This window comes from Polyodon spathula, chromosome 12 (genome assembly GCF_017654505.1).
Source record: "Polyodon spathula isolate WHYD16114869_AA chromosome 12, ASM1765450v1, whole genome shotgun sequence".
NCBI classification, from domain to species: domain Eukaryota; kingdom Metazoa; phylum Chordata; class Actinopteri; order Acipenseriformes; family Polyodontidae; genus Polyodon; species Polyodon spathula.
The window spans coordinates 36064289-36208467 of NC_054545.1; the positions used below are offsets into that span (position 1 = coordinate 36064289).

Here is a 144179-nt window from a genome sequence, read left to right on the forward strand (position 1 = left end):
GGAGTGTTAGAGGATATTTCATGTTAGTATGCATGAACGTATTGGATAAATCAGCACAGTGTTTAACAATATATAATTTATTTACATCCATTTCAGTATAATTACTATACATACCTTTCAGAAATTGAATAAATATATACATAAGGCCAAGTAAATACTTGAATGCACTTAGAAACGAATTTTCAAAATTCTACCCACAAATCCATAGTATTGTCCAAAAAGTACAGTAAAACTCCTTTGCAGGAAATTTTCAACTTCCACAAAACTTTTGACAACATGTAATTTAAGAAAAAAAAAAAACTGAATAGTACAATTGCATAAGCGCTGTGGCATTTCATAAATACAGCATTTCTGAATCACATGAAGGCAAGAGAAAAACATTAGAAATGACATTCACAAATACCAGAATTATTTCTTAATTTCTTTTAAAAAAAGAAAAAAGTATAATACTACTAAAACACGGTGAAGCTTTTTCACACACTCAATACACTGAGCAGATGAGAGGGTTTGAGAATAAAGTCACTGATACAACTGAAAAACTAATAGAAGATCAATGTTTTTTATTCTGTATATTCTTAGTTTTGCTTGCCTGTCTCCACAGTGTGGCAGATCAAAACAATGACAGACAGGGCTGGATTCTAAAGCAAGTGCAAAGTCTGCCCGCTTCCATTTCAGTCAGTGAGTTGCTCCTATCTGCAAGCAAAATGCTTGTAGTGATTGTGGTTTTCACATTTCAAACTCAGGCCAGTTTACTGTAACGCAAGGTAGGGTAGAAGCCCCCAAAATAGCTTCAAATTACATTGTTATTTTAAATGGTTTTTAATTACATTTTCACAATCATTCTGAATGGGTCTTATGTTTGTGTTGTGTGTGTGTGTGTGTATATATATATATATATATATATATATATATATATATATATATATATATATATATATATATATATATACACACACACACACACACACTCATCTGAATTTAAAGGAGCTGCTCTTTTTGCTTACCATAGACATATTTTACATACAGTAGGCTAGATTAGCCAAAATGTCTTTATAGGAGTAATCTAGCAAAGATCTAACTTGAATACAAGTAACTGGTCATTTTTAATTAATATTTGGAAATTTGATCTATGATTTATTATTATTATTATTATTATTATTATTATTATTATTATTCTGCTTCTGTATTTTGTGGGATGTTTGGGAAAGTGATCCCAGAGGCAGCACCCAGTAATGATGATAATTATATTCGAACAGTCTGTGATACTGGATACATGGTCTTGACTGTACATGTAACAGCTTCATTGTGTAAATACACGGCTGTGTGTTGGAGATTACAGGCACTTACTAATATGTGCTGGTCTAGCAACCGAAACTGAAGAGCAGCCCCTGTACGGTTGAAAGCACCACAACATCACAAAACAAAACTAAAAAAAACATCAACTGTAATATCTGCAGTAAGAATCGCACAGAATGACTGCAACTATAATAAAAACAATAAATACATAAGATTGTATTTGAAGCTGCTTTCTTTGCAAGCGCCATGCCAGACTGAAGAATGGAATGAATCACAGAACACAGAGGCTGGATGACACACTTCGCACTCTCTCTTTCTTCAGGTCCGTGTTTGTATGCAGGGAGAGTAATGGCATCAGGCGCCTGGTCTGTAAACATTCATTAGTGATGGCTTGCCGTCTCATTGCTCAACTCAAACACGAATGCTTTCTGTGAAAAAACAAATCATTTGTTTTATGGGGGCAATCTGTTTTCCTAACTGTCTGAATGCACTATTACAAATGAAGTCAGAAAGGTACAGCAATGTCAGAGTAGAAATAAATGAAGTGGGTACAGACCCCCCACCCTGTGGTTGCAATGGGCTTTATATCCAGGATAGAACTGTTTAGTTCTGACAGCTGCAGTGTCAGTAAAAATGGAGCTAGAGATGATTTTGAGTTAAAAAACCAAAGGATTAAAAGGTGTAGATATTTCATATATTTCAGCAGGACATCTGTAGGTTTTGTGAGACTAAAAACCCCAAATAAATAAATAAATAAATACATTAAACACTCTTTGCAACTACCTACCCAGAAGCAGCAGATTACATCTGGGACTGTTAGCACAGGGGTCATCTAAAAACTTTGGCTTCTCGTTTTGTATTGTAAATACAGCCTTCCTCTGTACGCACACTTGGATGGTAATATAAAGCCAAACTGAATTAATGTTTGAAACATGTATCTTTGGACCAGAGGCCTTCAAAACCTGCCATGAAGAAAGTCATCTGTCAGTCTGTCCTACCAACCTCTGCCCTTCTCCTCCTGCAGTAACACATCGTCAAGGCATCCGAGCTGCATGATTACTGGTCTGCCTTACTGTGCGACCTCGAGTGGGGATATGGCCTCTTTATAATATCCTCCTTGAATTCAGATATGGGTTGTTTTATACCAGTGTCGTTCTGGTGGCAAAACTGCGGTTTCTTTGTAAGAGTTAAGGCATGCCACTCCTACTGGATTTGTTTTGCTGTTTATTAAAGGGAAAGCCACTTTCTCCTCACACCGGCAATCACTGGAACTGCCTGTGCCTCATATCACCACAGCTGTCCTTGACAAGCATCTCGTCTGCGCTATGCTGTGTAACATTGTACAACCCCACCCCACCCCCCCTAAAAAAAAACGCTTCTAGCTCTACTGAAGAGAAACAGTTCAAAAAAATGGACATACTTCAATATCGTCTGTATTGGGACAGACTAAGAGAGACAAAACCATTTTTTTGTTGTTGTTTACTGGTTCCACACAAATGTTCCACGAGGGGTAGATTCAAAGAAGAACATATAGCACTGCTTTGCGACCCAGTTCTATGGTGAAATTCAACCACATAAACAGTACATATCACAATAAAATAATAAAACAGAACTTAAAAGCAGTGTGTTTGGGACGTGTGCTCCTACATGTGGATGTCTGTTTGAATAGCGCTAAGGAACAGGGTTAGGGTTAATCCTAGCCTTAACCCTAAACCTGACCCAATCAAGCTAAGCACAACCAAATCACGAACAGATATGTGTTGTATCCACTTGATAACAATCTGGTTAAGACTACCGAGTGGGATGCCCTTTTAAAACCACCTCCTGAACGCACAGGAGAAATTTAAAAGGTTTGCTCCTTAGTGGATGTATAAAGATGACGGTGCCTGCTGTCCAGGACTCACAGCCACATCAAAACACATATTGCTTCAGCTTCATAACTGAACCCCTCCCAGTCAAATGGAGACAAAACACATTGTTAGAATGGTTTGGCCGACCCATTTCCTGTTTCTGTTTTCCCAATGTCTGCCATGCAGCTGCATAGACCCCACTGGAAAATGTGATGGGCGATAACAGTCTACTGGGATATCCTATGTTAGATATAGTTGAAATCATAAATACATAACTAAATACAATGTCCTCTTGATTAAAATAAGCACACCGCTTGGGGATATCTGGAGCTGAACACCCACGACAGACCCTGAAAACAGCACTGGTTTACAATTCTCCAGGATTGATCCATGGAGGCAACATAACAAAACGTCACCAACACTAACACTGTTCCACTGACTTGACAAAGGTGGTGCAGTTCAGGATCTTGTGAGTGTAGGCTCACCCCACTATGCTCTCCTGGCTGCTAGAGACCCCCTTGATTGATTAAATTTTTTGCAGCTACAGGTCTACGGGCTGAACAATCCAAAATGAGCTGCTTATATTAAAGCTTTTTGAAAAAGTAACTAAAAAAAAGTACCAAATAAAATAAATAAAAAAAAAAAAAAAATTAGACACAGTATAAAATACATATGCCGTAGTTGATCAGCAGTCCACAAGTAGAGTTACACAGTCACAGATTGAAATATTCATTTTGTAAATGTGGCAACGCGACAGAGTTCTCTCGATTCAATGTTTTTGTTGCACGCATCATGGCAAGTGATACCAGTACTGACCAACAGCCGTCCCTCTGTCCTACCCAGACACAGGAGGAAACCTGTTCTAGGATTGTCCAGGCAACACCCAACACACACACACGCACTGTCACTGTCCTCTCCCTCACTTCATAGGCACTAGCACTCACATACACTCGCTGCCCTCTCCCTCACTAGCACTCACTCGCTGCCCTCTCCTTCACTAGAAGTCACATACGCACTCACTCACTCGCTGCCCTCTCCCTCACTCCACAGGCATTAGCACTCCCCATCCGTCACCAGGAAGATCATGGCCTCCTGCTTGCCGATCTCTGCCATCACGCCTGCCAGCTGGTTTAGGTTGCCTCTGTGGAAATGCTGGGACTCCCACAGGTCCAGGATCGCTGACGTGGGGCTGGCTTTCGACGCAAAGAAGTTTAGGTGCCTGCCAGGAAGGAAGAGGAACCACAAAGAGAGAGATGTTAGGATAGGGTTACCATGTGACTCCATGTACACTAGGACAGTTTGGGACAGTTCAGGCTTTATAACTCACATCGCAATGCATCCTGGTACATTTTACCTGTCACGGGTACCTTTCACAGTAGGACTACACTTACCAGAATGCATTTTGGGGGGGGGGGTTTGGAGAGCTGAAAAGCCTGAACTGGCCTAGGTATACATAGAGTCATATGGTAACCCTTTGTTAGGACACCGTCACTGGAACACAAGTGATGTTAGCCTACATCCTATAGCCTCCACCAGATCAACAGGACCACGTTCTTAATTTTCTGTATTTCTTGTCAGTGTGCGATCACTAGATCAAAATTCAGGGCAGCTTTACAGTCTGCTTTGACATATGGAAGATGAACGGTCCCAGACCTGCATTAACCACAGCTGGGACGGCTTGTTGGGTCTAATGGTTTTTCCTGTTCATAAAATATACCTGAACCACAGAGAAAGCCACTGTTCCATTCTATCTCCCCCAGTCATTTCATTAGATTCTCAGCAGTGCTGAAGAGGCATCTCTGCAAGCTGAATTCCTACACCAGGCACTCTTAACAAGCAATCCCAGCCCTGCCCCTAGGCAAATTTGGAGGCTCCCCTGGAGTTCAATGCACTGAGTTTGAGATTGTCAGCGCTGGCTGGATGATGCAATGGCATCTATAAAATTGAAGTCAAACTACAAGCCCTTTTTAAATCATGACAAGAGAACGCTAGACAGATGGAAACGCACTGACAGACGAGATCAAAGTCCCTGTATCTAGAGACGTCTCTCTATAGAACATATCAATCCTCGATTACTCTTCTCTAGTCTGTATAGGTGAATAAGTGAACAGGGCAGGTGAGAGGGGCTGGGTGCGGCTCTACCTGTCAAGCTGCAGTCGCTGTGCCAGCAGCCTCCAATCAACTCCGCGCGTGCAGGGGGCGTCCAGGCTGCTGCAGATCTTCTGTCGGATCAGGTAGGGGATCTGGAAGGCGCTGGGGCCGGCAAGCGCTGGGGCACTGCTGTCTGAGCATAGAAACTCTGAGTCCAGGGGCCTGCTGTCCTGCAGAAGGAGAGGAGGGTTGAGATACAGGAGGTAGAGGAGAGATGAGAGTGGGAGAGGAGGGAGAGAAGAGAGGAGGGAGAAGAGAGAGAGGATGGAGAGGAGAGAGGAGGGAGAGGAGATTGGAGGAGGGGGGAGAGAGAGGAGGAAGAGGGGAGAGGAGAGGAGAGTTGATAGTCCTGTTCTCAGTGAACCAGCAGGAGGGGGGGCATTCAGGTCTCTTTGCTGTCCTACTCAACTTCGTCACTACCTGCAAAGAGTTATAGAGCTACATGTGTCAAGTTTTGAAGCAGTAGCCCCATAAGCTCCCTGTGTACTATACTGTGCCCTTCAGACCATAGCTTTTCAAACAGGCAAATCAATGGATGGCAGGAAAAAGGAGAAATGGGATACTGCAGACCGAGACATCCGATTGAAAAACAAATAAACTTCACAAACTTTTTATTCATTTTTTAAATTCTCCAGCCTGAAGGAAATTAAGTTTCCAGCCGCAGTTGTAAAATAAATAAATGAACGAATGAATTAAAAAGGCATTGATTTGAAACTCGGTAAGGTTGAAGAGCTCGTCCTAATGAACCCGGGGAAGTGAATGCGATGGGACTGTAGCCCTGCCAGGCATAATATTATTGATTGGAGCAGGTAGACAGGCAGCTTCAATCTGAGGCGGCTTGCATCCCGGAATGTTTTTTTTTTTGTTTTGTAATGAGTTGATGTAAATCAATGGGTCCTGGCCTTGATAAACATGTCACATCAAAACGCAAACAGCTGCTGGCAGTATTGGTGCAGCAGGGCTGATGGCTCCTGAAGGGTGTAGCTTCCCCAGGTTAAGCATCGTCTAGACGGGAGCTTTGCACACACTGCGAGCTTCAGGAGGCTTCACTGGTTACTTCTGCATCACTGTTCTGCTGTCCTATAATACAACAATAGGGTGTGCTTCCTGACAGTCAACCCTTGCCATGACTTTCTAGCAAAGGAAATGTACATACATATATATATAGATAGATATAGACAGACACAAGGGGGCTGGCTTTCTCAGGTACAGTACAAGGCTACACTCATAAACACAATCTCTGCTCTTAAACAGCTTGTGAATGCTTTGCAGGCTAGAGCTCCACTCAGGCAAACAGGAGATTGGATCCACAGCTTTGGCTGGATTGAATTGTGCTCCTTCAATATAATGGCAGTTTGATAGAATGTATCCATTTTAACAATTGACTGGATCATGGAACTGGCTGGGATTGCCCGGCTGTAAAGTGGTCAGTAAAGAAGTCTGTCTCTCCTCCCAACATGTCTTTATTACTGGGAGTCAAGGACTGTTTTTTTTTTTTTACCCACTCCTCCTTTTTTGTAAAATGACAGATCTTGATTAGGTGCCATTTTCCCACCAGTAGCTTTCTTTTCTGATTTTGTTCCTGGGCAAAAAATAAATAAGATAAATCGTAGCTGTGAATGTCGAGACTGATTGTCACGGAGTCTCCGTGGAGGCGAGTCCCCCTCGGCACACACCGCGTTCGGGGCTCAGCCTTTGTTGACGCTGCAAGGGCTGCACTTTATCAGTAAATATATTACTTTCATTAAATGATTCTTTGCTGCATATTCCTGAATTGATGTTCTAAAAAAGGGCAGAGACTTCTTTTGTGCCACGTTTTTGTATTCCTTTCAGGTCATTTTCATTTGCCCTTGGGCCCTTTGCTAAATAGGGTTTTATCACTACCCAGATTCATTAGAACTCTTACATTCTAATGACGTCGTTTCTCACAAGAACACAGGAAGGCATGGCGGGTGGGAGTTACTCTTCCCGGCCGATTGGGGGCGCCCTCACCCACCTTGACGATGTTGAAGTGGATGCTGAAGCTCTGCCCCTCCCCCTCCACCTGCCACACGCAGAGCCTGCAGGCCAGCTCGCAGGTGTTGAGGCTCTTCCGCTCCAGCGTGAAGGTGCAGTGCAGACTCCGCTGAGAGCCGCTCCAGATGTGATAAAATGGGATCTCCTGAAGAGAGACAACCAATCACAGGACAGGCATACTAATTAGGGCTCATACCGTTCAGCAGCACATTGCTTTTCTACACTGTTACTGTTGGATAGCTGTTGGAATGGCAGTGCTAATATAATGCAACTTGTTGGCTCCAAGCTTGCCAACAATATTTGACTTGATAACTGCCATGTGTTTGAATAATTCCATCTACGTAATTTCAATCTGATTTGTGCTGGAAAGAGGCTTGCACGGGTTCCCTAACGTTAAGAATTTACCTTCACAAGTTACAGTATAGCACTTGCACAGTAATCTGGCCCAGATCTTAGCTTAGCATTAAAAAAAAAAAAATGCGCAGAAATCAAATTAAGAGACCACTGCAATTCCCAAACCAGCATTAGATAGTTCACCTTTTATTTCATTATTCCCTCAACTCAAATTCACTTTGTTTTCTATTATAGGCAAGTCATTTAAATGAAAAGTTAATTACTTTGCTTATATAAATGAGAATTAAGAGTCCCTGTAAAAAGGTCATTAAGAAGGAAAACAAACAAAAAACTTCTCTACTTTATTTGCCATTCATTACCCCTTATTCTCCTCATTAAATTTGAAAGGAAAAACATTAAGGGAAATGTTAGGAACAGCTTTGTGCTGACAGGGTATAGTCAACAGGGGGAGCTGTTGTGACTGTCTTGGCTAAATCCGGCTGTTTAAATAAGTGCCAAGAGAAAAACAACACTTTCAGGTCAATTAATTGTGCGTTTACCCTGCCGTTTTTAGGCTCTCGGGTCTTTTTTCTGCCGTGTTAATGAAAATGTCCGACTCTCTGCTGTCCTAAAAACGGCCAACTAAAGACGTGGCTCAGCGCCAGCTTAGATCCGTCCGAAAGGCAGTATAAACGCACCCGACTTTAGAACGGCTCACGCACAACGTGAGTGCTGCTCAGTTCCTCCCCCATGGAATCCAAACAGGAAGAAGCTGCGGTGCCGTAGCAGCGTCACAAAAAGAGAAGAACGACTTGAGATACAAGCGTCCTGAATATTTGAATTTATTAACTGATTATATTGGGGAGTATTTGTAAATATATACATTTTATTATTAAGTCGTCGTCAAAAGTGTACATACCCAAAATATTCATACATTGGGCTATGTAAACTTTTGATGATAACGTTTTTGAGAGCAAAAAAAGCAGAGCTGTCATAGCGTTGTGGGGCGAAACTCAAATCCAGAGCACACACTAAGCGGAAACACAAAATAAATACATATACCGAGAAATAGCGGCAGGTTTGGTGAAAGACCTGTGCAACCCCCTCTCTGCACTTTTTGATTATAGTTGATCTTGTTACACAGTTGCATTTTACATGTTATGTTCTAAGTTTTAAATAAAGATTGTTTTAATAATTTGCAGTCCCTGCTATTTGTTTTTTTTTTAAAAAAGGAACAAAATGTTTTCAATAATTACAAACAATTTAGATAGTGCACTTATATAACAAATTATTATTATTATTATTATTATTATTATTATTATTATTATTATTATTATATATTAATAATAATAAATAATAATAATAATAATAATAATAATAATAATAATAATAATAATTCATTTGCAGTAGTAGTATTTGTAACAAAGCTAATTTAAAAAATAAAATTTGTTAACTGCAATTGTAGTAAATGTCTTTTCTCTGGTATTCCTGTGGCTGCTTAGCCTATGTTAACTAAAAATAAAAGACTTATGCATCATATAATTATGTGGTTTGGGGAGGGGGAAACTCGACATCCCTTCAGTGGTCGTTATGATGTCATCGAGCACGTATTGTAATTTAGATGGTATGTGCGTGCATTCAGACCTAAGCCGGCTCGGGGCACAACCGCAGTGCAAACGCTACGTGAAAAATGATAAGAATCTCTGTGATCAGTTGGACCTGAGTTGGCTCAGGTCCGAGGATGGCAGTCTAAACGCAGTCCTTCAGTGGAACATGCGGATTGCATGGCAGTGGTTCGTATGAGCAATCATTTTATATTGTGCTTTTATTATGTACACTGTACTAAATGCACCATTGAAAGAGCATGGGTTTACAGTAAATTAATAGCAGATAGAATGATAGTATTAAACTGCTTGCTGAACCTTGGAATAGACAGAACTGAAAGGTGTACTTCCTAGCCTTTAGAGCTGTGTTTGCATTGAGTGAACTGAATGTGCAGCCTGTGAAATCTGAGAAGAGTTGTCAAGCTGTCTAACTCTGGCCAATGGAAACTGTCCTGTTGAAATAATCTGCTTGTCTAATTTGGGTTTCACACTTTTCTGCCCAAATCTAAAGCCAATGTTTTCACTCCTTCCAGCGGGAACGGCGATAGCGTACCTGGTAACCTGCGAGGAGCTTGCTTTTCCAGTGTGCGAGGGGCATGTCGTGAATGGAGAGCCGCAGGTTGTGGTAGCTGTCTTTAAAGAGAAGGACCTGAGGTTCGTCAATGAGGCGTCCGCCCAACTGCCTCTCCACTTGCATCACTTCCTGCACACAGAACAGGAACAAGAGAGTTAACAAAACAAAACAACAAACAACAAAAAAACAAGCAATCACTTTATTTTGAAGTGTTGGGTTGGTTTGATGTTATAAATACAAAACGCAAATTCCAAAGTTACAGCTTAACAAAGCTGAGCACTTGAAAATATACAAAATAACATCCCCTGTCTTTAATCTTCTTGCACTTGTACACCAATCAAAGTCCTAAATCAGGCATTTTTCATTAAGATGAAAGAACGCATGTCTGCCTGGAATTAAATATGCTTTTAATGTATTAGCAGCTGTCTGATTGCTTTTTCTCTGAGGGCGTTTTACCAAATGACCACTGGATAAGACTCTTCTCCATTTGGCACTGCTTAAAAGGACTAAACGCATTCATGTAGTAAATCTTACCTTGAGCAAAGTGCTATTTAGTACTTGTGTCCAATTACTGGTTATATAGCAGAGACACATGATCACATGACTGCCCCATGATAAAAGCAATGCGGTCAGGCTTTTGCTAGTAAACAGTGAAGCGTTACTAAAGAATGATTTGTGGTTGGATGTGTGACACTTAGGGATTGCTTTCAAGTAGAACAGAGGGACTCAAATAAAAACCAGCTGAGCAGGCCAAGACCACCCTGCATGCTGCCCTGGAGGGACCAAGGGGTTAACGTTCTGGTGTCGAAGTCACATGGGGGCTAGGTTTAGGGTCGGATAACAGGATTAGCAGCACAGAGGATGGGATTGGCTGCTTAGAAATGACCCTCATTTGGTAAACCGGATTGCTGGAGAATGGGAAGAGCAAACCTTACTTGGTGCATTGCATTTCAAGGTGAAGAACAGTATTTAAAGGATGAACCTGGACAAAGCTCCCTCGCCAGTGCCAGCCATGCAAGCTCAATCATGGGGCTGCTAGTTTTGTTGGTGAGGCCATCTGCTCGACAACAGGTAAACAACTCCTCTGCAACTAATGCAAACAATACTCAATTCTGCAGGACCCAAAACTATTACAAGAATAACACAGGAAGTGCAGTGAATTGAATCCTGGTTCTTACTTTATTAACAGTTACTCAAAGTTATTGCATTCGTGGAAAGTTCCAAATAGGATGACTAATGACTACTTTAACTTATTTATTTGACAAACTACTCTGAGTTAGAAAATAGATTTCACTACTGAAAAAAAACAGAACCAGGTTTAAATGAATATCTATTTATATGTATACACTTGCACAGAGTCATCCTGAAAAAGATCAAATTTTGTTCCTGTTCAATTTGATACTCTTTCTAATCCCTCATGCAAAAAAGCGATTTGCAAAAACCTTACAGAACAGACCTCAAATGAAGACAGAGACTCGATCAAATTCCACTGAGGAGCGACTGCGATGCCCGAGGTCAGCAGAGCAAAAAGAAAATGAAAAACAAACAAAACAAAAAGTGTGACATTTCCGATCCACACGACAGCCTCTTGTAAAACAAGCTCAGAGCTGTTCCTACTTGAAATATTCATAAGATCAGCCCTGAAAGAGCTTTGTATATTGAGAATGCAAAGACTGAATGCTCTCGATTCTCAAACGCTGCTTATCAGAGACAATATCATTATTATTCGCCCATCTCAATTAGGAGATGAAAGACTGCCCTGATGGGTTACAGTGACTGACAAGGGGGGGGACGGACGGACGGGGGGGACTACTCAGGAACTGGTGCTTGTAGAACCTGTACTGTTGCCACAGCGCAGCCTGCAGGCCAGTTAGAGTCACAGCTCTTCTTAACTGCAGACAGATAAAAAGAAAATGTGAAATGGTATACTGATTCTATGCTATAAATGTGTGGTTTTGTTGATGTGAAGCTCAACAACTGGTGCCCATAAAAAGCAGGGGTGTCCAATCACGATCCTGGAAGGCCATTCCGCTCCAGGTTTAACAGGTCAAATGAGATCATGAACTACTTCAGAGTCTGGGTGACTTTTCATTGGTTCAATTAAACAATTTAGAACAGGTTGGGAACAAAGACCAGGAGTAGAAGGGCTTACTGTGGCAACCCCTACACAACTCTCGTTGCCTCTACAGTTTCAGCTTAGCTTGAGTGTGGTCCAGCCACCAAGAGATTCACCTGAGAATCTGTGAATGGTGTCTGTCCAACACCTGGTAGTATAAGCTTCTGTCCATCACTTCTATATTGACTTGTGAACAGCAGGCAGTAATGGCAGCTTCATTCATTGACCTCTTCATGGGCCATTCCTGAACAGCTCAGTAACTCAAACTCTCTCTACCTTTCGAAGAAAACCTGCATCCTTCATTCAGTAACATTAGTAAATGACACTTACAATCAACCCTGTGTGTTAATGATAATACTACTCCTGCACCTGGTGAATGTTTGGGGTTTAATATTAGTAACTCTTGTTTCCATAACTTGGTCACACAACTGCATGCTAAGCACAAGTAATGAATATTAGAAAAAGGGAACTGCATGATAGTTAATGTACCAGTGTCCAAGTGGAAGCCCCTTCCTTTATTCTCAAGAAAAGCAAAACAAATCAAATTTATAAGTTCCAGTTCTCAATTTTTTAAGTCAAACTATGCTTGTAAATACTTTAATAATTTGGCTTTTGCAAATACTCAAACAATAACAATACCAAATGTTCCTCTCAGTGTTTTCTCATTTCTAATTAAACTTTTAAAGGTCTCCGTTCGTTCCTAATGACAATGCAATAAATTAGAAGTCCAGCATTCGGAAATTGGCTCTGAGCACTCTGCTAACCCCCAATTTAATTCACCTACTCTTCGATGAAAAGCCATTACCTATCTTTTTAGACGAGTTATTAACAGGTAAAAGCTGTTTTGTTTTGTTGAAAACGGAGATGACTGACCTCAGGGGAAGGAGTGCGTTGGGAACAATGATTTGTGGAAAGTACATTTATTTTTAGATGGAGGAGGAGGCATCTCTGCGTTGCCAGCAATCTATACTACTGGGAGAGAGATCTGGGCTATTGCACTGCTGTTTCAATTGCTCTGCACAACACCTAACTGAAGTTAACTTTCTGTGCTCTTGTGTTCAACTCATCATTTACCCATCAGCCCAAGTTAGATACGGCCCCACCTGGTTTCCACAGCTCCCTGCTAGAGGCAAGTTTGCATGCTTTTCGATACGGGTTGCTTTTTTAGATGAATGCAGTGGTGTGTTTGGATAACATGTCCTCTTATGTCTGGCAGTGTGATTGAATTGAGCTGTAAAATAGGGAAATGATGTGCTAGGTTTTGAAAGCAGCTCTACCTTGCAGAGATGTAAAAAATGTACCGATCACCTAAACATTTAGAGCCCCACTCCTCATCTAACTACCCAGTAACATGGGCCTTCATTGAGCATTGCTGGACGTACTCTCCCTTTGAATTTGTTTTGCAATAATAAATGTCAGAATCTGAAGAAAAACTTTTCTTGCTTTTAGTAACAAAGTTTTCTTTATGCACAGTATAATGCGTGTTTTATTGTATCTGAGGGCTTTTGTGAAGAATCTACACCTTTTCTTTTTAAATAAAAGTTTTCATTGCCTGGATTGTTATAGATTATTATCTGTCCTATATTAGAATAAGAAATACATTGTTGTTTGCACCTCTAAGTAGACCCTTGATTGCTCATTGGAAGAGTAAAAGGAGGACATCATATATATATATATATATATATATATATATATATATATATATATATATATATATATATATATATATATATATATATATATTCAAAAACTACAACTTCAGTACCCTCTTTTCTATGTGGCTTTTATGCCACAATTTTAGAAGTTGGTCAATTCACTTGTCAATAATCCTGATTTCCACACATACTCATCATAGTCACAGAGCGGTATTCAATTTTCTTCGTCACCTTTTTACATTGATAAGTAAAGTGCCAAATTCATTTGATATGGAGGTTTTAATTTGCTGGAATGAATGGCTCTCTGCATACCAAGTGCTTCACAACCCCATTGCGCTTGGCTCTTGAGTGAAAAGGTTGCTGCAACCATTGAATCTTCAAAAGGAGAGCTTTTCAGAGAACTCTCCAGAAAGGCACCTCCGGCTCAGCGTGTGTGCCAACATCAAGTGGGCGCAGTGGCAAGCCAGGACCGAGAATGCATGCTCACATTATTTTTCTATTATCAGTTGAAATATTACCAAGCATTCCAAGAAAAAATACAAGTCGTCCTACGTGAACACATGAAACAGGCATTATTTACCTTCTATAGGTCCATGCTTTTGGACACCTAATCACAACCCCCAAATCCACCCACTCAACCAGACTGAAAATAATTACAAAACACAGATAGCTAAAAGGCTGTCAGAGAAGTTTTATGAATGCCAGGCCATTGACATTTTGTTGAAACCCTTTTGGCCCTTCATGCTTCCACAGGCGTAACTTTTAGACACATTTACATTTAAAAACACCCCAGATCTCAATCCCCATCTGGACATATGTTTGAACCTGTACACAGCACTCCAGGTACAGTAGAAAGCCGACTTCCACAGACAACCGATGAAGACCGAGCACAGGTTTTTAGCCTTAGCGTTTTTATAACTGAGATTGCAAAACAAGTCATCCCTCCAAACTAACAAATGATGGTCACACTTTATTTTGTGTGGCTTAAACAGGTCATTATTTGAGATCAAATTTCCCATTTATTGAAGTTTAGTTCAATAAATGGGAGTATACACCATTAGACTGCCATTGAAATGTTGTCTTCATATTACATATGTAAAGAATGTTTGATGGAGCAGTAAACCATAACATTTCCCGATTGCGTATCGATTAACTGTTAATTCATGACCAATGTCCAAGAACTTCAAATGAACAAATAATCAAAGTTAAATAATCAAGCCTTAACCAAACACCCTGTAAGGGGGACCACCTTGAGCATGTCCTGTGTGTCGTCCATGCAGTAGACCCTGATGCTGTACTCCAGAGTGGAGCAGCACATGGGGGCGAACAGGACCAGCTTCAGCCTCTTGGCAGCCTCCATGCTGAGCGATTCCCCCACCAGCGTGAAGCGTCCCAGCTGCTCTGTGAAGATGCGGCACGACTTCGCCTCCAGCTGGCAGTAGTAGAGGTCAGAGGGAAGCTCCTCCCCCACATGCAGAACATCCTGCAAAAAAAAAAAAGAGGGTGGGGTCTCATCGGTGGCTCCTCCCCTGGTGTAAATATACAGCTGTAGTCACACTAATAACACAAGGACAGCTAACAATTAAAAAAAAAAATGGCTGTTTTTGATTTTGCTTACAAAACAGCAGGAGAAAATCCTACATAGAAACAGAAATCCACGCTTTGCAGCTTGTGAGGTTACGCAGCCAATCCAGAGTGGATTATTCTTCATAATCCACGCCATAGGATAGCATGTGTGTTTTGTGTGGGTGTAGAATGAGTTTACTTTCTATATACCCAAAGATTATTTTATTCTCATTTAAGCTGTGTAATGCAGCACAGTACTGCCAAGTGATTGTGCAGTCTGAGGCTGAAGATGAACTGTATTGTAATCACAATGCAGCTGCAGTAAACTACACTGTAGTCACATTTAAAATCACAGCAGGCAGCCTGACCACATTGCTCTTTTGTACCATTGCACAGCACTTGTTTCTTTGAACACGAGCGTGCCATCTCAGGGTAACCCTGCAGAAATATTGCAGGATCAGGACACATGTTCTCTAATGACCAAACTAATTAGTAAACAAGCAGATGCTCATTAGAATGAGTCCCCTGACATTCTCTAGAAATCTTCTGGAGTCAGAACTCTAGCATTCTGATTGATGCAGGAGGGAACACAAAACAAACAAGTTGATTTTGAGATATCTGTGCTCTTGGCTATGCCATATCTGTTAAGACACATGTGTATGTGTATGTAATTGGTAACTTGTCGCCAGAGTTGAAAATTCAGCACCATGGAGTTTATAACATGTGTTGCACATTAATACTACTCACAAAGTGCAGTATATTATCTTAGAGTAAGGTCTGGCTGTGATTGTAAGTAGTGTTACAGTAGGGGGCAGCAGAGGAAGACACATGGACGACAAGGAGAAGATCCAGCACAATGCAAAGTATACATTTCTAAAGAACGCACACATCGGGCAATTGAATTGGAGTTTAAAGCTCCGTTTTTGAAAGACAATTGTATTTAGGGTGGGTACAGATCCCAACGTTTCTTCTTAGTCTCTCTTTCTCACCGTGTAAAGCTATAAAGATCAGGTGCATCTTGTATTTAAAGAAATCCCTGGATATTCTCCAGTATATGCAATGATGGGGCATCTGTATTGACACAGCTCACAGCTTGAAAGCGTATTGCATAACACCTGATTTCTACCCATTCCATCCAGCTGGATTGGAGTTGCTTTGCTGTCTCTCGTCAGTAACTGATGGCCAGCATCCCTGCAGCCAATCAGATTGGGGCTCGGCTCAGAGCTTGCTGTTGCTCATATCTTGTTTTCTCACATTGCAATCCAATCAGGTCAGCTCATAGCCGCTGTGTCAGGGACTTGTGGCACCTGCTGCTTTTCACTAGATTAAATCATTAGAGGTAAGAGACTGCTCAGCTACCCATTCTCTGCTTTCTCATATATATATATATATATATAGAGAGAGAGAGAGAGAGAGAGAGAGAGAGAGAGAGAGAGAGATTCTGTCCCTTATATTAAGGAGTGAATGCTATGAGTAACCACAGCAAGGCATAATGCATATTAACATCAGATGTGTCTAAATGTAGTGCACAGTATATTGATTTCGGGGAGAGGCGTAGAGAACAAAAGGCGTTCATGACTTTGCTTGACCCCGTGAAAGATCCTAGAGCATCCTTAAAGCAATTCATCCCTCGTGATTGCAGTTAAATTTTGTGTGTGTGTGTGTGTGTGTGTGTGTGTTACAGCACAATAAGTGTGGTTCTGTTTGAAAGGCTTTGCTGTTTCATTCAGGTGAGCCGTGCTACAGCTCTTTATACTGGTGAATTAAAATGATTCACTGACAGCCTAATGGACTGGAGCTTGCAGCGCGAAAGGGTCCGCGGGCCTGCAGCTGAGGCCTCCCCCTTCAATGTGACAGCGTGCTCTTTAGCTAATTAAATCCAGACGGCTCTTTTTGTATTTCGCTGACCTGTGAGCAGCTGCCCCATTTCACTGCTTTTATATCCAATTAATCAGGTGTTTTTTGTTTAAGTAAGCCAAAGCAACAAGCATTTTCTTGTAATAGTTGGATTATGAGGGCAGTGTTGTTTATTTTGTTCCTGTGGTTATTTCAAGGGATATTTATATCAGTGGTTATATATAACTATGTACTTTCTTGCATATCTAACATGCTAGATATATTACTGTTAAAAGGCAGAAGTTTGCTAAGACCAAGATTACCCAGCCCACATTTAGGTAATGCTAAAACGATGCTGCTAAAATTTGATGATCTAAAACTGGAATTAATAGGATCACCCTAGAATTAACCTTAAACATAGATAGATAAATAGATGACAAAGTAGTATTTGTCTGTCTATCTGTCAATGTCTCTGTCTATCTAACAAACATCAAACAATCAACCCGGCTCTCTGTACACTTTATGTATCAATGTATTCATACAATCCAGCTGCTTACCTCCCAGGTGCCCTCGTAAGACTGCTTCTTCAGCTTTATGGCCCAGCTGTCAGGGTTGGCCTCTGCGCAATGGTCCATACTGAGTATAACAGGCTTAGTCAGCACTACCCCAGGAGGCCCACAGCTCACGATGGGGGACAGGAGGGTCTGGCAGCCAGCTAGAGATAACCTCAAGTGGGAAACGACACAGAGCACATGCCAATGACCAGGAAAGCAACAGACTTCCATAATCCACAACAGCATTGCTCCATTCCTGGACATTATCACACGATAACCAACAGCTGCAGATGATTGAATGGAGCCAGGCTCATTTTTGCAAGTTTTGTATCTTATTCTAAACTGGCCTTGAGGTCTATATCTCTTGTTATACCAGGGGCTGCAAGGTAATCTGTGATCTATGTTACATGTGAAGTACAGTACTAAGTTAGATATAGGCAAGACCTGTACAGTATTTGAAATCTGACTACAACTAAGGGGTTACATCCTTTTAATTCTTGATGGACTATGGAGCTTCTCAAAAAGACACCACATATAATTCTAACTGAGAAGCTCACACATCTTCTTCACTCTTCTCCATGAATTGAATCGTCTGGGAGATTCATGTGGTTAAAAGGCTTTCTATAAATCTGCTGGAATTTATTGTTCTGCCTGTACTGTACAGACTTCTTGTTCTCAGAACACTCTCCACACTGTGGGGAGGGTTTGCAGACAAGTACGCTATTCTGTGGAGGAGCCTGCTTTGATGTTCTGCTCAGTCCCATTAGTAAGCAGAGCTACATGAACGATTATTCCATTACTCGTATTGAGCTCTCCACAGGTGAGGGTCATTAGTGTCGATCAGGCTTTTTTACCATACCGAGTGAAACAACCGAAGAAACAGCTGCTTGGGTTTGTGTGGGTTGCTATTCTCCACAGAGGGTAAGAAAAGCAGCAGGCATCACAAATCTGAGCAGCTGTTTCTTCACTTCTTTCACTTTCATATGACACTCGCCTGACTGTCAGCACCGGGTTTCTGTGGAGACATAGATCCGAACATTCGAATAATCGGTTCGTGCAGCTCTATTGGGAAGGTAGATCCACACGCAGCATGTGAAAGTGGAGCACAGAAAAGAAACATACCTGATATCTTCCTTCTTGTGGACGGTGAGGTAGACCTCGTAGATCTTCCCTCTGGGAATGGCCTCTGGAGGAACAAGGAGGCTGATTCCTGCAGAAGAAGACAACAAACAGCAGCAGTGAATACAGGTCAGCAGAATAATTAAATCAGAGGTGCTGAGAAACTGACTTTATTCTCAGGAAGCATGTGCTGTACCCATACCTGTACCTTCCCTTCTTTCTTTCATGGGACTGATTAGAGTTACAGGCAATGCACCGAAGGTTATTGCATAAAACTGCACAACAAGTTGATGTGCAAGACTGAAAACCTGGCTTAAAGGTGATTTTACTGCCCAATGATGACGGACATTAAGTGTTATCAAGACAAGGAAAATCTTTGAGATTACAAAACACAGTGCCGTGGGAATTAATCAGCCTCTAAGGAAGGACGGAAAAAAAACCCTGAAGAATTCTTCCTGACAGATGAACTTTTGTCTGATCCGAGGCAGATAAAGAGCATTCCAGCCACTTCAGAGATGCAATCTCAGCCTCCTCTCCTCTTAGAGATGATCTGTTTTTATCAGCTTCAACCCTGACATCAAATCCTTATAGATCACAGGACTGTACTGGACAGTGCCATGCAGCACATCCCTGCCACACACACCGGAGCAGCTTACTGAATATTAACTCAAGGCAACTCAACTCTCATTTTCAAAATCTTAAAGAAAGTCTGTCCTCAAGTTGCTTCTTCTCCTTATGAATAAAGGTCTACGGTCACCACAAAATGGCTAATGTGAATTGATATATCTTTTGACTGCCGCATACTATTTTGTAATAAGGCAATTACAATCAGCTAATTTAAAAGGCTGACCTATAAACGCGGTGAATCTTTGAAGCACACCCTCGTTGCAGGGGTTCTGAAGGCTCTCACCTGTGCTGGGAATGGTCAGCCTGCCTCCCAGGAAGTTGAAGGTGCCGTATGAGGTGTTGGCCATGTCCCTGGGCATGGTTTTGAAGTAGCTCTGCGTGGAGAGCCTAGTCATGAAGTCGGCGTGGTCGGGTGTCAGTTTGCCGTTGTGCAGGGTGTGCCGCCCGTCCGGCAGCGGGTCTAGCAGAGGCCCGTTGGTCGCCGGGAGCTTGCTGGTGGCATTGTGCCGAGGTCGCAGGCTGCCTTGGTAGCTGGTGGTGGTGGTAGTGAGGTCAGGCTGGATGGTAAGCAAATGGGAGTTCTCTATTAGAACAAAAACAGATAGGACTCCGTGAAAATCTCCAAATGCTTTGTAGGTAAACAAATGCTTTGCAGGTTCCTACAAAAGGAACCCCACACCCCTCCTACCTTCAAAAGGGATCTCTGTGCAGCTGGATAAGAAAGGGTTAAAAATGGTACACTGTGGCACAAAATGTTCTTATAGATGACTGTCATATCTTTATACAGCTCTCATTTTGTAGATATTTTCACAGTTTCTATTAAAGTACGTTAGACCACACACAAACAGAAACACAGACACATGGAGTACGGACACACACACACACACACACACAACCACAGACAAACATACAAAAACACATGTTGTATACACACACAAAACCAGACAGGGAGACAAGCAGGCAGGCGCACAGAGTGACATTTACTATGGCAGGGTTTGCTTGTTTTGCTGAGGGTGCTGTGTTTTGCAGCGCAGGGAGAGGTAGAGATGCCCGAGCACGCACCTGGTTTGGCGGGCTCGACACCCACGGGCTGGAAGCCGGTGGTGAGGATGGAGGAGTCCGCCACGTCAGCGTCCAGGCCCTCCTTCTTGCGGCGGTACACCAGGATGACCACGATGAGCAGCAGGGTGAGGCACAGCGCCACAGAGATGATCCCCACATACAGGGCCACTTCATCTTGGCCAGAGGCAGCTGGGTGTTAGGAAGGACACACACACACACACAGACATTGTGAAACTCCAACTCTCTACCGCTGTGGAACAGACAGGCAGGCTGTTATTACTGATTTCTTTAATTAAGTATTTATTTTTTGAAAGTGGCAGAAAAAGCAGAGATTGGTTATTGCGAAAATAAATGAATATCGACAGTCATTGCTGAAAGGAGCTACTCTTAGAAATCACATCAATCACATTCTAATGATTTTACAGTAAATGTTGTGTTCTAAAGGCAGCTGCACCCAACCTGAAAAAGGTTTGATAAAATGTAAAAGTCTAACTTGGTGTTAGGAGTAAAGTGTAACCCCCTTTAATTTTTCTTTATTTAACATGTATTTTGATGCTGCAATTATTTAAAAAGTAAATGTGAAGTGTTTTGGAGGTACAAATTATTACAGGCACAATGGGTAGCCCTGCTCCCTTCTGGGGACCTTTTTGATTATTAACCTTGCCAGGGTCCTTTTGTGCTACACTCTGATATGGCTGCACAATGTCTCAAATGCTCAGTTATGAAACGTGTCAATCAACACACAAGCAAGCCTGGAGTCTTAATGTAAGGGTAGACTTGGCCACCAACGACATGGGAAATTCTCTCTTACATTGGCGACCCAACCATGAAACTGAACCCTCTTTTCAAGACTTTCCCACTTCCTGAAGACACCCAGGTAGGGTGAAACTATTCGATGAGTTTTGAGGCTACGTGTCTCTGCTTTTGTACCTTTTTTCTTTCTATCTGTTTGTCTGTGCTTTTGTACCTATCTTTCCATCTGCGTGTCTGCTTTTGTACCTATCTTTCTATGTGTGTATCTCTGCTTTTGTACCTATTTTTCTATGTGTATGCCTGTGCTTTTGTACCTATCTTTTTATCTCTGTGTCTGTGCTTTTGAGGGGGGGGGGGGGGGGGGGGGTAAGCCAGATAAATCATAAAGACCAGGGACCCACAGCATCTGTCTATCCAGATGTAATTACAGAGATTTCTTTAACAGGCACGACACCCCGACAGGGAGGCTGAACAATGACCTGATGAATTAGCCACAGAACACACATCCAGACTAATGAATCCTGTCATTTGTCAATTGAATTTGTGTGCTTGTCAGGGAGGGGGGGTTCAGTCAGGCATGGCTTCAGAAGGTAGGTGTTGTACTGGCTGTCTCTTTGCACAATGCTGCTTACAGAGCCCCATTCTTTTTTTGTGTCCATTTCAATTTACTCGTCGGGTTCAATTCCTTGTTCAAACTGCAAGGGCAGCGGTGACAGCCCAGGGGTCAGTATCAAGTATAGAGCAGTCAGCAATGCTGCCACCCTCTGCTTCTTCCTCCTGATGTGTCACTTCTGTGTAAATCAACCCGAGAGATTCAGCATCATACCATTAGAGTTACTTCAATATAATCCATTCCCACAGGGAACATGCTTGCTGCAGCTTAGCTGTACTTTATAGAGGTGCAATTGTGCAGTAGTTCATTTAGTTTATTAAGTGGCTAACACAGCTCTGCGGGAACTGCTTCTTTCTGTGCATGTACTGTGTAGGCGTCAATTTATTTCAGATAAATGACAGACCTGGGTGGGCATGTTATTAACCTCAGAAGAATACTTGTATTCCCTGCAGATCACAGAGGGTTTGCACTTCCAATGTAAAAAATGATACACGGGCAGGGGGGAGGGGCAGCCAGAGGCCCTTTCCCCATTGACATATCAAGGCAATAGCAGAAACCTAGCCTAACTACATTACGTTACCGGCAGCCAGAGTGTTAACTTTGAGCTGAGAAGGTGACCTTTGAGGGCCATATCCCAAATCCCAAACTGATTCCACCAGAACATCTCCCAGCAGAACGGGACCTTCTGCTTATCCTCCACCCCTCCACTTAAATCCTCTATACCAATCTCTGCCAGTTTATCAACCTCTGCAGGTGCCACATACCAATGATCCTTTTAATAACTATAGCCCAGTCGAGGCTGCCCTAGTGGGGTTATTGATTTCGATACGACATTTGAATAATTAAAAGGATGTCCATCCCACTTTAATTGACACAGGTAATTAGGTTTTGCAATTGAAAGGTCTGGTCGACTTGAAATGTGTGTGTGTGTGTGTGTGATATTTATTTGTATGTTGTCTGGCCTATACCTTGTTCCTTTAAAAAGTGTGATGGCACAATTGGTTTAATTCAATTTGCAAGGGGTCATATGCTTGGGTAACTCTTTTCTTTTTTGTTTCCTCATTGAGTGAACACTTTGTTCTCCACATTGGATTTTAAGAACACACATTTCTTTTCCACACTTGTATGTTTTTTTCAATAGATCGTCGAAGTCGTGCAGCCCAGTGGTAACCTTGGTAACCAGAACAGTCCTTTTAGTTCAAGTGGTAAGGTACTCGTCTTCCATTCTATGGTTTATTACAAGAGGACAGCAAATGTAATAACGCATAGTTCAAGCATGGTAAAGTACAGCCAAGCATGTTAAAGCTATTATGTTGAAAACATAATATCCCATAACCCATGGTACTGTAAAGCATGGTGAATGCACAGTGTTAGTATACTAAGCATAACATGGTATACTTTTATAAGGGACTACTGTACTGTATGGCTTTTTATGTTGTTTTTAACAAAAGGATCAATGCCAACTCCCTATTGGTTAGAACAGGTGCAGTGAGTTTGACTTGGCCTCCGTTATAATGTATAGATGAGCGATGAGTGTGAAGTGGATGAAGTCAACAATCGGATAATTGTGAATTGTTTAATAGAACAGTAAGCTGGCTAGTTTTGATCAGGTCGGAGAGCAGTCTGGAGCTCAGCCTCCTCTTCATTGAATTATCAGAACTACTTTATTTAGGGTATGTCATAGTATTCGCTAGGAAGTCAATATATTCGAACGTAGAGGTCTTGTGAATACTGCGCTGACTAGGGTTCCTAGGCATTTAGAAAGAAGTTTAGCCATTTAGTAGTTTGAAAAGACCAAGTTTGTTTTTATGTTTCTATAAATATATCTGCTGAACTAGATGTAACCATTGGGATAGGCGCCTTCTCCCTTCTCATTCCCGATCCCCTTGTGTTATCAGCCAGATCTGAACTGCAGCTTCACCCTGGAATTTTCAGAACTTGTATTTAGGAATCTCTTGTCCATTCTCAGTCTGTTTAGTGAATAAAGAACCTCACACTTCTTTTCAGGTGGCTTTGTAAACGTATGCAAAAGAAACCCAACTATGCACCATATGCTTCGAATATCTAATAAATTTAGCTGAACCAACTCTGATTCTTTAAGATTCTCTTATAGCTCATTATACAAATTAGGATTACAATTAATTTGATGTTGTTCTAATTTGAGCTGGTTCAATTTTCACATGGCCTGATGTTTGCAGCCAGCTGGCGCAATTAGATTGATGAATTGATAATCTTCAATCACACCTCAGTGCTTATTTGGCACCTCAGACGGTAGTGAACAGTTGAGAAGTTTAAAATTTCTTAAAGTTCATTCAGATCCCTCTCTTTTGTGTCAAGGACATTATAATGCAGTTAAATGAAGTTCAGTCCAACACTAAACCTTTCATGGACTAATACTGCAGCAGAATGCTGTAACATAGCTGAACAAACATGTGACCTGTTCTACAACCAGTATAACCAAAACAGCAAATTAAAACAGTAAATGAATGAGCTTAGATTAACTTAATTGTCAATCATATAGACTTTACCTGCACTTAACTGCATTGATACCAGTAATCGTTATTGGAGTTTAACATCACATGGCATCCATTGTAATGCACTCATCTGCAGTTCCAAGAGCAGTCAATTTGTAATCCGAGCACTCTTTGCTAATTTGTCTTACTTTAAGTGAACACAGTAACATTTTTATGACCCATAAATCATCTGCACTTTAAACAGATGCGCTGTCACTGTGTAACTGTAAACCTGCATCTAAAGATCTGGTTTGGGAAAGAAAATCTGAAATCAAATGGCAAGCTTTCTACCCCTGGTAGGGGGATATCGGGACTGGCAGGAGGTACCTTGGTCTCCATTCTAAATAAATAAATACAATGATGCATAGTGGTTGCTGCCACCACCTGGTGGCTCTGTATCTATTACAGTGTTTCTGCTTCAGGAGAATCTCAATGAAAGCTGCACAGGTCGGAGGGGGTGGGTGGTGTTAGTGATACTCACTCTGGGGGCACAGCTCGTTGGTGCAGTTCATGGACTGGAGACCAAGTCCCTGGCATTCTCTGCCCCCGTTCCCCGGCACAGGCTGAGTGCACTCTCTGCTGCGCCACGCGTTACAGTCCACTCCGCATGCCGACCACACGCTCCAGGCGCTCCAGCCTCCATCTACTGGGTGTGAAAAACAAGACAACAGTGAACCAATGCAGCTGTGCTGAACAGACACTGACTGTCCTGAGCAGCGACACAGCCCCTGCCAGCCCTTGCCCTGTCTCTTCCAGCCAAAGAATGACGAGGACAGAAAGCAGAGATGTAGTGTTGTGCATTTTGAAGGTGCATATGCTTCTTTCCATAGAGGCCCTGTCCCCCTGCTGGGGTAGTTAAGATACTGTATTTACACACATTTTCTACTGCACATGTTAAAAGATACACAGTTCCTTTCGTACAATGGATTGCTACTTTAATACAAGTGTGTGTGTTATTCTACCAGAACCGGATAATAAAAGGTACTGATGATTATTAACAAAGGATACCTGTTTGTTATCATATTCATTTCAATGACAGCAGCATGACAGTTTAGGGTAATTATAGCAATGTTTTTTTTTTTAACTATTGTTACAATAGTTTGTACTAATTTTTTCTGCCCCCACCTGTTCTAATACAAAATAAAGCATTTTTAAAAAGCTATAGCACTGTGATTTTAGCTGTCTTATACAGCAGGTAATGTGCAGCTCAGCTACACTGCAGTTTCACTGCGGTGCACATAGACTGCCTTGATCGGTCATCTAAAAAAAATGCTGGTACTTTAACTCAGAAGTTTTTTTTTTTTGGGGGGGGGGCATAAATGATGATGCCTCATTCTTGTGACACATTGGGATGAGCCTGTCTGTCCTGTCAGCAAACACCTACAGGAACAGTGTTCTACCTATCCCCTGTATATCCATCACCCCTCCATAGATACAAGGAGCCTGTGGATGTTTATCAATATTTTTTCTCACAGTTTTCCTTCGGGAATTATAACAGCATTTGAAAGGTGCAGTACACAAGTCATTTTGCTGTAGACAAAGACAGAAGTAAATTTTCTTGACCGGGCGCTTCAAAATAGATACATTAATTCAGCATTGTGGAGCTCTACAAACAAATGGGCTCTCTGAGTCCCTTTACCCTCCACGACATCACTATTCTATACCTGATCTCCTGTCAATTCACAAAGCTCCTCTTTTTCTTGCTGTGACAGTTATAGTGATTGTCTAGTGATGGAGATCAGACAATGTTACAACCAGGTCCTTTAAAGAACAACAAGAGAGTTAACCCCAAGGTTCTGGCTAAATTCCAATACTGGTCCAATTCAATCTTGCCTTGATCAGCTCCCTTATCCCAAATCGCCAGGAACCAAAGCTTTTTCTTACAGTCGACCTTAGTGGATTAATTCCTAATATATAGGCAAATGAGAGAGAGAGAGAGAGAGAGAGAGAGAGAGAGAGAGAGAGAGAGAGAGCTAAAGATGCCATGGTCTTGGGTTGGTTACATTAATTCTCCTCACTTAACACAATTTCTTTTATACCACATTGTATTGCCGATTTAATAAGACAATCTAAGCATCTCCATAAGGGTCACATGTAATTAAGGTTTACAGTACAGACACACAAACTACCATGCAGCACAAATCTCAAAACTAATGCCTGCTTCATCCCTCTAATGAATGCTGCTGTGAGCTACTTCATATGGGCACGGCTTCATCTTCCTGCTTATATCACCACCCCTTTGTATACTGTGAAAATGCTGCTGCTTGTACATTTCCCATATCACTGGCTATGTTCACACACCCACTATCCTCTCCTCTGCTATTTCATTGTGTTCTGTTCTACCATGCTATGATATCAGTCACAGAGGACTAATAAAGCCATCCATTTCAAAGTCTGGAGGCATTTCCATCTGTACTCAATGGCGACAGGCTGCCATCAAACACATATTATTCTTCATATTCCACTCGGTAGAAATAATTATTCAATTTATCACACAAAGAGCTGGTATTCCTATAAGGAGTTCCATATGTCCAAAATTCTCCACTAAACATGTGAATAAAATTAATTCCGTAGCCTCCAACTCATGATATCATGCTGCCATTTGGAGTTCAAAGTAGTTGATAGCAAAGTGTATTACAAGTGCAGGCTTGCTGCTACATGTGTACAGAATGGTGTATTTATAACACCCAGCATGGAATTACCTGGTATATCATGGAACATGGGACAGTGGGTGTCCTGAGCTGAAGTAGCTGAGACACAAGGTCAGTTATGTGAAGGTAACTTCCACAACAGAGAGTGTTTGTGTTGTTACTAACCAAGGCGTAAACAGTTATCTTTAATAGATCGTTTTTCTTTTTTTTTTTTTTTCACAGGACATTCACTATAGAACAAATGACATTTATACTTGAAATATGACTGATTGAGATGATTTATAATTATAAGGATTATAATTATAAACATTCTCGTGATAACAAAAAAAAAATACTACTATTACAAAGAACAATTCAAAAATCCTACTGTACTAACATTTTGTAGTTAAAGGAACCAATAAACATGAACCTTCTCTGAAGATTAGGGCAGTGCTGCCCTCAAAAAGAGAGCTTTACATTTTTTTTTTTTTTTAAAGTAAGATCTCTGGTCGGCTCCCTAGCCCCGGTGTGTAAATGAGGATTTATGCCGGTGTGGTGCAAAAACAGTGTTTTGATAAATAGGAAGTGTCAGAAGTAGTTTTTGACACTGCCTTTGACAGCCCCTGTCTCGGTGCTGTGACAGATGGGGAAGGATCAGTTTGCCTGAGGTAGCAGTTTCTCTGCTGAGCAACAGGAGGAGAACAGGGGTCAACAGAGTTTATGGTCCGAGCTGCGGCAGAGGTAGAGGTTAAAACAGAGCAGGGAGTCTATTCATCTTTGGGGTCAAAGTGACATAGCTTTAAATGTATGGATTATTCAGGTCTGAATCATTGCACCTGACTACTACTACTAGTACTACTACTACTAGTACTACTACTACACACCCAACTGTGCATAATAAGGCAGTAATTCTATCAGGAGTTTCTGGAGATAATACATCATGAGAACGCTGGTTGGGAATCCAACTAACATTACACATTCTTGGGAATCAATACCCCTGAGACCATGGACTATAATCTACATAGATACAGGATCTCATCACCACACTCTATGGCTATGGTAGGGTTTTTAGTTCTGTACAACCCCCCTGTAGGGGACAGCGTCTCAATGGAAATAAGCAGGATTCCTCCAAGGGAACCCCAGTACAGTATAAATATATCTCCATCCTCCTGCCAAGGGCCTCGTTGGAATTGAAAAAGAGAACAACGTACACACACACACACACACACACTGCCGTATTCCTTCAAATTTGAGACACCCCTTTTTCTTCTCAAAAATAGCCAGCGTCTTAAATTTGAGTACAGTATTGTGATGCAAGTATTAAAAACCACCAACAAAAGACGTGACTACCAGAGTACACAAACAGTAACGTGACTGACTGCTGAGAAAAGAGGAACAAAGATGTCACTGTCCAAATACATGAGCAGCAACGTGACTTACCGCTGAGAAAAGACGAACCAAAACATTACTGCCCAATCTCAAATCATCCATGACATACAGGCAGCCATTTTCAAAGAAGCACCATTAGGTTCCTTGGGAATTCAAAGAGAAGCTTACAATTTCAGCACTTCTAACAAACAGTACCAGCTTGGACAGATCGGAAATGCTGATCAGACATGACAACCACTACCACAAAAACAGGTGTGAATAATCCAGACTGGAAATGAGAAGCAGCACATAACTGTAATGTTCTGTGTGACAGCAGACGGCCGCAAACTGTCTCCATATGGGTAACTGAGGTTGTATATTTACGTGCATATTTATTTGATGGTTTTTCCTCAAATTGAGGGTGGGAAATTTGGGCTGCATCGTAAATTCGAGGGCATCTTAAATTGGAAGGAATACGGTACTTCTTTAACTCCTGACGTTCTGTCTAACCATCTTGTGTGCTAAGTGTTACCTGGGCAGGTGGAGGTGCAGGCACTTTTCTGGATGTTCTGCCCCTCGCAGAAGGCCCCTCCGTTCAATGGGGTGGGGTTGGTGCAGATCCGGCTCCTCTTCTGCCAACCCCGGCCACAGGTGGCGCTGCAGGCTGACCACCCCGTCCAAGTGGACCAGCCGCCATTGACTGACCAGGAGGGAAACGAACAGAGCAGCCACGTTTACCCGACATGCACACTGGAACAGGCAGCACTGCAGTCTCTCTTGATGACGAGATTAGCTGTCAAGCTCACTCCACAATAATAACAACAGTGCTCACCCTACAAGAGCTATTATCAGCCCTCAGCAGCACAACAAACTCCAATGGGCACCGTCATAAACCTTCCACACAGAAGAAAGAGTGGGTTATATAATGCACCATCCCAAGTGGATTATTCGTTATAATTTGCTCAGTAGAATGAATGATCCCATTTATCCCCTGAGGGGGCTACTTCCCACAGGTCTGCAAAGGAGCTCCAAGTGTAAAAGAATCCATTCGGAGCAATCCAGTCGTCAATTCTTAGGTGGCACACGGAGTGATTAGCCCTTGCTTTCCTCATAGAGGACTGAATGTGGGATACAGCCTTCTGGATTTGAGGCAACCAAGACTTGTCCTGCACACTAATTCCACTAGAAACAAGCTCCAGGGTAGGTCATGTCTGAGACCCAACACCTTTTTATCAACATGACTTGGAGGCCACAGAGGGTAGTTACAGTGTCCCAGACTCTCAGTGCCACAAGAGCACTACAGCAATACTGACACCACAAGAACAACTCAAACGCACTCTGCAAACTATTACATCAACACCTCTTTAATAGCTGTATAATAATTATGTATTAACAACAAATCATCCTGAACCACCGCACTGGATGCTGGCATTTTTGCATATTTCAATGTCTTTTCTGACAACAAGATAAAGGTTCAGCAATTTGGATTCACATATGTAAAAAGGTTCTGAGTGGAATATGAAGAGGAGGGGAATAGGTGAGACTGCGTCATCACAGAAAGTCTACAACCTTTTTAAGTTATGTGTGCTTTATGCATGTAAAATTAAATTGCTTAATAATTTACGTTAGTGTTTAAATGATTTTTTCCCTGTGAACCCAGCTAGACAAACCTCCAATAACAGAGTTAGCTCTGACAGCTTTTGGATTGGTGTAACATCTTTCACAGCACTTTTCTCTATGGCACTTTCTTAAAAAGAATCGACCTTCTAAAAAACAGTCTTTCAGCAATTTTATGAAATTTGTTCAAAGACAAATAGTGTAACTACTGCACAGCATTATTTGAATGTAACTACTGAAGCATTTGCGTTAAAAATGCAGCTGAAAAGCTCTTTGGGGAATTTGTATTATCAGAGCCTGAAGAAAATTGCTTTTGCTAAAAATTGAGGAGGAGACTAAGACAAATGACAGTGAATACTATTTTAATATACATGTCTTAAATGGCTTGTGGCCAAAACGAGCTTTGACAAACAATATTTAGTACCTGATAACAGTCATTGTCTGAAAAAACATGTGCGTTTAAGGACTGCACTGAGTGTGATCTTTTGAGCGTTAAGGTTTGTCTCGCTGCCTATACATCTTCTATAGTTGCAGAGGGTCAGAACGACTTTAGTCAGAGTCTTTCAGAAACTAAAAAGAGGCCCATTGAGTACGAAAGTTATTAAAACAGCACCAATTAGCAGCAAGTTTCTTTAAAAGATAAGGAAATCCAAGGAAGATTTGTAATTATCTGAACTATATCAGACTTCACAGTACATTTACACCCCCATTGAGAGAATATATATCTATATCTATATCTATATCTATATCTATATATATATATCTATATATATATTATATATATATATATATATATATATATATATATATATATATATATATATATATAAACAAATAATTATAGGAAAAATCTTTTGTAGTAAAAGTTTTGCTTTTGTGGATGAGGAAAAAAGTTACAAGAAATAGATGTCTATAATTATTTATTTCATTTTTTTTAAATTTTTTTTTGCAAAACTCCAGAAATGCTAATTCAAAAGCATTCATACCCTTTGATGCTATGAGAGTATTGTCTACAAGGTGCAAATTTCAATACGATAATGCAGAACCTATTTCTAGAAAAGGTTAGAAAATACTGGATTGTAGGTGAACATTCTTACAGAGTATAAAGGGTTAGGCATAGAATGATTGCTGTCATTACCAATAAGTCAATATGGGAAAAAGTAAAGAGGTATCTGAAGAGCTTAGGCAGAAAATGATTTATTGTCATAAAGCTGGAAAAGGATACAAAAAGATTTCCAAGCATTTGAGTATCCCAATTTCAACTATTGTTTCTATTATCAAGAAGCATAAGACTCATGGTACTGTCACAACGCTCCCTTGGTCTGAAAGAAAGAAGGTTCTTTCACCAAGAACAAGTAAAACAACTGTGAGGAAGGTCAATAACAATCACAGAATGACTGCCAAAGACATGCAAAGTGAATTGGCTGCAGGTGGGACTGGGGTTTCCATTTCAATCACAGGTCCAGTATTGCATGGTGAAGATCTCAATGGTCACAGGCAAAGGAAAAAGCTGCTCTTACAAAAATGTCACAAGGACAATCTCTTAAAAGTTTGCAAAACAGCATTTGAATGATGGATATGAGTTCTGGTCAAAGATTTTGTGGAGTGATGAAACAAAAATCAAGCTTTTTGGTCACGCTGATAGTCGTTACGTTTGGAGAAAGTCTGGTGAAGTGTACAAAGAAAAGAACACCATACCTACTGTCAAGCATGGAGGTGGTAATATCCTTCTATGGGGCTGTTTTTCCTCTAATGGCACAGAAAATTTAGTTCCAAAACATGGTAAAATGGATTTCATAGCATACCAAAAGATATTGGCCAATCATTTGAAACCCTTCGCTACAAAACCTGGACGCTCCAACACAACAACGACCCAAATCACACATCAAAAACTACTTAAGAATGGTTAAAAAAGAGAATACATTTCCATTGGGGTATGTAAACTTTTGACTAACTGTATATATATATATTATATATATATATATATATATATATATATATATATATATATATATATATATATATATATATATATATATATATATATATAAATCCAGGTGGGTTCGTAGAAGGTGGTTCCCCAAGTCCAACTAATCCTGACAGGAGTCCGTCAAACCAGTTTGAATGTTAGGTCCTCTTACTGTTTATTATTATTATTATTATTATTATTATTATTATTATTATTTATTTTTGTATTTATTTGGCAGATTACCCTGACCTCTCACCACTGTCTGAATAGTATTCTTGATTGCTTTCCAGATTTAATTGCTCGTGGTGGAGCGAAATGTTTTGAAAAACTAGTTCCCGGAACCAATTAGCACCACACACAAGCACTTTGAAAACTAATTGCTGCTGGCATTAAACAAATAACAGGGGCCGCTGCTGTCATGTGCATACATTTCATATTATATACCGGTACTAATACTAATACTAATATTTTGCTAAACCAGCAGAGCACTTACTGTAATACATCACAGATTTTTATTAATAAAATTTAAATAAGCATTAGGTGATGTTTTCACTAAAATAAAACATTTCTTATTGAGCAAAAACAATAAGGGGTTACACTGTTTTTCCCCTCTGCATACAATGCATTCCTCTTACAGGTGGCTGTCTCATTCTCTTGTGTTGAAGGCATTCAGTTCTGGGGTTCCCCGGCTGGAGAGAGCAGGTGGCTGATAATACAGGTTTACCCTCACTGAAACTAGTCTTTGCAATTGCATAACACTTTAAACGGTTATAAAATGAATGAACCTGGGCAATATTTTTAATACCTAACTCAAGCTTTACCTCCTGGCCAGGTAGCAGTCAGTTTACCCCAGTTAAAAGCAAGTCGGAAGGATTGTGTGTGGATGGAGAGATGAGAAAAGAAGGGAGGAGAACTTACCATAGACAATGACTGTGGCTGAGGAACTCTTGCGTCGGGCCACAATGTTACTGGCCACGCAGGTGTAGTTGCCTGTATCCGCTAGCCGCGCCTGCTTGATGATGAGGTTGTGCTCAATGGTGATGTAATAATTGGGGTCACCAACTGGATCGATCAAGTCATTGTTCCTCAACCATTCCACCTAGGACAGAGAGGTCATCAACTGTACATTCTAGTAGTACTTATACTGATATGTCCATCCAGATCTTGAAGTACTTCAATATAGCATTTTAACTGTTAAACCTGAAATGAAATGGCCCTCCAAGACTGTGAATGGACACCCCTGGGTTAGGTTAAAGAACTTGTGCCCAACACCAATTACTGGATGCTATTTGGTGCTTATCTTACCGAAACTACCAGAAAAAGTTAAAGACGATAAGGTTGGTCAAGATAACAAGCAAATAATCACATTTGAGTTTTACACTGCATCTGGTTGGTTGCTGGTCTCTTCAGGCATCTTTACACTGAGGGATAGTTTTTACCCCCGCGGATAATGAAAGGGCTGGAGTCTCATTCTCACCTCGGCAGGGGGCACTCCCTCTGGAGGGTGGCAGTGCAGCAGGATCTCCTGGTCCAGAGACACTTCCCTACCAAGTGGCTCCTGCTCAAAATTCTTCCTCAGGTCTGCGCAGAAGAGAAAAAGGTAAAATAAACCTGAACGTGTATGTGTGGGAGCTTGTTTGCAGACATGCAGAGACCCTCAAAGGGGAAGTCCAGTTGAGCATTGTGTTTAAGCACCACTATTTTATATCCTGTACAATTATACAATTGAGTTAGACTGTTCAGTGTACACCTGGCAATTCTCTCAGTGAGTATACATGGATATAACTTTAATTTGCAATGCTGTCATCTTGAAAGCCAGTGACTGTGTGTGACATGGAAACAAGTTCTTTAGAAAACATATTACCAAGATAAACCACAGCAATGAGGGAAGCATTAAGAGAAGATGTAGACGTCTCTTGCATTCCTGTTATCAATGTGAATCTGGCTTTTCTCTATACACAGAGCTGCCCTTGGGAGCTCAGCATGTTGCGTTCCAAAGCCAGACTGTCAATGAGGGTCATTTTCGGTGGAAATAGAATAGAACTCCAGATAGACACCCCTTTTTTGTATCAGAGACCTGTCCTTGGTTTGCCCTAGAGTTTTAATAATGATAATTTTAAGAAGATCAAAGAATGAACAGGAGGGTGGAGTGGATTGCAGCTTTATATCAAAAGCAGCATTTGAAAGAGCAAGACTCAGAATGGCCATACATTCTGAATTTACTGTAGCGATATATAATTAGCGATTAATATGACAGTTAGAGACGTAGATCACTAGTGGAAATTAGCATAAATAAATAAAAACAATAACTAAACCTAAAGAACAAAAATGACATGTTATACAGCAACAGTTCAAGAAAGAACTCAATGAGTTGCTGGAGAAAGAAGGAAGACAGAGGGATTAAAACAGTACAGCTGAGCTAGACAAAATACACAACATGAGGTACTGGAAAAGGTCATTTTCAGTATGGAGTACAATTCCACACATCTCAAAAGCATCTCACTCCTCTGTTCTCCTAGGGAGCTAGGAGACTCACATGCTATGCGGACATAGGCCTTCTGGCTCTTCTGGGTCCCCGAGGTGCTCCAGGCCACACATTGACACCAGAAGTCGTCAAGCCCGAAGACCTTCTCCACCTGCTGTCTGGAGATGTCGATCTTCACCTGCATGACTGGCAGACCTGGAAGCGGGAGCAAGAGAGCAGGTTAGTACCAGGGGAAGAACACCAGTGTGACAGGCACCCATGTGCTTTCTATAGTCTCCAGAGAGCCTCCTCACACCTCAGACACTGAAAACACAGATCTTACGAGATACCCCAACTGGTGTCTTCGTAGTGGAAGCTGGGCTTGCACCCATATAATAATTCTTGTAGGCTGCTCCTCCAAATAAATAGGAAAAGCAGCCAAGTGAATCCCATACGTCTTCAATAAGACTATCTACTGGTATGGTCGAGGGAGGAGTGTGAGGTCCATGCTGTGTTCTTCAAACCTGGTCCTGGTTCCTGTTGGTCAATTTGGCAGGGGCAAGCTGTCTTGTCCATGCCCCATCAACAGAAAAGAGTTAACTGTTAATCAGACGCCTAACCTTGGCTTAGCTAGTGACCGGACCTCTGTCTTTCCCTATGGCTAGTAAGAGAGATCTCCTTCTGCTAGCAAAAAAGGCCAACATGTCAATCATAAAACTGGAACAAGATAATGGAAGTGAGCTTGTGGAGTTTGGTGATTTAGAAAGATGATTTAAAAAAAAAAAAATTATAGTACATATATTTGATGCATCTCAGTTCTGACTTTGAGAAAAGGTCATCCCTACATTGTGGAATAGGTCAGGCCTCTAGAGGATAAGTACACAGAGCACAGTCTGGTAGCAGCAGTCACCTCTTGCTTCAAAGCTAATCCAAAACGCCCCCATCACAAATGCCAATTCAGCTACTCAGAATGGCTGCTTGAGTGTGTCAGGTAACTGACGCGTGATTGGATTTCAATTTGTGAAGCAGCACACTAACATGCTCAGGAAAGGTAGTATTTGTGCTTGTGTGTTGCATTTGGGCATAGGAGCACTATGATTTATTTCCATTAGTGATTAGAATTGGACAGCATGAGACAATGTGCGCAGCTCCTGTGTTTATTTGTGTGTTATATGTTGCATGTTAATGTTGGTGTATAGTGATTGGTACACGGGACATAAATGGGTCTGTGTAACACGAGTGATTTAAAATGTATATTTGTATTTAGGCACGAGGATTGCATAGCACTTCACGTGCAAGTAAAATGTAATAATATGTGAGCACGGGAAATTGCACTAAATTAATTCACGTGCAGTTGTTCCGAGACGCCAATTGATTAGCAATTGAGTTTCAGTACAGCGGCATAAAAGTAGCATGTTTTCACTCACTCTGTGTTGTGTGTTTGTGAGTGGAGAACGGAAAGTAAAGGAAAGTAAATATAACGAGTGCTGGAAGCATCAGCACCATACCTGTTTTGTGTTCAGTGTTCGTCCACCTTGTTTGTTAGTGTCTATTTGTTTAATTTTTCTGTTTAATTTGGCCTCAAGTGCTATGTGATGTTATTTTGTTACAACCTTTTATTTTCTGTTTTCATAATAAATGTGCACCAGCGCCCGCATCATCAGCACTGTCTGTTTTGGTTTCATTTCCTGGTTCTGATGTCACCACTCTGCCAGCCTTGTGACACATCGTTATAGGAAAAAGAAAAGAAAGCTTTCTCTTTTTTTTTCCCAGCTTTCTCTGGCTTATTTTATACAGTTCATTAAACAGTATTTTAGTTGAATTAGTAATTGAAAGAACATTTGTATTTTGGCAAAGTAATACATGTTGTTGTTTTAATCAAGCTGCTGTTGTTTTAAGTGGCACTGCTTGAAGATTAAGCACTATCATATGGGTGCCATCCCAATTGGAAATGAACCATGGAAAATGACAGAAAGGGTTCAGTGGTGTATTCATACTTAAACAACACATGTTGAGTATTGACTTCTTCTGTAAACAAGTATTGAAATTTCTGCTTTTGTTTATTCCACCTCATAGAACACAAAAAACTTACAACCACATTGCTTATATTCCTGACTTCATCCGAGACCTGAGAGGCTCTTTGAAAATTCATGAGAGTAGGCTCCTTTCTAAAAAAAGTCCTATTGACTGATTCATATTTAAAAGAAGACTCCTAATAAAATGTGCACCAAAAAAAAAAACAACATAGTAAAACGGAATCACAACTGCTCTTGAGCTGCCTATGAATCCTGGAGGTGTTTTGCAGCCATTAACCACTTATTAACATCACTAGATAGAACAAAAAAGGTCCACAAAAATCAGGACGGAGGCGAATCAAGATCCAGCACGGTTTAAAATAGACCAAGCCAGCATGGTGTTGATGGAGTGAGGGAACCATCTGAACAAGTCTGGCAGGTCTGAACTGGTGCACCCTGGGAAATCACGCTTCACGGAGCGTGTGCCTTATTATTGCATTTTAAACACTCTGAGCTTCAATTACCGGTTGAGGTCTCCAGACAATGCATTTTTTCTGATGTCCAGCTGTTAAATCATCAATTCCATTCAATGTACCCCCAGAAAGTGGAATGTATATCTGCGTGATCAGTAACGAGAGGATTTTCCCATCTGATACTTTACATTGCTTACAATTTTTCTTGTTCAATTTTTGTTTTATTTTGGGGGGAAAAAGATAACTGAAATTTAACTTTGGAAAAGCATGTGCCCATTAATCCTACTGGCTGGTTATATATTGAGTCCATTGGGCAAGACAAGAAAACCAATTGTCCAAACCAATTGTACAAAAAACTACATCATATAAAAGGTCATTTAAACACCCTTGAGTTGTTTCTTATTTTGTAACATTAACACTGAATTGAATCTGTTTACAAGAAAAAAAAGCAGGATTTAATTAAAGATTGTTGTGATGTAAATGGTGTGAAACAGTAAGGCCTGGCTGTTCTGCGGATAATCCAGGCAGTGTGGGATTCCTTTCACAGCTCAATGTAAGAAAACCTCACTGACAACATATTTAAGCCTGGAAGTGGCTGCTCCTGATCCAAAAATAAACCCTGCACAAACAGAAGCAGTGAACATGTCCCTGTTCAGACTGTTCAGATTTATTCTCATGGGACGCACGTTTGCTCTGCTCTGAAGGTGTTCAATAATTCACACGACGACCTCCTTCTGTTTATCTTGTTAAACTAGTGATTAAGGTGCTTATTGAAATATGCCTCTCATTTTTCCATCTCTGCGACTGAATTCAAGCTAACAGGTGCAGAGTTTGTTGAGTTGAGCCTCATTTCACGTTTCATTACAGTCACTGCAGTTTCGACTCCTTGCGCAGTTTCCAAAAACAGGAGGCAATTTTAAAATCACTGAATTCACTGAAATATTTTTTTTAATATTGCCTCCTGTTTTTGGAAACTGCGGAAACTGCGAGTCGAAACTGCAGTGACTGTAATGAAAATAGTGAAAGAGATATCCTCTAGCTGCTAACCTCCCTTGAGAACAAATAAACACCACCGCAACCTGCAGCTTTCTGCTTGTTTAACATTGGAAGGGGGGATTTTGGCTCAATAAAAACCAACCTGCAAGTGTTCATCCCATAATCACTCTGCATTGGGTCCGAGAGTCAAATATTCTGAGAGCAGCAAAGTGGTTAAAAACAGAAACAATGAAAAACACGAACTGCGAGTAAATTAATTACTCTGAACCTTCTGCCTGCACACAGGAAGACAATCTGTGCAAGCTGTCGCACGGAAGAGACACCATAAAATAAAAAAAGAGGAGGAGAAGGAAGGAGAAGTAACCCAAATTGAAAACATTTTAATTTGTTTTTCTGTGATTTGGAGATGATAATCAGCTCTACATCAGAAAACATTCCTGTTTTTTGTTCCTTTTTTGATGAGCGAGTTGGCAGGGTTGCTTATTAAAAAGAGGTTTGGAGCGCACTGCACTTTTGAAGTGCTACAGACAGACATGCCTGGATAATAAATGAGTTACATACGGTACTGTTACTTGTTTGTGATTTTTGTTTTAAAACAATGTCAGCACTTTTCTATCAGCTTCAACAAGACAACATCAAGATGTTCTGCTCCAGGGCATCTCGGAGGTCAGCAGGTCTTGTGGTTACGCATACAGAACCATCACATACCGTGCTGCGTACCGTGAATACAGCATGCATCCTTTTACGTAGCTACAGTTGTTGTGTTCTACAGGGTGTCCCATAAGTCAGCCATAATAGGCATAACTGTCGATGTTGGTTGTCTTTCTATTTCTTTCAGGTGTGAAAGTTCTGAAGCAAATAGAAACAAATGAAGATCACTTTGATGTGTGGTGCAAAGCCAAAGGAGCGTGGCTGTCCAATTTAACAGAACATTTTAAATGGTCATGATGGATCATATTGCTCACAATACCAGACATACCCAGTATACTACGATACTGCTGTATAAATTCATTGTCCTTTTACATACACATTATAGACACACAATGTAACTTCTCATTTTTATTCTGTAGAACAAAGTTATTTTGCTTGCACAGATGCATACATACAGAGAGCTATTTATTTAATTGATTTCTGAACTCGTTGAGCCCAATTAGCATGTAATTATAATGTGTCAAATAACAACACCAGACTGGAAACACTTTCTGCTCTATTAAAAGCATGCCAAATCTGTTTTATTTCTTTATTTCTTTATTTCTTTATTACTTTATTTAATTGTATTTATTTATATTTATAATGCGAGAGTAAACCCAAGGCTTTGTTAATTCTCCAAAAGTAAATGTCTTAAGGAAGAATTCAGAAGTGAAAACTGTGATAAATAATAATAATAATAATAATAATAATAATAATAATAATAATAATAATAATAATAATAATAATAATAATTTTTATATAGCGCCTTTCATAGTGGACCACCATCACAAAGGACTTTACAATATAGGAGACTATGGTGTGTGAACTATGCATCAGCTGCAGAGTCACTTACAGCAACGCCTCACCCGAAAGACAGCAGCTCCCCCTCCCCCAGAATATTTAGATCAGTGCACAGTTTCTTTTATGCAACAGAATTCATAATTGAGCCCTTTAATGCTGCAGTTCACAAACAACACAAAAAAAACCCTCTGACCACCGCGTGTTCATTCACAAGGATTGTAAACCAGCCGTTGTTTGATGCCTGTTCAAGTCCTGTTTTGGGTAAAGAGATTTTCATTTTTTACAGCTGTTGTTTGATTTACTGTAAGAAACCTTGGTTGCTCAGTATGTTTTTTTTTTTATTTTTTATTCCATTTGATTCTACTTTAAGTTGTTTAGAGAAATGCCACGCCTAGTTCCTCTACAGCTCTGGTATTTATTATAGGCATTTACTATTTCCACATTGAGTAACTTTGAATTAACTTACAATAACAAACCAGCACAGCAAGGTGCATTAAAGGCAACTAAAAATCAACAGTGTTTGTGAACCTGGAGCCTCAGCATGTCTCTGAACACACAAGTAATATGAACTTCATTAGGGTGTCATACCCCATTAGGTTGGGGTTTACGAAGAGGAGGACAGGACAGAACTGTTTTCCAATTTTCCAATATCCACAGCCTGTTTTTAGAGGTTCCCAAGAAACATTTTAACAATGTTAATACAGTTAATAATGTGGACTAATTTTGAAGCGAGCGCAAAACCCCACCCATCAAAACAATAAAACAAATAAAAACATAATTAATCGCACTTAGGCACAATTAAGATATTAGTAGTTGTTTCTTGCTGCTATTATAACCATATTATACTATATTATATTATACCACTGTGTGATTCCTTTTAAGAGAAAATGAAGGTCAACTTTACCCTTGATTTAAAACAGGAAACCCTTTGTGTAGCAAGAGCCCTGAATGTTTTCATTCTCTCCTCGTTTTCTCTGTGCAGGACGGTAAAACAAGAAAGTGGCCCCTCTTCTCAGCTACAAGGTGTTCACCCGCAAAAAAGGCCAGTTAATGGTGTTGAGAGGCAGCTGTGATTCAGAAACGATTGACCTTGCCATCTGTTTCAGCCCATCATCACCACCAGATAGCTCTCGTTCAGCCGCTCCATCCGAATGAAACACAATTCCCATTACAGGAATCCAGCAGATAATGCTTTATCAATTAGGCCCTTCGTTATTGATCTTTCTGCAACAGGTGGTCCAGGCCCATTATCTTCATTTAAGACCACATTGTCCTCTCCTGCCTCTCGTATTTCCACACGCTCATTAAATTCAAGCTGATGGATGTATCGGCTTTTCCTTAAATTGTGGCTTGATTGTTCTCCGATACTCCACTGCAGATCACATTTAATCACATTTGTCTGTTTTTTGCCGCTCTTCTCCAAACCGAACTTAAATCAGAAAACAAAATGAGCAGTATTAGACGGTCAACTTAATACAACGTAGAATTTCCTTGTTCTATTTCGGTTTCAGATCACTCTCTATGGGATCCACCTGTATAAAACAGAGCCATAAAGAATGCTCAGGTGTCGACTGTCGCAGATTTGAGGACTGCGAGAGGAATTGCGGGACAAGGCTAAAGGCTCAACGAGTCCCTTCATTGATTCTGCAATCCTCGAACCGCAGACTGAATAACAATTGAGAACAGTCTGTAGGCACCATTAAAAACTCAACGTACATGGATCTGTGTAGCAGAGAAATATACCTTTCTTCTCTACTGTTAACTGAAAACACTTTAAAGACTAAGAAATAAAATTCAAGCGTAGCTGTCAAAGATTTTTAAAAAGTGGCAGAAGTTTTAGGACTTCATATATTATTATTATTATTATTATTATTATTATTATTATTATTATTATTATTATTATTATTATTATTATTATTCCTAAAAGTGTCAGTTCCCTTCCGTTTAACAGTATGCCCTGTTTGAGCTGCATCAACTAAAACACAGTGTTCTAATTCTCAAAGATAGCCTGCCATCTCGCATTGATTTCTGGAGGAAAATATCCTCATCTTCATAGGGATGAAAATGCTGTAGCCTGTCAGGGAGACAGACAAGCAGGAAAATATGAGCTTGACAAATTCTGAGTCCTCAGTCAGAGAAATACAGCAGAGCGAACATAATGAGAATTGATAGTTATAGACTGATAGCTGAACAAGAGTACAGCTAACCACTACATAGCACTATACAAATACACATGTGTCACCTCTGTGTGCAACTCACACCATTTTATTTATGGTAAATCATTTTATTACTGTAACACTGTTGTATTGGGAGTGTATTGATTGAGTTTTAATACAAATAAAATCAAAGTTTTTAACATTGGAGAGGGTTCCAATATAACCGTCACCATCTAAAAAACAGTATTATTATTATTATTATTATTATTATTATTATTATTATATTATTATTATTATACTATTTTTTAATAAATTTGGGGAAGTTTTTCACTATAACCTCTTGAAATACTAATGTGTAGAACAACGGATGTCTAGCTAAGCTGGGAGTGATGCATTGGTGAGAAAATTGCTTCTTTCTTAACAGAGACAAAATCAAACAAACTAAACTGAACTAACCCTCAACTACTGAGGCAAGCAACCCCAGCACAGAAGTGTAAAACACTGTCGGTTGCATAGCTGATGTGCTGTGATGCATTGGTATGACAGGTTCTCCGTTGTGGTTGCTACTGTGATCTGCGTCATTTTACTCCAGTGGATAACGGTTAAACAGGAATTCATCATGCAGAGTCCTATATGAGTGTATCTGACTACTGCCTTTCTTCAACTATCACCCTGTTGCATCGTTCCATTTCATATTGCTTCTGATACCTTCAAGACTTAAGAGCTGAAAATTTAACCTATAGAAAAGCTGCGCACACGCACACACACACAAAACACATATGGCACTTTTCACACCTTGAAGTGTTAGACTGAAACAATTTGCACGTGCATCCTGCTATGGTCTCACGCACTCTGTTCCTATCGCCTCATCCCTTAAAGCTAAACCAGCAGAAATCAAATTCCAGCAGCCACTTTGCCACTGCTTTTCTAGACGCATTTATAAATAAACTGGGGACGTTAGATACTTCCTAAACGTTTAAACTGTTTAAAATGTTAACACATCTGAAATGTTTGAAGAAAAACAAAAAAAAACAGAAGCCGTCCTTCTGTACTGTTTGTTTGTTTTTTTATATTAAAACTGCAGAACACCATGGAAAAGACTGACAGCAAATACTGAATGACATTAATTAAACTGTACACTTGTTACAAACACTAAGCCAACATCAACATTTTACATGCATATTTATTGCACAAGAGTCAAGGCATGTTATCAACACAGAGCTTGGTTAAACTCTAAACTATTAACACCCCTAGTACTAACACCTTAAATACTCCATCTAAAATATAAATTTGAGAATAGTTCTGTCTTCTGACAACTCGCACCTTTCCTCTGCAAGGGAGTAAAGAGGCAATTAAAAGTGCGGATGTTTGCAATTACCCTTGGCAGTAATTGTTGGCTATTAAAAAAAAAAAAAAAAAAAAAAGAAAGCAATGTTTATCAACTAAACAACTTGCCGACCATTTCTTACTGCTTCTATATTTGTAAGTCACTGCTAAAATACTTCCTTTCATTGCCTCAGGGCTTCTCCCTGCCCATTATCAGTTGCTTGGCACACTTAAAGCAGCAGCGGTCTCAAAGGCCAGTCCTCTAGGGCTAGTTCAGTGAAGGTTCCAACATTGCACAGCAAACACTGTACTTGAAGACAGACATTGCAGAGAGTTTAGATGCAGCGTGTTGTGCTGGGATGTTGAGGGGCTAACACACACATTCATTCTGTATCACAGCTCAGCAGCAACTGACACGTCTATTTTGAGGACAGCTTTTCTGCGGAGCATACAGAACAAACAAACAGGGTATGTGCAGTAGAAACGGCTCAGGGCTCAAGAAAATGTGCTCTGACCTACTGGAAATTATTATTTTGTTACCCTGACATTAATACGATATAGCTATTCCAATAGTAAGTTAGTATTACTAACATTGATGGAGGGCAGAAACAATGTAAGGTTTCTTCTGCCAAAAGAAGTCCACTTGAAATAGTTATCAAAGTGTAAATGTAAAGCTCAGGGACTCAAGTGCACTAAGCGGGATTTGCTTGCAAAATAACCTTGTTATATTGTCTGCACAGTGGAAACGGACACAAGTCGGTACAGTTGGGCCATACCAAGTGGGACAGAGCTGATCTTTGTGAGTGAAGAAGCTTTAAAACGGCATTGTCTCTGGCAACAGGAATGTAAAATAACATTTTGAGGTAGGATACAGGGAGTCCAGTGACGGCCAAAAGGAAGGACGTTTTTTCTCCAGCAGTTGTGTTTCAGTTGTCATATTTGATGATGAAGAACATGAGTAGTATTACCAGACTTTTTCAGCATTCATTTTTTTTTTGTCAGTCAGAAACAGAAAAATTGTTACATCATCCAGATTTTTCTATTTTGTATTTACATCTGTAGCAGAACAAAACTGTAGCCGTGTACCCAGCAAGTTGACAGCACAGTAATTTACTACACAAAAATAAAATAATTAAACTTATAGATTGCTTGTTTAATAATTCCGATTATGTGTTTAATAATTAACATTTTGTTTAAAATTGCTAGTTTTTTTGTAACCAGCCAAGTTAGCATTTTAAGTTAGCCCCTATTGTGCTTTGATTAACACGGCTGTTTTTATAACTGATTAAAACATTATATATATATATTTATTTATTTATTTTGGCAGACGTCTTTAAATCTACACACCCAATCTTAAATTTCCTAATTATGACTGTGTTATTATATATTTATTTTAACTATTGCTGAGCAGCTTAAAAATAAATAAATAAATAAATAAATAAAAAGGCTGGGTTTTTCACTGTGGAAATCTGGTAAACCTAGTCAGCTTCTCAGAGCATCGCCAACCCACACCCATACACACACACACACACCCCCACCCACAGCCCTGTACCCGTAGGGGGATCCAAGGAGCGCTCGATCATGTGGTTGTCCTGGTGAACCCACTCCCCATTACACTTGAAGTAGATCTGTGTAGCGGGAGCGGAGCGGCAGGTCAGGGTCACTGGCATGTTCTTGATGATGTAAACATCCTCTGGCTCCACCAGGAAGTGAGGCAGGAGGTCAGAGAAGGCAGCAGGGAGAGGGTTGGTTACTGCGGCAACATGCTGGGCATCTGGGAAGGGAAAACAGAACACCATGAGGCCACAGCAGCTTTCAGAGAATAATTCTCGAGCACTCAAGGAAGAGAAACCACAGCACATTCAGCCATACCCACTTCCTCCAATAGTCGTTTGTTTGTTGGACACTGCAACCCAGCCATGCTGTACCGGTGGAGATTCTAACACTTGGACAGACATACATGTAAAAAATCAATGGAACACCCTCCAAAATCCATTGCTAACTCAGTTGTGTTGGGTTATTTTACTTCTACCAATGATTGTGTTGTGTAAAATTAAGCTCCAATTACACAATAGTAACTTGAAGAAACAGTACTTCAAAACTGTGTAGATATTTTTAGTTTTTCTTTTTTTTTACCTACATTAATCATGTATTTATTTGCTCATGCTTTGTTGACAGGATGCTGTTGTCAGCCTACCTTCCAAGCCTCTGCCCTGTCATTTAACTTTGGAAGTGGCTGGTCTCTGTGGAAATCGCTTAGTGTATCCTCAGAAAGAGGTATTAAAATGGGCGGGGTTAAAGGAATTTTTATTAAAGGAATTTTTAAATCAGAATCTCAAAGAATCAGAGAGATTTTATATATATATATATATATATATATATATATATATATATATATATATATATATATATATATATATATATATATATATATATATATATATATATATACACACACACACACACACACACACACACACACACACACACACACACACAGTGGCTTGCAAAAGTATTCAGACCCCTGACCAATTCTCTCATATTACTGAATTACAAATGGTACATTGAAATTTCGTTCTGTTTGATATTTTATTTTTAAACACTGAAACTCAGAATCAATTATTGTAAGGTGACATTGGTTTTATGTTGGGAAATATTTTTAAAAAAAATAAAAAAAAGTGACTAATATCGAACAGAACGAAATTTCAATGTACCATTTGTAATTCAGTAATATGAGAGAATTGGTCAGGGGTCTGAATACTTTTGCAAGCCACTGTATATATATATATATATATATATATATATATATATATATATATATATATATATATATATATATCAAAAATATAAAAACTCAAAACAGAAATTGATTCAGAAACAGGTTGTAAACATGAATACAAACCTGGTTTAGAATCAAGTCTTACTAACTGTCCCTTGTGACAGCTCTGTGTCTTTCATCCATACCAAGGACATTTCACATGTAAGTCTTAACAAGTCTTTAATTCATCTTTTTTGGTGAGATTTGTCCACGTGAACAGTATGTTTTCAAGACCGGTAAAGGTACTGTATGTCTGGCCAAGTTGTCAGCGAAGATTAGCACATCTTAAATGTTTATCCCATTTTGAGAAACAATGTTCTTCAGTTGTTTTGTTACATGTATAACTCACAAAGGGATTGATACATTTCCATAAGCCCCCATTGCCTGTATAGCTACAAACAATGAAAATGACACACTCCAAGCACATTCTGTTTATCAAAACACCACATTCTCAGTTTTGCCATAGAACAGCTGATCCTGCTGGATTAAGTGGGACAGCGCCCGTCGATCAGATTTCTCTGCAGAAAGAAATGCATTAACTGTGGATGAAACTGTCATCCATCTATCTACCCAACCAGGTGTCAATCAGATGCATAACCAGGGCCAGCAGCCAACAATAGATCATTGGTCAATCTGTCTCCACAGTGGTACAGAACGCATGCGTGTACGGCTTTGCAGTAGGGTTTAGCCAATGATGAAATATTGTAAGTCTTGCGAATGTCATATCTCTGAGACAAACATATAGCTCTATTGCCTGATGCCATCACTGTCTCTGTAGGAGACTGCAGCACAATATGCATCATCACAAAGGGATGCTATTAATCAAAGGACAAACAAACACACACACACAAACATCCGAGATGTGCAAGATCACCGGCGTGCAACACAACTGATGATCCAGGTGACCCTCCTCCAGTTTTCCTTCTTTTTTTCACAGTGGTTTATGGAGAAGTCTGTATGTGTCAGACACAGAGCATTCTGGGTACTTTTGTTGTCATAACAACAAAAAAAAAATTAAAAGTGTTTTTTCCATTCCCTGTGTGTTCGAAATCTTAGAAATAATTTCTATACAACAGACAATCCCGAGAGTCTGTAGGATATTAAAGCTTGTGTATTCTTTAAAAACTTCACTTTTGTTTGCACAATTCAGGCCCCCAACCAATACGATTTGGTAAGTACTGTGGCAATAAAAAATAAAACAATGTACACTACATGCCTCTGTCGGGAATTCCAGGAGTGTATTTATATTTTTTGCTTCACTAAAAGTGACTGAGCAAATGTGGCAGGCTAAGCCTGGTGGTCTGTCAACATGTCATTTTTGTTGTACAGTTTTTTTTTTCTTTCTTTAAGAACATTAGCAATCTGTGACACTGGCTCTCCAAGGACTTGCATTTACTATGCCCTTTAAATCTAGGACAAGCAAGATCAAATCCTGGCTAAGACAATGGCTCCAATCTCAGCCCATTCCCATGCTCACCGTGAACTGAACTGGAGTAGTGAAGGATAACTCACAGCATGCAAAGAAGAGCCAAAGCGGTTGTAGCTGCAGCCAACTAAAAAACCAAGGCTTAACAGAACCGTGAAAGAGGACAATGAATGAAGACTAAACGATCATCTTGTTTAATGCATACAATTAGCTAGTCAAGGCAACTTTAACCAGTAGTGTTGAGAAAAGTCAAATACAGGGATGGAAAGAAGATTCCCATTGCATGGCAGTTTGATCTGCTTCTGGTTTTAAAATTAGTTTAATAAGACACACCTCTAACCAAGCTGAGAATGGGTGAAACTGCTATGCAATAGTCTGATTTCCATCCCTGAAATATGGTTCCTCCCAAACCAGAAAGGTCCTCTGTGGTGGGGGGTGGGGAGTAAAATACATACACACACATACTGAATATCTTAATGTAAACATAACTCCCTGTAATCCAGTATTGAGGAGTTCTGGTGTTGGTCCTGGCGTAGCCTCATGATTGAAGCGTCCTATTTAATAATGGAAGCGTGCCGCTCTGCCTGACCTTCACTTCTGCAGCTGTTCACTTTGGGAGATCAGTCTGGGTGGAGGGAAATATTAGCAAGCGCTAGAACGGCATCCTACACAAAGACATTAGCTGGCTGGCAATGCGTGTGTCATCTTTCCAACTTCCTTTGTCATCTCCTTGCCCGCGCTAGGTTCGCTAATTCATCAGAGTGAAATACAGGGAGCTGGCGGTGGCAGGCACTGAACCTCTGCTAATGTATCATGTACACGTTTAACTCTTAATGAAAACTAAATGTTCTGTGTCGGATGAGGGACATCTATCACTTCTCACAAGCCTGATGCAGTTCTCCCTATTATATTTTGTGGAGCAGTGAAATGGAAAGAGACAAATTTAATCTTTTTATTAATATTATTTAGAATAATGTTTTTTGCAGGCACCCTGACAGCTGAACGATGAGCATCTGCACGATTTCAAAATGTAATTGAAAATCCGGAAGCATGATAATGGCTCGCTAATGCCCATTAAGTTTTAAGATGCAGAGTTGTACTTAGTCACCTTGAGTTTTTGTCGTGAAGGTGAATTGGATCAAAAGGGCTCAGCCTCTCTAAACAGTTTAAAACTGTGATGCTGTCCACTGCCTTGGCTTGGACAACCTAACAGTTTGATTGACCTGTATTTTAAAAGATTTGTAAGTAGGGCAGATGCACAGAGATGCAACCTGTAGGTTTTTAGGGATGTGTACAATTAAAGTGGGATGGGGATTTGAACTGAGAACATTCCCAGCCAGGTGACTTGTGTGTCCTTTTGTCAGTACAGGTAGCTAGCTTTCAAGTTTTAGCAAACAAAACTGTTTAAAGGTGGCATTCATGTTTTACATTTTATTTAAGTTGTGTTTGTGATTTTCAGGCTCTTTAAGATATGATTATATTTAGATTTTCCTGTATCCAAACCACTATAGGATACAACCCTCAACCCTTTTCATCAAAAACTGTTTTGTTTTGCCTCTTCTTGGTTCCATTTCATGCAAAAAAAGATTCATCTGCCATTACAGGATAACCTTATTTATTTATTTTAAAACAGTTAAAATGGAAAGCGAGAAAAATAAATGTAAGTGGAGAAGATGTTCGTCTTTCTAGCCCTTTCTGAGCCAATTAAAATGTTTGATCTGCAGCGCGTCCCTGCAGGGAAGCATCAGTGAGCAATCGCCAGGAATAATTTACATCACAATGATGAATGACAGCTATAACATGGGTTTTATTACACCATCATCACTTTACAATGTCTTTAGCAATTCATTTAATTAAAATTGCTGTCCAGAATATTAAACCATTTCATATTCCAGTGATTTAACAACAAAACCACAATGGCATTTGTATTACAAATACTTGCTTTGTAAATGGATTCTTAATGGATTTCTGCTACTTCTGGCTTGAAACTGTCTTTCTTCACTTTCTTCTGTTTTATGTCAAAGTGTTTTTGTTGAGGTTTTCAATAGATTATCAACGTATTTAAAGCTTGAGTCTAAGTAGAATAGTTAATAAACAGTATCAACTCTTCATATTAATAATCACATATATCTGAAGCACCACAATATATAAAAATACATAAAATAAACCATACAAATCCATACATTACAAAATGCATGTACTGTCATCGCTACGTTTCAGGTGCAGCTATCTACAGTGAAATTGTTTCAGTGTTGACGAGGACCCCACTACATACTAACACTTCAGGTCACTGAAAATCAAATGCAATTCCATATGAGGGAAAATGTTACAGTATAGCCTAATGAATTCCAGTGAGGTATTGTCAAGTCATCTAGAGAAGAAATTGGCCAGTGATAAAGTCAACTCTCATTTCCTTTAACAACTCCCTCTTCACAGGGGCCGCTGCTGGTTGTAAAGTGTTGCGAGTCTCATTGCTTCAGGCCTTGCTGGATTTGACACATGGCTGAATCAAGAACTCCTTTGAATGCTGCTCTGCTCCTCGTTAATGGGTGTAAAAGTTCAAAGGTGAAAATAACTAATGAGGAGTGTCTGGCATCTCTGCAAATCTATGGATTTTTTTGTTTTTTATTTCAGTCAATTTGTAGTTTTACTTTTTGCACTGCCTGCACTGCCATGAGTTTCAAAAGAGATGCTATAATAATAACAGTACAAATAATAATAATAATAATAATAATAATAATAATAATAATAATAATAATAATAATAATAAATATGCAAGCTCCTTTGTAAAAAACTAAACAAAAACAAACATAAAAAAACACACACACACATTATACAGACACACACATCATAAACAAGTTGGTGTTAATTTAATGGCCTGCCTCAGTCTTGCAATGATTAAGAGTCAATGAATCTGCCTACTTTGGAAATTTGCAATTTAGTTTTTCAACTTCAGAATTCAGCACTACATGGCAATGACTAGAAGTTGGAATAATGGCAGGATGTACCATTTCTCCACTGGCTTTTAGAATGGCAATGGAAGTAATTATTAGGGCATCAAAATGGGTAGTGGGAGGAGAGTGCTTGGCTTCTGGAATGCGACTCCCACCAATTTGAGCATACATGGATGACATGACAACAATGACTACAACTGTAGCCTGTCACTAATCGGTTATTGGGCAAATTAACCAATAACACTGAATGGGCACGAATGAAATTCAAGCCCACTAAATCAAGGAGCATCTCTATAATTAAAGGCAAAGTAGTAGATAAAAGGTTCTACATTAATGGTGAAGCAACACCAACAGTGTGCGAGAAGCTAGTGAAAAGTCTAGGGAGATGGTACGACGGGGATCTAAAGGACACAGTTCATGTGGGAGAAGTCAGACAGCAAGCAGTAGAAGGGTTGAACAACATAGACAGCAGCGCTTTACCAGGCAAACTGAAACTCTGGTGCTTTCAGTTTGGTCTACTGCCAAGACTGCTGTGGCCACTGACTGTGTACGAGGTTTCCTTGACAACAGTTGAGAAGCTGGAAACTGCCTCAGCAGAGTGGGACTTTATGGTAAAGGAATACTGCAGCTACCAATCTCTGCTCTAACCGAGGAGTTTAAGTGCGCCAAAGTCTGACTGGAAATGACATAAGTAGATTCACGAGACAAATGTGTAAGGGAGGCAACACCTGTGTTAAAAATTGGAAGAAAATGGACGGCAAAGAAAGCTGTGGAAGATGCTAAGGCTGCCCTTCGAATCAGAGATATTATGGGGCAAGTTCAGCATGGAAAAGGAGGTTTTGGTCTCAGTTCATCTCCTCCTACATTGCAAAAGGCAACCCAAGCTTAACGGAGGAAGCTGGTAGTCAATGAGGTGCAAAAGCAGGAGGAAAGGATCAGGTGTGTAAAGGTCATTTCCCAGGCCAAGCAGGGAGAATGGATGAGATGGGAGAGTGTGGAACAATGCAAGATCGGCTGGCAAGACCTGTGGCCAATGGAACAGAGCAGGATCAGTTTCCTCATCAGATCAGCATATGATGTTCTCCCATCACCACAGAACCTAAAACAGAAAGATTCTGGATGGGGATCTCAAGCACAATAGAAAGAAAGCAATGCTGATGTGCAGGTAAGTAAGCTGGGCTGAGCTGAGTGGGGGGGGGGGGGGGGAGGGGGGTGATGCTGGGACACCAGAATCACTGTTGAGCCCTCTTGAGGTGTCGTGGGCTAGTCAACGAAACACAGAGAATGGAAGGTGCCCACTTGAAGACCCCAGAGATGTACCCTACTTAGCTCAATCCAGACGTTTCTCATGCTGATGCGCTGGGGAGACTGCACTGTGGTTGATCCCCGGAGCCAGCATCGCAGCCATTGTGTGTGTTGATGCGCTGGGGAGGCACAATGAGCTGATCCCTACATCATCAGATGGAAAACAACGCAAATGGATGGAGATGCAGATGGATCACATTAGTTTACTGCAAAGCTACGTCTTATTTAGTGCTTATCTTGGCAAGAGCCGAGTTCAAATCAGCATGAAGTTCAACACCTACTCTCATGTAATGGAAATCTTACCTCTCTCCCTCATCTACTAGCCACAATGTCTATAACCAGCATCTTCAATGTAAATCACACCATACAATTCATCTGAATGAAAATAGAGCCAAGTCTTATCTCTGGATACAGTCCAGGGAAACGGTTCCTTACCCGTCTTATACTTCACTGTGCTCTTGTGTGGAAATCTACTGCAACCACACCTCAGGATTAAGGTAATGTTATACATTTATACAGATGTCAAGACACTATGATCCTGGGAAGAACATTATGGGCTGTGGCATAGTAGTCCGCATACTAAAAGCATGCTGGAGGCTTTAATAATTGTTCCACAAAATGTCATCCTTTTAGTCGCGTGTCCTGAGGCGATGGTAAGAGCCATGGCACACCTCTACCCTGCAAGACTGCATTATAGCTCCCAGCAAGCTGGCATTCAATGAATAGCATTACCATCAAACACAGCCCCAGTGGGTGGAAACAGGATGACTAGGTAAGCGATGGAAATCTACAAGTAATCTGAGCTGGCTTGTGGAAATGCTGTTTTCACACCTGCACTTTTTCCATTGTTTCTTTAATATCCAGTTACTTATTGCTTACAGCAAGTGTTCTGCTGTGGTTTTGAAATAACAGAAAGTTTGGATGTTGGTCATAGGGAGCAATGAGGCACAGACACTGGCTCATTAGGGACTTCGAGGGAGTTAACACTTCCCATACAGACACATGCAAGCAGCCGACGTTGTACACAGGTTTCTATAGGCACTTGACTGTACCAACATGTTCAAGACTGCCAGGGGCATCCCACACTCAGAGAAACCAGTTCTTTTACAGGGTCTTCTTTAAAACATTACTCACGGATCTATTCAGATGGATATGGACTGTAATGATAGCCATGTGTAACTCGTATTTCACAGTACTATAATATACTGTAATCCATGTCTTGAATGCTCGTGGAAAGCTGATTCACAAGAACAGGATGGACTTGGTGAATCCTCGGTATGGAGACCACGATGGACAGGCAATACATTCTTAAAAGGACACAGAGGATATAAAAAACATCTTTAGCTCAACGGGATTTGGCAGCCTGATGAGAACACAATGTCAGTGAGGTACCTGATTAACTGGGCTTCTTTTATCAAATCAGCAATATACAGGCTGTACGCTGTTCAGTAATTCACAGCCTTGTAAAAAAAAAGAGTTGTGAGTCGTTTGTAAAGCGGGGCAGTTCACTCCAGTCCATGCAGGAGCAGTCACTCAGTGTCCATTAGCACCTCAAATCAGTGCACTGAGCCGTTCAGTGGAAAAGGGCTTTCAATTTCCAACTCCATCAGTCTGTCACTTTTCCTGAGCACTAAATAAGACTGCCCTTCCCAACAGCCAGCATGCAATCCCTGTGGACAGGGGGCCGCACTCATCCACACAAAACAGCCCCTTGCCTTTGACAAGCAACATGCTTTTGACAATGACACAGGGCTTTACTTTTCCAGAGCAGCTACAGTAACACCAAGCCTCATAAAGCAAGTGGTATACTATTAAATTGAAGTGCTTTAAAAACTGTGAGTGTCTGTGAGTGTATTAATAGATTTATGTCTTTTGTTTACCAGGTACTGTAGAAATAAATAAACAAAATAATACTATAATAATAATAATAATAATAATAATAATAATAATAATAATAATAATAATAATAATAATAATAAATGAATGGGTGCCAGTACTGAAAAGTATACCTTCATTGTGATGCAAAACAAAAAATAAACTTTAAATCACAGGAATGAGTCTCTCCATTTTATAACCATCTGTGGATGCATACACATACACACACACACACACACACACACACACACACACACACACACACACACACACACACACACACACACAAGATAATGCAATTAAAAACTCAAGAAAATATCTGTTGTACTGAGCAAAAAACAAAAACAAACCAACAAAACAGTATCTGCACATCCCATCACTGACTTCTCAATCCCTGGCACCTCCCTTTGGGTCCTCACCAATAGCCTATCACCTTCATAAGGAAGGACTGCCTTCCTGGCTGAAATATCACACAAGAGACTAAAAAGATGCAATGCTTCATCACAGCCTCTCTCTGCAAATCCACCTTTCCCGTCACCTGCCTCTGTGAAAGCTCACTCAGATAACTTGAAGCATTGTCCCAATTGTCCCAGGCATCCCACTGTCTCTTGTGCTGGCATGACAAACATGTTGGCACACCGTCGCTATCTGGCAGCAACAGCACAACTACACACTCAGATTAATCTGTTCCAATTAGGTCTTTTGCCTTTTTATCATAATTTGTATTTTATTTTATTTTACAGATTTATTTAGAATTCTGCTAGCAGGAGATCACAAGAAGGATTAATCTGGGATAGCCCAAGTGTAAAAATGGTCTGCAATAAATAAGATGATGATGTTTAGACAGGATCATTAAAATGACACCCAATCGATGTTGGCAGAGTAATCAAGAATACTTAGAGACCTTCATGATATTTATCTCAGTTGTTTACAGATTTATCTATCTATGACTGCAGCGTGTTGATCACAAGAAGGAGAATGTGGAGGGCCAATAAATAAGTGGGATGGATGATGCCCAGGGTAGACACATTGCCGGCTGGCATGCCGTCTGGATGCAGGACCGCAAACATGGTCCTCCTTATATATATATCAGCTACTGCCTTTCCTGCCTATATATATATATATATATATATACTTGCATATCTATGTATATATATATATATGGCGAGTGGATAGAGGCCAGTGACAGACTGGTTCAAAAAAAATAGGACAGTATATACAAGCAAAAAATAAAGTTCACTCAATGCTTTTCACTGGAATCAAGTTTTCTACACAACCAAAAAAACCAACCCTTCCTCCCCCTCTACCAAATGAGGCAGCTACAAACAATGTGTTGGTATTGATTTCGGACCATGCCTTCACTGGATTTTGGGGTCCCCGGACTCTCAAAGGTACAAACGACGTCAGCTCCCCTCTCCCTCTAATGAGAGAACTAAAGACTGCTAACAATGTGTTGGTTTGTTTACCAGTGGCAAACTTGTACAACAAAATCAAATTTTTCAATGTATCTTGCAACTTAAATAAAGACATAAATAAACAATTGATTGAATAAACACATTTATATATTTAAATGTAGATATTCTATCTAGATCAGGATCAGCCCATGTATACTACAGGGTGAAGGACATTTTGTTTTTAACAAGCAGGTATAATAAAATGTGATCCAGCTCCAGCTCCCCAGCTTCAATCACTGAGACACACTGCCTCCAAGCTCTCACAAACACACCCTGAATAGAAAACAACCTGGTGCTGCAGCAGCTTTAGTGAAAATAAACTAAAATACTGCCTCTCAGAGGGGTCCTGAACTTGCGTTTTAAATGCTACCTCCTGCCTGTATGTTATCCAGTGATATTCAGCACTCTGCGGAGTCTGGCATTCACAAGACAGCCCACGGGGGCAGTGATATTGGCATGTAGCTAGCTGGCACAGTGAAGCATCGTGCAGGGTTTCGGGGGCAACTCGCCAGGCTGCAACATACTGACTGACATGCCCCCCCCCCCCCCCCCCCCACCACCACCACCCACCCCACCCCAAAAAAAACCACCCACCCTCATAACAGCAATCAATCCCTGTTCTATTTTTAATGGTTACAGTTTCCATTAGCAGCAAACAGAATGGGGGCATTTACATGTCCACAAGGTAAGCGAGCACTCAGCAGGTACTGTATACTGCCAACGCTGCAGATCTGATTTTTTTTTTGTTTGCTTTTGCTTTTTTTTTTTTTTTTTTTTACTTTCATTTAACTGATGGATTTCAAATATAATGGTTCACAAAGGCATCATGGCTTGGAGGTTAAAAAGCTAAGCTTGAGGAGATTATACAGTACTGTCCATGGTTCATTAATCTAGCTGATGAAAACATGTCCTGCTTAGTGACTGCAAAGAGCCTGTCTCCTCACCTCTATTGCCAACACCTGATAAAGCTGTACCACAAGCTGAGGAGCTAGGCTGAAAGAAGCCATCATATCTTGGTTCGCAAAAAATAAAATAAAAGAGCCGCCTCTGTCCAAAACTGCTCAATTCTTTTTCGTATGAACCATTACTATTAACAGCGTCATTAACTGAGAATGTTTGTTTCTCCAAGGATGGAACAAACCTGATTTGAAATACAGGTGCACTCCACTTATAACGGATCATTTAAGAACAGAGTTCCTGTTTTTAATCCTTCTTGTGATCTCCTGGAACAGGAAGGTGTTGTGCATTTAATACGTAGAGTTTAATACACATAGTACAGTTTAATACACACAGTACAGTTTAATATGTATAGTTTTCCTGTTCCACAGATAGATATTTTGCACTAATAAGGTACATCCGGGACAGTAAATGACAGTCACGGTGGTATTTGTGACGCCAATCAGGAAAAACAGTTGCGTTTACTTTTATTCGTCTATACTTTCCTTGGCACAGCCACTGTACAGACAACATGCATTTTGTGTTTCAACCGGTGCATACCATGTGGGCCTGCGGGGAAAACCTATTTTCTTTGCGGTACCTGCATGACTCCACTTCCTGAGATAGGGGAGACATTGCTAAAGATGGTCTCTAGTCTCCTAGCTGGAATAACACTAGAGTTTTGTGATGTGCTACCAAAGCTTCCTACTTGATGCATGCTAACCCCTTGCTGTGTCAAGGCAGGGGCTCTATACCCAGAGATGCAGACAGCAGCTGTGCTAGCCTTCATCATACTGACAGAAAAAAGAAAGGGCAGCTTATTTAGTTTTATTTGAGCTGATCTCATCCCAGTGATAAGATGACAAGGGAATCAGAAGCGTAGAGTTATGCTGTTAATACCTCTGATGAATTAGCCAAGAAGACAAGTTACTGCTGATAAAATCCTATTCCGTAGAGAATGACAGGGAGTTTTTTCTTCTTCTTCCAGTGCTCACTGGGTTGGGACACGTTTATCTCCCCCGATCTTTAAGGGTCGAGATGTTTTTGCCGGTGAAACTCAACTTATTTATTTTGCTTAACTGTCATGCCACTGACAGGTAATTTATAGCAACTATGCACATAGCAAATCTAAAGGATGACATTTAAAAGGAAAAATGCATGTTGGAAACCTGGCGGACAGAGAAGCACAAAAATAAAATCCGAATAGCGGTGCCCCCAGCACCTGCTCCTATTTCTATCTTCACAGCGCAGTCCTTTGCTAATAAAGAGATAGCATGCTGTTCCTAGCTGGGAGACAGAGCAGGGAGTCTGTACACGACGGAGCCAGCTCGGAGCGATGTTTATTTGTCAAATAAAACAGTTTCCTGGCCCTTTAAGCCTGTGGTCTGAATGGGTAAGGCTCATAGACACTGGTCTAATCCATGAGGCCATTGGAGAAGAATCCAACACTGGAGTTGAGTTCATGTCAAGGATGTATGCATACAATTGCAAGTGGGTTTAGATACAGTGGTGTGCAAATTTATTAGTTTTGATTTTCATATGAGTGCCTATTGTTTCTATATCACCAATTACGGACTGGATAAATTCCCACACCATGCTGGCAGGTAGATCAAGGATATAAATGACAAATCTTGAAGATTTCTCTCTCTCTCTCTCTCTCTCTCTCTCTCTCTCTCTCTCTCTCTCTCTCTCTCTCTCTCAAAATTGAATTGTAACCACAAAAAACAAAGGTTCATTTTCAAACTACATATAAGACTTTTACCCTTTCTTCTTCTTCAAAAGAATGTGTAGTCACATTAATATCTGTGTTTAGTTATGTAATCACCCAATTGTGTGTACGTTTGCAGATATTAATATGTTACTCTTTTTTTTTTTTTTTCAAAAGTACAATGTCTTGGTATTTTAAACCTTGAGTCCCAGCAGGTTTTCGTCAAGCGAATCATTAAAACAAGCTAACAAATGTATGTATGAATAAATAAATAAACAAACAAACAAACAATGACAAATGATTTATTCGGGTTTTTCACTCGATTTATGGTTATAGTCAAGTTGCATTGACGTAACACGAAATTTTGATGTTGATATGTCATAAGATATTAGACCCTTTTACTACGTTCTAATGGACTAGATTGATGTTTTGTGTACGTACAAACTACAGAACACATGCAAAAACTAAAAGCCTCTGCAAGCCCACAGCCCCACTCAGGGCAGGGTATTCTTAGCACTTTATCTGTTAGACTACCACATACTGTACGGTTAGGAATGCACACTGCTTTTAAAAACATCACAGCACAACAACCAATTAATCCTCAAGAGCATGTTTAATTAGCTGAATTGTTTTAATGTCAATGCAATGGCCGCCTGTAAATTCCACGTCCGGATAAAACAGTGCATATAGGAGAGTGTTCTGTAAACCTTTCTGCCCCTCCTACTCAGCCCCAGGATTTTGGGATAACTGAAAATAAGAGATCTGCATTCTTAGGATATTTCCTTAGTTTTTTTGTGCAAAGAGTAATTTGTTTCATAAAGGAAAAAAAAAATCCTAATGCTAATGTTGCTAATCTTTTTACAGGAAAAAAAAGAAACCGCCGCAAATTGTTTACTGTAGTAAATATGCATTAAATAAATAAATACATAAATAAATACATTAAATAATAATTTTTGCCTCAGCAACCTTTGAATATTAATGTGTTTTTTTATTTATTTATTTGTTTGTTAAAAATAAAAAAGAATCTTGATTTTGTAAACAAAGTGTTTGATCTCGAGACTCAACTAACCTTTATTTTTATTTTTTTTTTGCACTTCAGAGATCTCACCAGGCAGCCTTCATTATTTGTTCTCCATCCCCAGCACCATCTTCCCTTCTTACATCTCGGTCGGCGCTGTGCTTAGGGAAGTTTTATCAGGGCCCTGGTCAGCTACCCAGAAAGAGCAGGAAAGAGGAATCCTGTACCGTTTCCCCTGTGATTGTATCATTTACAACAGCCTGGAGGTGAGAATGGCACAGTACCACAGCTTTCTCTCCTGCTTCCTTTTATTTATTCAGTCATTTAAAACATGTATCCCAGACAGACAGTCTCACAAGACAAAGAGGGTATAACAATAACATAATTTACTGGTGCACCAATCATACTATGGCAACGCAGAGATCACAAACATAACATGTTTCTGTTAAAATAAAGTTTATGTTTTATTTTGTTTCAAATGTCCAAGAAAAGTGTTTCCCCGCCCACCCATCTTGTTTTGCTGTAGCATGTGTTCTAAAAATGCTTTACATATCCTGATCAGGAGCTCTCTTTGTTAAGTGCAGGAAGAGGTGGAATAAAGAGCACCTCACAAACTAGACTATCGTCAAGCTTGACTTTCCACAGAGCACATCGCAGCTGTGAACGTGAGCGAGGAGCAGCCGGGAGAGACAAGCCAAGCAGTATAATTCCTCTTTGTTGGTGCAATGAAGATAAAAAAAAAAAGTTCTCAAGACTTTACTCCCAAATGTATTGGTTATCTATCCAATGCAGGGAGTAAACAGCATCAATATAATATAAATGCCTGTCGGAATGTATATTGCATGACTTAAAAATGAAAAAAAAAAAAACCCTGAGAATTTGGCTTTTATCTTAAAAAGCTGGACTTGTGTGATCACTCAGTTTGGGTCATCAAAATCTGGTACTGTTCCATGAATAGAAGCTGAGAAGAATACTGGCCATTATGAGTTAATATCATTCAATAGGCCACGCGGTCTAGTGTCTTCTGAACAACGGAGGAAGTCAGGTAACTTTGTTGCCAGCTGAGAAACTAAACAAAACAACAAGAACAAAAATCAAAAGAGAAATTGGTCTTTTTACAGACAACGCTGGCAAACATCTGTTTCGCTTTTTTGATCAGCTCAGATCAACACCTTTGCTGGCTTCCCGAAAGCCTTTTATTAACCTGGCTGGCAGAACTCCATACTCCCTTGGTTCACAATCAGCGAGTGCAGTGATGTGGACCTGAAGATAGGAGTCTGCAGCTTCATCGTGTAGATCTGTATGTCAATGGTGGAGCCACTGCTATTAAATGTAATCAGTTTCTGATTCGCAGCAGCAATTAGGAGGTGTCTGCTTTATCTGGGGAGAGGCCTTTGTGCAATAAATTTGAAAAAGCTATGCTACAATTATTAAGGGTGTCCACTTTATTCCAGCAGAGGAAACAGCCATGGAAAAGACGCCTGTGGCACAGTTATTAAGCGTGGCTCTTCTACTCCCCCCTATGAGGCAGTGTTCAATAAATCAGAGCTGTAGTAGTTATTAAGGCTGCCTGTTTTATCTTCCTACAGCATTTTTCTTTTCCTTTTTCTTGCAAGAAGTGAGAGATTGTGAAGGTAGTCTTATTAAATGGCTGTTTTATTCCGATAAGCCACAGTAGAGCAACTGACAGCTGTGGCACAGTTATTAAATGCAGCTGGCTGTGTTCTGGTAAGACACTGCCAGCTAAGCGAGAGATACTGCACACTCACAATTGGTTTCTCGGATTCCTGCATTATGCTTTCACTTCTGCTTATGCAGGAACTGTACAGATATCGAAGAAATGACAGCAGTGACCAGCAGCAGTAACACATGGTTGTTCGGAACTGGTGTACACAGTACAACAGCTACAGCACGCTCTTGCTAATCCATCTCATCCATTTCAACAGTTTGAGATCCAAGAAACTACATGAAATCAAACATGCATTCATACATAAACTCCTCTTTTTTTTGTTTGCATTATTTGATTAAAAAAGGTTAGTTGCTAATTAATTTGAAATTTCTAGGAAAAAAATTCAGAATCCATTTAAAATGTATTCAAATCTGCACCACCCAGAGGACAGAGCATAGCCACAACGTCCTCGGTTTGAGCAGAAAGCCATCCTTCCTGCAGTTGTCTTTCAGGGGTCTACAGGTCAGTTCTACTAGATCATTAGAAGACTAAACACGAAGCTGATCACTTGAGCAGCAGGAGCTGTGCAACAGAGGTTCATCAACATTTAACAAAACACACACACTCAGGTTGATGCTTGAAACTGGAAACAAAGAGATCTACAATTATCCTCCTGGAGAGATCAGCATACACTATTCCCAAAAGGACCAACGAACCAGAAGCAAACACTGCAGTCCTCGTGCATTCTGAGCAATGGCTGTTTTTTCTTTTTACACTTTGATTCGGGTTGAATTTGGTCTTTCATGTTCAAGAAAATCAAACGGGACTCACGAGCAACCAAAAAGAATTACCAGACAACCCAGTGAACCACACTACCCACATCTAAACAAGACCATAACTCAGCTAGGAAAGGAAACCACCACCCCCTCATCCTAAAAGAGCAGTATTAGCCTCAGATACTGAGCTTGTTTCTATCAAAATACAACACAGATTAGCCCCCACAGTTCTCCAGGCGGCTGTAAATCATCTCATTCTCTCCCTGTAAAAAGATGATTTATTCTGGTTACTAATGTTTATTCCTGACTATTGTTTACTTTATATTAAAGACCATCTACTTTCCACCAGCGTTTTAAACCAGAAAGTCTCTGGGTGGGAAGGAGTGCAATAATACAAGGGCTTAAAAAAACAAAAAGAAACACACATCTTGTTAGAACACAGTCGTGACATTGAACTGAAACAAAGCTCAAAACCCACAGAGTAGCTGACAAGCATGAGCTTTGCCAGACAATAAAAAAAACAATGCAGAATTTGTTATTTGCAGAGAAATGTGGAGTGAGACTACAATAAAATACCATGAACCAAAATTTTAATATACTAAAGCAAATTTTTGCATTTATGAAATAAAATAAAATTAAATAAAAATTTAAAAAAAACACCAGTTCCAAACATTTAACAACTGATACAAGTAACTACAGCAGTGATTGGCTGGCAAACCGCAGTATCCTTGGAAACGACAGACTTAGTATTTTAGAACACTGCTGGAGTTGAAAAACAAATGCCAGCTGATTGGCATTCAGAGCCATGGTCAGGCTGGAGCCTGCGAGACAAACAGACAGTGGGCAGTGTCGGAAACCCCTGGGTTTGAGAATAAGCCCATTCATTTGTGTGTTTGTGCTGGAGGGTAAAAGAAGCTGTGTGGATCAGTTGTGCCATTGCACAGACCGAGAGCTAGAAAGATCTGCCATCACTCACCCGCAGCACTCAAAACAATCCCCTGCAGACTCTGTTAACAATGAAAGCAGATCGGTCAAACACAAAATCGACAAATCTCACCCGGACTAATTAAGTGCCCTGGGATGTTCCTCCTTTCCCTGCTAGTTTAGCAGTCCCCTGTCATCATCCCCCCCGCCCCCCACCACTACCGCCTCCTCCCCTGCCACTCACCCGTTTCTTTATTAATGCATCTTGTGAGAAACAACCAGAAATGAGCATAGAAAGAGAGGAAAAAAAATATACCTTCTCGCTTTTAAACCTGAAGCACTTTGCAAATTGACATATCATAGATTTCCAGAGCACAGAAGGAGAAAAGGGCAAAATGAGGGACGTGGACAGACAGTAAACGATGGTCAAAAGCTGCACGGTTGTTTAAATGAAAAGGGAACACATTCATTTCTGTTCATCAACCTTTTCTTAAAAATCCAGGTCCACAAGACCCAGAACTGAACAGTTTTCCTCTTTTCCTTTTAGCCCTCCTCCCCCTCCACGTTCAGTAAATAAATATTCATACCTAAATTAGATGAAAACTAAAACGTTGCATAGTCATATTCAAAAGGGGTTTCCATACACATTTATCAGTTACTATTCTTTTTGTCGCCTATCCTTTTGCTCTCACACACACATACTACTGCATAAAGAGAGAAACCGCAGCATGAAATATTATAGGATAAGACATTCACTCCATGATGGAGCCTCGGGGGAGATCTAAAAGGTCATTCCTCCTCACCATCAAATACAGTAAACGACTGTACAAGTGAAAAATCAGGAAACATTTTTTACAGTTTCAAACATGAAAAACCAAGCAAAAGCGAGGCCCCATCAAACCGAACATCTCTGCATAATGACCACCACCGAAGCCACAGAGCATGCCTACACATCAAGAAAGGCCAGAAGGACTCACTGTAATAAAAACACTTTCGCTAGGAAGCTGCAATTGGATATGTTGCTCGTACTGCGCAGCTGTATAGAAGGGTGATGGTTAGAATGTGGTAGCTTCACTGAGAAGCCAGCCAAGGAACCAAGACATGTCTTCTTCCTCTGGATGTCTTCACCTAAAAGAAATCCACCCTCACAAAGGGCAGCAGCACACTGAGATGTTTCAAGAGCACACTTCCCTCCAGCTCGCCTCATCTGCTGTTCTGGGCTCTATGCTGATGTCTGAGAAACTGTGGAAGATAAATGTGGCACCAGATACCAGAGAGAGTCTCAGAACACCTTCCAGATGCCATGCCCAGGCATGTCTAAACCATCACAGCCCATCATGTGACGACCCAAAGCACTGTCTTTCTTTCCCCACTCTCTCCAATTCACAGACACTACCTTCCAGGCTCCAGCTGTTCAAAGTCAGGGCCCCTTCATCGCCAACACCCCACTGTGGAACAGAACGCTTGGTGAAATTCTAGGCATTGATTTTATGCAGGGGTTTAAAAAACAAATCACATAATTTACTGTTTAACTGCCTCACACCTGAAACAGCTTTAGCAAAGCTATTATCGGTGGCTACTTACAGAGGAAGGCAACTGTTCTTAGCATTCTGAGTATGCCCGACACTAAATTTTAAAAGATTCGTCCTGTAAAAACAATATTTCACTCGAATAGTTGCGTCTGTGGGCTATTCTGTTCTATGGCACAACCCAGTGTAAAAAGAAATGCATACAATACAAATTAAAAACACACAAACGTCCTTTATATTACAGTTAACACACTGAATAATTATAAACGGCTATGGACGTCTCATAAGGAGGTGAATTATTTTTAGTTGGGGGTGAGGTGGGGGGCAACAAAGGGTGATCCATTATCTGTGTTGATAGGTTTTTATGGTAACCATGTAGATCACACACAGATGCAGTTAGTGGTTAGTTATCCTAATTATTTTAAATAATTCCTTGAGCAAACTCGAATCCCCCCCCGCCAAAGAAAAAACTAAACAAAACAAAAAAGCAGGAACGTTTCCAAATGCCTGTCGCCTTGAATGCGAAATAACAGCAAGTACCTTGGTGCTGATTTATACTGCATAATAAAAACATTATCTACACACTGGTGAGCTGGATCTGCAGACACCAGCAAACATAACAGCTCCGACTTCGATATTTATATTTCACATTAAAAACTCTGATATTTATATTTCACATTAAAAACTGTATATACAATCCATATATTTACTGGGTTTGTTTCCCAGGACAGAACCGCAGAGATGTAACAGTAACATCTCTTTTACAGAGTTGTACCCAGAGGGCATTTTATATAAAACGTGTGGAGTATCCTGATGCGAGGATCCTGCCTGTCTGTCTTCTCCATACTCCTAGCCTCCTATAAATATTGCAGGTGGCTAGAGCATGACATTACTGGATATCAGCAGTCAACGCACTCTGTAAGTGTGTGCACTGGTTATCATTATCAGGGGCTCATTAGTGCCAGATCACACTGGATCTCAGTACCTTTTCTGACCAGCGACAATCAGTTTTCAAAACGATGGACCGTATATGCATAACATGTACAATAAAAAATGCTTTCCTCTCCTCCGAATTGAATGACAAGAGTACTGTAAATATATATTTTTAATGAGATGTCTAATAAAATTACCAGTTTAAAAAAAAAAAAAAAAGAGCACCTAGATGGCAAGCCAAAAAAAATATAATAATAATGCACTTAATAGCAGCAGTGTCGACACTCCTGTTCATCAGGTGCTGGTACTGTTCAAACAGACACAAAACCACGATCCCCAAGCACAGCAGATGAGAACATGAAGCATATATGGGAGCTGCTGTAATTCAAGGTTGGTACATTAGGTCTAGACACAACAATTCTATCCCCTTCCATAATTCTAACAAATGGTACCTTTTTGCATACAAATAAACCCTTGATCATGATCATCATCATCATCATCATGGGGAACTGATATACAGTATAAGGAGAGCTATTCATGTGGTTAGCTACACTATACACACTGTAAACAGAAACAGAGACTTCAAACCCTTTTCTTGTCCTTGACCTTTGCTCTGTAATCCATTCCAGTTCTCTTGTTATTCCCGTCTTAATATCCCCATGACCAGGGGGGTAGGGAGTGGAGAGGTGGAGTCTACTCCTATATCTTTCATTAGGTTCATTCACCGGGCATCAGGGAATACATTATTCTATTAAACTGTCAGGACCGACAGGAAAGGGATGGAAAAGTGTATCTAAAGGGTTGGGTAAACTCTCAATGCGATTTATTACATTTTCGAAGGTAGCAGGAGCAGCAGCCTCCTGTAATTACAGCCATAGATCTCCCAGGAGAACAGCCAATCAAGATGGATCCCTCTCCCACCAGCCAGGCCATAGGGTCTGCCCAGCAGTGCACTGTGTTACAGGGAGTTTATTTAGGGCTGCAGAGTGACATTAAATAGCACTTATTTCTCTGGTTATTGTCGCACCCCAGAGCCATTCATCCATGTACTTTTATCTTAAATCGATGACTGCATCCTAATGGCCACATGGCAGCTCAGAAAACTTGTCTAACACTGGGCTGGACAATGCTTCAGACCACTATTGGGAATAGCCACTGAAATGATCATAAATGAAAATATGTTTTGCAGAACACTTTTGCAAATCTTGGTCGCTTATGTTGAGTAACATGTTTTTTGTTTTGGTTTTGTTTTTCTAGGGTGCTATTTCTACCTGCTGTACTCACAAAACAATTGTATTAAATAAGAACGCCTTACATCTGCATGCAGTATTAGTTCTACTTGCCTAAATGAAGTTAAATATTACAGCAGCACACTGTGAAGTAAGAATGAAAGATGTAGAATTCTGGCAAGAGTTAACTGCTCAGAAGCATGGATTTACTGGTTGGTTATCAGCTCGCAATCATTCAAGCCATTCATACACATTTCAAACTCTTGTGTGAATTACTAATGTCCACATATGGTGTGTGTGTGTATATATATATATATATATATATATATATATATATATATATATATATATATATATCCTTTAAATATATACTGTGTTTCAAAATGTATTATGTATTAGTGCTCAACATTATCCACAACAACAAATGTATACACTATAAATAATGTACTGAATGGTTAAGTTTTTCATATGCACTAGTTTGCATTATGCATAGAATAGTAGGCTAATGACTGGCCCGAGGCAAGGAACACGTGCACACGACAACAGATACATGCAATAACCCTTCCCTAGACCAGTTTTATCATGTAAAACCTAACTCATGTAGTGTCCAGAGGCAGGTTCCAATATGTGAAAACGTGTCTAGTCTCTCGACTTGTTCCATTTTTCCTTTCCCTATTGTGCGTCACAAATATAGAGAATACAGCAATACTGAAGAACTAAAGTCATTAAAATGTGCTTTTGTGTTTTAAAAACACATTTAAAAAAAATGTAATATAGATATATATATATATATATATATATATATATATATATATCTCTATATAATATATATATATATATAAAATCATCCTTAGGATGCGGGGCTGCTGATTAATGTTGGGGTCAACAAAAACAATACGGGAGGCAGGGCTTTTTCTTGTAGAGCTCCTAAGTTATGGAACTTTAAAATTTCTGCTTTTGTATTATTATGTGTATGTTGTTATTTAAATGGTCTGACTGTGGCAATTGTATGTGTGACATGCTATACAAATGTATTGTAGTTTGTTCTTTTTTCCTGCTATGTGCTGTACAGTGCTTTGCATTACTTTTGTATAAAAAGTGCTACATAAATGCAATATATATATATACTTCATATATATATAGTATGTGATATATATCAAAGAGGAACAAGAAACGGAGTCCACTGGGTGTTGAAAGAAGTCACCAGCTGCTGCCCTATAAATCCATTAGTACATTAAAATCTGCAAGGTTTACCAGTTGTTTTATAGCCTGCGTGTCATTTACTTCATGGCAGCCTAATTATAGAGATCATTGTTTTTCTGATGCCTCTTGCAAACTATAAAACTTTTATTTGCCCTGAGCCCATTCTGAACGGCTGAGCCTGCATCATATTTTTTCCTGTTAACACAGCAAAATGGAAAGTTCAATAAAATTAATCTGCGGCGTCAAAATGTCAGTGCAGAAGACAGCTAGATACAAGGCTGGCTGTTTGAAGTGCTCAAATCAGCCCAGGACTGCAGACACAGAATTCCTGTCAGGGGTTGCAAAGGAATTCAGGTGAGACTGCTGTAGCAGGAACAATACAGGCATCGACAGTCCTACCGCGCGGTGCTGCTAACAGATGAAGTGTGTTCCTCTGGTAGCTGGGACTCAGTTTGAATACTTACGGCTGGTTTCACAAATTATGTCTTGAACTACCTCACCTAAAGCAACATTTGGTGTCCAAGATAAATGCTATCAGGTGTCTGCGAAACACTGCTTGGGATCAGGTTTGACTGGTAAACCAAGTGAAAGTGCAATGTTTAAAATAACAATAACTAAGACACTTTAAATGTGTTTAGATATAAAGTAATGGTAACCCCCTTTCCCCCCACACAAAAACATAACACAACTTTGACACACTACTTTCCCTCACTTGGGTGCTGCAAAAAGACACTGTGCATGATATACTGTCACTCCGATCTCAACGTGCTTGGAAATCCAGGAGTGATGTGTACCTGCAGGCTTACTTGAAGAAACAGTAAGGGACTGCAGGCAGGTTGGCAAATAAGATGGAGAGAATAAGCTTTTCTCCCGTTGCAGTTCCACAAAAGACTTAACATCTTGGAATTCATTAATATTCTGTCCCACTGCTCCCATTTGCGGATGAAATCTATACCGGTCCAGGTCAGGATGAATGTGCTTTCATTGTCTTTTATGCAGCACTTCTCCCAAACCAGCAATGCAACTTTCATATCACACCTTCAACCTTCCCCCTCTCTTCACCCACCTCCACAGTGAATCTCTCTGGCATTTGCCAAGCCAGAGAATGATTTATTAACATGATTGTAAAGACAACACTCCCCTTGATTAGTACATATCAGGACAAAGAATTAATCAAGCTTTGAAGACTGAGGAGAGAACATTCAGAAGATCCCGAGCGTCTTGCTTGGCCATTTCATTTATATCTATATATAGAAACATACGCCAATTTTTTCTGCATTTGTAAACACATGGTTCTCCTGTGAAAAATCAGTAATCTCACTCCTCCTGGGGGTCCATGTGAGCAGTTAACATCTGCAGAGTGTGGATGTCATTTCCAACTCTCCCTTCCTTGCTGTTAGCTTGCACGCTAATGCATACTAACATGCATATTAACTGCTGGCTCACAGGCAAAAGCCATACTCAGTCACAAAGTAATATGTCTTTTTATATAGAGTTTGTATAGAAAGATATGGGGCTGTCCTGTTTGACCTCCATGGTCAATATTGAGCACTCTTGCTGTTGAATATGTCAGGTTATTTCTTTCAAGAAATAATTCAGCAGCAACTTATATAACCAATATGATGTAAGCGAAATTTAACACTACTTTTTTTGTTGTTGTTGTTGGTGGTCCATGTGCCTAGAAAAGCAATGTAGGACACGATAGTACCACACCCTGGGGACTGAATGAGAAATACTCAAATTTAAAATGCATACACAAAACAAACACTGCCTCCGCATCTTTAACAAGGATGTGAATAAAAAGAAAGAGTAACGCAGCAATGATAAAAGAAAGTGTGTTTCTGGAGCCAGCGTGAGGTGCGTTTGAGGAGCCTGCGTCTCATACAAATTGACAAGGCAGCACCGCGGCTCCATGTGCCACTCTCCCCACAGCTACACACACCTCCCAGGAGAACTGCAACCCGACAAAACCCATCACACCTCCCTGCTTCAATTAGCAATCTGGAAAATCAATAAATACATCTTTATTTCTCTGCTAGTTCCTCTTGCTTCCCAGGAACCCAATCAGAAGCATTTTCCACTTTGTTTAGACAAATCTATCTGGGTGTCAGTGGACTGATTCAACAGAGTCACGCGAAAGTTCAATATTCAGGAGTCACTGAAGCTCCTGACGGGCATTCAAGCACACACCCAAACTGAACTCTTCTCAGGAACATGGGGCTCACTTGCACCCCCTACTGATCAAACTCCCCCATCACAGTCATGGAGACCTATAGGACCTGCCGCTACACCAGTGGAAACAGTGACACGGTTAGTAATCACCCAAGCCCAGAGATTGGGCTTGGGTGATTGTTTCTATCAATACAGTGTTGTGCATTAACCGATTGCACCCCATGGCACTCTTGCTAGAATGCCTGAAAGAGTTTTGGACATTATGTACAATAATTCAATAAAAACTAGAGGAGTTCTTGAGACAGGGATCATATTCGGGGTATTGGGCCAGCTGTACTAATAGAGATATATGTTGCTTCACATATTTGTTGCAAGCCTAGTGGGTCCTTTGACATCAACAACAGTGCCCTACAAGGTAGCAGGAAGATATAATTAGAACACTGCCAATTATCAAAAACGGGAGAAGAAAAACAATGAAAGAAGTGCTTCTGCCATAATTCATTCAAATACTCATGTACACTAGCTTTCTCCATTGCCTTCATGATTAATGAGTCCCATCAATCAGACAGCACACAGCAGAAAGCATTTCACATACTGAGACCCCTGCATAGCTCTCTTTTTCTTTCTTGAAATCCGGCAAGGAGAGGATCCAGTAATCTCAAATCATGCAGAAAGTATTCTTCTGGGCTAAAGGGGTGGAGAAGGTCAAGGGGCAACGCATTCCAAGGAAGCTGTTGCATTTACTTAATCAATATCAGAGAATAGCAGCTAGCCTGGCTTGTGGATATTGCATTTGAATGTATGTTTTTTGGAATGCATTGTCTGTCTGCATAAAATGGCAATACTTGTACAGGCTTGATGCACTATTTCATGTAATACACATTCTGCAATAGCTGAACCATCTTAGAAGAAATTTCCATACAGATTTTGTGCCCGCCCTGTGATAAGAGCTTGGAAATGATCAGAAATGACAATTCAAGACTTCAAACTTTATGCACCTACCAAAACATTATCCTTATCCACTACACTGGGGTCACTGTAAACCTGGTTATTGTCTTCAACATTCAAACCTTTATGGCTGGTTTCACATAATGTTGACAGTGGGAACACTTTGAGAATGTACTCAAGCAACAAAATAAACAAAGGCACCAGTTTGATTCATTACTAACAGCATGTTTATCATGGTGCTAAATTATAAAAGAGCTTGTCTGGTCAGACACAGAAGTAATGACCACCTCAGGCAATCAACATTACGCAGTGTAATCCACACAAGGCAACCTTAAACATTTGATAACCAAGACAAACGTTTCTGATAATACCTCAGTATTAGTAATTGAGTTTTCATTAATGCCTTGGAACATTCAAACATCAGCAGCAGTAGCGTGTGAGTTCAGTTCAACTGAAGGCAGGTCGGTAATCCTGTAACCATGAAAAGCACTGTCTGCTGCAGCACAGCATGTGCTTCAATAAATACCATCGAACTGTGCTGCTGAAAGCTAGTTAGACTAAGATTTGTATTTTCTCGGCATTCTGTCAGCCAATGCAAGTTCACCCACTGATAGAGACAATGAACTGTAATTAATCAAGTTTTGAGATAACAACAACAGCAAAATGATATACTAAGCATGCATTTCTAATTTGTTAACAACAACAACAACAGCAGTAGTGTTAAGAATGCATACTGAATACTTCTAGAGGAAAAATGCAGCAGTTTGAGTGATTTCAGACTATATCTTTCCATTATTCCATTAAGAACTTTGCAAAGGCAGAGAGCAGGAGTGAGAGAGAGAGAGAGAAAAAAAATAAAATAAATAAATATAAAGAAATACTGTCAGACCTTCAGTATGAACTGGAATATAAAAAGGGCTAGCAGCTGGTAAGTAAGGGAGGGGGGTGATGGAGGTAAAAGGTAAAAAGTGTGATGGACACTGTGTTCAATGTCTACCAATGGATACGTCCAGGAAGAACAACATTATATGTATTTTTTTTTTTTTTTACAAAGCACATAGAAGCACATAGAAGCACTGTATCACACGCCACGTATATATATATATATATATATATATATTATTATATATATATATATGATATATATATATATATATATATATATATACAAGTTCTGCCTGGATGTATCCATTGAGATTCATTTGACAATTTTCACCCATCCATGGCCTGGGCCAGGAAGCTGAGATTTGCAAGAACCAGCTCAACCAACACTTCTCATAATGCAAGTTGTGATGAAAATGTTTTGTGGCAATTTTACACTGTGGCGTGACAGAAAGCCTGCCTGGCTTTTAGTTTAATAGATATTTTAAAATAAAGTTGCTTTTTCAGGGAGGACAAATGCAGCCTTCAGCTCTGCTGACAACTTTGGAGGGGGAAGGAGTGGCATTCAGAGTGGTGCATGACTGGGCCGTCCAAGCCATTGCAGCTAGTTACTGTGTAATCCCCTGACATATTGAAAATGCCACGCATCTCCAGCTTCCCTCCTCATGTCTGAATGTCAGGTAGAACCATCGCCCTATCAATCAGGGAGCTGGGGAGACATTGCTTGAGCCTGGTCTTAGAAGGTACCAGACTAAATCATAGCCTCCCAAACAGAACAGACTCTTTCAGTTTAACTAAATAAAATGCAGTTACTTTTGGATTCCCCAGTGGAATCCAAGCAGTTAGCTTTCTGGTTCTGTGCTGTCAACCAGCAACTGACAGGCCACTTGAACCAGCAATGACAGAACAGTTGTGCTGTTATTTGCACATTATGTGTCATTTGTGCAAAGCTCAATGTGTGAGATATTTCCAATGTTGTACTGATTGCAGCAAAACAATTCCCCAAGTTGATTTTACACACACACACACACACACACATATATACATATATACATATACACACACACACACACACACACACACAGACTGTAGTAAACATGGCATCAATAGCCTAGAAGTGCCTTCAAAGTCTGTTTTCAAACACACTTTCCCTTCTTAAAAGGTATGTTAAATATTACGCAAACATTGGGAAGTTGACTTATATATGTGTGTGTGTGTGTGTGTGTGTTTCTAAAATCCGGATAAAGCTCTTGAAATAAAAAAAAAAAAAAAAAACAGTTAAAAACATTTCCAAAAAGGTCCGGCAGATAGTTATTGATTAAAAGCAGACAAAATTACATTTTACAATTGATGTAAAAAACGACACAAATGAGCATGAAAAAGGACACATGCATATCATGGCACTAATCAATGCTTGCAAACTGCAAGGCTCAGAGGTCTGGCTACAATTGATCTCAAATATTGTAAATGAGATATTTAAAAGGCAGGCAACCTGAGGGCTGTTCGAAAAGTATTCAGATCATTCACTTGCATCGTAAACTGTTCACTGGACGAGAACAGCTCTATATTAATGCAAGTGCACTGCTGTTGTAATTGTTGATTAAACAGGTCCAATGAAACAAAGGCATGCTTCACACACTTTAATTTTAAACAGAGATCACATGCTTCAGCCCTCTAATATTCTGCTTTAGAAAATAAATGTATCTGTTGCTTTACACATAATAATGGGGAGTAGTATTTCAAAGTCATCATCACAAATTCTCACTGAAGAGCTTGTTCAATTACTTGTAGTGTTCTGCTCGGCCAGCACTTTTTCCCCTTGTTGTAACTCTCTCTCTCTCTCTATGCCGATTTATTTTACTGTTACAATACAAGCAAATGCAGAAAAAAGAATAGATAAATAATCATCAAGGGATATTAAAGCGCCGTATGCAGAATAATGGATAAAGTGTTACAAAAAGTGATATGAAGGAAACATTTTTAAAAATGTGCAAACACGCTCATTTTAAATGAGAGAAAAAAATGTTCTGTGGAACATAAATGTAGCGATTTTAAAAAATATGTCATACATGTGTTTTGATGTTTGCTGAATTTTGGGTAGTTTTCTAGGTTGATAGAATAATATGTTTTTAATTAAATAATGTCATATTGTCACAGAGACAGCCTAAGTGGGCGGCGTCAGAACCAGGAAGGAATGAAATACACAGACAGGACAGATGAATTGAAATGATGGGGATGCCTGCTGGCGTCGGTTTATTGAAAAATAAAAGGGTTTAACAAACAAACAGAAAACAGGACACTATGCCAAAATAAAAAGACAAACAAAAACGGACTAATACCAAACAAAACGGTGCACGGACAGACACACTGACAAACACGGTGAGTTTTGAACACACAAGTATTGTGCTGGTCCCACCAGCACGCAATAACAATTGTAAATAAATCTCTCTCTCTCTCTCTCTCTCTCTCTCTCTCTCTCTCTCTCTCTCTCTCTCTACTCTCTACTCTCTACTCTCTACTCTCTACTCTCTACTCTCTACTCTCTACTCTCTACTCTCTACTCTCCACTCTCCACTCTCCACTCTCCACTCACCAAACACCCAACCGCGAGTATGTGAAAACGTGCATCTATATATACTGTTGTGCTGGGATTCAATTACTAATTAATTATTCACTTGAATCCCAGCACGTGAATTAATTATGTGCAACCTCGTGCTCACATTTTAACTATTTTAAATGTATGTGAAGTGATGTACAATCCCGTGCCTAAATACAAATATACATTTTAAACACTCGTGTTACAGACCCGTTTATATCCCGTGTACCAATGGTTATACACCGATATTTAACAAACCACACGCAACATAACAGATAATATACACAGGGGCAGGCACTTTGGTGAAACGGGTTAGACAGATACTGTAGAGAGACAGAGAGATAGATAACGAGATGTTTGTACCAAAAGAGTCTGGCCAGACCAGTTAGTATTAATCTTGCAGTTTTATTTGCTCATTGTGTTCAGCCAGAGACTTCAAAGCACCTCTCAATTCAAAACACAAAAATCAAACCAGCAAGCTGACATTTAAATCATGGCATTAACCAGGCGTTTCAAGCCAAATCTGGGAACAGGCAGTGTAAAGTCTACCTGTACTGTACCCAACAGAACACCACAAAATATCAAAACCTTTAAGCTTCATATTACGTGAAACAAAACAGACAGGTGGATTATGAGCTGCTGGAATCCTTAATAACTTCATAAATGCCACTCTTGTCAAATGTGAAATGAAACAGGTATTTAAGATGACAAAACAGAACTATGACACGATGTGAGTGAATTACTTTGAATGTCTCCCTACTTCAAAGGCAGAAGTTAATTTGTGCCTGATTATACCGGATTCCAGAGGTCCGCAGGCAGTTACCAACATAAACAACAATATGGCACAAAACCCCAACCCACAAGCAAATCAGACCTTGAAGCATATATATATATATATATATATATATATATATATATATATATATATATAATATATATATATATATATAGATAATATAATAATATATATATATCATGCATATATAATATATATATATATATATATATAAGATATTATATATATATATATTATATATATTATGATATATATATATATATATATATATATATATATATATTATACCTCTTAATGAATTTAAAAATGCAAAATGTTATTGTGATAGTAGTTAATACTGTTTGGGCATATACGGAAAACAACACAGTTCATATTTTTTAAAAACACAATTAGAAAAGCTAAAGAAAGTTAAATGAGTCAAGAGTCTGTGGACTCTTATTCCAGCAATGCTGGTTAACATCTGTAGATTGCAGGGAAGGTTAGGCTGTGCTAATAACAGATGCAGGCAAAATGATAGTTTGTCAAATTGAGATGCGCAACTTGGGATTTGAAACATCTGGGCTGCAGGAGCCGGAATCTTATGGAGTCAGCGATTCCGCAAGATTAGCTGCAGAGAAGTATTTAAACGAGCAGAGCCGGTCTCTGCTGTTTTAAATCAAGATTCTATAACCCATTCAAATCAAACCAGAGAAAAAGGCAAGATAATGCAGAGCAGCACGCCTCCCGCTGAATCAAAAACAATTCAACTTTTTTTTTTTTTTTTTTACATTTTTCATCATTTTAAAATAGACAATGGTTCAGTCTCATTTCATATTTAAAATAGATCAATTGCAATGAGAATCGATTTGAATGAATTTTATTGCACCATGGAAAACAAAACAAACAAAAAAAAAAACTCTAGAAACGTTAATAATGGTAAGATCACAATGATGAACAGCCCAACTAATTTTATTTATTTTTTTAAAAGAAAGCTCTCAATCCTCATGGGTCATCCATTCTCAGAGGTCACCATTTCCGTGAAGGTGGAACAGTCCTTTGGTTTGGTCTTTTGATGGGATTTAAGCAAGAACAAAGCTCTGGTGCATTAGAAAGTGAGACAAGGCGTAAACTAATGTCCTCGAAGGCACTGCTCCTCTGGGAGAAGAAAAGCAGCTTTGACAGCCTCAACAGCAGGTCACCTTCCCAGAGAATGTTACCAGGGAGTCAGGTCACAAAAAGCTTGACCCGTCATTTCTCGTCAGCTGAAAGAGGAGATCATGGGACAAATGTGGCTCAGAACTATCTCAATCCACTATTAAACAACCAAATGGCTAACATGCAAAAAGCATGCACATTGCTGCAATGTACTGATTCTACAACTGGCCTGTCTTGTTATTCGATTTCTAAAAGGTGGTCCATTGTGAAATCTAAATGAAGAACTCTGCCCTGCGGAGTGGATTTTAAAAACTTGGTAAATGAATCCACGACGCCTTGAGAATAAGTCTGAGTAAATTTAAATCGAGACTCGGAATTGAAGTCTTTTTCAGACTTTTAAAATGCATGTTTCCCCTTCTGTACTGCACTAGAGAGTTACTCATTACTGAAGGACAATGCTTTAAAAATTACAAAGTGTTGCTGTCTCTCCATTATTAGTTTTATACACAACTAAAAAAATTGACTTTGTCCTGCACTAAATAATAGGGTCCATAGAGCCACCAAGAATCAAAATACCTGAAAGCAGTTTAAAATAAAGAAACCTTTCATGAAAGACATGCATTTCACCCTGTTAATCATCAATCACGCAGAGTGTTTATAACACTGCCTATGTGAATGAATGCAAACTATAACGAAAACCAGCAACTCCATAGTAGCTAGAATGGATATAAACTAGAAATGGCTACTGGGTAATCAAAGGCATTTCATTTTCTCAGCTCAGATCATGTCAGATATTGAGCACAATGACCATGTCAAGCATTCATAACTATTGATTTTTTTTTGTTGTTAAAATATGCATGTAAACGTCAGCTTCATTTCATTTGCACATTCTGCTTTGTGACATTGTCATCTTGTACCTTTGAAAAGATTATATCGATTGCACTAAAAGCTCTAATCTGATTTGAAAAAAGCTGATCTGACACAGCAGCTATCAGTCAGATTAATGTCTGGATCAGTTGTTCAGATAGGGGGAAAAAATGAACAAGGATATCCAAAAAAGCATGCAGTATTTCATCTCCAATCAGCAAAGTTTAATATAGGATGGGACCAAGGCACCTGCAAGTCAAGAATTTTACCCCAGTGCTAGTGTCTGAATGGAGATACTAAGGAAAGGCCTGTGTTAAACTTTGGGGGTTTTCATGTGCATTACTTACACAAATGCTTGACTGTTTCAAATGTTTTTCATATTTAATGCTTTACTAAATCAGGGGGATTTCAAATTGAGACATTAATAAGAATTCATTTTAAGTTAATATAGCCCTTACTGCTACACACAATTACTGTGTGATCCCCAACGGATTGTTTAAAGATTCCCTTAGTATGTTTCTCCCCTACAATGCAGTGCTAACCAGTGAAACTATGTGTGGCTGGGCAGTGAGAGCCAATTAAGTACACTGTACTTTGACAAATGATGTGGGGCTGGAGCTTTAATTAGGATCCGAGAATGGGGTTTCATTGCAAACAACTGCAGGTTCATTCAGCAGAGTCTCAGAGCATGCAATTTGCATTGATTTAAATTGTGCTCATTGTAGAAGGCCTACTGTATGTGTATGTGAGCAAACGATCTGCTTAAAATTGTAAAACACAGAGTGTTTGTGCCCCAAACCATGCAAATGTGCACAAACACACACACACACACACGTTTGCACTCCTATACTTGTGGGGACTTCTCATTGACTCACACTATATTTTTATTTACTATTTCTAACTTCAATCAGACAAAACTCCACACAGGATGAAAGTCGACAACAAACTTTTTTTTTTTTTTTTTTAAGGCATATTTGGTCTTAAAAATATGTTTTACAAAGTGGGGACGCCCCCACAATGTTGTTTTTTCAGGAGTTACAATCTTTGTGGGGACATTTTCTCAAATTTTGTCCGCCCATTGATAGTAATACCTGCCAACACACACCCAAACATACACCAAGCCACTCATTCATTTAATTGAAATTATTGCAGGCTTTGACATTCAATAATGCATATTTATTTACAATTGCGGGCCAACTGTAAATACTTGCTTCAGAATAATTACAATTTCAAGAAAGTGATGGAACCCTTAGCGAAGATAGGACCTTAGCCTTTTAATTCACTAGAATCTCAAATAATGAAATGCTTTTGTTTAATGCCATGTTGGTTTTATGTTGCTGTTTGCTAGAAATACACAAAATGGTTTACGTCATATCAATTGTTATTAACTCAACTGTACACATTAGTACTGCAAGGATAACTTTACAGGTCTTAACCCAAGGAAATTATTAGCTATACAGACCAACAGTGCCTCAAAATACAACAGAGAACTTAAATCAGTTATTGCAGCTTTATTTTTATTTGTGATGGTGATCATCATCCTCATCAATAAGTCAATGTCTAGGGGGGCTCTCAGAAACATATCAGGTTATTATTTAATAACACTGTGATAAGAAAACACAAACACAAGAGCACAGGAGCACAGGAGCACAGGAGCACTATGCTGCAGTGTTGAGAGATGGACAGTGTTCACAGCAAAAACAATGCCCAGGATTCAACATTCAGAACCTTACACAACAACACTAGCAAAGACAATACAGTGGTAATGATAATGGAGCAGGCCATGTTAATAAACACTTACATGACTGAGCCATCATGTGCCAGATCAGCTGAAGGTAATTCAACCCCAGTCACACACTGTACCATGTTGGAGGGCTAACAGAGAAAGCAGGTCATGAAGTGCAGTCCTTCAGGGATCGTTCCACCGAGCAGAAGCCTAAAATAAACTTCGATTTGACAGATACAAAACAAACCCCACTTAATAGTTGGCTGTTCTTCCTCACTCTCCATGCGTTTCGTCACTGCGCTGCAATATCCAAAGGCAGGTGGCTGTTAATGTAAAACATATGGTGGCTGTTACAGAAATAAAGTTGAGGAATTAGGAGTACCTGGGATTGAACAGCTTGAAGATGGAGACCTATGATGGCTCCAAGAGCCACTCCAAGATGCATTCTTTCTGTTTATTTACTCAGTAAGTGCCTGGAAACTGCATTCCCCAAAGTAGCAGCAATTTGTTTGATCACGCTGCAATAGAAGTATCATGCAGCAACTGTTTTTTCTTCTTTTTGAGTCTGCAGTGTTTTTTACTTTTACTTTACGCAGCGATAGAAGAGGTGCAACGCAACATTACAATAAAACCTTTAGGAGCCAGTCTTTGATTACACAAACACAAGGTATCTGCCACGTTGTGCAAAAGGTACTTCTGTATGTCTCATTACTAGTAATATATATATATATATATATATATATATATAGAGAGAGAGAGAGAGAGAGAGAGATAGAGAGATAGATAGATAGAGTGCCTATAGGAAGTCTATACCCCCTTTCAAAATGTTCACCTTTTGTTGCCTTATAGCCTGGAATTAAAATGCATAAATATTTTTTTTTTTCACTTATCTACACATCCTACCCCACAACTTCCAAGTGAAAAAAATATTCTAGAAATTTGTAGAAAATTAATTAAAAATAAAAACTGAAATAGCTTGGTTGGATAAGTGTCCACCCCCCTTGTACTAGCAATCCTAAATTAGCTGAGAAGTAACCAATGCCCTTTAAAATCAGACACCAAGTTAAGTGGCCTCCACCTGTATTAAATTGTAGTGAGTCACATGATTTCAGGATAAATTCAGCAGTTCCTGTAGGTTCCCTGAGCTGAGTAGTGCATTTCAAAGCAAAGACTCAACCGTGAGCACTAAGGCACTTTCAAAAGAACTCCGGGACAAATCTGTTGAAAGGCACAGATCAGGGGATGGGTATAAAAAAATATCAAAGGGATTGAATATCCCTTGGAGCACGGTCAAGACGATTATTAAGAAGTGGACGGTATATGCACCACCAAGACCTCCAAACTGGATGACCGAATAAGAAGGAGAGAGTCTACCAAGAGGCCAATGGCATACTGGCTTTTATGGCCAAGACTGGTCAAAGTGTGCATGTGACAACAATATACTCCAATAGTCCCAAGCACTCCACAAATCTGGCCTGTATGGTAGGGTGGCAAGAAAGAAGTCCTTACTCAAGAAAGCCCACCTTGAATCCCATTTGAAGTATGCAAAAAAAAAAACACTCAGGAGATTCTGTAGCCATGTAGCAAAAAGCGTTATCTTTGGCACAAACCCAACACTGCGCATCACCCAAAGAACACCATCCCTACTGTGAAGCATGGTTTCGGCAGCATCATGTTATGGGGATATTTCTCATTGCCAGGGACTGGGGCACTTGTCAGGATAGAAGGGATAATGAATGGAGCAAAGTACAGGAGAAGTCGAGGAAAACCTGCTGCCCTCTACAAGAAAGCTGAAACTGGGACGGAAGTTAACTTTCAGCATGACAACTCAGTGGGTGGAGACTTACCCAATTATGATCGTTTTGTATTTTAAATATATATTTTTTTCTCAATAAAAACTTTTTTCCACCTTAACAGCGTGGAGTATGGTGTGTAGATAAGTGGAAAAAAATCTTCATTTAAATGCATGAAACTCTTGAAGCACTGACACAACAAAATGCATCTGAAGAAAAAGATAATGCAGCGGGGTATAAAATAAACCTTGCATCTGAAACAAAACATCATGCAGTGAGGTTTAAAATAACCCTTGTATCAGAAACATCTCCATTACTTTGGAAAGTTAACAACTGCCAACATTCAACCACTACTGTGTACTGTATTCTTCACATTGCTGTGGTTGTACTGTAGTGTGTATTGAGAGAGAGAAAGAGAGCTCTACTCAGTGTAGCTTCAATTGTCTTTATTGATTCTTTACATTTCAATTTTTTTTTTATGATGAATACATCATTGTGGTTCTGATCTCTGCTGCTCCAATATTGTGGTTTCATTTTTCTCTATACCTGCCATTTCTTGGCTCTGAGCTTCCTTTGTGCTTTCCTGCTGAACCAAGCAAGCCTGGTAAATGTCACTCAAGCAGATACTAACAAATGTGAAGGTTCAGGTCAGGGGTGCCACCAGTATCCATGGAAACACAGACATTTGGAGATGCCATGGTCTCTTGTGTGGTGCTCAAGAGTTCCTCCATTCATAATTCACTCTGCAGCCTTTAGAAAGCACCTACACGCTACAGTATGTGTTTCGTTAGTGTTGATTGAGAATGTAAATCAAGCATTTTACTTTCAAAGTGAGATCTAATATTGAAAACTACATCATATAAACACACACACAGGTTTCAGAGAAGTAACAAAACCGCAAGACTGCTTATACTGGACAGTCATTCCAAAACACAAAGGACTGTTTCTTAGGACATTTATTGTAGATCATACAGGCCAATTTGTTATGTTTAATAACACACGAGAAAGGAGCTATGGTTATTCATCCTTGTTCATTTGCACACAGCAATACTGTGCAGTTATAAAATAATTACATTGAGAAGGCAGGTATCTAATGTAACAGGTGAGAGAGAGGGGTAACATTATATTGTTTTGTAACATATTACAGGTCATTTTGAAATCTCTCTCTCTCTCTCTCTCTCTCTCTCTCTCTCTCTTTCTCTCTCTCTCTCTCCACACATACATATACATATATATCCTGGACAGGCAGAAGGCTTGTGCACTTTAGGAAATATAACTATGCATATCACAGCAGACCAGTTCATCTCTCCTGGTCTTGGCTATGTGCCTCTAATTTTACTATGACTTATTTCCATAACAGACACTGCAGCTATTTAATTAGTTACAGTGTGGTTGATTTTTTTGTAAAACAATTTCCTGCTGAAAAAAAAACAGCAATTTTTTATTTATTTATTAATTTTTTAAAAACGTTTCAGTTATTTTTCCTGGCGTGCCAGAACAAATACACATGTACATGTAGATATCTGACTTGTTTCTTTGGGTGACCTTCAATCTGACACACTCCTTTCATGTCACCCAAGCCGAGCGTGTCCGTTTATTACTCTGGTCCAGGTTGAATTCAGCCCACTTCTTATCTTAAAAAGAAAACAATCAGTCTGGGATGTCACATTGATGGTGCGCCACAGATATCTCCCAGCATTGGCCCTGACAGGCTTGTCACAACCAGGACTGTCGCTGTCGCCAAACTGCTCTGGAGTGCCTTGTGCTTGTTCTGTTTATGATAGTTAGCCTGTTATTACAGACGCAGCATTCTCCCTCTTCTCTTTCCATTTCAAGTCTTATACTTAAAAAGAAGATACCTGTGCTCTGAAACAGAACTCTTTTAGACATGTTTCTTTTCTTTAGACAGGAGTAGTGTGCACATTTATTAGAACTCCCCAAGATTTGCTTTTTACAGCCTTTATATACCCACCTGCATGAAAACTTCTGGGTGTGAGAATTTCAATTTCCCATCTGTAAACAGCGATATAGAAACATGTGTTTAATATGTGCTTTAATTAGACATATTAAACAAGATCTAAAAAGTCTCAAGCATTTTAGTGTTTGTGGCTACGTGTTCCTTTTCTCTTACTTTTTTAAAATGAATTGGCTTATTAGACAATCACTAATTTGCCTATTTTGACAATTTTCAGTTACCGCGGTTTGATTTCATAAGCACAACTAATCAAAACTACAGGAGCAACGGGCTGTTCTAATAAATATGCAGACTAATGTATATTTCATATGCACTGTAAGGCTCTATTTTAAAAGCACAAACAATATATTTAAGATCTATTGAAAATATACGTACTTTCAATGTGGGTGTCTTGACTCTAAAATAATCATGGATGTATTTAGAAAGTGCTCATTGGTGTGGTTGTACCTTTAAAAAATGAAATAAAGTGGGCTCCCCAATGCAGACTAGCTTACCCGCACCAGACTACACTAAATTCTAATAACCTCGGACCGCACAAGAGCAAAAAACAGGAATTGCAGGCAATGGAAACAGTTGCCTTGGCTGACTTAGAAGAGGTGTGATTGATGAAAAGCATCTAGTGCTCACAGTAATAACAAACACCCTTATCATTGCAAGGATTTTCCAAACCTGTTAGTGATTATCAAGGGTGACCTCTTCTCAGATACAGGGTTTGTTATTAAATTATCAAGGGGGATTGGATTGGATTTCAACACAAACGGAACACACATGCACACACACACAGGTACAGTACTCATCAGCGAGGAAGCTTCCCTTCCCAGCTCTTCCAAATTCCTCGTCTAAAAATTTTGAGTAATTAGGGACGATGAGCAGCTGCTTTCAATAGAGAAATAGCTAATTAATATGCAAATTGAGTCTGCCTATTATTTTGTAATTTGCGTGGCATCATGTTTAGTAGAGGAGAGATTTAAACGTTAACTCACTGTAGTCCAGCTGGCTTTTTGTTTTATTAAACCCTCTGCTGTGGTTGATTAACAGATTTAGCAGGGGTGGGAATTTGAATTTTAACAACGGCCTCTAAGTGACAGCTAATGGAATAAGGAGTAGGTTTTGTGTGTCAAAATAGGCAAATTAGTGACTTTAATTATTGTTGAAAACTAGTATAATAGGTCATACATGCAATTGCTTTGAAATAATTCTATATCACTGATTACTGACCAAAAATTGATTACACCCAGAGGCTATCATGCAGGTAGGTATATAAAGGCTATAAATAACAAATCTTGAGGTTACATTTCCACAGTACTGTATATTTTGAAGAAATATATTTTCTTTCTATATGGACACATCGGTACAATTGGTTTGGCACAAGAGTAGACAATCCTGCCCTGCTCCATGTTCAATCACAGTTATGCAGACACAGCACCATTTCCAGCAAACCACTTCCATGTGCATCAATCTTGCATTAAAAAGCTGTGCACAACCTCCTGAACCGAAGGCTTTGTCAAGAGAACAGACTGGGTTCACAGCACAGACTGGGATTAAACAAGACAAATAGGCTGCGTAGCATTTATCCCTCTCCATGTCTTCCTTTGATGTTTATTGGAAGAAAATGTAACTTGTGTATCTTTCTGGGACCCGTGTTTTTTTGTTTTGATAAAATTAAAATCTGGTTTCATGAGATCAGCGTGAAGCTTTCTAGAGACTCTCTGCTGACCCAACCTGATACACCACTCTGCTTTGTGCGTCAGCTCTACCCCCTGATGGTCCTGGGAAGCAGTCCAAAGAAAGAACACCAGATATTTCAGAGTGCCCTGTCCAGGGGGAGTGTGGCACACAGCAGTGAAACCTACGTTACGAGGGGGGGGGGGGGTCCCTGTCTTCCCCCCCCCCCCACTCTCTCAGCGCTAGATCAGCTGTCACTACACACTCCTGTCATGTCACTCAAGGAACTACTGGCCTGGGTCTCCACACGGGCATCTGCTCCCCTTCTGAATGATGCTGCAGTCTGGAGAGTGCAGCCACTAAAATGATGGCCCTTGGTTTGAAATGTTAAAGTGAGAGTGCGTCTCTCTCGTGACCCTTGCGTGTCCTGCTGTGTATCACTTCTGTTTGAGTAATCCGGGAAGAAACATAATTATTGCAGGCTGCCAGTAGGGGGAAACACAATATTAACATTGACATGACCAACAAGAAAAATAAATTAAATGAAAACACTAACATTCAGGGAATTCTATCCCGACACAATCAACGTTTTCTCATTGGCTTGCAGACATACATACAGTTTTAGGCAAATCCACTCCTTGGTGCTTCTTATGCTTACTCGTTTGAAACACATGGAACACTAAAAACACCTCTACTATGGAAATTGCCCTTAACATACTATATTGTGATCCCGATCCTAGTGACTTTTGAGGCAAAATTCTGTAGCAATGGTAAGTTATAAAAGAAATACATCTAACCAGCTTCTCAAAACACACAAGTGATGATAATACAGCACATGATTCTTAAATATAAGATATACAGAAATGTTAATTGTAAAACAATATACAACACCAGTATCAACATTGTTAGCCTGCCTTACTTAAAAAACTGTAAAGAGAACAATATTTTAATAATTCAGCCAAAAGCCCTAAAACACAATTGATGGTGATTGAAAAAGCCTACAAAAAATACCACCACCACATTTTAGATCACCTTTATTCAGTGATCAAAAAAAAAAAAAATCCACAACAGCCTAATGTTAACTCCACCGTTATTTAATTTTCAATCCAGTACTTTGCACTGTACACTGCAGTTCCATGGCCCATAGGGAAGAAAAAAAAGAAAAAACAAATGCAATTAGTGTAAAAGACACTTGTGAAAAGATCACACTCCAGTCCTGACAATGCGACCTTGTTAAGGGATTCCATTGTTCAAATGAATTGACCTCCAGCATGTTCTTTCTCGCTGGTGCTTTTAAGTAGATGTCACCCTAGATCTTTCCAACGGGAGCCAGGAAAGCCGAGGCTTGTTCGAATCAGGTGAAGCAAACTACACCAACTCTACCCATTTCCAAAACACAGACACAGACAATCCAGAGATCAATACTGCAGCCGTCACAGCGTGGCAGCAATCTGGGGAGTGTGGCTGCAGGACAGTGCCTTCATTTGTCCGAGTGGCTTCTCGTGATCATTGTTGGGCTTTTCACAGTTAGGCTGCATAACCATGTACAATAAGATGCTACAACTCCACAACCATGCAAATTTTGAAAGCAATATGAGATACAGACTCTACGCACCGGTGTTTTCAAGATCTCTGCACTACAAGCCCATGTAATCACGCACAAGAACACACATACAAGCACAAAGCTAGAGGTGCTGGGTGCTGGTTCAGGTCCTTGTTTTCTCCAGGCAGTATTCAAACTCCTGCTAGCCTAGACGCATCAAGCCCCCTGAGGACCAATCCCCCCAGTTTCCTATGACCTGAGCTGCATGGCTTCTGCAAACGCCTGCTATAAATATGCATAATTAATGAGCGAAAAATGAGGAACGCTCCATTTGATGTCATTAAATCAAATTCAACTTTAACCGCAAGTCATTCCATTTCCAATATGTATGCATGCAGAAAAACAGCTAAATACATTTATAAGTTTACACAAGCCCCAGTGCCCTCGAGCAAGATTACTAAAGTTTACATTAAAAATTAAATCATCGTTGAATATACAAAAAAAAAAAAAAAAAAAAAAAAAAAACCCGCAAAAGTAAAAACACAAGCCTACTTCTGTGGGGTGGGAGGCAGGCAGTGTTGGATCCCTGCACAGTTTGTTCGTGATTACAAACCCTTTGCGTCAGCTGCTGGGACACTGGCGACAATCCACTTCAACTGAATGCGAGCCAAAGTGTTTTATTTCTGATGCTTTCTTCCTTCAAGGTAAAATCTTACTTTGTTTGAATATGCAAGCCAAAGGTCTTTGGTCAGCTAAACAATTTAGCAATGCCAAATATTGCACATGATACAAAATAACCCTGAGATAGCCTTGCATCACATTCTCTGCTGTTTAATTAAAATGTCACGCCAAAGTCCCGAGTGGTTACTTTTACTCATAATTAGACATCACAGATCGTTAGTTCACAAACATGTTGCAAACGCAGAAGAGGTTCATTTAAACCTTGAAAATTAATTAGAACAAGAAAAAAAACACATGTTCCCACCCACTTACTCACCATTGTGAGTAAATGCTGGATGCTGTTATAAGTGAAGGAGATGATAGCATTTGCCTAGTGGCTGGGGAATAAGGTCCGGGAGAACTGAACTTCACTGCTATTGTGTGCTGCTTGATAACGCAATGGAAAATGAGAAGGTCCTTGAAAGTCTATTGAATGGAGAGAGAAGATCCAGCTGGATAGTAGTTAACATCAGGAGTTAGTATAGTATAAGTTAGTCTCTGTCAGTCACCTTGGATAAAAAAAAAAAAAAACAATAACTACTGAGAAGCTGCATGCAACATTGCACTGAAATATGATTATACTGTAGCTAACATGATCATCACCAGATCTCCCCAGTGCATGGGTTATACTGTGTGTGTGATTCAATTCCTGGTTCTTGAACGTATTGTAAATGAAATGCAGTTGTCTATACCTTTTTATTAAGACTTTCTCTGCTGCTGGCTTTAAGTTTCTATGTTTTCAACTTGTACTTCTTACCTTCTGGCTGATTACAAAATACATTTTGTGAGAGAAGACAATCTCAAAACAGCTATTCTAAATCACGACCCAAAACAGTGCATTTCAAATCAACCAGATGGAGTACTTTTAATATATAGAATTCTTGATAACTAAAAATTACCATTTTAATTAAAAAGAACAATCTGAATTCACAAGCAATTACCATAATCTATTTCGAAATGAAGAGGGTGTATTTATTATAGAGCAGTATGTTTCCATTTTACTCGCAGGAGTGTAATTTTGATAATTAAGCTTCAAGAAAAGGAAAGAAAAAAAAGGCAACTAAATGCATGGCTTGAACCGTCATCTTGAAATCTCTCTTTACTTTGATTTAGCCATTCAGTCTTATAATAATAGGGGAAAATATTTAATTTATTAATTTATCAAACCAATCATCTTCCACAGAACCAATGTAGCCAGGGTTTCAGACTATTGCAGCATTGAATAACACAGCTTCAGACTGAAGAACAAAGCCGAGATGCAACCATGAGTGGAGGACAACCATGTCGCTGCTCAGTGCAAGAATAGCAGCAGTCCTAACTGCAAAAAAAACATCATCATCTTAGGCAGTAAGGGATGTAATTGAGGCACGAGTCCCAGGCACAGGTGTGCAGTCTGGAGGCAGACTTAGGCAAATATTTTTTACACAGTTCATCGATGTCCAGCCTCTCTGAGATACCATATTTATTCCTGCCACTGATTTATGACTTTGCGTTAACTACCTATTGAGCGCAATTACACAGGGCTTGGGGATATGCAAACAAGGTTTCCAAAAGGACACCGTTTCAGACAGCCAGCAAGAAAGCAGGGACACAGCAATGGATTCCAGGGGCAGGCAGGTGAATAAAGGTGGCAAATTGCATTTTTTCAGGGATCCATCCCAGGGCTGGATAAACACAGTACATGGAGGTCTTTTGGGTAGCTTCTGTTAAGGCAGATAGCAGCTAATGTCTTCATACAAGCAATGCGACCTATGATATAGAAGCCAACACATGGGAAAAGTAAACAAGTATTAGAATCCTAAGAGCACTGGATCAAGTCAACTAAATCAGTAATAATAAAACATGAGGTTTGTGGTGCATAAAAACTTGGCCAGCGCGGATATCAAAATGTCCCCCATCGTACAAGTGAGGTGTGAATTCAGTACTGTTAGTGACGCATCAAGTCAATAATCAGGGGACTGGGCTTTAATTTCTTTAAGTGAGCTGCATTAATTACACAGGACCCATGTTCCAACGCCTCTGTGATGATGAATCGCATATGGGAATATATCTCTAGCTATGCATTAGCGTTGCTAGTCCCTTGAATGGAAGGGAGCTGCAGTTGTTATGGGAGCTGTAGAACAAAGACTTAAACCAAAGCTCTTCGCTGGTGTGTGTGTGTGTGTGTGTGTGTGTGTGTGTGTGTGTGTGTGTGTGTGTGTGTGTGTGTGTGTGTATAATTCACCATAAAAATCTGTTATTCTATTTAATAAGATCAGCATCGTGATTGAATTATTGACGCTGAAGGCAACTGGATCCCTTTAAAACATGTATATAATATAATTTATTTTACAAATTACAGTAAATAAAGAAACAGCCAGGCCTTAAGAAACCCATATTTTATCAATTCCAGAGCACATGGACCAATTAAGATTTCGTTCTGTTGGATGTTTTATTTTAAAACACTTAAACTCAAAATTAATTACTGTAAGCTGACATTGGTTTTATGTTGGGAAATATTTAAGAAAAATAAAAAAAAAACTGAAATATCTTGCTTGCATAAGTATTCAACCCCCACACATTAACGTTTGGTAGAGTCACCTTTCACTGCAATAACAGCTTTAAGTCTTTTGGGGTAACCAGCTTTGCATACAGTGTCGGAGTGATTTTGGCCCATTCTTCTCGGCAGATTTGCTCCAGGTTGTTCAGGTTGGTTGGACAACACTTGTGGACCGCAATTTTCAAATAGTGCCACAGATTCTCAATGGGATTGAGATCAGGACTTTGACTGGGCCACTGTAGGACATTCACCTTTTTGTTCTTGAGCCACTCCAATGTTGCTTTGGCCTTGTGCTTGGGATCATTGTCCTGCTGAAAGCTAAATTTCCTCCCAAGCTTCAGTTTTTCAGCGGACTGAAGCAAATTCTCTTGCACTATTTTCCTGTATTTTGCTCCATCCATTCTTCCTTCAATTGTAACAAGATGCCCAGTCCCTGCTGATGAGAAGCATCCCCACAGCATGATGCTACCACCACCACACTTCACTGTAGGGATGGTGTGTCTTGAGGCATGGGCAGTTTTGGCCAGAAAGCTCTATCTTGGTCTCATCTGACCACAAAACCTTTTCCCACATCGCAGCTGGGTCACTCTCATGCTTTCTGGCAAACTCCAGACGTGTTTTCAGATGGTACTTTTTGAGTAACGGCTTCTTTCTTGCCACCCTCCCATACAGGCCAGTGTTATGCAGAGCTCTTCATATGGTTGACTGGTGCACCATTACTCCACTCCCAGCCACTGAACTCTGTAGCTCCTTCAAAGTGATTGTTGGCCTCTCTGTGGCTTCTCTCACAAGTCTCCTTCTTGTTTGAGTGCTGAGTTTTGAGGGACGGCCTCTTCTTGCCAGTGTCTGGGTGGTGTTATGCAGCTTCCATTTCCTGATTATTGATCAAACTGTGCTCACTTGGATATTATTTTGTACCCTTTCCCTAATCTACGCATCTGTATTACTTTATCTCTAACTTCTGTAGAATGCTCTTTGGTCTTCATTTTCCTTCGGATTCACAGCCTTACCAATGATCCTTCAACAGTGGGGTTTTTATCTAGAAAATGTGACAGGAACTTTAATGGTTCACAGGTGGAGGCCAATGGTAAGGTAATCGTGTCCTCGTTAGGGCAATTTCTTTCATCGGTGCAAACTGGGAGCTTCCACAGCACAGGGGTTGAATATTTATGCAAGCAAGATATTTCAGTTTTTTATTTTTCTTAAAAATATTTCCAAACATAAAACCAATGTCACCTTACAATAACTGATTCTGAGTTTCAGTGTTTAAAAATAGAATATCAAACAGAACGAAATTTCAATGTACCATTTGTAATTCGGTAATATGAGAGAATTGGTCAGGGGTCTGAATACTTTTGCAAGGCACTGTGTGTGTGTGTGTGTGTGTGTGTGTGTGTGTGTATTATTATAATATAATATTATATATAATATAATATATATATATATAATATAGATATATATATATATATATATATATATATATATATCGACATGATACTAGCTGTAGGAGAGGGCAATTAATTTAAAACTGACACATAATTCTGTTACACGTTGGTTTCATTTAAGTTGCTTCCTTTAGCTCTAACTAAAGCTTGCAAATCCCAGATATTCAATGAAATGCTTGTAAGACAGGTCTTGGATATTTCATTCCATGCACTGAAACATCTCAGAGCTCTCTTCAAAGAGAGCTAGCGACTAAACAAGGTGCACAGACTACAGCAGTCTGCAAACACATCCCCATTATGCCCTCAGTGTCCTGCACAGGGCTGGCTTGAATGGAAAAACAAATGCCAGCAATCCCCTGGTCAGTTGTTCATCCAGATTAATGATATATAGTCATGAGAGTTGCACATGCACTACTGGGCAGAACAAATGCTTGTTAGCATTATAGATGCCATACTGAGGCTCACTGAGAACATAAAAAAAAAAAAAAAAAACATCATTTCAGGATCTCTACAACCTGCCAATTTTAGATACTCCTTACTGACCTTGCAACAATGCTAACCTTGTAACTTATTTTCATTGTTAACATACTGAAAACTTTTTGCACTGAGATTTTGAAAAGAGGTTTGAAATAGACTAAGTAGACTTTTACACTGTTATAAGTGTAAAAAGTTGTCAGGATGTTAACAATGAAAAGAAAAATGACAAGTATGTTATTTAAACCGCAGCAGCAACACGTGGGGACGAGGAACGCTAAATTTTTGGAACCCAGCTACTTACTCTTTACAAATAAAAAACACAAGTAAAATGATCTGAATACTGATTGGAAATATTTCCGATGAAAGCATTTTTTTTTTTTTTTTTTTTTTTTTTCAGTCAGCACTCCTGAAGAATCAAAACATATTTCCTGTAACTAATCACGGAACAAGCAGAAATTACAAAACTTAAAATTAGAGTTTTTATGAGGACCACAAACTTAAGAAATCTATTCCTGTATCCTGACATTACATCTCTGGCTGGAAGGGTGAAGTAGGCCGATTGTGGATTGTTCTGGAGACAGACGGAATGCACCAGCTTGATCAAAACATGCACACCCTCCCGATCTGTACTATTCATATGCAAAACCGACCTGGATGCCACTTCAAATCTGCAGACACTCCCAGATTAGCACGAAATGTTTTTTTCTCCTTTGTTATCATATATTTGCATTTTACTGTAACAGTATTGTGTCACAGGGTTAAGCAAAGGCACGAGGACTCATATTCTTACATGGGGTTCTTTAAGAGATTTCTTAATTTTTGCGTAATTCCAAACTGAAGAGATTGAAGGCTAAATTGACTGGAATAATTCTCTCTTTCATACAATCATTACAGCAGAGGGGTGCAATGTCTTGGCTGTTTAGAACAGTGAGAGTTAGACTGAATCATTAAATACTGACCTGCTGCACTCTGCAATCTTGTTTCTCTTGCAGATTAGAAGGATGCTTTCTGAATACACCATTCCATCAGCAAAATATTCTAGAAGCCCTAAATTTACAACATATACATATCATCTCAATAGTTTAAATGAAAGTCACAAAAGGGCAATACAGGTGCTGTGCTTTCGTAACAGCAGCATATTTACACAACACTGCCCGTTACAGCTAGAAGCTGGGGAACATTCAGGAGGTGTAATTAATTCAGAGAACTCCCTGTGTAGACCTGAGAGTTTCTTAAAAAGACACCCAGCTACCTTTCTCATCTATTTTATTTAAGCTGCAGCTGCAGGCAGGAGAAGAGTGTGTGTGTGTGTGTTTAAATTATTTTTCTTTTGACTAAAATGTTTACTTTATTGATAAGAGGTGTAGCAGTTTTTCAGATTAATTATTATTTGATGTCAATCCAAATCTGTTTGAATATATACAGAACGTGAAGCCAAAGTAGTTCCCAAAATGCTCGAAGCAGAGAAAGCCTTAGCAAACATCCATAGATTTTTCACTTACTGCTACCTTTTGTGCTCCATGCACTGTATAATTGCACATTTTCACAATCATGACCGTTTTGATAGCTGTATTCACAAACCCTGGGTAATTAATCAGCTAGGAGATGCTTCTGAAGTAATGTCACTCACCACAACCATTCGTATTGTATTCAGAGAGCACCTCCAATTAATATTTTGGTTGAACAACATATTGCTGGTGGGTAAGTAAAAGTGCTTCAACCACTTTTGGCGAAACAAAGAAAAACAGGCAGGAGGGATTTGTATGTACACAGAAGCAATAGGATGTTCCAAAGATGAAATGGACTGCTGTGTGTAAACAGACTAGATTTACTGGGAGCAAACATTAAGCTGTGTGTAGCAATCCCAGCTGATTAATGACCCGTGGATACATTTTACAGTAAGTAGGAAGACTTTTATACAGAAAATCTAATCCGTTCAAGCTTTAGGGGGGAAAATTAGTGTAGAAAAACATGATTCAGGATGTCAAATGAACCAATGAGTTTCTCAGGTAGAGAAGCAGTCCGCCAGCTGGAGAAGACAGTTGTGCCCATCTTGGGGTGGCAAAGGTATTTACATATGCAAGTAGTATTCAGGCTTTTGTTGACTGTCACTGTGAACCGAGACCTCCCAGCTCACAAGGCAATTACCACTGTACAAAGAAAAGCATGAAAAACACCAGCGAGAGTAAAACAAATGCAGTTTCTGGGATTGTGAGTAAGAAGAAAGGGACAGCTTTCCTTTAACATCAAGCAGACGATCATTAACACAAAACACACGGGTAGCGTTATCCTCCTGTGGCAATTCAGATAAAGATAGAAATCCATTCTCGTTCAGCTGGTAAAAATATAGGCTGCATTTGTGATTTCTTTTTGAAAAGCGTGATTAAAAGTGTACTGGTCAAAGGAATAAACGCATCTGTTTCTTGGGGAAACTGGAGCTGAATTAATTTTGACTTTCCAAAGCACCATGGAAACGGGCACTGGTGGTTGCTGGGAAGTTAGACTGTGCTGCGCAGGATGTAACAGGTTCGAGTAATAGATCAGGAATGCGCTGGGCATCATGTAATTGGCCTGTAGGAGGTTGATGATGCATTGCACGGTGAAGTGGTTCACAGTTAACACAGAGCACGCAGAATATAAATGGCATTTGATCTAATTTCTACTCATCTCTCACCTTTTGGGTGATGTTACTGTTTCTCGATTGTAAAAGTCAAACAAAATCGGGGAATATTTATAAACGGCTATCCCGCCTCTGTCGTCACTGCATTTATTTCTTCCCTTCCAGTTCTTTACAAATGCTTGGGGTACTTTGTAAATGTAACGATTTGTAAATCATCTCTTTCCTCTGACCTACAGTAAATAAGTTAGCAAATCAAGGTGCAGATAAGGAGCTATAAAGCATGCAAATGCTGTCACCCGTTAAGGTTTTGAACCCAGGAGCTCGCCGAGAAAGAATGAAGGTTGCCCTGGTACTTGTATCTCTGTCAAGGTGGATTACAGAGCCAGACTGGTAATAAAAAAGTTAGTTTTCAAAGAGGTGGTTATCTGGAAAAATTGATATTTAAATACAATGATAGATGGCAGGTTTCAGAGGGGTGACATGACAGAGCCTCCCTTTCAAACAGGCCTATTATATGGATGACTATCAGACACAAAAAACAAGAGTAGAAATAGCTACAGACACTCCAGAGACAGCAGGGTGAACATTTATCTGTATCCATCGCGCTATCATTGATACAGATAGTACAGGAACAGCTGGGGGTTAGAGCCGAGGACAAGAGAAATTAGAAAGCAGAGATCAGGGGACAGACATACAAAAAAGATAGACTAGGACAGACAATAGGGGGGACATTAATCACTGTAGTCACTGATATGCCTAGGGGTTACAATCAGAGAATAGATATGTCAGAGACGTGCAAGAAAAAACATCATTGACTTTGTTTTACCCTTTTAACATTCCCTTATTTGTAGCAGCATAGACATGTTTTTGCCTGGAAAGTCTCACACTGCTGCCGAAATGACTTGATTGTATCATAAAAAATAAAACTTAATGGCAATCAAAATGTCTAAACTATATTGCAAATTATTGTTATGCATCGACTTAAACAGGCATCCATATTTAAAGTTTAATTGCAATGCACTATCCTTTCAAGTGAACAATGTTATGCATATAGAAGAGGCAGGCAGTGTGTTTAGGTGTCACTTTGGAGGTGAAATCCTAGCCACAATAACAGATCAATATCCTAACCAGTCAATAACTAATAGAATATCTCAATATTAAATAAGGGAGAACACAGTGGGCGAGAAATTATTTTGAAAGAGTTAGCAGGGAGGGAGGTAGGATTTTTGTCTCTGTGGCTCTGCGCTACCTAGATTGCCAGATTCCCAAGGACTGAAACACATCTGCCCCTATCCCACTCAATCAACCAAAGAAATGGAAGGCGAGGGCTAGAACAGAAGCAATGATTCTTCTAAAACCTCTCCCTTCCACAGTGCAGCCCACTGAGCAACTAAAACCATATACCTTCCACACTGCAGACCTGCACTCTAACTACTGAGCTACTAAAACCCAGTGCCTTCCACTGTAATACAACCCAAAGTCTTCTCTACTCCACAAGGCAGTCCTGATATTTTATCTGTGTCCTTAAATTTGCAAAGAAAATATTCGGATCCAAACATGCTACCTATACTGTACACAAATAAAATAAAATAAAATGAATGAATATAATGCAGGTCTGACTGCGACCCAAGCTTAAGGATTCAGCCCCAGGCAGATCAAGCTGATAGACAAATCTCACAGAGACGTTAATAGAAAACGATGTCTTCATTTCGGCAGACATTACAGACAAAGACAGGCCACAGTAATACACTGCGTTTTAGATGGATTTGAAAGGAATAATTTGAGGAACATGAATGCATCATTTATCAGCGGTGTCCATGCAACCCAGAAAGCAATGGAACCACTGCTTCAAAGCAGAAGCCTAACCTTTTAGTTTGTGTTGGGAGCAAACCAATTAGGATCCAGTAGTCCCTTCAAACACCTAAATATACAAGTATCATAGACCAGCAGGCAGCCAGATGAATCCAAAATCATTTTCAATAGAAGTCTTGGCTACCAAATATTAAACCAATAGTATCTATTAACAGTTTAGTTGAAGGATTTTTTAATAGTACATATATAAACGTGTTATAAAGATTGTAACTAACATTATTAGGTAATATTAATTGTTATAAAAGCTTACCCTAGAGCAACACAGACCCCTTCTCAGAAAGCTTTAACAATAAATACAGTGCGTTTGTATAAAACAGTTTCAAATGGCTGGTAATGGAGCAGGGTGTGCATCATAATAAGCTTGTGATCCCCCAAAAGCTGGCCCCCCAAAGCAAAGCTTCTGATTTCCTGAATGTAGACTACCAGGGAAACAGCTGGATTGAGAGAGAAGGGCAAATAGAGAATGAACTAGCAAACCACAAGGGATCAAGCTTAATTGATAAGTAAATCGAACAAGATCAGTGTTTTGTCAGTCTGAAATTCACATCCTACATAAAACCAACAAAGCCTCAATCCCACAAGTTCCTTTTGAATTAAAGTTTATTTATTTTTTATTTTTTTTAAACTGAAATCAAAGCTATATGTGGTGTATTTAGCACGGTGCAGTGCGTGTTAGAGGCTGGCTACTTGTAGCAACAAGAGTGCCACACAGGACTTGTCAACAGTGCAGAGGGAGAGAAGAAACGTCTCTTCATTTTGATAGACGCTGGCCAGAGCAACAGCCCTCAACAGAAAACATTGCCGGGTAATGCATCATTTATCATCTGTCTGCTCAGCCCCACTGTGAAAGATGAAAATGTAACGAATGAAAATCCTATTGATTTCAGTCACTTTCCTTTCAAGTTATTGCTTTCCTCTTCCTTTCCTGGCCGTTACATTTAAGAGTTACTGTTGCATTCCAGGCTTTAACAGGATCGTAGACATGGACAGCTATGGAAGGATGATTCTCAAAAAACAGAGAAATAGCAGTAGAACTAAAATACAAAGGGTAATCAATGAAAGAACACACACACAAAGCATTTATCCAGTACTAAAACATATTGACTCTAGGCCTCATGGTCCCAGACAGCACTTGACCTCGTTATCAATGCGTCTACAGCTTTAAAAAGATACAAGAATGCTTTTTTTTTTTTTTTTTAATGGAAAAGGGGTTGATGGAAAGGCAATGTCAACCCACAGTGTCGAATGCTGTGGAGATGGAAAAGAAATTGATCAGACAATCCAGCATAGATCAAAGGGTATGTTTACAGTGAGTTTTAATTACAGACAGCGGTTTTCAGGCACTTGAGGAAAGGAAGGAGACTGGATAAAATGAACCGATCTGCAATAGTAACGGGTCCTGCAGTCTACTATACCCAAGAAGGACTGAAAAACGACTGCCAGTAACAGCTCCACCTCACAAATCAAAAATAAATAAAGCAGCTGATTGACAGTCCTTAACTGCTTATAATGGCACCATCTCACACCACTGAAAGAGGGTGGAGAACTTGGATAGATATTACAGGCAAACACCACCCCAGCTCCATTCCTCTGGCTCTCTAGCAATACATAGGAACTAAACATGTATATTAATGTAAAAAATATACCTGATCCAGCCAAACGTTTTGGCTACAACGCGCATGAAGTCCAACTCTTTAGTCAAATTCACTTTTCACCTCAATGTTTAAATCAGTGAGTTAAGCAAAAACATGTATTATTGATCCACACCACACAGCTTCAGAGAGACAGATTATTTCCAATGACAGATTTCTCTACATATTTTAGAGGCTTGCTTTATAAAAAAGAGCAGGTTGACTGTCTCAGTACGGGTTTCTTCTCTCGCTCGGAGCCCTTCCAGGCCAGTACACCGAGTATGTGCTCCTGTCAGCATGAAGCAGATGCAAAGTGACACTGTTGGTTTTAGAGGCAGACAGCACACCACTCAGGACTGCAACACAGCCCAGGTCTCCCCAGGACTCTGCCATACTGCAAGCACACATTCCTGGGAAAGTTATTAAATCGACCTTCCTGCCCCCAACACTCATAAACGTGGAGATTAAAAACAGGAATATATACTTTGCTCATATTCGTTATTAAAAGGGTGTACTACTTTATATGACCTACAATCATTTCAAACCTGTTTAATATCAAATGACGTGTGTTCTCCAGTATTCTCTAGTGTTTGTGCTTGATTTATTTTATTTTTTTTTTACCATGCTTACTACTGTAAATATTCCAGCAAAAATGTGCAGCTATAATATCTATTCCCTTCTAAAGCTGTGATGTTGTATAGAGATTTCCCATTTACTAGACATTTCGGTTGCCCACCCCTAAGGATCTTTCCTAAAACCATCATATATTCCAAGAATGCAGCTTATGGGAGTCTAAGAAGCATCCATGGTTGACCTAAGCCTGGTAAATAATAATACAAGAACAGAATATTCTAACATGGAAAGAGGATTTTGAGTTGAACCAATTTCCTTGGGACAGTAAATTCTTCAAATTAAGCAGTCCTAATATCCTACAGTGACACCAAACTGAAAAAAACTGAAAATACTGTGCTGTTAATTACACGAATTGCCGTGCAGTGAACAGCCCTCTTGTTGTCAAACAGCTTATTCAACAAGGGATCAGTGAATAAGGAATTTTGCTGCTGTTGCTATTGGTGTAGTAAAGGTTTTGCAGAAACAGCTAGACCAGCTAACAATGTATCTGTTTAATCTAGATTTGCTTAGCAATACCCTTTCCATAACGCACGACCATCACACTTTGAAAACGTGATGGTAAACCAAGTGTAGGGCAATCACATGGTCTGAACACGTGTTGCTCATACATGACTTGGATAACGTGTTTAGGGGGATGTTCATTTCTATGTGAATACCTCTTAAACATTAGGCAAGTCTACGTTAGCTTAAGAACAGGAAGGCTTAGACTAACAATTCATATTATCACTACCGCTTCATACCTGAAAACACACCTGAGCACACTCATTTAAAAGCATCTCATCCTGCACAAACAGGATTTATAGGTTAAAATTAATGGACACACTAACAATAGATATTAGGAACCACTCAAAAAACATCACATTATGCTCCTTATTGTAAGTTACCCAAGATTGAATCTAAACAGAAAAATGAATCGGTCACGTAAGCACTACCTCATCAGAGACGGAGGTATCTTCTGCTACAATGGTGACCCCTGACCCACACCCTCCCAGGACTCGTTTCAAGGAGATTCATTAGGAAGAGTGCAGATGATGTAGCTCTGGGCTAAAGGATGCATCTTCGAGAGTGTGTGTGCTGTATGTGGGTGTATGTGCTTGTCTTTGTGGGGAATCATTTTGTGTTCTTATAACCCTTGTCAGAGCTGACGGTGAGACTTGCTTTGTGGGGACCTGGATGAGTGTGTTTGTGCCTTGTCTACCTTGTGTTAACGCATCTGTGAAAACCAGTGGAGCCCCGCCAGGCTTGATTGGGGGCTTTAAACACTTGATTGATTTTTGTTGATTTTTTTTTTTAAAAAGCAAAACATTTCATCAGTCAGTTAGCAGGCGATCGTGATGTACTTTGACAACCTGCGGTCAGAGCGAGACGCCCAGAGACGTGATTCTGTAGACTCTCTGATCTAATGACCCTCCATCACAGCTGGAACTTGGAGGGATCACTTTTTGTTTTCCAAGTTTTAAAAAGAAGGGAGCTGTACGTAAGGAACAGATCAAAGGCTTGCAAACACACTACGGCAATAATAAGTGAACTGCCCTTTGACCCCAACTTGACATTTACACTGCCCTGTCCAGAGCTGTAAAGCAGTCTGTGTTAAAACCAGTGCCAGCGTTGATAAAGATCTGTAACACATGCTTACGTTTCCTGGTTTAGCCTGCAATACTGTAAAAGTGTAGCTTTGTAACAGTTCTGATCGGGATGTGGTCGTGATGGAATGGATGTGACATTCATTTAGCTTGGTAGAGGTCAGGGCTGAATGCGGTTGTGCAGGTCAGGGCTGATAAACATTAGTGGGGAATAGAACCCATAAATTGCCTACTTGCACTATGCTGCTGTCACTCAATTTCCATAAATACTAATTAATCAAAATAATTGCATAAAAGCATTTCTTTCGTAGGAACACAGCAATTTTACCAAAAAAAAATAACAAATCAAGATAGCCACCCACAGAGTAAATTGCTCAATACATTTCACCAGGGTATTGAAAAGCACTGCGTTCCATGAAAATCCTGAATTGAAGCATTCCCGTACAGCAGCATATTTATATATGTGTATAAAAAGAAATAATAAGAAGATGAAGTTGGAGCTGTCACTTCTGTCCTTACCATTCCTTAATACCCATCACACTAACCACAACATTCAAAGGAGATATAACAAGGACTGAAATGCAGCGTTAAGTATAAAAAAAAAAACATTCCTGTGGGATTTGAAATAATCTTCAGCACAGAGAATATGACTATTTTAGGAGACTCTCCAATTAAGCTTCTACATGGAGCATCTGTTTTTTTTTTTTTTCGCTGTTTTTCTAAAAGGCAGCTGGCTCATTTTAACGTAAGCGATTGATAAAACTAATGCAATCCGAGAGGTAAGAGCTGCTTATTAAAAGGAAGAATGGCATGTTTTGATCATATACTGATTACCCAGCGAAAGAGGTAGTACATGTTTAGGCAAAACCCTTCAGCTACAGTACTACAGAATAAGGCATGTCTTCCTTTACTCACGAGGATAGAGAACACAGGGCTTTGAACCTTCAGAAATGAACCAACCATCCCAACATACAAGCTCCCGACATTTCAGTTTAATTTATGCAGAGGAAATTAAGTATTTATACAAAAATTGCAATGTTTTACTGGCTACCCTTAACGGATTTACTGCAGCAAGCCCTGAACACCCAAATCATTACATAAGCCGCACCGCTATTCACACTCCTTGACTCTTTTCCAGTTTCATAAAACTCTTCTAGGTAGCAGTCTGATAAATCCAGTGTAATTGCATATACAAAAATACATCGAAAGAAAGAAAAAAAGGGTTAATACATTCACCAATCACTTAGACTAGCTGTCTTGAGTTCTGCAAAGCTATACTGTTCTGTCTTGACAGAAGCTAGAAAGAAGACCCAACTACAACCTGCTAGAAGACCTCGGCTGGTACCCCTGGTTGCATGGTACTTTATCTCCTGGATCTAGCTATGTGAAGATCTTGTGGGATTGTTAATCATTGAGCCAGCTTTTATATGGTTGGTCATAGGTCTACGGGTTTATAATTTTGTATTGATCATCCTGTAAAGCACATCAAGACAATGCTGTGGTGAAAGGTGCTCTATAAAACCAGGATGTATTTTACACAATTGTTTTCTTACACAGAGCAGCTCCACCAGTGTCATTCTTTCCGCTCTCTTTCCCAGGCTCTCTGCTGCCTCCCCAACTGAGACCATGGTCAGGAATTGCTGCATTATCCAAAACAGGTACAATACGTTGCTTTCAATACATTGCTTTCAATGTTAGCTTTCAAATTAGATATCTTGGTATTCTAGTCTGTGAAAATCATCCTGGATTGTGTCAACTACCTATCCATGGTTATCTCAGCCTTAGTGCTATATTTATTTATGTTGATCAAATCCCTTGGGTACTCTTTAAAACAGTATCCATTTCATATTTACATATATGAAATATTTAGATGCGCAGAGGTTTATAGTCACAGGTTTTTTTTTTTTTGTGTGTGGATCACTGGAGCCACTGACACTATCTTCAGTCACCTATGAGGAAATATTAAGAACATAAGAACATAAGAAAGTTTACAAACGAGAGGAGGCCATTCGGCCCATCTTGCTCGTTTGGTTGTTAGTAGCTTATTGATCCCAAAATCTCATCAAGCAGCTTCTTGAAGGATCCCAGGGTGTCAGCTTCAACAACATTACTGGGGAGTTGATTCCAGACCCTCACAATTCTCTGTGTAAAAAAGTGTCTCCTATTTTCTGTTCTGAATGCCCCTTTTTCTAAACTCCATTTGTGACCCCTGGTCCTTGTTTCTTTTTTCAGGCTGAAAAAGTCCCTTGGGTCGACACTGTCAATACCTTTTAGAATTTTGAATGCTTGAATTAGGTCGCCACGTAGTCTTCTTTGTTCAAGACTGAACAGATTCAATTCTTTTAGCCTGTCTGCATATGACATGCCTTTTAAGCCCGGAATAATTCTGGTCGCTCTTCTTTGCACTCTTTCTAGAGCAGCAATATCTTTTTTATAGCGAGGTGACCAGAACTGCACACAATATTCAAGATGAGGTCTTACAAGTGCATTGTACAGTTTTAACATTACTTCCCTTGATTTAAATTCAACACTTTTCACAATGTATCCGAGCATCTTGTTAGCCTTTTTTTTTATAGCTTCCCCACATTGTCTAGATGAAGACATTTCTGAGTCAACAAAAACTCCTAGGTCTTTTTCATAGATTCCTTCTCCAATTTCAATATCTCCCATATGATATTTATAATGCCCATTTTTATTTCCTGCGTGCAGTACCTTAAAATTTTCTCTAGTAAATGTCATTTGCCATGTGTCTGCCCAGTTCTGAATCTTGTCTAGATCATTTTGAATGACCTTTGCTGCTGCAACAGTGTTTGCCACTCCTCCTACTTTTGTGTCGTCTGCAAATTTAACAAGTTTGCTTACTATACCAGAATCTAAATCATTAATGTAGATTAGGAATAGCAGAGGACCTAATACTGATCCCTGTGGTACACCGCTGGTTACCACACTCCATTCTGAGGTTTTTCCTCTAATCAGTACTTTCTGTTTTCTACATGTTAACCACTCCCTAATCCATGTACATGTGTTTCCTTGAATCCCAACTGCGTTCAGTTTGAGAATTAATCTTTTGTGCGGGACTTTGTCAAAAGCTTTCTGGAAATCTAAATAAACCATGTCATATGCTTTGCAATTATCCATTATCAATGTTGCATCCTCAAAAAAATCAAGCAAGTTAGTTAGGCACGATCTCCCTTTCCTAAAACCATGTTGACTGTCTCCCAGTACCCTGTTACCATATAGGTAATTTTCCATTTTGGATCTTATTATAGTTTCCATAAGTTTGCATATAATAGAAGTCAGGCTTACTGGTCTGTAGTTACCTGGTTCAGTTTTGTTTCCCTTTTTGTGGATCGGTATTACGTTTGCAATTTTCCAGTCTGTCGGTACCACCCCTGTGTCAAGAGACTGCTGCATGATCTTGGTTAGCGGTTTGTAAATTACTTCTTTCATTTCTTTGAGTACTACTGGGAGGATCTCATCCGGCCCAGGGGATTTGTTTATTTTAAGAGCTCCTAGTCCCTTTAACACTTCTGCCTCAGTTATGCTAAAGTTATTTAAAACTGGATAGGAACTGTATGACATGTGGGGCATGTTGTCAGTATCTTCCTTTGTAAAAACTTGTGAAAAGTAATCATTTAACATATTTGCTATTTTTTTTTCTTCCTCTACGATTTTGCCATTTGTATCTCTTAAACATTTAATCTCCTCTTTGAATGTTCTCTTGCTGTTGTAATATTGGAAAAACATTTTGGAATTGGTTTTAGCTCCCTTAGCAATGTTCATTTCTATTTCCCTCGTTCGTGTAGACAGCGTCTACACGAACTGCAGTAAAACGACAGTGACTATTTCATGCAATGGAAAAGTAAAACTAACATCCAGAAATCACGTGCATTTGTTTCTTTCCAGCACCCTTAGATGGTACTCCAGTATGACTACTACACAAAATTATTGAGCGATAATATTAGTTTATCAATAGTGCAGTCAAAAGTTTGGTTCAGTTCTCTCTCGCTATATAAGGGGGAAACGGGTTAGTGCACAGAATTGGTATCTTGTTCTTAGAAACACAGTTCATATCGAGTGTCACTCAAGGTACTGGCTGAAAATTGCATGTCCTGCATGCTATCTCAAGGATACTTTTAAAAAACATGTCAGCCTAAAACAGCGTTTATCTCAAGCAGCAGTCTATACACAATACCATACTTCACTGGGATCCTACGGCTGTGCCTCTCACTCGGTATAAAAAAACAAACAAACAGGAGTCAGTGAATATCCATTTCCATTTCTAGATCCGCTGCCAGTGATTTGGCTTCAGGACAGTGGGCTGCTGTAGAATAATTTCCCCCCTTAGATGAATGGAAAACTGAGAACATGACACAGTACCACATGACAGACATCTTTGGAGGGTGTTGTAAAGGGACCATTGTGTAGGTGTACGCCACTGATGCAATGATGATAAAAAGTAAAATTTGAAAAAAAAAAAGAAGATGTGTCTTGTGTCTATGAGACCTACATAAAGTGTGTTAGAATTGTGTGCAACTATTCAGCAACAATCATGGGAAATCACTGCCCATAAAGACCCTGGTGTTCCTGGAATGCCAAGGTTTGCATAAAAGTGCCACTCCAATCACAAGTGGATCATGGCAGATCGAGCCTGCAGATGAGTGCAATGTATTGTGACAAGCAACGCACAAGGCCCAAATCCCAATGGAACACACACATGCTTCCACTCAAACGCTGCGCCAGTCGTGAACCATTCAACAAAACAGACGAAACACCTGGTGTGCAGTCAGAACCATACTGCACTGCACTGCACTGTGAACACTAGCATCACAATGCATAAGGAAAGGCAACATTAGCAGCTTTGGCTTAAAGCCCCCGTTCCCCAGTTCTTTCACAAGTGGTGTATTGTACACAGCTGAAATGAAAAGGCTGGACTGAGCTACAAGGGTTGCCAGTGCTCTTGGAAAACAACGCACAATGAAGAAGACAGTCAGAGACCATTCTGAAAAACAGCCGTTCGGTAATGTGGTTTATCAGCAGCAAAGAACGACAGACTTCTCCAGAACAGTCTCCTCCAAACACAGAAACATGGTCACACAGGTGGAAAGCATAAGAAAATACAATGCTACCTCAAACTTCATTATACACATTAAATGTACAGTTCATGCTGTAAAAAACAAAGTCCATCAAAAATCCAGGCCTTATAAATGTAAGAAATGTGGTTCAGATATTGTGTATCTAACACCTTCTAGTTTAGTTCACAGGTCATTACTCCTGAATCACATGTATTGTCTCTATTGGTAAATTGCAAGCAAATTGCTCCCTTCATTGTAAATGTATTGCCCAAAACCAGGCCCTACAAGTTCATTGCAGGCTGCAAACTGACAGACTTAAAACTAATGAGCTGAAAGCCCAAGGAAAGAACTGTGACCTGCGCAGTCAAACCCGATGACATTGCCAGTGTAACCCCATCTGGGTCTCACCCACCTCTAAGAGAGGAGCTGTATTGTCATATCAACCCCGCTTGGGTCCATTGCACTCCTTCATAACAGTTCAGATAATAAGTCTAATTGCTAAAGAGATTGCTGCTCGCTGCAGTTTTCTGTCCAGTCAAAGCCGAGCGTGACACTTTTCTGCAAAAAGAGGTCACTGACACGACAGAAACCTGCTTATTTTGACACATTCAAAAGATACAGAGCATCTGTCAGCAAGGTGAGTCTGGAGCTGCCTGCAACTTCCTTTATTGTGGCGTTGGCCCCAGACTTTGTACAAAAGAAAGCTGTCTCACACTGAATTGAAGCTCTCTCTATAATCAAAGACACTGCAGCTAAGTTGCAACACATATCTACTGGCATACATCTTGGGGAGAATGAACTACAAAGAGATCAGGGTACTTAGTCCTCATGGTCATTCAGAGAAACAATAGGCGAGCCAGGTTTCAAAACTCTTAATGTTAAACTGCTCAAATGCCAACTGTACAGAAGCTACTGTCTTAATAGAAAAAGGGAAAATAAGCAGGACGTGATTTTATAATTATGTGCTGTTAAATTGTACTTATTTATTTACTTGTTTTTAATAGGGGTACTGCAAATGCTACTTTAGCTCTTTCTTCTCCGGCTGTTGCTCTAAATTGCGCATGGCTCCCCCTGGTGGATATTTATAGATATCACTTACCCTGTCGCTACATACCGTGGCTTTCACAGTGGTCTGTAAATAATCTCATGTGTTGACCCCTATACCCATCCACAGATTGGATCCAGCAGGTCAGTCCCCTGTAACTACATTTGAGGGAGCACTGTATTGAGCTGTGAGGCGATACCTAGGCTGTTAACCTCCCCCATGCAGCAGACTGTTAGCCAATTAGACAATAAAGACCCAGGTGAGGCATGATGATCAGCGGCAAGCAAGAGAAGGGGTGGGGGTATAACTGCTGGGATAGCTATTAAGGTATAGAATATCTGTATTTGTTATGCATTCATTTATTTTCTTGATTTTTTTATTTTTTATTTTCAAAGTCACATAAGTTACCACTTCTGGTTCTGGAAGGATATTACACTCAGGGTTATCAATCAAATGAATAATGCAAAACTGTTCAATTAAATCATTTAGCACATGTTTAGAACAAAGACCTGGACTGGAACCACTATCAAATTGCCCAGCCCTGATCCAGACCACAGTGGATCCTACCTTTACCATAACATTTAAAAAGAAAACAAAAACTGCTCTTTCCACTTTCCAATGCATTGTAATCGTTAATGAGGGAGTTGATAAGTCGCACCCAAGGGAGAGAGATAAATCGCACCCAGACAGATTCGTAAGAATGGCTGCAGTATTTAGATCTGCTGTTTTTTAGATTGTTATACCAGACCCTACAGTGTGTGTGTGTGTGTGTGTGTGTGTTTTAGGGGAGTGATACGTTCTCCTAGGGCTCACCTTTATTCTGCCCAGTGGGGAGAAGTGGGTCTGTATGGTAAAGACAGTGCCTGCTCAAGCAGCTAGGCCATATAAATATTCCAATTCACCCATTGTAAAGAAACCAAAAGATTTAAACTAGGGCTCCACATTGAGGCATGTCAGCTTGTCAGGTTCTGGTAAAATATTTGCTGCCGCTTTATTTCTCAGGGTGTCAGTCAGCGTGATCGGCAGCACCAATTCCTGTCTGTTACAAAAAACAGAACAGACCCTTGATGAAAGGAAACAAGGAGTTCGATTAGTAGTTTATACAGCAAAACAGACTTTTTCTCTTTGTAAAAGGTGAACTCATTTCAGCAAGTTCCTGGAGAGCAAAGCGCCGCTGCACATTAATTATCTGAACGATGTCGGTGTTCCCTTTGCAAGAGAGACGTTCTCGCACTGCAGAATGGATGTGCCGCACTGTGTGCATTGGACTGACTGTCATTGAAGCAGCAAGCAGATCTGCAGTTCACCAGGTCTATTTCTTGATATAGTCCTTGGCCAGTTCCTTCAGAAAGTCTCTTAGATAACAGGGGCTTTAATGCAGTGTGTCGAGATAGACTTCATAAAGCACCAACTGAAAACAGTCAAACAAACAAAAACAGCAGTGTTGGCAGAGGACCATAACAGGTGTAAAGGAAAGGTTCTGAGGTAATTTGTTCTGTCTGATTGGCTACAATAGCCCTTTCTGCAAGACAAGCTAGTAGAGCCACATTCCCATAGACATATTTACAGTTGGACTCTGCTTCTATTCGGAATACACATTTCTAAAATCTTCAAGATTTAAAATTTTAAATTGTGTGTATATATCCTATATTTCTCCCTGGTTCATTGACTCCGTACATAGCGTTGCAAATAAATTATTTTATGTTAAACTCCCCTCGCTGTCTGCAAAGTGTTCTCACCACACACAATTTTAATTCAGCACTTTTTTTTAGCAGTAGGACCCAAATCAAATGTAATTTTTTTTGTTAAATGTACCTCCCTGTGTGCAAAAAATTGCCGAAACAAGCGTGGTAATAATTTGCTGTGTGTATCTGCTCAGGGACACAATCTTTATGCAAAGTTCTCCACGGTGGTACAGTTATTTTCCAGATGAATTATGCTAATCTTTTTTTTTCCCTTTCATACTTGTGTCTTTACTGCTCTTCAGCTTGCATTGAAACTTTTATAAATGCTGGACATACAAATGTGACAACATTGTACCTGCTTCGTTTTTTTCTTTTTGGGATATGATCAAAGAATCTACTTGTTTATATGTGAATACTGCAGGGCAATACCGAGCAGATCCCAGGACTTGACTGATGCCGACAAAATCAGAAATGGTAAAGACAAAGTTAACCCAAGACACTACTTTAAATGTAGCACAACGAGGCATAGACAGAAGCTTTCCTGAATACCAGATTACCTGCATTTACACACGCACTTGCTCAGACAGATGCAGGCACACGCACACACATATTTGCTCAGACACATGCAGGCACATACACAGATGCTTGTGATTCTTTGTTTTGTATCTGAAACTGCATCTCTCTGGGTTAAAGTCCTCCTCTTCCAGTGTAGGGATTTCCCTTGTGAATGAAAGCAAGGCAGTTTGGTGTTTGATTGTGGTCTAGACCCACATTAACAGAGGATAAATAACTATCTTAGTTGTATGAAAGGAATATCTCTCAGTGTATTTATGAATGTTGCGCCGGCAGTCCATCCCCTGCCAACTGCACAATAACTTTGTGTTAACAGTTCATTTTAAGCTATCCTCTGTTTAAAAGACACACTGCTAGTTTTGGTTTTCAATCTGCATCTAGGCCCTGCTATGCTGAAAAGCTGGGGTTTTCATTTTCTTTAAATCAGGTCTGGAACTAATCTTATCATCAATTCAGTTTTAAATGCCTGTTATTAAAACTTTACTGTTGCAATATTACAGGTAAAACTGAAATGCATAATTTAGTGTTTTGAATCAACATTACCGAGGGGTTTTAAGGCGACATAGGACGCTATATGGGCCAGTGGTTAAAGACAAGGGGCTTGTAACCAAGAGGTCCCTGGTTCAAATCCCGGCTTACTCACCGACTCATTGTGTGACCCTGAGAAAGTCAAATCCTTGTGTTCCATCTTTCGAGTGAGACGTTGCTGTAAATGACTGTGCAGCTGATGCATAGTTCACACACCCTAGTCTCTGCAAGTCACCTTGGATAAAGGCATCTACTAAATAAACAAGAACATTAGCCTCACTAAAAAAAGGATCAAAATATAAGACAATTGTGTAATAAGCTTGGGAATCTAGGTGAGAAGATCATATCTGAACAATTGCACAAGGTTACTCCCACAGAAATGTAAAAGGTTAAGGACACTAATAATTTGGTACCTCTCCCTGTTTTCCCTGGATCATCCCAGTTTTGAAGAAGGTGTCCCAGAAATTCAATATACTGTCCCAGTACACTAAATGCTAGTATCATAAATTGAGATAAATCAGGAAACAATGTTATTACAATAACAATAGATTCACAATATGAATTGGTTGCCATACTATGGTAGTAATTGTATCAATGTTTCCTATTGGATGAATATAAGATTTTTAAAAGAGAGTTTAAACTTTTAACAGCCCCCCCCCTTCCTCTTCAGTTAGGGGTCCCAGTTTTTTTGGCGACCCTAATCTCTCTACGTCACCGAAGCGTTGTGTACAAATGTCTATTCATCCAACCTCTCCGGTGAGGTTGCAAGGACTTTATTATTCTTACCCCGCCCTGAAAAAAAAAAAAAAAAAAAGCAGTCGCTGAACTTGTCCGATGCTGTGCAGCTTGATCCACCAGTTAAGAAATCACTGTGTGATTAGAACTCTGAATTGTTTGGTACAAGGGAGAGAGGGCTTCAATTCAATTTTCATTTTTATTGATTTTAACCTTTTAAAATTCAGTGCACACCCCATTTTTAAGTGGAAGTCTAGCACAGATATAGAATAAAAAGAACTGAGATTCAGTTAAAAAAAAACTTTAAAAATAAAACTTGAGAGAATGTAATTTTACTCAATTTCCAGAAGCAGTGTTAGCGTCCCAAGACTTCAAAGTGTTCATTTATTTTGACATTATCCAAACCCACTTAATTATTTAGTTTAAAGAGGGGGCTTTATTTAGATTATAGTGTCATTGCCCCCTGGAGCATGTTTATTTATTTTAATTTATTTGCAATTAACTCAACACAAAATCCCACTCAGCTTCATCATCTCGTGTACAGAAGTGTCCTGGGGTAAGTGCACCAATTACAGGAACTCAAGCAAGCCAATACACTGTCCATGACTGCAAACACATGCTGAAAGCAAGCACTATAGAAATCAGGTGCAACAAGCCTGCCTCATGAGTGGCAATTAACCAGATAACACTAACTTCCCAATCGCAGGGTTGTTAAATACCACACACATTATAGGAAGAAAAATGACCCATTGTGCTTTACAGCCTGAATATCTTCCCAGAATCATATTAGCAATGCACAAGAACCACCTCAGCTTGGCAACACTGCTGGGCTTAATTAATATAATCCTTATCAGAGCAGCACAAACAGTTCGTTTTGGCCAACACTGCTGGTTAATGAATATGATCCTTACGTCAGACGGCAGCACATACAGAACAACATAAAACAAGAATCACTGTCTAAAAAATTATCTGCCACTTACTCTTCACTTCGTCAGCAGTTTCATTTTTAAAATTTTTCCATTAAAATTAAAAAGGTGTGTGTATATATATATATATATATATATATATATATATATATATATATATATATATATATATATATATAATTATTTTTTACAAGGTTGTGTCAGAAAGTTCACTGTAGGCAAACCAGGAGAGAGGGTTAAACCACACAACCTCCCAACATGACAGAGCACATCTCTACAGACAAGGAGTCACCCAGCATTGCAGTAGCTGCCTCACACACATACAAACACAAAGCCTGTGACCCAGCAAGCCTCTTTCTTTGTACCTTGTCACATACAATAAAGTGAATTCTGCAGCTGAACAGCAAATCTCTGCTTCACTTCATTAATGCAAATCTGATCTTGTAATGAGATTCTAATACACAGTGCCCAGTGCACACTATATTTCATATCCAGCCTTTCCTAGACTTCAACAAACAGCATCCGTTGAACACAATAGCTAAAACAGTAGGGTTTTCTTGTACTGAAGGCGCTGGCTCAGAGAATCCTGCTTGTGCCCTGAACTCCCTGCATCAGGTAAAAAAAAAAAAATATATGAATTCCTTCTTAATCTGTGTTAGATCCTTTAATATGGAATTAGTTCCATGTGTTAGATACAGAGCTAATGAACTGGAAAACAGACCGTTAGATTGTGGTTAGTCACAGGTGACTGACCTCAGAGATATTGTAGATGCCATGCAGATGTGAGGGTACAGCATACAAGAGTAGCATGCATGCATTTCACATGTGAGTTGCTAGAAAGGCACGACTGCCACCAGGCTTTTGGAGATTGTATTACCTGTACAAATTATACTACCAGTAAGAAACCCCAAAATGACTGCTGCTGTGCTGGTTTATCATCAGGGATGAAGAAAGAGAAACTTGTTTTATTGTCCTGAAGTTTAGAGCGTGTGAAATGGGTAGTTGTATTAAGAATCTGTTTTGTGCAGCTGGTGGCAGCAGTTAAATCAGTTGCTTTGTCTGTTAAATTCTGGTAGTAGCATATGCCTTCTTCAATATCATGTTGCAAAGGTTTTTATTTATGTATTTTGTTAATCTGTATTATAATTTATGAAAAACAAAAACGTTTCCCCAGTCTTGGCCACACATATGGGTAATCTGCGAGAACGCATGTAAGCATGGCAGTTTTTCATTAAAATGAAAATGAAGAGAAACCAGGAGGAGACACACCATCCCTGGGATTACGCAGCTCTGTAGCTCGGTTTCACTTCACTTGTTTGGTAGATAGTATAATTTCCCAATGAGAGGATGAGATTACAGAATGCACACACATTCACGGGTACAGAGCAGAATTATGTTCTAACTACCAGTTAATCTGCCTGTTTAACAAAATCTACAACTAGTCCCTTCAGGACCAACGCTAAGATGCATCGTATTAAACGGGCGCACACGTGTATGCGTTCAGGTACAATGCAGTAAATATACACACACGTTGCTACTTGCAACAATAAGTACTGTGCCTCACTTAATACAGTTTAACCATTCTGTGTATCGAGACTGTAAACTGCACACGCACGTATGCACCTATCAAAAAATACTAGTAGAGCATGTTAGAATGCAAAAACAGTTACACAGGTAAATATGATGTGACCATTACCCCATCACGCTCTTTCTCTTGAGAAATCAAATCAGCACTCCTTACAAGACCACGTGAACAAGAGGGCATACAGCACAGGGAAGCAGTGTTCCCATTGTCGCAAGTGGAAATGAGTCTCAAAACTAATTGCCTTTCTTAAATAGCCATGTATAATTCGACCTATCCAGTCATTACCATAATTACTGTACTGATTACAATTACCGAGCAATACAAGGTGTAGGCTATTATTAAAATATTGATACAGGCCTATGTGAAAACGAATACACTTAGGTATACATAATGATGTGTAAAACATTTGCAATTCTAACAGCGAGTCAAACTTCTGACGAAGACAGTGACCTTAAATCAAAACACAACGAGACAAAACACAACAATGCAAAGCAAAACAAAAACAATCTAGATAATGCACACAAACTGTATACGGTACAGAAACCCGCCGATGCGCATCACTAATAAGTCAAAGCCAAGTGAAAGTTATGCAGCAAGCAATTCATCACTGAAAGCAGATGATGATAACGTATTTGCCGTGCAGAACTTACCGGTGCAGGTGCAGAGGGCAAACATCAGCAGCACCAACCCGGACCTCGAGCTGACAAAGGGACACAGATGTAGCACCACCTCCACCATCATCATCATCTCTGTCCGTTCAAGTTTTTTATTCACAAATGTAATGCCAATTAGAAAACGGAATATCTGTTTGTCGAACCAATAGTTATTTTTCTTTCTCTTTGTTTTCTTTTCAGCGACTCATCAAAAATGTATTTTTTGTACCAAACACTCTAATCCACCACCTTTCCCATCGATCCCCCCTCTGTCTCAGAGGCTCTGCACAGGTAACATACGGTGGTGTAACCAGGGGCTGCAAGCAGAGTTGTTGGGTGTAGTTGTATGCGCTTCGCTCAGCAGTAGGAGCGTGACAGTAGCCTGTCTGCGTCTCTATCTCTCTCTCTCCTCCTTGCTTGTACTACCTCCTGCTCCAACAGTGATCTCGCATGAACTGAATTTCAGTAGTGAAACAGCTGCTTGTACAGCAATGCAGGAGAGGAACAGAGAGGTATCACCGAGGCAGCAGCACCGCAGCAAAACCCGGCGCGGATCACACGCCCTTGTACGGAATGGGGTTGATTTTAATTATTGATTTTAACATATTATACAGCGCAGATATTTATTGCAAATCTCAGACCGATTGGAACTAACGTTATATGCGTGAGCAGCAATTGTAATTTTGACATACTGTCATACTCAGGATCGAGGTTTAGATAATACTAGGAGTTAGATAACAGTTACATCAGGAACATACTTCTGATCGAAACGACTGTGCAAGCAGATGTGAATCAAGAAACATTGCACGTTTATTAAGTTTCACTGTTACTTGTCACTGCAAAGCAGGGTTTATAGAGTGTCCAGTCCGTTTTTGAGTGATATTAAAAAACGGTGGAGGAAGAAAACTTTTGCAGGACCCCTTAGGGGTAAGATGCAGACACCCATAGCAGATAGTGAGAAGCTATTACGAATACATTGGTGACTGTTGACTGCTGGCTGCCGACCAACAATCACAATGGAATTAAGACTTTGACTGCGTAGCGTTTGAGTTGCCCCTTGTTTTACAATGTCACATCATTCATTAGCCACAGTCTACAGAGGCTTCATAAACCCTATCCCCAGGAGCATGTGTGCAGAAGGGTGGGGAACCTGTGATGGTGTGGGGAATGTTCTGCTGGTATGCATTGGGTTTACTGCTCCTCTTGGATTGGCGTGCAGGACATAAACACAGAACTGCATGCAATGAGCATGTGGATAGAGAGAGGGGGGTGTTTAGTTGGTATCCAGACCCAGTCCTTCACCTTTTTGTCAGTTGTTTCTGTATAAAGTCAGTAAGACAGTTTGGACTAAGTTGCAATCATGCTTGTAGTCTCTGGTCTGTGCACTAGCTCTTTTAATGGCATTAAACTGAAGTAAACACTGAAGCAAACCAATCAATCAATAATAAGCCGTTGCACTGGGGACCTGACATGTGGTACAAAGTCTTAGATTAATCTGCTTTGTGTGCAATGCTGAGCTTAAAAAGTCCCAGTAGGACCAGACAGAGATAGATAGATAAATAGATTGGACATTGGTGGCAGGATCATTGGGCAGACAGATGGATAGAGAAAGTGAGTGACTGACAGATAGATAGATAAGACAGATTGTAAAAACATACAGCATCTTAAAGTCTGATATAAAAGCCTTGTCTTGTAGAATTATGATTTGTGCTGGACAGGTGGGCAATCAGTTCAGTGCTGATCCAATCTGACAAGTCTGTATGAAGTACAAATATACATGTGCCCAATGAAACCTCTAATTTCTTAATGTATTTCTAAATGGTTTCGTATTCATTTTACAATTGCAAATGCTAAAGTCAAGTCAATTTTTGAGTACATAGCTTTAAGAAGTGGGCCCCCATGTGTTTAAAGATGCCCTAATAATGAAACACAACAGCTAATGAAAAAGAACAATCAATGAAGAAGACAATACAACTTTGCAAAGATCCACATTAACACACCTGGTACAATCATCAAGCACTTAAAACACAGATGATTAATTACACATTTGCATAATAAATGTCATGATCAAACATACAACTTGGAACAAGAGCCAAAATAATTTTCTGCCATAAATAATAATTTTCTTACTAACATTTTAATGTGTCCTCATTAATTTTATACTCGCTTGTCTTTTTCTCTTAAGCATGTCAATTCTTTCTATTGATCAGTTGTGATGTAATTAATTTTCAGGAAAATTCCCCCAAGACTTCCAACCAACAAGTAACTTCCGATCAACAAGCCTTCTGTATTACGATCAATCCTTAATTTCAGATTTCATTACTAGCTGTAATCAACAATCTGTCAGCTAAGAGTTTTCAAGGTCCCTCTGCAGGTCAATTGGCTTATCTGATAGAATGAGCATGATTCCATGATTTTGACATACTCACTGTTCCCCAGACATCTAGAATCAACACTGAACCCAGCAAAATTAGATATAGAAACAGATATCGGGTAACACTTTACATGAACTGTCTTTTAATTACACGTGATTGTGCAGTAATAACACTGTCATTACATAGATGATGGTCAATTTTAAATCATAAAATTCCAACTCCAAATGTCTTTTGTAACTGCACTGCAATGCAATGTGGCTACCTAATGTTGCTTTAGGTAGGGTAGTCCAAGATTAGTGCTGGCTGGGGTCTGTAAAATTTGCTGTAGATGTACAAAATTGAGCAAATTAGAATAAAGAGAATAGATATTCATGTAGAGATGTGATATCTTCAGAAATACCATTTTACAAAACATAAAAATGGAGGACCCAATTGCAACACTATTTCAAAATTGCATAATATGTAAGCCCCCTTTTCAAAGAGATTTCACAGTTTATGTCTTTTTTTCCCATCTGAAATGTTTTAGTATAACTAATTGGGAACAAACCATTTTTTATGACAGTAGACTTCCTGGCATTAACCCACATTCCCCTGCTGCCAGTTGCTGAAACAAATCTTTTAATTGTTTTAAAGGAAAGCATGGGGCAAGTGATTAGGTTTTGTCTAGAGAGGTTTTTACAAGAGTTCTGATGAAGAGAAGGGCGTTTGAAAAGCAGAGAGCTGTGAGTCTGGGTGGAATAAAGGATTGTCTCTGCTTGTCTTGAATCTGTATCCTGGGTATTCTGGTTCAACTCAAGTCATCTTGGTTAGGAGAACTCCTGGTTCAGCCCTGTTTCATTGACAACTTTCGAAAAAGGATAGTTAACCTCCGAGTCTTGTTGTGAGAGTAACTTGTCTGATAGTTTGCCAGAGAGCCCCGAGAAGGATCTCTATCACAGGACTATCCGTGAGGAATGAAGGTGCGCGATTAAAGCAAGCTCTGTTCTAGTACATGAACCACCCACTCACCCATTGAGAGAGCAGTCCATGAAGATCAATTGGAAATACTCTCAAGCAAGTGCAAGCAGGTTAGCTTTGAGACACCCATCTGAAGCTGCAGCAGAGTTTAATGCCTTGCCCAGAGTATGGGATAACTGACACTGTCACTGTACTGTAAACAGGATGAAAGGACAACTATGCAATATTTTGAGACCAGATGATACCAATGATACCAAACTTAGAAGGCATAATTGCTTGAATATTGACCCCAGCAGCTCAATAAACCAGAGCTCCACTACAGAGACATGAACGCTGATTGAAAAAATGAATGTCCCGTTTGGAAATAAAAAGAAAACACAGTTCTATTGTCAGTATCTGATCTCAGGCCAAGAAAGACCCAATTTCTCACGTTTAATAGTTGTACTGAAACACAGCAAGTCATCAGCAAGCTGTTATTATTCATTTCAAGTGGATGTCAACATCAGGCATTTTCCGGTAAAGACCTTGTCCCATTGTAATGTCAAACACACATTTTTAAATCTTCATATTCAAAATACATTTCAATTTTTTAACAGAAAGTGGGAATATTTGAAGACCTGAATTATTGTTTCTTGTTGTTTAAAAAGTGTCTTCCTATAAACCATGACCTACAGTAAAGCATGATGTGGGTCACCAGATTAATCAGTCATCAAATTAACCGTTGGAACGATCAATTTTTTATTATTTAATTCATTATCAATTCAATTCATGAAATGCAAATTGGCACGAGCAAGCTCATCGTATGTTTACAAAGTACAGTCTTGGGTTTCCCTCAGCGACATGCTTTATTTTGTCTATGGGAAAATGTTTCAATTGTTTTATTCTGTTTAGTTAAAAAACTTTACACTATTTGTTTGTACTGTGTAACCTAAATTGTCCTGCTGTTGCTTCCTGTGATAAGTCCTAGGACCTTCCCTTTATAAAAGGCGGTCAGTCTAGAATGTGTATATGTGGTGGGGGTGCTCAAAGACTTATCCCTGTGTACACACACACACACACATAAAAAGAAAATACAAATGAAAGCTGATACAATCTCATGGTGCCCGGGATGCTGCCACTGGCACCTGACACAGAAGGGCACTGAGAATGAATAAATATGAAATAAAACACTCTGGTGAGGCTTTACACCAGCTGATATAAGCTTCACTTTCCACCGCAGACTCAGCCACTGGGTGAATGCACAGTGCACAGAACTAGCCACTTCGAACTTGGAGAGGTGGTGTCATGCAACAGAGCAAAGCCTGCATCAACAATGACAAGCTACAGGGGGATCAAAAAGGCACAAGCACATCAAAATGTAGATATCCCTGCAAGGTGAAGGCCACATTAGCAATAAATCATTAATATCTAGATTACTCCACTTGTTCCACATTCATTGACACTTTCCAGAGATGTTTTTATTGGAGCTGTTTAACCAGGTATTTTGCTGTTCAGATACTTTTTTTTTTTTTTTTTTTTACTAAGATTTACTATTCACTTTGATACTTTTGCTATGGTAACCCTGGCAAGGTGGCAGGCCTAGTCCCTCACAATGCATTCACATATGTTTTGATTCACTCAAATTCTGCTCTACACTTCTCATATTGGTCAATACAGGATTAGAGCTTATTTCAAAGGTGCTTGATGCAATCCAAGGTGGTTCCCTGGTGCTGTAAAATGCTCTAAAATAATAATACCCTGTGGCTGTTCCCAGTGGGGTATAGTGTAGGTGGATGAAAGCTTTGACTTCATGCCTATCAGTTTTTGCTCTTTCTTTTTTAATGGCCTATTGTACACAATTGCCTTGTCTTTTGTGCCAAATCATGTGGCGCTGTAGTGATGTGGTCAGCTGGCTAACTTGAGGTTACCCTTTAGAGGTGAAAGACATACTGGACCATTATTGTTTGCTTTCACAGATGACCGGATAGCACTAATGTTGAACTACCCAGTTACAACAGGTAAGGAAGTTCGAGATTAGTGCTATTCAGGGTCTGTGAAACGAGCCATCACTCACTCAAATAGTTCTCTATTTGTACAGACAGATATAAAGAGACTGACATTGCTAGGTGCTTGATTGTCATGCCCTCGTTTTCTCATCTAGACCTATCTAAAGGATCTAAACAATGCAGATATTTCTAGTTTATAATTATTATTATTATTTTTAATGGAGTTTTACTTAAAATTCTGTGTCTTAAAGGGGGAAAAAAGCATCCCAGATCTTTCTAATTACCAGGAGCCGTCTATTTTTAAACATGCTGTACTCATCAGTAAGCTGCTTTGTCACACATATATTAAAACTGAAAGATTTTTAAGGGTGCTAAATGAAGTACTGCAGTATTATTAACGTACTTAGAATGAAAAGACTGTGAAGTGCGAGCAGATGTAAAAGGTGCATTCAGACTGTGCACAGATTGATTTTTTAAATGTACAGTACAAACTTCTATTTGTCACAGTTACAGAGGTGCAGAAAATACAGGTTCACACCGCTAGTGGTCATTTCTAAAACCACATCACTTCAGGAATCCTGCTTTTTGAAGCCTTTTCAGAAGGTTGAAAAACAACATAAGTCAGCAGGCCTTGTAAATTATGATCCCAGCAGAAACAGCCTTAGATAATGAAACACAATACTCATAATATGATATTAAACAAGAAAGAAATGACATTCTCTATAAAATAAAACATGTGAAATGTTTTGATATACAAATGTTTTCATTTTGTTGAAGACAATATTACATTAAAGACTACATAAAGATTGCACACCCTCCAACGCAGTCCGCTCTGTATCAAATAGGCAAACTGAAGCAGCCACATTGTCTCTTGCAAGGCTGTTGATGCTTGGCAGGAATCCTAAATGTGTAATTGTCAGGATATATTTAAGATTGTCAGCATGCATGCATATCTGAGTATTGGTGTCTATTTGAATGAAGTCATCTGAATGATGGATTGATACGTTTATTGAATTAGAAATATTTAACCAGCAAAAGTCCTTTATATTAATACCACCTTTTTAAAGAAGTCTTGTAAAATCTGCAAGTGACACTCACTATACGATATCCTTTATGTATTACAAGATTTCCACGAGAGACTAAACACATCACAACATGCATGTGTGTGTATGTGGTGTCCACTGTATGCATTTATCTTCTAACAAAAAACTGCTATGTGGTTTGTCCTGATAAAAAAAAAATAATAATCACATGGAGAGTTGAAGGTTTGTATGTTAACAAAAATACCTTCAAGTGCCTCTCTTTGATAGCTGCACATGAAGGACAATCAGAGTCTTAAGTACTAACACATTGGAAATGCTTTACAGATTTTACCCAAGCTTTCCTTATTTAAAAAAAAAATGCAGTCATTGACAAGCAATAGCTTAAATATGAAATATATTTCCAGAAAAGGTTTTCATGTAAAATCCTATTACAGCCCTGTTTTGTTCTGATCTTTCTTTTAAGACTTGCTCAGTTTTGCAATCATTTTCAAATGCCATTCAGTCTGTGAATAGCACCGTCAGCTGCAGTGTGCACTGTAAATTCAGTATTTATTACACTGAAAGGATAGGAAGCAAGATGAGAAACCGTTAGTCACAAACAAAGCGACGTATAGAAGGCACATTTTAGAATGTTCATAAAGAAACAACAAAATACTCAGCGGTCGCTTTACCACCTCATAAAGGGATCTCCGTAATCTTGAAGACTCAAGTGTTTTCAAATGTATGCTGATTCAATAAATGGTAGCCTGTTATTACACTTTCCTTCCTGTCTCTGTTTTAATAAATATATTCACAGGCAAGGAGCAGAAGGGCCCAGCTGGTCTTCAGGTTCCTCAGTTCTTTGTTAATTAACAAGGCTATCCATCCAACACGTTCGATTAACTCGTAGGGGAACGTGCGATTTCAGATCCCAAGATCTTTAACATCCTTGATTAAAAAAAATGCATTGTGCAGAATTTCACTAATATGCAGATAATAGCTTCAATAGTCTATAGTCAGTAGTCATGTGTATGTATGTATAATCGTCTGTTTATGTACGTGTGTACATTTGTGTATGTATGTGCATGTGTATGCAGAATGTATGCATGTCGTATTATGTATTGATGTATAGTAATTGCTTGGAATAATGTTATTGTAGTATTGTTATTTTATGGGGCATGATTTACTTAGGTCTCTCTTTGTATTAATGCTTTCACAATTGAGATGTACAAAGTGAATACAACTAAGCACTTCACAATGAAATACAAAGCAGAATGGTGCCGGATAACCCCTGCAAGCACCTCCAGATTCTCAGCCTGGTATTGACTATGTAGACTGAGAGCAAGAGCCCCCCCTGTGGAAACACAGGCTGAGGTGCCTGACACCTGCCGGAGGGGCTGGGATGCAGCTGCCTGCAATCAGTGTTTCATGACTGTCAAAACATACACGCATTCTGGGAAAGTATCCAAAAAACGAAATCAATCAATGAGAGGACAACATATTAAACCAATAGGGTCCGATTTATCAAGGTCTTACACCCCGCAGGGCAATCTGCACCCGTTTTGCGAAAGGAAACTAAAACCTGATAATCCCTGCAATTAAACATCTCTCTTGTTTCTTATCTGGTTTTGTCGCATTAGCACAGCTTTCATTTGTCTTTATCCAAGGTGCACACTGGGTGCAAAGCTTCGATATATGCAATACATTCATACTCTGCTAACAGCATTCTAAAACAATATGATATACCACTACTACAGTACAGGCGAGTAACCTGAACACTTGCAAGTTGATTTCTTAATGTTTGGAAGCAACTTTATAAGTGTGTTTTTACCTACATAATTACTGTTCCCGTTACTCTACTTGTTGCCAGGATAACACAAACCACTGAGCACAGCAGGATGGACCACCTCATCAGATTTGCTGAAAGAATAAAGTTTGCTTTTTCAAAGAGAAAGAGGAAACACTTTGTAAATGATGTGTCTCAACCCGGGAGCCAGTTAATCAATAAAATATTAGCACAGCTGCCCGATGAAAGCCCCTTCTACCCTCTTAGCCCTTCGTATATGAACTTTCCCGAGTCGATGTGATTATGGTAATGCATGCAAACCTTCAGCCTCTAGCTCAGTTCTCATGAGGTGACCCAGGGGCTCCAGAAAGAGAGCATGATAATCCATTTATAACTGCATAATCTGTACACTTGTCCTTCCTCACTGTATATTTATACAATAAACCTGGTATTTGGCAATATCACTCTGCAACTTACTTAATTATGAACAGGAGCACTATGGAGCGCAGTGAATATTTAATATATTGTTGTGCTGTACAGTTAGAAGTGAAAGAGAGGGACAGTGGAAGATCTGCAGAGATAGTGATGGGAAACCATACCAGAAGAAGAAAGGCTAATCCATGTTATAACCTCTAGAATTATCATAATTATCAACAATTGTTTGGGTCTGTGTTTGTATATTGTACTAGGAATATGCAAACACATCTCAAAGACAACTCTATTGACAAAAAGTTGCTTTTGCTTCCTAGTATTGAATTGTATCAAGGGAGTACCGGTTAGGATAGGATGAAAGCATTTATATTTGTATTGAGTTCTTTAAGATTAATGGGACTCCAGTGTAACTGTTTTGAAATTGACAGAAATAAATTGTTAACAACAATTCCTGTTATTGAATGCATTGTAACACTTTAACAATAATGGCCACAAATCCATCCAAAGTGGAACGGAAGACCTGTTTTCTATTCATATAGACATCAATAAGGGGCAGCTCATATTTAAAAAGGGCTGTATCACATTGTTGTATCAGGTTGTAAATTAATTTATGTGTGCCTATGTCTGGAATGTATTTAAATGACAATACAGAATTAGGGAGTTCAGGGTGGTCGGTTTAGTCCCAGATTCCTTCTTGTTACACTGGTAGAGTACAGTCAGAAATACATTCCACTATTCGAACATGGTGCAATTGCCCTTTTTTTTGGTGTGGAGATTTGAAGCATTGCCGTCTCTTTCTGAATTGCGGTTGGTGACAGACCTATGAGAGAGTGTCCTCTAGCAGGTCCAACTTGAATTGAAAATGTATCTGGAATGATGTTTGTTTGGGTATTTCAATCATTATTTCCATAATTGAGACAAATAATATTTTTGTTCCATATGGGATCCAGATCTTGGAGATAAGAACACCGTACAGCAAGGTTCAACCTTTTGCTGCCCATAGATTTCTTTTTGTGAACCCAGGAACTGTGTTAAACCCAGTTCTTTACTTGTAAAACACCCATACATGAACAGCTGTTAACAGAGATGATTAATGCATGTTTTTAAGCAATTCATTTTGCACTAAGTGCACAGACACCATTCCATCCACACCACACTGTGATTCTGGAAATGCTTCACTATGGAAACGAGGCGGCATTACCTCGTTCCTCTTGCCTAAGTGACATTTACTGCTAGCAATCACAACTCTGCCATTCCCACGAGATACATGAGCCTGGCTAATGTAAAATTATGAATTTATGCTGAAAGTTCAAGCTAATATATATGACTAGGTTGTTACAGCGAGATAACAAAATGCCTTAGTTTCAAATGATTTAACAACATTTTTTTTTTTTCAAGAGCATAAATCCATAGAGTGCGTGAAGTTCATCAGAGGAAGATGATAGAGCAGAGTTAAAGCATTTTTCAAGGCACCCAACAACTTTTTATAAATGTAAATATAAATTTCGGTTTTGTCTTAAATACTTGTGCCATTTCAAGAACAAAACATTTCCCAGGTGGAAGCAGAAACAAGATGAGTGCAGCAGTGGCTGTCTGAACAATCAGTATCCCAAACTGAATCCAGCACAACTATGTTAAATAATATACAGCTCTGTGAACCTGCAGGAGTTCAGGCTGGGGTCAGAGCTCTACCCTGTGGACATAACTCTACTAAAGGCTGTCTGAATCACCGACACTTGTAAACTATTTAATACCACATGATGAACCTACCTACCAAAAGTTTTACATCACCCTATAGAATGAACTCATTTTGCTTCATAAAGTCGTGAAACCCAATGAATAATGTTATGTTAACATATTGAATTACATACCGCTTTGTAGTTTTCCATATACTTAATGAAAAACAAACAAAAAAAAATTACATTTTGAAATCTAACATAAAAATATTGTAATATTGTTATGAGTTTAACGATATCATTTTAAAGTTTCTTTGATTTGAAATAAAATATCTAAATTATGTTCATAGATATATATTTTTAATTATGTCTCAATCCTAAAATCCTAGGTGATGCAAAAGCTATTCTTCAACTTAGATTGTTATCTTAATGTGAGCGGGGGACGCCAATCTAACTGAACACATGGCTGTGCAAATAATTGTCCCCAGTAAAATTTAAATATGCTGGGATTTATAAGTAATCTATGAACAACGAGTCATGAAATTCAGATCCCTGTGCCAATGGTAGGTAGATATAGCGTTTAACTTGTCTAAATTGCTTTGTCATCTGCAATGTTTGCTCTTCCACAGGGGACTTTACATTGATTCCCTTTTGTTCTCAGCATTTGTGAGGGTTTTGGGCATGTAGAAGTATGCAAAACTATTCTGATTTTGTTATTTCCCAGAAACAAAGCAAGTTTGGTTGCACCTGTTCAGCAGTGGTATTGCTAGGAATTCGCATGCCCCCCAATTTCATCAGAACCGTCCTACAACACGGTGTAGTTAATAAAAGTTATAAAAGATTGATACATTGTGTAAAAAGCTATAAAGTTTACAAATGCTTCATAAAAATTGAAAATATAATTTTTAATGGGTTGGTGGGGGATCAATTGTTACTTAATTTACTGTCTGTTATTTTTGTATTTATTTTATTACTGTGTTCCTGTTTGATCCTACAGCCCCACACTAAAAATCCAGCTATTCATCATGTTGGGAATCAGCTTTAGATGAAGATCCTGGTAGCATCACACTCATTCCTTGCTTTCATTTTAATTTACAACCCATTTGTAGTCTTCCAGTTACTCCTTGAACTTCTCAGTGGGCCTGACACACTGAGTTTGTTTATTTCCCATTCACTCAAGCTGTGGGGATTGACCTGAACTGCTGTGACCAAAGAACTTTCAGAGAGGTTCTGCTACTTTTCAAGCTGTGATTCAGACATATCAAAAAAGAACACAATGTTATTACAACAAACCCATATATACAGCATATAAAGTACCAGGAATTGCAGAAAATAAATCCACAAGCAAAAGAAGGTGCATACATATATTTATTCTAAAGCACAAAGGTAGGAAAAAAGAGACTTAAGTTTGCAGAGAATGATGCCCACAACATGCCGAGGCCTTGGAGACTACAATGAAAAAGAGTTACATTTGTATGCGAAAGAACAAGAGACCTGATCATGCAAGCAACCAGAAAAACATCACTGAAATGATGTTATTAATGTCTTCTCGAGGGAGTGCCTCGCCTTCCCTGTAATGAGAGTAGCTAGGCTACCAGATCACTGTTCTGGCCAAGCTGACGAGAGCAGCATACTTCCTCTCATATCCTCATCCTACTCACTGACACGTACTATGAATCTCTTATTTTAGAAGAAAAAACAACAAAACTATGTAGGGTGTTTGGCCAGCACGGCAAATCATGTCAATATGTGAATTATAATGCCCACAGATCTACCAATGCCTAGTGGGTCTGTGTTTTAGTGATTTTGAATGCTTTGTTATAACTATATGCAGATTTGTATGTTTCATTCTCCCATTTTCAAATAAATCCAGCAAATTGTTCACAAGTTCTAAGAGTTATCAGCATTCATAGAAACAAACATTAATCTTTCATGACAATACAGTACTGTATGTGAGTGCAATTTCAAATGAAACATCACAATATATATATATTAAATATATGCATTTTATATTTAGCATACCATCCATATTCATAACAGTATATTGTTTTATTTTTTTTAATGCAATTTTCATACATTAAAAATGGGTTTACTAAGTTTATTGACTCACACACACACACGGCTCCACAAGCATATTCCACTGGGCTGCGTATGCTGGAACCCAAGTAATAGGACAGACTGTGACACAAATCGGTTGGTGATGGTGATCTTATAAGGGTCTATTTATAGGCCGCTAACTGCATCTAAATTGATGAATGACTTGAGCGTCTTTAAGGGACATGACTAAAATCAGCTGAGATGAGCTCTCCTTTATAGACTCCAGGATCACATGTCAGCCAGAATAAAATAAATACTTAACCATGGGTTCATGTGGTGGGGTGAAATTTGACACAGCTGCTGTAGGAGTTTGGTTTTATTTTTGTATTGTACTTAGGAATGAAAGTCATCAGAGATGAGGGACAGCTGTATGTGAATGATAAGGAATATCCAACTAACTGCAAACCTGTCAGAGAAACGGGAGGATGTTAAAGGTGATATATCTATGGGAGGTCTATTCATAGTGATACATGCTAAAAATAAATGCATGTACTGCACCGGTACACAATAGACACACAGTGATGCCCTGTACTGTACACCCTGACAGCACATGGTTTTCAAATCATTTGGCTGTTTCAATTGAATAACAATGCAATACACAATTATACATACAAGTCAACAGTAGTACACTAAGTACAAGATATTCAGTGTTCCAGTATTCTCATGTATATTTGATGTTGGCTCTATAGCTTACTCCCAGTTTCCAGGCATGGTATTGAGCAGGATTAGGCAACCTCAGCATTTGCAGTCCAGATCTCTGTTGCAATCACATCTTTAATTATATTAAATTGAAGCGATTAAACCCCTGAGCGGGTCTTAAGCTCATAAAGAACTTAATCATTGACTTAAACCTGGAATGGAATGTCTTTCTAGGACCGGAGATAGATACAGATTGATACAGAGTGAAAACGAATAGAGAAGGTAGCAACTGAGGAGGATCAAGCCCTAGTCTCCAGGTTCAAAAAGAGCCAGCCTATATATTCCTCAGCTCCTGCTGTTGAGAGTTCATACATTACCTGAGATTTGTAAGTACTGTAGACTGTACTGAACATGTCTATAGTGCTTTGTCCCAAGTGTGTGTGTGTTGGATATTGGCATTGATTTTATGTAAACCAGATAGCTGAAAATTGATACTTGCCAGAAATTAATGCACAATTATCAAGATTAGTCCATGGCAAAAGAAACTGCTTTACCTATGGGGATTACATCACCATTTATGTTCACAAGAAATATTTAACCAGATGAATGTATGGTGGTTTAAATAAAAAAAATCAAACAACATTCATACATACTTTTTCGCAAATCGACCAATAAATAAGAGCAGCCTTTAACTGCAGTTCTGAAATACTGTGCTTAAATATACAAAAGTGAAAGTCACTGCGCTGTTACCATATTCTTTTGCCGCATTAAAATATCCCAACACTCTAAATATAGTTCTGCAGTGCAACAGGGCGAAGATGAATGTAGCATGGCTGCCAATGGACCCCCTGCTGCAGGAGCTTCAGTTAAGTCATGCCTAACTGAGGTCCTGCAAAATGCAGGGGCTGGTAGATCATTCTTCCTCCAGGCATTTAATTCCTTACTAATCCCTTCTTTCTTGATCCCAGTGGTCCTGTTCCTCTCTTAGTAACATCCTCTTGTGGCAGAAGGTTTAAGGCTAGTATTTCGGTTGACAAACTTGCTCTCCTTTCCGATTCTCATTTGTTGCAGATCTGCATGCTCTTCTTTGGTACAGGACAGGAGGTCCAGAGCCCTGTGTTAGTCTTCAGTATGAGAGCTGTCTTTATATCAGCTGTTCGTCTGTGAAGAAGCTGGCAGGGGTTTTCAATGCTGGACAGTGGGGTAAAAAAAAAGTCATTCTGATGACTGGACAAAAATAGAGATCATCAAAGCAGCTAGTTTGTTTTTTGACGGCTCATTCTTTATATTGCCATTTTCATAGCTACAAATGGTCTCCATTTTGACAGAAACCCATATGGTTTTTATTTTATGCAATTTTAGGTCAATTTTTGTTATGCTGTGCCAGTGACATCAGTTATAGCCTTTAGCATTAACAACTGTGATTCACATTTAGCAGCATAAATCTTGTCTTAAACGGCTGATGTGAATCTACTGCAGCCATTGTGTGCTACAGTACATAGTTTTCAATTTACACCCCATCTGTGATCTATTTATGCCACTGCCATTAACAAAAGCTCAATAAATCATACCCCAAGAGGTTATTACTACAATGCAACATTACTCTTTCCAGTATGCCCATTATCATCCCACCATTGCCGTCTACGAATTTAACATTACATTCCAGCAGCTTTCTTTCTGCAATAACCTCTTGACCAACCTTGAATCCTCACCCAATTTATCAAGATCTAAGCCTTTCACACTGAAAACGAAACGCAGTAAATGTTCTAATTGCGAGTGCAAGCATCATAAAGCGAAAGCCAGGTTTAAATTTTGGTCACACATAATGTCACACACCTTTCAAACGCATCCCACAGGTTTTGGATCAGATATTGGTCAGGCATTATTGATAGCTGCCATTTCCCTTTACTAGAAGAATTCCCTGTGACCCTGTGTGCATTCAGAATTGCTTGGATTTTTTGTAATTTATGCTAATTGTTTTTTTTTTTTTGTGAGTTTATGAACCCGGAGTGTCTGAATCTCAGTGGTCTCTCTGGTGAAACGTTTGCCAGATAGACACAATTAACACGTCATTATCATATAAAAGTGTCTCTCAGTTCTACTTGGCATGGTTTCTATCCCAGCATCCATCCACCCACCGGGCTCTTGCTGGTTTTATTGGCAGCAAATAGAGGGACGCACTGGAGTGGAGTTACCAGGATCTCTGATGCGCATCTGAAGTGAAGGGGAGAAAGAAATTAAACAAAAGTGATTGGTTTCCATTGGAAAATGTCAGAACCAATTAAAGTTGGAAGCTTAAGGATAAATAAGTTACTTTGTCTAAATATGGGATGATGCACCAGGCATAATGTCCATGCATTCCATGCATTCCATGTTTACTGCTTTTTTGTTTCCTCCTTCCTAATCTGACATATATGAGTTTCTATTGATCTGGAGGATTATCATGGAAGAAACATAGTAAGGGATAAGGCCTGGATAAGCATGGCTGAAGAATATGATGTAACCTGGGGAACTGCCAGTATTTTGTAAAGGAAAACAATATGAGACATGATTCTGGAACTACGTGTGATGGGTGTTTGGATATGAGGGAATTCAACTGGTTTATTGAGGTTTGATTTGTTAAAGATATTTACCTAATATGGTGGAAATACACATTTTCTGTCTTTGAGAATGCATCTCACTGTAACTGAAATTATTATTATTTTTTTTTCTGTTAGATAGTGTTGATGACAGATTACATCTCTAGAGAATATGACAAAGATATATGGGACAGTTACAGTGTGACCTTCTTTGTTGCTAAATGTGTGTGGACTACTTTAGAGAAGAAATTTTAATTAATTTACCTACTTCAATGCAATTACCAGACGACTCTCTTCAAAAGGTGAAATTTGCTGTCACAGACAATAGCTAAGCAATTGTCTTTTTTTGGCAATAAGTACCAGAAGAGAAGGTTTTAACAAGTATTGTGCCTTCAGAGTACATTCTTTGCTGTATATTAAGATTGGAAAAAAAACATCTTAAACCTGAAAACACAAACAAGTAGGAAAAGAAGGTAAAACACAGGCAACAGTATTCAAAAAACTTTTAAAAACACAAACTGATTGCTTGCCTGACAATGAGTGTCTGCAGGTGCAAAGCGTTTTTAAAGGTTCACAACACCAACTTACTGCAGCATTGCCGTGTTTATTGTCAGAAAACCTGAATTGTTTATCAGACTGATTTCTTAAATTATCCTGGTGTAACGCGTTACACTGAGGGTCTCCAGTTACACTGTTATTACACTGCAGTTACACATATTGGTAGTAATTGCATGACAATTATAAAAATATATAAAATAGATACTGCCCGCACCCGTCACCATAATAAACAGTAGCATTTTACATCAGTGTCTCTAACCACATCGTAACTGCACTGCAATTCTAATGTAAGGTGTTACCCAAAGTATTAAATTGGAATGGACCGTAAGAGAGAAGATTCAATGCATATCAATCTGCTTTTTTATTCTACTGTTGTCTGCTTCTTTAACTTCTGTATTCATAACTACAGTTGTTAATACATTTGTGTGTAGGGCCCCATGGTGTATGTATCAATGACAGCTGTCAGTGCAGCCAGGACAGGATTACAGGAGACTGGAGCAGATCATTTCTTCACAGTGAATTTATTCACTGCCCATAACTGCTCTTGTTTAAATCCCATCTCTGTGCTCCAAAAGGGCTTCCCTCCACTTGCTTGTTCTATTTTAACTGTGACCCTGTGACCCCAGCGTGTTTCTGAAGCTGCAGGAGCAGCACCATCACAGAGAATAGGGAGGGAATAGGCCCACTGGTTCCTTGTGTTAGCAGAGCCTCTGCCCTTTGCTACCAATTTAGTAAATTATACTGACTCTTACTTTTCCTTAGATAGCACAGTGGAATACTTAATTATTAATCTTCACTGAATATTACCATACCTCCCTCCTCCCCAGTTCCCATTCCTCCCTATCCCACACTCATGGGCCTGAAATATAAAAACATACACCTGCCACAATAATATCACTAGGGTGGACATCCCTGTTTCTAATTGACAAGTCTGGCACGTTGTTTTAATAGTTCTGGAAGAACACCATACGTGATCATACCTTTAACAAAGCATGGGAGGTGTCTCGCTGAGTGAGCCTGTCAGAACCCATCTGGCCCCGCGGAGATCCAACCTCTTCTGGAGGGAGCCACAGATGTGTGTTCACAGTTGTCAGCATCTACTAGAAAGGGATTCAGTGCACTCAATGCAATCAGGTAGAAGATGTTTGCACTGCTCTTCAGCACACAAAGCAGCTGGCACTGTTGTCCCTGGCAGTCCTTATCAACACCAGCCCTGGAAGCACAGATAGAAGAATGCCTGGATCCTCTTCAGCAATTCCTATCAGTTTAAATGTACCATGCTTGGGATATATGCTTACAGACCATGTGAGACAGTAGGACCTTATATAATCCCAAATACTGCTTATACATTGATGCAGTGAGCTCTTTTGGTGGGGGAAAAATAAAACAACTTATGATTTATTTAAAGATTTCATGAATTTTTAAGTTTGGTATAACATTCCTCTAGACATGTATTAAACAAGCCAAGAAAAGTGCATGGATATCAACCATATATACTGTAAAGTTATCAAAACTAAAGATAAAGCTTTGTAAATAGAGACCGCTGCATCAGTGTCACATCAGTGTCACAGCCTGTCATTCCAAGCTGAAACTAAGCTGTAAGCAGGTGAGCAATCAAGGTTTGAGCTGTAAACCCTTCTTCAAATCAAGCTGAAGATTAAACACGAGTGCCAGTGTGTTGCTCACCTTCTGCAATGATTGCAAGGCCACCCATCATTTGTCTAAGTCCTGATTGTGTGAATTTAACAGGCTGGTATCATCATCTGTTTGCCTTTCCAGTGGGCTCTGGAGTATTGGATTGGCATGGAGACTGAACCGTTGTCTCCCCATGTGAGGAAGAGTGCTCCTCAGAGCTGGGTTGAGGCACAGTGTGGTGTGTGCTTGTGCAATCCCCTGTGATGCCAAATCAGCTCATTCGCGGTCAGAAAAAAAAAAAAAAAAAAATCTATATATATAGCCATAATCCAATTGACAATAGAATAATAAAATATCTAAATAAATAAATAAATAAAAAAATCTCTGAAGTCGCGCTGGCAAACACTTTATTGCATGGAGCTGGGAAGGCAGTGACAATGCACTTTATCATCCTGGGCTTGTAACATAGCAACACCAAACCAAATCACACAGGAGCACATATACCTCACAATCACAGAATAACAACAGACTCAATTACCGCCCTCCCCCCCCACACACAACTTTATTTTTATGTTTTGTTAAAGAGATACTTGATATTACTCTCATTTTTGGAATATTTCATTTCTTAGCTGTTTAATATTCTATGTTGTGTGTTTTTTTTTTTTGTTTTTTTTTACAGTTTTACTCTAAAAACATCAAAATGTCTTAAAAATTACCATTAGGGGTGTGCAACTGTCATTTATGTCCCCTCTGCAACTGTGGGTTAGAAAAGGTGAGATCTCTACACAAAACCAGTTTCAGGGGGTGCAGGGGTATAAATTATAATAGCAAACCACCATCTTCAGAATCAGAAACAGGTTTTTAAAACGTTAATAAGCAAGATGAATAAAGATCCAAAAGGAAACAACAATAAAGACCACACATGAAATATTATGAACATTGAGCTGATATACTAGTGAGGATCCTTTTAGGGTTACTTATTCATTCATTTGTTAGTTTTGTTAGTACATATCCATTTTAATCATGCAACATTCATACAATTCTGCATTCCTTTCCTCACTGCTATCCCTGTTATATATTTTTGATTCTAATTCTGTTTTTTTGCACCTTTCTTTTCTTTACAGTTCTGTCTGGAATCTTTCCTATCACACTCATTTTCTCTCCAGCATCCATTTCATAGGTGTTTCCTTTCTTTCCCCTACCTTCCTGTTTCCTATTCTGCTTCCTCTCTCCTTTGTTCTGCATCCCCCCCCCCCCCCCCCCCCCCAGTTTCCTCCCTCATTTACTCATCTGTTCACATTATTATTTATTGTATTAACCCCCCAGCTGTCACATACAGATTCAGCTCAGGTGAAAGCGCAAATGCAGCCCCCATGGAATACAAAGTGTACTGCTATTTATTTTCTTCCTGTACAGGGGTGTGTTTGTTGATCACACTCTAGTTTAAGGGCATTGGAGGTATTTCAGGCCACTATGTGTGGGAAAAGAAACTAGATCGATTTCCCAGTCTTGCATGCTTTTTCTTCTAAACCAATCAGCAACCATACATATATACATACTATTTCAGTTGCCTTTTCCAATTCAACATTCCTTTTGAACGAGGCTTTCCCCTTCACCAGATACATGGAAGTAGAAACCAAATGCCTGATCCAGCTCTGGACTACAGTATAGGCACTCCATATAACAAACCATAGAACTACACATGCGTCTAATGTAAAACAAATAATAACACTATCTTTGTTTTTTGTAGTTTTTAAAATATTTTATCATGCTGTGTTGATAAGGCTTCCTGCTGTTATTACTAACAACTATCTAATTTTGTTCATAAAATCCTAAATGGGAATAATCTGTCCAAGGCCCTTTAATTAGCTCTGCCCTGAGGGGCAGATAATATACAAAAAACTAGTACCTGCCAACAAAGCTTTGCCTGTCGTGGGGTTATAATTCCTTTAAAAGGTGAAATCAAGTACAATATCAAAGGAAATGAAATCCCTGATTAGATATTTTTAAGCACCATGAACTAATAACTAGCCTTTAAGCATTTAAAAAAAAAAAAACTCTTTTGTCCTATGCCTTGGTAACTAACCTCATTGTCTGTCTTCTTCTGTACATTTTCAGCAGCATAAGAGGGAAAACTGAGTGAACACAGTTACTCACCTACACATACGCACACAAAGTCACTCACCTACACACACACACACACACACCTACACAAACACACACACACACACACACACACACACACACACACACACACACACTGTAACTAATTAAAGGTATTAGTAAATATAGTAGTGCGTGGCCTTCCTGCTGTATTTTCAGAGATGAAACACTTGCATACCAAGGCTAGTGAATAAATGCACATGTATAGTTTACTGTCCAACATTAACTATGACAGGGCAGCATCCTGACCCAGGCTGGCTTCCGTCAGCAATTACACCCAGATACAGAAAGCTGCAATTTATGTGCGTATGCACACGTTTATTTAACACAAAAACAAACAGGAACAAACAGAACACAACATGAGGGCCAAAATGAAAGGTTTAAACAAAAGACCAGCACACTTGCAGGCTTGGCATTAGCCTTCACTACCACATTGCAAAACAATATAAAAATCATAGCACACACGCAGTGCACAGCACACAGCACACAGAACACAGCACACAGCACACAGCACACAGCACACAGCACACAGAACACAGCACGCAGCACACATGCAGCACACAGCACACAGCACACAGCACACACACAGCACACAGCACACAGCACACAGCACACATGCAGCACACAGCACACATCACACACAGCGCACAGCACACAGTACACAAGCAGTGCACAGCACAGGTCACACACAAAGCACACACACAGCATGCAGTGCACAGCACACACGCAGTGCACAGCACACACGCAGCACACAGCACACAAACTGTACATAGCACACACCACGCAGCACTCAGCACACAAGCAGCGTGCAGCGCATAGTAAACAGCACTCAACACCCAGCACACATTCAGTGCACAGCGCACAGCACACAGCACTCAGCACACAGCACACATGCAGCACACACGCAACGCACACTACACATCACACACAGCACACACACAGCACACAACACACAGCATACATCACACACACAGCACACACGCAGTGCATAACACACAGCACTCAGCACACACTCACACAGAGTACACAGCACACAGCACTCAGCACACAACACACACACAACGCACAGCACACAGCACTCAAAACTCAGCACACATGCAGCACACCACACACAGCACTCAACACACAGCACACAGCACACACACAGTGCATAGCACACAGCACACAGCACTCAGCACACACTCACGCACAGCACACAGCACTCAGCACACAGCACACAGACACAGTGCACAGTGTACAACACACCACACACAGCACTCAGCACACATCAGGCAGCACATAGCACACAGCACACATGCAGCACTCAGCACACAGCACACATCACACAACGCATATGCAGTGCATAGCACACAGCACACAACGCTTAGCACGCAGCATGCAGCACACTCGGCATGCAGCACACAGCACACAGCACGCAGCACAGCACGCAGCCCACAGAACACAGTACTCAGCACGCAGCACACAGCACACATACAGCACGCAGCACGCAGCACAAACAAACAAATGATTTTGCTTCCTTATTCTACACATGGCCACTTCCCAATTAACACTCAATTACCTAACTGGGGAATGGCCACGCCTGTGATTTCTGGCAGGGACAGATTTAACCCCATCCCTGCCAACCTTACATTCCCCACACATTAATTACAGCAGCATTAATGAACAGAGCACTGTGAAAGATCCCTTTAAAAAATATTATTTAACCAGCAGTAACCTTTGCTGAACAGCACACAGTGTCAGAGTCCTTAGAGATACAGGTTCTTTTGTAAAGAAATCGAGTGGTGACATTTGCCAGGTTGCTGTAAGTTGTCAGTAGTTCTCTGCTTTCAATGTTGTATAGAATGAGAAGCATGAGAAAATGAAAATTAGTATTGTTCTGTGGTTTATTAAGTAACCTTTTTCAAGCTCAAGTCAAACTACATATACAGTGTATAGAAAGTCTACACCCCTTTCAACATGTTCACCTTCTGTTGCCTTAAATCCTGGAATTAAAATACATTGAAATATCTTTTTTTTAATTTATCTACACATCCTACCCCAAAACTTCAAAGTGAAAAAAATATTCTAGAAATTTGTAGAAAATTAATTAAAAATAAAAACTGAAATAGCTTGGTTGGATAAGTAGCTACCCCCCTTGTAATAGCAATCCTAAATTAGCTCAGGTGTAACCAATCACCTTCAAAATCACACACCAAGTTAAGTGGCCTCCACCTGTGTTAAATTGTTGTGTTCACATGATTTCAGGATCATTTAAGCAGTTCCTGTAAGTTCCCTCTGCTGGGTAGTGCATTTCAAAGCAAAGACTCAACCATGAGCACCAAGGCTCTTTCAAAAGAACTCCGGGACAAAGTTTTTGAAAGGCACAGATCAGGGGATGGGTATAAAAAAATATCAAAGGCCTTGAATATCTATCTATCTATCTGTTCACTCTCTAATCAAGATGAACATTTCAGTGTATTATACATTTAATTATAATGATTGAAAGATCAATCTACACAGAATCTTGTCTGTGCGGATAATCTATCGCGTTTACTCTGCCCTCCTCATTTCTATAGCACTACCTTAATAAAAACAGACAACAGCAGGTCCGACATACAGTACCTCATTCATCAATGAACTTCATTTACATTTAAACTATTTTAAACGATTTAAACGATTTAAAAGAAGTATCCAGTCAACTGTTTAAAATATTAACATTGAGAATACAAAATGAAAGATGCTTCTGCTATTAAACTTGAAAAATTGTGTACCAGCATGTGATGTTCTGGTTAATGACTGTCCTTCATTACAGCATGGATGGTGTCCCATACCTGGAAATGTTGTACAAAGAGATATTTTTGCAATGTGACACATACAGTATGCATCCCTTAGTGGTTTGTAACTTGGGTAATAATGTTGCACTCAGCAGCCTGTTAAATAAAAACTGATTTGGGGCTCAATAGCAATCTTAACATTGGTGGATCTCAATAACCCCCTTGTTAAAATGTGTAACCTGTTAAACAGCAGAGATCTTTTTTCTGTATTTTTATTAGGGAAGCTGATAAGGGGCACAATAAATCACTGCACAAAAAAGGAACATCCTTTAATTGAATAGCATTTGTCATACAGAAAATAAGCTTTTCAGTTTACAATCTGACTTTAAGGTAAGGATTAATCTAAAAGCTCAGGGTAAAATTGTGATTTTTTTTTTGTAAATTGTGACAGTTTTGTATGAAGATGTTCCTGTTAGTGTGGATGAAATGTGAAACATTGTGCTTTGGATGAACTGACAATGTGCCATTAAATCTTTCCAGAGTAAAAACACCAAGGGGATTACTATAGAGTTAAAGATACAATTAATATAGACCCCTTACCGAGGTGCAAATGCATTGAAAAAAGACCCAGCCATTCAACCAACATTTCTAATGGCAGAAGCTTAGTGAGCTTTTACTGGTAAAATACAGTAACAAACTCCATTCTTCTGTACCTTTTAACAGGGTCTTTCAGTAACAGTATGTGACAGTACTGCCAAATCTACTGTGGTTTAATTTAAAAAAAATAACAGTTCTGGCAATAATGTAACATGCAACAGTTTTGTTTTTATATATGCTAATTGTCTTATTTCTGTTTCTGTTGTCAAGTGTGAGATTGATCACTCAGCAAATTTCATTTCAAGCCCCTTACAATTAGAATCCACTCAAAGCTTCTTTATGAGACTGGGCCAGCTGTGTAGTTTGTTGAAACAAACTTAAACCTTTAAATAAACACCCACTTAACTCTACCTGTGTGTGCTATTGTGGCGGTGCTGTTTATTATATCATAATTAGTGCTGTGTTTTTTTTTCCCACATGCTTTTTATCAGAGATGTACGGTTGTGTTCTTCATCCTGCTCTGCTGTCATAATAAGGGAGGCTTGAAAACGAGACCCTTAATCTCAAGTGATTTCCTCTGTTAAAACCACAGTCATCGGCTTCCATTCACATGCCTCTCAAAGTGTCAATCAAGGAAACATTTGGAATTCAGGGCTGCATCAAACGTGTTGTGTAAAATGTGTTTATGAAAAAAGAGGGAGAAGAAGAAGACAAAGAAAATGAAAAATCAAGGAAATGATCACGTTCCCCCATGTAGTGCGACACACAGACAGACAAACAGACAGATAGACAGACAGAAGGATACATAAAGGTGCATAAAGATGCACTACTTTTGTGCTAAACTGAACATCACATGCACTGATTCTCCAGCTCCTGGATCCCTTAGCTTCCAAGGAATGGCTCTCTTGGAATCCAAGGAGAAGCTCTTGTACAACTCTGGATCTTAATATTTGTACAACCCTAAACAAAGAGACCACCAGCAATACCTGCGTTTTAAAGAGTTAGACATCCAAGTATTCAAATTCAGATCCTCAGCTGTGCAGTGATTTTAATAAAATGGTTTGCCAAATACACAGCATAACATGGAGTGCCAGACAAGCATAAAGAATCCGCAGGGATGGAGAGTAAGGAACAACAGATTGGGATATAGATACAATTCTGGAGAGGGTCATAAGATGTGGGCTAAAGAGCCTGAGCCTGGAAACAACCAGCCAGCATTTATTGAAATTGTATCACAGAGTTTTGTAGACTTTGAGTCCCATGATACCAATGTTAGGAATTGACTGCCTTTGTATTTTTTGTTACAACAATGAATATGGTACTCATTGCACAGGGATCTATATACAACTGTCCATTTAAGCAATTACACACCCCTTTTCTAAACCCCACCCCTTTCTTTCTATTTCTGAGGCGTAATGTTTTCCACAGGTGAAATGAAGACCCTAAAGCTGAGAGTATTGTGAGAGATCTATTCACCCTTTGTTAGCAAATGCACCCCAGCATATTTAATAAAATGCATCTCATAACTCTTTGAAGATCACAAGATACCCTCACACATGATTAGAAACGGGAGTAATACTTTTTCAAAGTGTCCATGCAATATTTCTGGGGTGCATTTGCACCCCTTTCCATCTTCCATGTGAGCTCAGTTATTGCAGCTGATGAATAGTTAAAATACAATTTCCTTGCACAGCTATTTTGTATTGGTATTGGGAATTTAAAATGTGCTTTTCCTGAGTCATTAGAGAATTTGCCATCCTGCTGGACAGATGAGGGAAAGCAAGAGCCGCTGTTCAGGATGCATGTAGTTTAGTTGGACTCTGGTGTGTTTGAGTTTGGATTATCCCTGTCGGAGATAAGCTTTCCCTATCCATTGCCCTGATGCTCTCTCACACACCTCATGTGTACAGTGTCTTTCTCTGTTCCAGAGAGCTGAGCACAAATTTTCAAATCAGCTTTCATGAGAAATAATAAGTAACTCCAGTCAAATGGATCCTAGGTGGTGCAATGAGAATTTACCAGAGGAAGGGTGCTGGGTTCTGGGGGGCTCGTGAAAAGAACTTTATTTAAGTAGAATATCACATACACAACAGAAATATAGATTAGACACATGCCTCACTGTGAATGCCATACAGTATAATTAAGGAGTAACTGAGAAAAGGGGTCATATGATTTATTTTAACTGTTAACATGCTTACAAATGCTGTTTATGTTTTTATAAAAGATAAGTTAATGTATAATAACTGATTTGTCAACTAAAACAAAAATCTGTTGATAAATAATGTCATCTTTTCAATTTCTCAATGATTCTTTTTTGTGTTGAATTAAACATGACATTGTTAATTGAAGCCATCTGTGCAAGAACATGCCTTCTCGATTTACCAATCTCTCTCTCTTAAGTAAGTGGCTTAAACGGTAGGCCCAGAACTGAATGTTCTTGCATTATGTCAAGGTGTCAGCTTCCTCTGAGCAGTTTTAATGACACATTGTCAGACTCAGAACCATTACCTCTATTACAACATCAACTTGTCACAAACATCAAGGCAGTTGCTTAGTTTTCACAAGTCTTGTTAAATAATTCCATCAATGACTTCAATTGTTAACCATTAAGGTTGCAGTCTTACCACATGTACAGCTGTTTCTCAACGGGACTATAATAATGCTTCCATAAAGCACACATCAGGTGCAATGTACAGAAATATTCAGAGGCAGAAGAAATCTATCTGCCCATGCATGCTTATTTCACTCTGATTCTAAAGTCATAGGGCATTTTCTTAAACACCGACTCGCTGCTTAATGTTTCTAAACTACAAGCCTTGTACCAGATTCTAGTATTTCTGACACTTTATACAGAACAAACCGACTTTCACTATGGTTAATTATCTGTAATAAAATACTTTCCACTCTCATTTAGCTACCTCTAGAAGGCGAAAGGGATGAAAGACACAATGCAGCAACTTGCACTTAGGTAGGGAGGATGTGCCTCATGTACATATTAACTACACCATAAATATACTAGATCAATAGAATCCACACCACGACTATGGAGATAAGTGGCATGTCCAAGAGTAATACTCATGTCATTCAAACATAACTGCTGGCCAGCCTGGCTCTTTTGGACAGGGGTTAAGACGCTCACTTGCAGCGTGTAAGGTTGCAGTTTCACGGCTAGCCTCCGCCCTGTTACATACAGAATAGGAGTCATACAGTAGAGGCATACATGAGTCGCATCTCAGATTACTAACTCTGCTGTGGTATCCGGGACAAAAAGGGTTAAAATCACCTAACAACCATTTCGGCATTATAAAGGATTCCCGGTTCAAATTCCAGATGTATTAATTTAACCAGGATGAACCCTTGAGACAAGCATCTCATTTGCAATGGGGTCCTGACAAGAAATAGCATCTTCTGAAATCATATGGCTTGCATTAAACTGAGGGGATACATTCACTAATGCTTAGAAAGTAACAGTTTTGTCTTGTCTTTATTGATTGTTGTTGTTGTAGGGTTACAGTTGTCCACATTTGCTGTGGGGTTTAACATTAACTGCTAGGTGTTTAATACTAATTGGATTGTGAACTACTGTGATTGATCTACCTGCTGATGCGATATTGCTTGCACAGAATATACCTGATGTTAATGTAGAAGCTCAGTCCAATTTTTGTATTCACTTTCTACTGTTTATTTGCATCTGTTATTTCTGTGCCGGGATCTCAAGCTTCGCTACTGATCTTCCAACAAGGATGGCTCTCCAAAGCCATATTCTTGGGAAATCAATACATTGGCACAAGCTCTTGTCTCTGTGTAGAACCTTTCTTTACCAAGCTGTCGTTACTCTTGTCCCAGAAGAAGCACACACTGCCTGGAGAAATGAGACAGGGGACTCTATAACAAGCAAATGTTGCTGCTATAGCATCATAACTGGATTTTCATAATTCCAGACCAGCATGCAGATGAAGCCCCTGGACATACCGTAGCAGAAAGAGAGGGAGTATATGTATCCCCACTGTTTAAACAGATGCTGTTCAAAAATGTGTGCATTCACAATAGATCCATACTCCTACTGAGCTCCATCTTGAGCTCCATGCTGACCTCCTTGCTGTTAAATGGGGCAGGAGTAGACAGGCAGATAGTATTTTCAGCCTCTTTAATTAGGGCAGCCAGGGGACTGTCTTACAGAGCGATGGTATACTGCAACCCTGTAGCTGCAGCTGGGTAAAGAATTATTTTAGATATGCCTGGTGGGTCTGGCTTTAGTCCTTTCAGCACTGCCTGGCATTGCCTAGACTTAGATTTTAATTAACCTGTACCTTCTTTGTGACAGTTCAATTGGTAACACTGCATTGTCTTTAACTACACTGCAGCAACAATGGAATAACACAGTAATTACACACATTGTGTAATTACAATGCAACAACATGCTTCATTACACAATGAAAATACATGGCAGTTGCTATCGGTTATGTGTCATTGACAAATGTAATCTCACTCATTAATAGTGGCCTTGCACTTCATAATAAAAATAATTATTGTATCATCTCATTACATTTGCAGAATATCATGGTGCCATGACTGGGACAGCAAACTTTAAAGTTAATGTGAGAATTGCAAAAGTGTCACAAACTGTCAAGGACTTTGCAAACTTTTGCCCGCCTTTACATAAACAGACCAGGCTAGCAGCTGCCGTCCTTATAATTAATGATATCTCACCTTGTTATTAAAACAAGGCTGGTATCAGATCCAGCTAAGTCGTAAAGCTGTCGTTCTTGTCAATCAGCTGCTGGCCTCACTGTATAACACATTAACAGTCATGTGCAGTAGAGAGGTGAGAGTGTTGTCCTTTTGGTGGTTAAAGATTTCCCATCTGTCAGCCTGTTGTAACAGAATCACTCTATCTACACATCTAATTATCAGAACCTGCTTCATTTCTCAACTCTACTAGCTTCTTAATTTGTTACTTAACTTATTAGGGGTTTTTTGATGATATGCATGGCATGTTTCCATTTTTTAAGATGAGAGAGATATAGTTCGGTACATATATAGTTAGAATGTTATATATTAATATATTATTATTATGCTTTGCAATATATTGAACAAATACAGTATAAGATATATTGTTGAAATGTACTTACACATGACATACCAATGTTTCATGACAAAACAAAAGGGTCCTAAATACGTTTAAAATGCATTTTTAGATTCAAAATAGCACGTTTGGGCTTATTAGTTTTAAATACAGTTTTAGATGATTATTAGAAACGTATTCGAGAATGTGTAATACAGTCTCTTCTCTTAACTACCTGCCAAATCATTAATTGAATCTCTCTGTGGGGATTCCCAGCTTCTCTACTGTTTTGCATTGATGAAAAACAAACACAACAAAAACCCACCTGTGATGAATCAGTTCACTCTCAATCGCATCTAATGATCACATTGAAATAAAAATATATCACCCACTGAACAGTACTGTTGAAAATATAATCATAGGAATTGCAAGGGGGCCCTTGAAAGTGCTATTTTATTTTTAGAAGGGCCTTTAAATCGTCCTGCTTTTGAAGAGTGGCATGAGGCAAATACAACAATCGAAGAAGACGAGTTGAGAATACCATTGGACAACACATTAGAAAAAAAAAACATGTAACACGAGTTTGTTTTTTAACGATCATTTTAAATTTCAGAATTATTTTTATTTTGTTAACATTCTTTGGAGGGGGGCGGGGGCGCACAGGAAACCTACATAGATTATTATTAAGAATCAGAGTAGAAAATTGAGCTTGGCTTTTTAGGAGGGTGGAGTTGAATGACGTCCTCATCACTCAGTAGCCTCTCCTATCTGAGGTCCATCAGTCTACGTCGTCTAACACCCCATGGAGGGCATGGTTAAGGCCATTTCTTACTAAATACATGTCTTTTATTGTATTTCTAAGAGTACTTGCGTTATTCTGCTTAACCACGAATGCATCCCTGCCTTTAAATTTGCAGGCCAGTTTTGCTTCTTTTGGTTTTTAAAGTGTTTTGTTTTGTTCATGTCCTGGTGGTAGAGTTTGTTTTTAAAAATTGAGGTCAGCAGTTTTTATCATCAACATTATTATACTAAGGCAATCTTATTATACATGGATCTCGCTTCACCACCTAACCTTAATCATACACAAGTCTCCTACCACCACCGTCTATAATAAGACTATAAAACACTGAGGTGTATAGAAAAATTAGCATTCACCATGTATAATATATTCATAAAACAAAGTGGGAAAAAAACACCACATTTAAAATAAAAATACGAATGTAATTGTTTAATCCAGGAGTTCTGCACAGATAAAAAAAAAAATGCTCTCAAAGATGACTCTCATAAGGACCTAAAACACAGTCAACTGCCAACAAATCTTAATTATTTGTTTGATTTGTGCTGTGTTAGGAGCAAAGCAGGGCAATGCAAATGAGTTTTATTCCAGAGTAGTAGCTGGGCCTCTCCCGGGACTGGAGCATGCAGTGAAGAGGGGAGGTAGAGGGGGGCTTTCAAAATGTAGATGAGTTTCGCAAAAAAAAAAAAAAAAGGAAAGTTTAATGTTGTCAGAGGCGAAGTAGAATGAGATCAAATAAATGAGCAGCAAAAGGGAGGCATGTGCAGGTATGTGTCCTCGTTTGTAGATGCTCACTGGAGATCCACCAGCTTCAGGCCCTAATTGCTAACGACAGCCTCCTGAAGAGATTCACCACTTTCATGGTACCTTTGTGAACGATTATTGAGGAATATGTTTGGATTGATTAAAAGCAATAAACATAATTCAGATATTTCATTCCAGCAGCCTTGCTTGATTTCTTTTTAATTCATTACAAGAAGGATTCAACAGAGATTGTAAGATCTCCTACTTACTGTACGACCCAAACTTTATTGGAAGTCTGTGCAGTGCATCTACAAAGTATTAAGAAAGTTCTGGAAAACTTGGGGACAGTACTTTTAAAGTCATTGTTTCCATCCCCAGCACAAAATATAATAAAATAATAATATAAACAATTATCAATAAAGGTAGCTCTTTAGTTTCAGATCTGCAGAACAAACCCCAACAACATCTTTTTATTGATGATTATGAGACATATAAATATTTCCCTCTAAACCGCTTGGTTTGAAGGTCCATCACCTGGCCTGCTGGATGAGGCAATATACCCCCATAACAGATACTGAGTAAGGGGAAGTTACAAGGGTAGAGATGGGGAGATGGTGGAAGGAAAGGTAATAAGGTACGAAAATGTAATAACAATGAATAATAACAATGTTATTAACACCACTGCTAAACTCTAAAAAAAAAACACAGGCTAGTCCTTCACAAACATATCAGCACATAAGGCAGACTTGCTGTGCCACTGACACGTCTAAGAATTCAGGAGATGTTTCGGCTTGTGTTTTATCAGTGCACAGACATCGGTGAAGGCCCTAGTTTCTTATAGGTTTTGCCTTTGTTTTGAAGTTATGGAGGAACTCCTGACATTCTCACAGTAGCTATCCAGAAGGGGGTGGATTTTATTCATGTCAATTGTTTCTAGTGCACCTGGTGGCCTTGTACCGCTGTATTTTCTTAACATAAGTCAAGCATTTAAAGCTGTTATTATACATCATATGTGGGTCAGCAGATCTTATCAATAAATAAGCACTGGGCATGCATTAAGAAGACTGACTCCTTTTTTTCATCTAGACATTTCTAATTGTGCTTTACTTTGGTTTCCCTGCAGTTAACAGATGTCTGGGAGGAATGCTACTTATCCGTGCTCAGTGAAAACTGCAGCTTCAATAGTTTCAGGGAGATTTGCATCGCACTGCGTTTCTGCACCTGCGATGTGCATTTTGTGAAATCAGGGCTGTGTTGTCATGCGAGAACAGACAGGTAGAGGGAAGTGTGTGTGTGTGTGAGTGTGTGTGTGTGTGTGTGTGTGTGTGTGTGTGTGTGTGTGTGTGTGTCGGGGAGGGGAGGGGGGGCACTCGCCTGGATGAAATGGATCAATACGAGATTCGATGTCAGGAATTGAACATGTCAAGTACCACACAGCAATGTAGCACTCAAGCACTCGAGAGGGTAAGTCTAATCTGTACAAACACCAAAAGAGCAGAAATTGAAGTACAGTGCATGCTGAGTAGCTGCAGTATGTGCTGTATATCTATCTATCTATCTATCTATCTATCTATCTATCTATCTATCTATCTATCTATCTATCTATCTATATAGTGTACATACCGTAGAAGATTAGCCTGACCAGTATTCCGGCACCGGTCTTGGTAACGTCTGTGGTAATGGAAGCAGGCTTCCTGTTTGATTGAGTGGGATGCAGGCTCAATCAAGGCCACAGTGATGTGGGAATTGACCCCTGGAACTACAAGCAGTGAAAGGTTACTTTTCCTTAGATCAATACCAAAAAAACAAACACAGTCCATGACAGGTGCCTCTTTTACAGCTCATAGCGACATTGAATCATTATTTATTTATTTTTTATCTAGAATGGCTGTGATGTAGAGGAAAGGAGACACTGGTGTGGCATGGTGGGCTCCACAGTTCTTGCATCAAGAAAGTGTCTACTGACTGAAAAAATGATCATGCAGTCCAGAGCAGAGGTGGAACACAGAGAGAGAGACAGAGAGAGAGAGAGAGAGAGAGAGAGAGAGAGAGAGACAGAGAGAGACAGAGAGAGACAGAGAGCTCTGATGTCAAGTGCGATGATAAGCCTTTTCTTCTTAATGCATCCACCTCTGAGCATTGCAAAGCTGGAGATGCAAGGATTTCTCAATCAATTCTGAAAGGTTGTTGCAGCATCTTCTATTAAAAGCCATAGATTGGCTATGACCTTTGTAAATTAGACCCAGTGTCTGGAATGCAGGACAGCAGCGCCTGTTATGTTCTGCTTGATAAGCTTTGCAAAAAAAAAAAAGAAAAAGCTCCCTGCTGTTGTACCAAGAGTACAAATCTAAATAAGAAAAAGACGCAACTTTGGTTATTCCTGCAGACACAAATACAAGGCCCCCAGGACCCTGGAGTGCTCTTTTTCAACTAGTATTTGGGTCAGATGAGTTAAGAGAGGTCCCTGTAGGTTACCAGCATTTGTGTGTTATTGTTCATCAAGCTCCACTCCTCTTCGGGGAATATCCGGGTTGTAATCGCTTTCTATAACCTGAGTTTGGGTACTAAGGGATGTGGAGTCATTGGAGGGCAGTGAGATAGGCCAGAGCTTTTCATTTTCTGATGTACCCTGTGTTTCAGGACTCATGGAGGAATCACTGAAACCATTATTCTTGTCTAATAAAGTCTTTGTTATTCAGTTCCTATATTTTTTTCTTTCTCTCCATGTTTATACTTGACAAATAGTGAAAGTATTTGATATATTTTTTCTCTACAATTTTTTAACTGTTGTATCATTTGCTTTGTGGGTTTCTAGTAGCGTCAATTTCCTACTGAACAGGGCATTGATTTTGAATGGCATTGATTTATTTTGCAAGTTCATGGGAGTGATTCGAAATTAACAATTCTGTCATTTCCATATCACTTATATATTTCAGTAAAAAGGAGGGAGAAAATGTTAATAGTTCACAGCAAAAATATATTTTTAAAGCTTATCATGGAGTGAAAAGGAAGGCTCTCAAATTTGTGGATTTTCTTTTTTTGTTGAGCTTGGTGTTTGTTTTATTGCATATGAAACTTTGTTGATCTGTGCAGTCAAACAGAAACAGCTGATTTCACAGTTCATGATTTGCAATGGCCTTGGATTATTTAATATGTAAAGCAGTCAAGGTTTGAGATAATCAATCTGCAAGCGAGCTACTTCAATGGGCCCAGCCTTATAGAATGGGCAGATTGTCACACCCAAGTTAATAGTGTTTCTTTGTAAATTTGAGGAGTTTGTTTTTTACAATAGTGCTGGAAAGAATCTCAAAAAAAAATGTTTTGATGAGAAGTTGCAGAAGAGAAGTTTCTTGAGAGTTTTTAAGATCACAAAGTGTCAATAGTATATAATTATACAT

General features: G+C 39.5%; 1 protein-coding gene across 1 annotated transcript; it reads right to left on the reverse strand.

Moving 5' to 3' along the window:
- Nucleotides 1-988: 988 nt before the first annotated feature.
- On the reverse strand, nt 989-111360 carry LOC121323936 (netrin receptor UNC5A-like). Its single transcript, XM_041265272.1, has 15 exons — nt 110920-111360; nt 44296-44517; nt 34359-34502; nt 33300-33403; nt 32741-32921; nt 24720-24884; nt 20360-20548; nt 19581-19880; nt 18674-18761; nt 17555-17723; nt 14845-15078; nt 9804-9953; nt 7294-7458; nt 5289-5467; nt 989-4365 (listed from the first exon to the last, which is right to left on the reverse strand). The coding sequence occupies exons 1-15, from the start codon at nt 111014-111016 to the stop codon at nt 4200-4202; spliced, it is 2553 nt and encodes an 850-aa protein (XP_041121206.1). The 5' UTR covers nt 111017-111360; the 3' UTR covers nt 989-4199.
- Nucleotides 111361-144179: the final 32819 nt, after the last annotated feature.

Bases quoted from the DNA above. Each gene is read 5' to 3' on its own strand.
- LOC121323936 (XM_041265272.1), bottom strand. From the start codon at position 111,016: ATGATGATGATGGTGGAGGTGGTGCTACATCTGTGTCCCTTTGTCAGC. The intron at 17,724-18,673 runs GTATGTTTCTTT...TTCCCACTTGAG, and splicing joins CACAAGAAGGAAGATATCAG to GTTATCTCTAGCTGGCTGCC. The intron at 9,954-14,844 runs GTGGTCCCCCTT...TTCTGTGTGCAG, and splicing joins ACACACAGGACATGCTCAAG to GAAGTGATGCAAGTGGAGAG.